Source organism: Meriones unguiculatus, chromosome 1 (assembly GCF_030254825.1).
Source record: "Meriones unguiculatus strain TT.TT164.6M chromosome 1, Bangor_MerUng_6.1, whole genome shotgun sequence".
NCBI classification, from domain to species: Eukaryota; Metazoa; Chordata; class Mammalia; order Rodentia; family Muridae; genus Meriones; species Meriones unguiculatus.
In genome coordinates, this window is record NC_083349.1 from 24,669,762 (window position 1) to 24,789,578 (window position 119,817).

Sequence of the window (119,817 nt, forward strand, 5' to 3'; positions counted from 1 at the left end):
CATGTCCTCTATCTCCACCTTATTTCCTTATTTGTTCCTTTTCCATTTTATTCTTTATCCTCTTTCATTCTTTTCATGTGTATTTGGGTTCGGTGTGTGTGTTTCCGTGTATGTGTGTTTATATGTGCAGACAAATGCTCACGGAGGCCCTAGGCTAATATCCAGAATTTTAATTGCTCTTTCATTTTATTCCTTTTTTCTTAAAAAATTATTTATGTGTGTTTGTTAAAATGTGCTTGTGTATGCCAGTACCCAGGAGGCCAGAAGAAGGCATCAGGGCTCCGGAAGCTGGCCCCACACATGCAATTATGTTTGTGCCTGCCTGATGTAGGTGCTAGGAACAGAGAGCTCTGGTCCTCTGCAAGAGCAGCAAATGTTCTGAACTGATGAGCTGTCAGAAGTTCTGATGAGGCAGAAGTTCTAAAACCAATCCAGGACATGTGACCAGTAGCCAGGTTTCTCCTAGAAGACGCTGTCTCTTCCTTCTGAGGCTGGAATTGCAGGGGACTCACCACACACACCTGAGAGTTTCTGGGTTCTGGAAATCAGCCCTGGTCTTGCTTCTCCACAAACACTTTAACCGAGCCACGTCCCAGCCCCTGTGCCTCACAGGGTCTCTTACCGAGGCACTACTGACTGACTGGGTAAACAGTGACCCTCCTGGGATCTTCCTGTCTTCCTGTCAGTATTGGGGTCATAGGCACAAGCCACTCCGAGATCTCACATGGGTACTGGGGATCTAGCCCATGTCCTCAGCACAGCAAGCCCTTTCCCCACTGGGTTATTTTCCTAGCCCCTATCCCTCAAATTGTTTTTAGATTTATTTATTTCATCACATATATATATATATGTATATATATATATACATACATATATATATAGAGAGAGAGAGAGAGAGCGCTGTTCTCATACAGGACAGTACACCATGTAATAGTGCGTGGTACCTGTGGAGGCCAGAAGAGGGCAGCAGATCCCACAGGACTAGAGTTATAGATGGTTGTAAGCCACCATGTGGGTTCTGGGAACCAAGCCTGGACTCTCTGCAGGAGTAGCCAGCGCTCTTTAATGCTGAACCATTTCCCCAGACATTTTTCCACGAGTAAAACTGCAGCCATTTCATTTAGAAATACACAATCCAACTAAAAGCCCTTCCTAAAACACCAACAAATCACATTCTATCAGTGTGATCAATATTCATGACCAGGTCAGGGCCATCCTGATTAAATGAGGTCGTACAGCTTATGTTATTCTCCACAGCAGCAGACGCGGAAGAAAACCACGTTTTCTCTGGAGATAGCGGGAAGGTGGTTAATAAAATCAATACTCATTACAAACATTCTTCGTAAATCAGACAGGTAATGAAGTTAACCCGAGCATGGGCTTGAGCCCCAAATTTAAACAGTCTCCACAGAAAACTGTTCATCTGGGAGACTGTTGAGGAAGGGCTGTCACCAGGCCCTGAAAACCACACGCTTACCTTTGGAAAATTGTGACATGTACCCGACTCTGTGGTTACAACCCTAGGCCTAATCGTTTCCTTCTCTGTGGCTCCATCCCTGCAACAAGACTCCAGCTCCCTCCAGAGAAGCAGGCTGGGCCAGTGAGCTAGCCCAGCAGGGAAGGGCGCCTGCTGCCAGCGTCCAGCGCCAGCACTCACACGGTACAAGGAGAGAGCCAGCTCTGGAAAGTTGTTCTGTGTCAAGCATTTGACCGCAGGCAGGCAGGCAGACAGACGGACGGACACGCACATGCACACGCACACACACACACACACACACACACACACACACGTGCGCACGCATGAATATTTTAAATGTAATTTTTAAAAAAGAAGCAGAATGAAGGCCATGCAGGTGGCTCAGCAGATAAAAGGCTGAAGACCTCCGTTGGCTCCCAGGGTCCCACAGCGGAAGGGGAGACCAATTCCTAAAGTTGTCCCCTGACAGCCATATACATTATATGGAATATACTTGCCCAGAATAATACACACACATACACACACAATGATAACAAGTCAAGGTTAAAATTAAAAGAAGATGCAGGACCAGGGCTGGGGTTCATTCCCGAGAACCACATAGGCCCATCATGGTTTCATATGCCTCTACTCCCGGTATTCAGGATGTAGAGGCAAGAAGTTGAGAAATGCAAGGTTATCATTGGCTACATAGTTGGTTGGAGACCAGCCTGGGCTATAAGAGGACCCATCTCAAAAATCAATACATCAACAAGTCAGTCAATAAATAGAAATAAATGTAAACATGGCTTAAAAAAAAAAAAAAAAACAAAAAACATGAGCCAATCTCTCCAGCCCCGACCAAGGCAATTCTTATTAAAAAAAAAAATCATTTAAGTGGGTCTTGCTTACGGTTTCAGAGGGTTATAGACAGCGACCATCACCTCAGAGACGACGGCAACTAGCTGGCATCCATGGTGCTGGAGCAGCAGCTAAGAACTTTATGACCTGATCTGCATGGAGCAGTCAGAGAGAGAGAGAGAGAGAGAGAGAGAGAGAGAGCCACTGGGCCTGAGAGGGGCTTTTGAAACCCCGCATGCACCCCTGCTCTCATACCTCCTCCAACAAAGCCACACTTCCTACTGCTTCCTAAACAACACACTGACAGGAAACCAAAAACTCGAATATATGAACCTGTGGGGCCCGTTTTGAGTCTTGAACCACCTCAGGGTCTCACTGTGCAGTGAGGGCTGGCTTGGAATTCTATATGTGAACAGGCTGGCCCCAGACTCACAGAACCCTACCTGCCTCTGCCTCCTAAGTGCAACCACACAACCCACCCACGCCCAGTGTCTGACATTGTTTTGGTAATGGACATGCCGTGCCTGTCACAATGCCTTCTAAATACTTAGGCTTACACCCATAACTGCTGCTGCTCTCGGCTCTGATCAGAAATGATTTCTTTACTGTTGTCAGGTGTGTGTGTGTGTTCTGTAGTGGAGAGAGTAAGTGTGATTTTAACGAATAGCCCTAAATGTGATATCTCTATGCACCTGCAAGCTCGGAAGAGGATGTGGAAGGAGAGCAAGAGCTGGAGGAAGAGTACAGTGGACGCTGTCTTCCTGGAATGACTTGGCCATTGCACCCTAGAGCGCTCAGCAACTCTGATTGCTTGCACAAGATAGGCACCAACTGAGACAGTCAACATTCAGGCACAGAAGAGGGCTCAAGAGGTCCTTCTCTCTCTCTCTCTCTCTCTCTCTCTGGGCACTTACCGCAGGGAATGGCATGACGGAAGTTTTGGTTTCTTTGTATGTTGTGTAAATATGCTTTTGTTTTAATTGCAAGTGTAGGATTTTAGTTGGGCTACAGTTTGTCCACACCTGTTAACTGTCATGTGCAGAGTGTGGCTTTTGCCAACTGGTAACAGCTTCCCTATGCTGCACGGAGAGGGGCGCAGTCTAGGACTCTGAGAGTATAAAATATGAGGCCGAGAAAGAGAAAGTGTGGCGTTTGATGGTGTGTGTCCTGTAGCAGTTTGGAGAGGCGGGAGATGGACAGTGTGGCAGTTTGGAGCAGACAGACAGAGAGAAACACTTTGGGGCGTAGTGGCATGGAGGAGACTGCTGCATCTGAGGCTGATGGAGATTGGTACAGAGCCCTAAAAGAACCCCTTGACCCTAAACAGCCGGGAAAAAAACAAGGGGGCCCTTTCTCCCCATTAACCTTCTCTCTCTCTTACATAGGGTTGGGAGGTTAGAAGGCGGGTTGAGGCCTAAACACCCCAAATCAAGTAGAGTGTTAAAAAAGAGCGCTACAGAATGGACACTGGGAAGAAGAGAGTTTTCTTTCTTTTTATTTTTGTTTTGAGACAGGGTCTCTCTACAGAGCCCTGGCTGCCCTGGAACTTACTACGTGGACCAGGCTGGCCTTGAACTCATAGAGATTTATTTATCTCTGTCTCCGGAGTGCTGGGATTAAAGTTGTGCACCACCATGCCCCACAACACACACACACACACACACACACACACACACACACATATATATATATATATGGCCTTAGTCACGGTGTTTTATAAGAGCGATAGAAAAGTAGCTAGGGCAGAAGTTGGTACCAGGAGCGGGGTATTACTATGACAGGCCTGATTTTGTTGCTTGTTTGTTTGTTTGTTTTGCTTTGAATATGGAAGACTTTGAGACTTTGAACTAGAAAAGTGGTTGAACACTGTCAGTAGAGCTTCATGGGCCATCACTGTAGGAGCTGGAAAGGTAGCAGTGCTGAGAGTTACTCAGACTGTGGAGGCCCTGCTCAAGAGGCTTCAGAGAGGAGCAATGCCAGCAATTGGGAGAAACCATTCTTACAATATTTTGGCAAAGACTGTGGCTGCTTTCTGCTTAAAAATTTACCTGAGGCTAAGTTGAAAACCAACGCATCCTCACAGTGGCTTACAACCACCTGTAGTTCCACGTCCAGAGCTGTCCTCTGGCCTCCTTGGTTACCAGGCATGCACGTGGTGCTTCACATACATACATGCAGGCAAGTACGCTTATGTGTATGTTTGCCTACATGCCTACCTGCATGTGTGTGGACTGCGTGTGTGCCTGATGCCGAGGGAGGAGAGAACTGGAACCGGAGGTACAGAGAGTTGTGCGTCTCCCTGTGGCTGCTGGGAATAGAGCGCAGGTCCTCTGCTCTAAGCCCCTGAGCCATCTCTCAGTTCCTCACCCCTTTTGTTTGATTGTTTCGGTTTTTGTTTTTTCTTTTTCTTTTTTTTTTCTGGAGAAAGGTTCTTGCTGTGTAGCTCAGGATGAACTGGAACTCCTGATCTTCTACCTACAGCTCCTCAGTGCTTGGACTGCAGGCATGCATCACCGCGCTGGGTTCTAGCTTACCGTTTTAAACATTATGTTATTATTTCTATATCATGTATATGTGTGAGGTCCTGAGTGTATTTATGTATACTTTGTGTGTGCAAGTGCCCAAAGAGGCCAGGGGAGGCCATCCAGTCACTTGAAACTGGGATTCAGGCAGTTATGAGCCACCTGGTGTGGATGCTGGGAACCCAGTCCATGTCCTCTGGGAGTTAAGAGCAAGAGCTCTCAACTACTGAGCACAGTATTGAGTACAGTTTTATGTTTTTGCTCAAAACGGGTTTATCAGGCATGACCAGGTATAAATGGAGGAGTGTCTGTTTGTAGACAAACAAGAGGAAGTTTATTTTAGGAATTGGCTTGATTGAAGCAGGGTTCCTTTGTTTGAAGATGACGCTGTTTGTAGCTGGCCCTTGAGCTTCTGGAAACTCTGCTGTCTTTTGCCTCTCATCTCAGTGCTGGATTCACAGGTGTCACCCCTACCACATGAACCCTGGGGATATTTATTTATTTATTTTGGGTTTTTGAGACAGAGTTTCTTTGTGTAGCGGTGGCCATCCTGGACTAGCTTTATAGACTAGGCTAGCCTGGAACTCAAAGTGATCCTGCCTCTGCCTCCCTGAGTGCTGGGACTACAGGTGTGTACCACTGGTTCCTGAGGATTTGGACTCAGGTCTTCACGGTTACATAGTCAAATCCCAAAAGCCAGAGAGCTAAAGCTTCTTCTACTTGTACACCCTGTCTTAAAATACCCCTCAACTCTAAGTCCCTCCTACTCTAATCCCAGCCAGCCGGTATCTTGCTCCACCTCCTGACCCAGGGTTAACTTTATTAACTCTGGTGTACAGAAAGGTCTTAGATTAAAGGTGTGTGATAGAGCTGGCTGAGCCACACCAAACAAGAAACAGGGTTTTACAGTTCACAATTTTGGGATTCACAATGGGATCACTTATCCTGCAAACAAGGCTCCTACTGAGCTCTCAGTGGCTTTTGTCTCCCTGATAGCTAATGGTCTGTGTGTGTGTGTGTGTGTGTGTGTGTGTGTGTGTGTGTTTGTTTTTGTTTTTGTTTTTGAGACAGGGTTTCTCTATGCAACCTTGGCTATCCTGGACTAGCTTTGTAGACCAGGCTGGCCTCAAATTTACTGCCTCCCTGAGTGCTGGGATTAAAGATGTACTCCACCATGCCCTGCTTTATAGCTAATGTTCTTAACCAGTTTCCTACGATCTAGTGGCCATTTCTGTGTTTCCTATGGAGAAATGTCTGTTACATTCTGTGTCCATTTTCAGACTGTTGGAGGTGTTGCGGCTCTCCTTGTCTGAATACTTTCTTAATAGTGGGCTGGAGAGACAGCTCAGTGGTTAGGAGAGAGCACACGCCGCTCTTGCAGAGACCCGGGACTCTGTTCCTAGCACTCACCTCGGGGGACTCACAGTGAATATGAACCCTCATTGGATGTATGGTCTGTACAGTGGGGTGGAATCTCAGAGGACTGCTCATAGCCAAAACAATCTGAAAAGAAAACAGATTTGGAGAAGTGACACTTCCTGATTTCGAAATTTACTACAGAGCTACAAACCAGTGCCGTACACAAAGAAACGCAGATGGGAGGCCGGGGGATGGCTCAGGGTTTAGAGTGCTTGCTCTCTTGCAGAGTACCCAAGTTCAGTTCCAATCACCCACATGGGGTGGCTCGCAACGGCTTGTAACTCCAGCTCCAGAAGTGTGATGCTGCAGGCCTATGAGGTGTGCATACTACCACAAAAACACACGTGCACACACACCTGTAAAAGGAACTTTTATTCTCCTGTCTCAGTTGTCTCAGAGGCTTACTGCCTCCTTCTGCTAACCGAGGCCTAGCCCTGGAAGCCTCTAGCCTCCTTACAGTCTAACCTGGGCCTGGAAGGTTTTCAGCCTCTGAGAGTTACTGCTTAATAAGCTCCCCCTTTCTTGTTCTCACTGAGCTCTGGACTGGCTCAAACTCCTCTATTAAGTCGGACCTTTCTCTCGGGCCCTGAACTGCTCTGTTTGGCCTGAAATTAACTCAAGCAATCTTCTCAAATCTCCTGGCTCCTTCTCATTTTTTCTGGCTCATCCAGTCTTCACCTGAGAGTTCTCTCTCTGCAGCCCCTCTCTCTATTACTACCACAGTTGTGGAGAGCCGTGGGACACAGCTACGGACAAAGCCAGCCTGAGAGATAGTCCCCGATGCTCCAGGTAACCCGGAAGCCTCCAGCACCTGGACTCAAATGGCCTCTTGCTAAAGCAACACACCTGTGGCCAAGCTTGGGGAGCTGAGTTGGATCACCAGGACTCAGGCTGTGGGGTGGAGAGCTGCTTGTTAAGCTGCTTTGATATGTTTTCACCTGGGGAAGTAGTCTTTGAAAAGAAGTTGGGCATCTCCACACCTTTTTCTTTTTGTACTGATGTGACTTGTTTTTGCTTTGCCTATAAATAATGAGCCCTGGAATAAACCCGCTGCTGCTTCAGTTAGACTGGCAGCCCCCTCAAGCCGATCCTGTGTGTGGTGTGATTTGTCCTCACTCCCCACTCAGGTACTGTTCGACTCTGCGGGCGGGCTCCGGCACCCAGTAAAACTGCCTCCTCTTTCCCTCTCATTGTGCTTTAAGTGTCTTCCTTTCCTCTTTCTTCTCCTCAGGGTTGGGCATATCCTAGTCTGTCAGGTCTTTCTCTGATCCGTCACTGTTCCTGCCACTCAATTAGACATCACTTCCAAACACGGGTGCTTTCTTTAAACTAACTTTACCTTCATTGTTTGGGATTAATGGCGTGTACCATCGTGCCTGTACCTACGCTTTTCTTTCCCTGAAATTTGCTCTATACTAGGCTGGCTTTGAACTCAGATCTGCTTGTCTCTGTCTTCTGGACTAAAGGCATGTTTGTATTCCAACCGAATCACACAGACCTAGAAGATATTTGGATGTGATCTCTTGCCAGAGCAACCATGTTCTGAATTAAAATTCCTCTACACACAGTATTTTGTTTTTAAGACAGGCCCCCCCCCCCCCCGTGTAGTCTTGGCTGGTCTGGAACTCAAGATGGGTCTGCTTCTGCCTCCCAAGAACTGTGATTAAAGGTGTGTAGCATTATTTCTGACAATTAAAAAATAAGTAAAGCAGGGTTGGGTATGGTCTCGCATGCCTTTACTCTCAGCACTTGGCAGGCAGACATAGGAAGGACTCTTGAGTCTGAGGCCTGCCTAGCCTACAGACAGTCCAGACCAGCAGGGCTACACAGCTCTGACTGAGTAGCTTTGCGTCACCTGGTACTTACTATGCAGCCGAGACTGGCCTTGAACCTGCATTGAATTGTTTCAGTTTCCCGAGTGCATAAATTATGGGTTTATACCACCATACCTAATTATTTTATGAAATAAAATCTATTCTTTTGCTGACTGCTTTTATGCCATAGCCAAGAAATTATTGCCAAATCTATCTATCTATCCATCCATCTATTGTCTTAGATTTCTATTGCTATAATGAAATACCATGAATAAGCACAGCTCAGGGTAGTAAGGATTTATTTCATCTTGCAGCTTTTTGTCCATCATCCCTAGAAGTCAGGGCAGCAACCTGGGGACAGGAACTGATGCGGAAGCCAAGAAGGAATGCTGCTCGCTGACTTGCTTCTCATGGCTTGATTCAGCCCGCTTTCTTATAGAACCCAGAACCACGAGCCCAGGGGTGGTACCACTCACAATGAACTAGGCCCCTCTCAGTCATTAATCAAGAAAATGCACCACAAGTGCTGCTACAGGCCAATTGCATGGAGGCATTTCATTGAGGTTCCCTATTTTCAGCTATGTATGTAGCTTGTGTCTAGCACAGCTAGGCGCAGTGGCACAAGCTTGTAATCCAGCATTCAGGGAGGCAGAGGCAGAGGCAGGTGGATCTCTGTGAGTTCAAGGCCAGCCTGGTCTACAAAGCAAGTCTAGGACAACCAAGGCTACACAGAGAAACCTTGTCTCAAAAAACAAAAACAAACAAACCTAACCAGCACACACGTGTGTGTGTGTGTGTGTGATCTACATGTGCTGTATTTGTGTTACCATAAGTGGGTCTAAGTGTGTGCAGGTACAGGCGAACTTGAATGCACAGGTATATGGAGACGGACGTGGCATGTTTTCCTTGACCATGCTCTGTACGGCCCCTGCAAGCCTCAGGGATGATTTACAAGAGGTGAAGAAGGAAACCCCAACAGTGCCAAGTTTGTAGACCCTGGTCATAGCCCTCCAGAGACTGACCTTGTGGCTTACTTTTCTTACACACTTAAACAGTAGAACTTGTGACCTGTGACCTCTACAATAATTTTTTTTTTTCGAGACAGGGTTTTGTCGTGTAGCCTTGGCTGTCCTGGACTCACTCTGTAGTCCAGGCTGGCCTCGAACTCATAGCAATCTACCTGCCTCTGCCTCCCAGAGTGCTGGGATTACAGGTGTGTCCAACCATGCTCAACTCATATAAATAAATTTTATTGGCTGATAAACAGAGCTCAGGACTAGCGTAGTGAGAATTTTGGTTTAAAAAAACAACAACAACATAGAAATGTTATGTATGTTTTTGTTTTAATCTCAGGTGTAGGATATGGGGCTGCTTCAGATTGTCCACAGCAGCTGACTATGATTTGCCCCATGCTCTAGTAGGGGCATGGTTTTGCCAGCTGAGGATAGTTTACATTTGGAACTCTGAGGACTCTTTAGAGGGTATCAAGATACCAGAGCCCCAAGAGAGGGGGCCAGCTTTTGTTCCCCCTGCTATTGCTGCTCCTGTTGCTGATTGCTGGTTGCAGTTTGTTGCTATTTGTTGGATTTCTGGTTGGAGGTATCCTGATGTCAAAGATCAAATTTGCCCCAAGGAACTCAACGACCCTAATCGTCAGAAAGTAATCTAATGATATCAATCCCCCATTTCCCTTCTAACCTACTTTCTCTTGTCCCTAGTGTTGAGGGGTTGGAAAGGATAGGGGTGATATAGGGAGGCAGGAAAAAGAACCCAATAAATAGCCAAAAGTCTAGCTACAGGCTAGGGCCTAGAGAAAGACCAGTGATAAGCATAAGGATCTATTAGCGGAGGATACAGAGTACATGGGCCTCTTTGGTAGGGAAGTGTCCTGTTCACTGCAGGATTAGGAGCTAAACAATGCTCAGGATGTGGCAGGAGTTCAGGTGGAGGCTGGCTCCTAATAGAGTCGGCCCATTTGAATACAATCCTGCTTTGTCCAGTCCTTATTTTAAGCTGTGATTTCTACAGTGTTCCCCTTCTCTGTCGAGATACTCTCACCTGACCCAGGTTCACCGTTTAGGAAGTCCAGGCAGCTGGCTCCAGGATTTCTCATCCCTGCCTTCTAAGTGAGGGGAGCCAGAACAGCAGCACATGCCATGTATGTGGCTGCCAGGGCACCACACTCGCGTTCACTAGCATGGGAGGTATTTTACTCAATCAATCTCCCCAGGCCTCAAATCTAACCCTCTTAGTTAGGGTTACCATGGCTTTGACGAAGCACCACAACCAAAGCAACTTGGGAAGGAAAGGGTTTATTTCATCTTATACTTCCTAGTAACAGTCCCATTACCAAGGGAAATCAGGGCAAGAACGCAAACAAGGGGAGGAACCTGGAGGCAGGAGCTGATGCAGAGGCCGTGAGGGTGCTGCTTGCTGGCTGGCTTACAGCCTCGGGTTTAATCCATCGTCAGCACACTGGGAAGCACAGTGGACACAGGCAAACTGCCGGAAAAGGAGCTGTGAGTTCTGCATCCAGTGCACAGGCAGCAGGGGGAGAGATGCTGGGAACAGGCTTGGGCTTTTGAAACCCCAAAGCCCCCTGACAGTGACACACTTCTCCCACAAGGCTGTACCTCCTAATTCCTCTCAAGTACTGTCACTCCTTGAAGACCAAGCATCCAAATACATGATCCTATGGAGGCCATTCTTGCTCCACCACAGTAACTTGAAGCATCTCATACACTTCTGTAATTACATGGTTCCCCGGGTGGTGCCTTAGCACCCGCATCTGGCTCCTCACAGTTGACTGTAACAGCAGCTCTGGGGGATTTCTCTCCTCTTCTGGACTCTACAGGCACCTGAACACCTGTACAGATGTACAAATTCACACAAACACACACAAGGCTCTGTCCCAGAATAACTTCACTGAAATAAAATCGAATAAAATAAAAATGCTCTAACTGTTCACCAGGAAGCTCTATGACTTGATTAAAAAAAAAAAAATAGCTTTTTCTGTTTCCCATAAAAAGTGTCAAGACTCTGAAAAGCTAATTCCAGATCCGGACAGAAATTTTACCAAAAGAGCCTGGGGACATTATTTCATATCAGATAACAAGGAAGCTATCACACACTTCTGGAACAGTGTCAGCAAGGCTAAACGACCCAACCCGAAGAGCTCTCTGCTGGTCAGCAACGAGCAATTTGAACTTTACAACCAAGCGAAGCATCAAATACACTTCAACATGCTCACTCAATAAGATTTCTTATTTCTTTAGAGGCACGGGGAGCATGCATGCTCAGGCACGTGGACATTGGAAGTAGGTTCTCTCCTTCCACCGCAGTATTTCTAGGGTTGAACTTCCAATAACACAGAGGTAGAGGCCGGAGGATCAGAAGCCAAGGTCATGCGCACCATGGCCTTAGTGGTCACTGCTTTGTTTTATCTGTGTGAATGTGTGCTGTCCCTATATCCGGAGTCCACCCCGAAATGACTGCACCCTACATCCCAAGTCCCAGAGTCTGGGCAGCCTTTGAGGGGATACCACGATCTTTGGATGTGTGTTTAGCGCGTGGCATCGACCTTCTCTACTCCTTTGTAAGAGAAAACTACCCAAACAGTTTGTTCCTGTTTATTTTCTATTTCACACTTCTATGCCTCGAGGTTTTTTTCCTCCTCCCTCTCTCAAAATCCATTCTTAAAAAAAAAACAAAAAACCCTAAACCATTTCTTGCTTGTTGGATGGCTCAGCCGGTAAAGTGCACAAACCTAGTGACCTCCCTTCTATCCCCAGAACCCACAGAGATGGAAGAAGGAAACTCACTCCTCAGCGCTCGCCTCCGACCTCCACATCCATGGACGGCACGGGCACACAGTAATGGTAAACTCTAAGTAGAGAACGAGATAATGTGTGCTGTGTATGGAGGTGCACACCTTTCGCCCCAGCACTCAGGAGGCAGATCTCAGCGAGTCTAAGGCCAGCCTGGTCTACAGTGTGAGTCCTACACTGAGAAATCCTGTCTCAAAACAAACAAACAAACAAACAAAAACAAAAAACACCTGTCATCAAGCCTGACAATCTGGGTTTGATCCTAGGGACCCACGTGGTGAAAAGCTGTCCTGACTTCCATGTGACTGCAGCATGCTCCCACAGAGATGCACACAGATGATGTGTGCACGTGACGAGGTTTCTCTTTAAAGTGTAGAAATCTGCGTGGGAGGAGCCTGAACTCAAGGAAAAAAGAATGGCCAGCGAGGAGCACATTTGTGGACATGGGTGAGGTGGGTGTCCTATGCATCCCCTTCATTCTCTTGACTTCTTTTTTTCAAGTATTGGGGATGGAAAGCAGGGTCCCCAACATGCTGGTCAAGTGCTCGGACACTGAGCTGTACTTCTAGCCTCTCCTCTGAGACAGTTTCACTGCACAGCCCTGGTTGACCCAGAACTCTATGTAAACAAAGCTCCGTTTGTTTTTCTCTTTTGAGACAGGGTCTGTGTAATCCTGGCTGGCCAGCACCACTATGAATTTACCACACTGGCCTCAAACTCAGAAATCCTCCTGCCTCTGTCTCCAGAGTGCCGGGATTAAATCTATATTTTTAATTATGTATGCACGTGTGTCTGTGTGGGTCCTTGCACAGGTTGAGTGCCCTTGCCCTCAAGAGTCCAGGACAGTGTGGGGTCTCCTGAGGCTGGGGTTACAGTTGTGAGCTGCTCGGTGAGGGAGTCAGTGGATCTTAACGGGTGGGCTATTTCTCCAGCCTGTAGTCATTCGTTTTCAGAGAGGCTCTCAAGCTATGTAGTGGCAGATGACCTTGAACTTCTGACCCCATGAGTGCTGGGACTGCTAGCCATCATGGGGTCAGGGTCAAACCCAGTTTCCTGCATATTAAGCCAGCCCTCTAATGAGCTGCCATTTCTAGCCCTTTTCGATAAGATCACAGGTTTTCATATTAAACTGTATGTTCGTTTTAAAAAGTGGTTCGTGCAAGGATCAATGACGGCTGTGTGCCCTTAATCAGAGATCATAATTCATTCTGTCGCCTTGAAGCCGCCCCCGCACAGCATTAAACCGCTTTTTCTAATCTTCGCCGAGTGAGAAACTGAAATGAGTGGGAGGGGCGTTAACTATTTTCACTTTTGTCTTCCTGTTTTTTTCCGACCCTGGGAAAGCAAGTCAGAATTTCCAATTTTTTCCAATTCCCACATGATTTCCTAATTTAGAAAATAAGTCTTTCTCCATGTGCTAAAGCCTCCCCTGCCCATAGTGGAGCCTCCTCGTTCCAGTACTGGGAAGACGGCCTGAGGGGGAGAGTCCTCCAGCCCGGGACCCCACATTCAACCAGCACACCTGCCCTTGGCTTAGGCGGCAATTTTCGCACCCTACAAATGCTTTCCATCACTGGAGCCTGGGCTCAAGTGAGGGGCCTTCAGGAGGTGTGCGAGTGGTGTGACCCTGGCTGGTTCCGGAGATCCTTAAGGGTCTGGACCTCAGCAGACAGCACCTATCTGCAGAGTCGAAACCCTGAGTGTCTTCCAGCATTCACTGCCCTCCGCGACTCCTTAAACTCTTGAGAGGCACCGGCGTCCAGCCCTCCGTCTGCCCACACTCCCCTCCACGGCCTCAATCTCGCCTCGGGGAAGCAGGCTCCCGCGCTCGACCGGATCTAGGTTGGGGCGCATACGGCCTGTGAGGTGCCGCGGTCCCCAGAAGGCCCGGCCCGGTTAGGAAACCGCGTGGAATTGAGCCGCCCGCCCGTGCGGGCGCAGCAGGCCTGGGCCTCTCCCCGCGCAGGGCGAGCGGCTCCAGCCTGCCAGCAGCCCTGGCTCGGCTCCAGACCAGGCCAGGGTGACATCACCAAACTCCTGCGCTCGGAGCGGGGCGGGGAACGGGACCCGAAATCCCCTAAAAACAGAGTGAGTAATCGCGGGCCCGCCCTCCAGGCGGGGCCGGGACCCCGAGCGAGCCAGCGGCGCCGCGCAGCCCGGGAGCGGCCTGCAGCCGGGCGGGCCTCGGCACCCACAGCCTCGGCGGCCTCCCGCCGCGCTCCGGCGTCCCGGCTCCCGCGCCCCGCGTGGCCCGCGCACCTGCCCTCGGCCCCCACGCGCGTCGGTGACGACGGCGCAGCGCGCAGGCGCGGCCGGGTTCCGGGCAGTGACGCGACGACGGGAGCGCGCCGCGCATTTCCGCCTCTGGCGAATGGCTTCGCTTTAGCGCGCCGCGGGCTCAGCTGCGACCCCGGCCCCGCCCCCGGGACCCCGGCCATGGACGGTGAGGCGCCCCCCACCCCCCGGCCCCGCGGGACGGCGGCTGGCGAGCCCCGGGCCCCCGCGGTGGAATTCCGCCGCGCCGCCTTCCGCCCCTCTCTGCGCCGCGGGGTGCTGCGCAGGGAGCGGCAGGCCGGATGGTGGCGCGGGGCGGGGCGGGCTGCGAGGGGCTCTGACTCAGTTACCCCTCTCAGCGGAGGGCGCCTTGACTCAGTGTCGTTCCCGGGGTGGGAGTGCGGTTGGATCTTGACTCAGTTTCCTCCGCACCCCCCCCACCCGTGTCGAGATGATTAGTTCTGGCTTCCTTTCCCTCTGAGGGAGAAAGTATTTGCCTCAGTTTACCCTAAAGAGGAGAGGGGATGGTAATCATCTTCAATGCTTCTTATGAATGTAAAACAGGCACTGACTCGGTTTCCCTGGGCTAAGGAATCCTCTCTGCCCCTTTTTTCTACTAGAGAGACGCTACTGCCTTCTTTAGCGTGCTTTCTGGGCAGTTTTCAGGGTCTTACCTCTATCAGGCCTTCCCTGGTCCTCGGGAGTGGGCGGTGAAGTTCACTGACAGTGTGTCTGTGTTTGCCTTTCAGATCTGTTTCCCCTCATCTTCCCCTCAGGTAAGTGGACCATCCTTCCTCAGTGGGAAGGGGCTGCCCCGGAGTAGGGGCCAGCACCTGATGGCTGTGTTACCCACAGAGCCAGCCCAGGCTTCTGGGCCTTATGTGGAGATCATTGAGCAGCCCAAACAGCGGGGCATGCGGTTCCGCTACAAGTGCGAGGGTCGCTCAGCGGGTAGTATTCCTGGCGAGAGAAGCACAGATACCACCAAGACACACCCCACCATCAAGGTAGGCAAGGCCCCCAGGGGTGTGGGCGGGGGCCAGACATGGTGGCGGAAGGCACTGTGGAGCCCCAGCAGACCTGCCTCCCTGCCACCGTGCCCTGTGTCCAGGAGCCAGGTTTGGGATTGCTGGCCTCTAGAGTACTCTGTACTTTGGACAGATCAATGGCTACACTGGACCAGGAACAGTTCGCATCTCCCTGGTCACTAAGGACCCACCTCACCGGCCTCATCCACATGAACTGGTGGGGAAGGACTGCAGGGATGGTTTCTACGAGGCTGAGCTCTGCCCAGACCGCTGCATCCACAGGTGAACCCCTTAAAGCCCGGGCGTGGGCTGAGCGCAGGGGAGGAGCAGGCAGGGTGGCCAGGCACCTGTTACAGTGTTACCCCTTTCTAGACACGGGCAGAGTCCAGTCTTTTCTGTCCCCAGCTCTGCAGACAGACCTCCTTTGTCATAAATTCTCTAATAGATAGGAACTCCATGGGATCAGGATCTCCTATCATCTTGGAGCCACAAACCACCGTGGCTGGACAGGCCAGTCCCTTAGTCTCTTGTGTCAGAAAGATACTCATAATGGACTCTCCAGGAGCTTAAATACTTGTTGGCAAAAACAAGTGATAAGTAATTGTTATAAACAGATAGACAAGATAGACTGCTGGAGAATAATAATTTTCATGATGAAAAGAAAACCCAGTGCTGGGTGCGATGGGAGGCAGAGGCAGGTGGATCTCTGTGAGTTCAAGGCCAGCCTGGTTTACAAAGTGAGTCAAGGACAGCCAGGGCTACACAGAGAAACTCTGTCTTGAAAAACCAAAGGGGGGGGGAGGAGAAAACACAGTAATAAATTAGAGGGAGGATTCTGGTCTCATGACTTTGAGACAAGTGTCTTTTATAGCCCAGGCTGGCCTTGAACTCATTAGGATTCAGTTACCTCTTCAACTCCGAGGATAGCAGGCATGTATCACCATGTCCTGCTACGGGTCTCATGCCATTGTTGGATAGTTTCAGAAGGCCTGTCTGCTGACACTTAAATGGTGAGAAAAAGCAGACAAGTCCAAAAGAACTTTCTGGGCGTTAGAGAGAAGTACGGTGACCTTGAAGAAGAAATAAGTTTAGCTTGCTTAGGAAAAGAGCCCCTGCATCGGAGGGTGGTCGTGACACGGTCTTGGAGCAGGTCCCTCAGAGACTTGCCAATGGAATGGGTCTCATTGAGCACAGTGGGAAGCCTAGGCCTGTGACCTGGGCAGAGGGGCGGAAGGGAGGGGCTCTGCCTGGACACAAAACTGATGTGTGAGGCACCTCAGCTTCCAGAACCTGGGGATCCAGTGTGTGAAGAAGCGAGACCTGGAGCAAGCCATTAGCCAGCGCATCCAGACCAACAATAACCCCTTTCAAGGTAGGAGCAAGGGGCGAAGGCAGAAGCCTTCCTGTGGTGCACACATCTCCCTCATTTTCCCTGGGCCTCCCTCGGCACTCCTCTTTCTCCATGGCCAACCCAACGTAGTAGTGGAATCTTGCTGGCAGTTTGGTACACACTAACATTATACGATTGAGAGGCCTAGAGGGGTCGTGTATTCCAGGTCACAGTAGAATCCTGTCTTCTTCACCTAAGACTTTTGTTTTCCATCTTTCCATCTCAGATAGCCTTCCTTTCCCCTCAGAGCTCCCTGCATCTCCCTGACTCCCCTCACTGTTGTTTGTTTGTTTGTTTTTTAACAGTTCCCATTGAGGAGCAGCGGGGGGACTATGATCTGAACGCAGTCCGCCTCTGCTTCCAGGTGACAGTGCGGGACCCGTCAGGCAGGCCCCTCCGCCTGCCGCCTGTCCTCTCTCATCCTATTTTTGATAACCGTAAGTGGCTAGCGCAGTAAAGGGGAAAGGTGGGTGTGGCCTGTGAGAAGAGTGATGGCTTCCTTTAGTCATCCAGCTGTACTGCAGGGGACAGGCAGAGAATGCCCAGAGCTGCCCTCAGTGTGAAGCTTCCTGGATGCCCAAGAGCCTGATGGGAGGGAAGTCCTGTTTTCCATAGCTTGTGTTCAGATGCTGGTGTGTCAGGAACTGTGCTCATGACTTTAGGAAACAAACTCCCAGGAACCAGATAGTGCCAGACAGTGATAATTCAACAGTAGCAGTTCACAGGAAGCTGTCATATGACCTGGGCTGACATTGATGGATTGCAGCCTTTAACAAGCAGCAGGGTGAATGAGAATAAAAGGGCTTTGGAGTCCCAAGGACCGGAAACCAGTATGAGCTGGGAGTGAGGAGGGAAGGACTCCTTGCCAAGGTAGGGATGAGCCAAAAGCTGACCGCGCGCCTGCCCAGGTGGAGGGAGGCTGGGTGTGGTCAGATTGTTTCCATTGGACTGTAAGGTCTGCGAAGGACAGAGCAGTCCAGCTTTCTGTGCTGCTCTGCCCCTCTTCTGTAGAACCAGGCCGCACACACAGCAGGGAGACAGTTTGAGACTTGGCTGAGGTGAAAAGCAGATAGGAATGGTCTTCGGAAGGGTAGTCAGCAAGCTGGGGGTCCTTGACCCAGAATTGGGCTGGGCACGGCTGTTCCATCTCCTTTGGGGTACCGTGGAGACCTCTAATGTTTCAGGGTTTGCTTCCTGTCCCACCCTCAGGCGCCCCCAACACTGCCGAGCTCAAGATCTGCCGAGTAAACCGGAACTCCGGGAGCTGCCTTGGTGGGGATGAGATCTTCTTGCTGTGTGACAAGGTGCAGAAAGGTACACACTGGCTTCTGGGTACCAAGCGGGGGTTGGGGAGGAGTGAGGCTGAGCAGGGGTGATGTGTCGGCTACCCCGGGGGCGGGGGTGTGTGAAGAGTGATGTCTCAGGGAAAAAGCGTGAGGAGTTGGGGATGGCAGTCTGTTGGGGTCTGTCATACTAACCCATACTGCCTCTGCCACTGTCCCCTGCAGAGGACATTGAGGTGTATTTCACGGGGCCGGGCTGGGAGGCACGAGGCTCCTTTTCTCAAGCTGATGTGCACCGGCAAGTGGCCATTGTGTTCCGGACCCCTCCATACGCCGACCCCAGCCTGCAGGCTCCGGTGCGCGTCTCCATGCAGCTCCGGCGGCCTTCTGATCGGGAGCTTAGTGAGCCCATGGAGTTCCAGTACCTACCAGACACAGGTATGAGGCTGGGGAGGGCAGTACCCAGGCTGCTGTGCCCCTGCGAGGAGAAAGATGAGGGCTGCATGTCTGGGGCCAGCTCTCAGGACCTACACATACTGTAGTTCGTTGCACATAATATTTCTGTCAAAAACATCACATATGTCGTGGTGGTCACCTAAGTCACCTAAGACTACATAGGCATCTTGGTGCAAGCATACTCCAGGTCGTTCATAGAATAAGCTGGCTGTCCCGGCAAGCATGTGTAACCAGAGTGCTGACGGCACGGAAACAGATCTCTGGGGCTAATTCGCCAACCAGCCTTGTTCACACTTGACTCCTAGCTCTTGGGAGGCAAAGACAGGCAAATCTCTGTGAGTTTGAGGCCAGCCAGGGCTACACAGTGAGATCTTGTCTCACGTAAATAAATACATCAGGTGGCTGGAGAGGTGGGTCAGGGGTTAAGAGCGCTTGCTGTTTCATTCCCAGCACCCACAGGGTGGCTCACAACTGTCTCTGAGTCTATTTCCATGGCAGCTAACACTTCTGACGTCGAGGGCACTAGGCGAGGACGTGTTGCGCATGCGTGCAAGCAGGCAAAACAGTGATGCTTCCATAAGCTGGAGGGGGCGCAGGAAGTGTTGGTCGTTGGCATGCTGTGCACACCTGTGCACATGCGTACACTTACACAGACACACACGATACAATAATCACTAGAGGAGTTCATACAATGACAGATTTGCCAAACATATCTCAGAATGCGTCGTCATTGTTAAACATGTAATTACAGTCACAGTCCCTTTCTTCCCTTGTTTAACAGTGACTCCAGTGTATTCGCTCTGTCTACTGTGTCTGCCCTTGCTGTGAGCGTTTCCGTAAGGGCTTGACCGTATTCTCTCATCCCCTTTTGAGGGGAAGGCCTCCCTGAACTCATTAGCAGGGAGAGGCAGGGGTGCATCCGAACCAAGAGCACTTGGCTCTGTGGACTCCCTGCCACCTCGTGTCTCTTGTCACTACCATATGATCCAGCTTCATTTTGCTCAAAGCTTAGTGCGCAGTCAGGGCCTGTGCCATGTGCCCTACATAAAAATGAAGCGAGATGGGAGCTGGAGCGAAGGTCAGTGCCTTAGACACGGCTGCTCTGCCGGTGCTCCTGCATTTAACTTGCAGCACCCACACGGCAGCTCACGGCCATGTGTAACTCCAGGGTCAGGCTTCCCAGGGCACCGGGCATGCATGTGGCGCACAGACATGCCGCCAAGACACCCTGCACATAGATGAAGGTTCTGTTTATCTTGTGTTAATGCGACAGGATTCCCTGCCCCTCACAAGCTGAGTCAGCAGACAGATATGTAAATGCTATAGCGAATGGGCATGTGTTGAGAGGGCTGAGGAAGTGCAGGCGCCGGGAGCTGAAGGTGGAGGAGGTGGCGTTCCCCTGGGAGGAAAACCTGACGTGCGTTCTTCAGGCTAGTGGCCTAGTCCTGGAAGGACGGGGGTGTTGGGGAGCACACAGCCTGGCCAGGGATGTCCATGGTAGGAGCTGTCCTCAGGCAGTGAGCAAGCCCAAAGGACGGCCTTGTTAGACTTAGCCATGTCTGGGCTTTCATTCTGAAAGCAACAGGGAAGCACTTAAGATTTCTAAGCAGAGACGACATGAGCAGGTCTGGAAGCTGAGTTGGTAGAGGGCTCGCCCAGCATGCAGAGGGCCTTCATTCCAACCCCCAGTACACTCAAACCAGCTCCACACTTGTAATCCCAGCACTAGGGCAGTGAAGACAGGAGGATCAGAAGTTCAAGGTCAGCCTTGGCTGCATAGTAAATTTGATGCCAGCTAAGGCTACATGAAATCTTGTCTCAAAAAAGAAAAAGAGTTGGCAAGACTGCTCTGAGTAAAGACATCAGCGACCGAGCCTAGTGACTTCTGTTTGAGCCACACGATAAAAGGAGATAATTGACTCTCACGAGTTGACCTCTGACCTCATGCTGTGACACGTATGCACATGTTTTTGGTTTGGGGGGGTCTTTTTTTTTATTTTTGTTTTTGAGACAGTTTGTCTGTGTAACCAAGGCTAAGACAGCCTTCTAAGACAGAACTTGCCTGTAGACGAGGCTGGTCTTGAACTCAGAGATCCACCGGCCTCTGCCTCCTGAGTGCTGGGATTAAAGGAATGTGCCACCACCACCTGGCAACACACACATAAATGTAATAAATTAGGTGTTTTGGTTTTCCTGGTTTCTGTGTTGGTTGGTTGGTTGGTTGTTTTGTTTTGTTTTGTTTTGGTTTTTGAGACAGGGTTTCTCTGTATAGATCCCTGGCTGTCCTGGAACTCACTCTGTAGACCAGGCTGGCCTCCAATTTATAGAGATTCCCCCTCCCCCCTCCCCCCCCCGCCAGTGCCACCCAGGTGCTGGGATTAAAGGTGTGTGCCACCACCTCCTGGACTGATCTTGGCACTTTTTAAGGTCACCTTTTTGATGATTAAACCTCTTGTGTGCTTACTCATCCCCAGTGGCTGAGAAAAGCCAGCGCATAGTAGCCAACACAAACTTTGGCAAGTTCTGTTGCATTAGTATTGGGAGAGTGAAAGAAAAGATGATGTTCAGGGTAATTCCAGTTTCCAGGACAGTGTGAGACAGAGGAAAAAGAACTGGTTGTTTGGTATGAGGTGATAAAGTTCACTTTGGAGGAATGAAGCTGAGGTGCTTGGAACTAAAGGAACAAGCCCCTAACTGAGCTGAGTCTCTGGCGGCCTCAGCCTCAGTCCACAGTGCTTCCCCCTGAGCCTCAGTGGATGTTTAGGTGAGCCAAACAGGTGAGAGGTGAGCTGTGGGCTCTTGTCCCCCAGAGCACGGCTCTTTTACTTAGCAGGGTCAAACTCAGCCAACAGGCTGGCTGTGGTGGCGCACGCCCTTAATCACAGGGTTTCAGAGGCAGAGGCAGGTGATCTCTGTGTGAGTTTGAAGTCAGCCTGGTCTACATAGTGAGTTTCAGGACAGCAAGGACTATACAGTGAGACTCTGTCTCAAAAAGCCAGAGGGAAAGAAGATTTAACTATCAGACCCTTCTTAGAAAGGCACACATCCCTTCTTAATTGGTTGGGAGGAAAACTAGCGCCCAGCTAGAGAGTAAATCCTACCGTCCATATTGCTTTCCCAGATGACCGCCACCGGATTGAAGAGAAACGCAAAAGGACCTATGAGACCTTCAAGAGCATCATGAAGAAGAGTCCTTTCAATGGTGAGATATGGACAGCCTGAGGGAGAGGAATGGGCAGGTAGGCCAAGCTCTAGAGTCTGAGAAAATCCCTGGGGTCTTAAAGCTGACCTAGCTATTGCCCTGTAGGACCGACTGAACCCCGGCCTCCAACCCGGCGTATTGCCGTGCCTTCCAGAAGCTCTCCTTCTGTCTCCAAGCCAGGTAAGGAAGTCCTTTTGTCCTTTTTGAATGAGGGTCACATTTGTGCAGACTGAACTTAGAGTATCTTTGGAAGGGAACTGAGCAGACCTTGCTTTCACCCGCAGAGTTCTGAAGCCTGCTCTCTGTGGGCCCATACTTCTCAGGGTGAGGCCTGGCGCTCTGCCAGGATTGTCCAGTCCAGGGAGCAGTGCAGGTGTTGATTGTTGGGCTCTGCCACAGCCTGATCAACTCAAGGCTTGGAAGTATGGCACAATAACCAGCAGTTTCTGAGGTGTTAATGTCCACGGAAGTCTGTGGCTATACTCCAGTTAAGCCCTGGGCTAGGTCCAGGCCTTATGCTAACAGCCTATATTCCTGGCTACTGGGGGGAGAGTGGCAGGAGGGTCACAGGTCCAGGGCCATCTTGGACTACAGGGTGAAGTTCAAGGCCAGGCTGAAGAGCCCTGTCTCAAGTTAAAAAGTAAAAGCAGGGTAAGGGTGCAGCTCAGGGTCAGGGTGCTTTCCCGCGTGGATGAGGCTCTCGATGCAATACCCAGTACCAAGGGATTAAACGGTCCCTGAGTTGGATACCTTGAGATACAGACATTGGAAGTGGATAGTCTCTGCTCCCAGCTCATGATGAATTTGGAAAGCAGAAATCACCTCTGAAGTAATAAGTTGTGGGCTGGAGAGATGGCTCAGAGGTTAAGAGCGCTCGCTGCTCTTGCGAAGAGTTCTATTCTCGGCACCCACAGGGTGGCTCACAACTGTCTTCAACTGCAGCTCAAGGGGATACAACGCCCTCTTCCGGTCTCTGTAGTGCACATGCAGAAAAGCAGGCAACACACACACAAATAAAACAACATTTTTTAAAAAGTAATAGATTGTGAGTTCTAGTGTGTGGCTCAAAAAAAGCGACATATCCTCAGTTGGTTTTGCAGCTGTAACACGAGAAGAACTTGGAAAGGTCGGGGTGGGAGCTTTATGACCCCATAGTTGGGGGCCTACAGGCCAGGTCAGATTTTAGTTCATAAAAAGGCACTGGTTCTCTTCAGCTTGGCCCTGGGCTGAGTGATGGCGGCTGGGGTGGGTTGTCTCCTGCCCTGTTCTGACCCTCTGCTCTTTGTCTTTCTCCCGCAGCCCCGCAGCCCTATGCCTTCCCAGCGTCCCTCAGTACCATCAACTTTGATGAGTTTTCCCCCATGGTGTTACCATCTGGGCAGATCTCAAACCAGGCCTTGGCCTTGGCACCATCCTCTGCCCCCATCTTGGCCCAGACCTTGGTCCCCTCCTCAGCCATGGTACCAGCTCTGGCTCAGCCCCCAGCCCCTGTCACAGTTCTCGCCCCAGGTCCTCCCCAAGCCCTGGCCACAGCTGTTCCAAAGACCACCCAGGCGGGGGAGGGCACACTGTCTGAAGCGCTGCTGCAGCTGCAGTTCGATGCTGATGAAGACTTGGGGGCCTTGCTTGGCAGCAGCACAGACCCGGGCGTGTTCACAGACCTGGCATCTGTCGACAACTCAGAGTTTCAGCAGCTCCTGAACCAGGGTGTGTCCATGTCACACCCCGCAGCTGAGCCCATGCTGATGGAGTACCCCGAAGCTATAACTCGCCTGGTGACAGGGTCTCAGAGGCCCCCTGACCCAGCTCCCACAGCCCTGGGGACCACAGGGCTTCCCAATGGCCTAGCTGGGGATGAAGACTTCTCCTCCATTGCGGACATGGACTTCTCAGCTCTTTTGAGTCAGATCAGCTCCTAAGGCGCTGACAATGACCCTGCTCTGAGCAGCAGGTTTCAGGGCACTGAGGCTTTCCCGAAGCACAGGTTCTGGGGCATGTGCTCCAGCTTCCCCAGCTCCCTTGGGTGGCGTCTCCTGGGGCGGCACACTGTATTCTTTACTGGCAGTTTCTCAGTCTCTCCGGAGGTGCTTCAGCAGAGCATTGCCTTCTCTGGGAATGGAGCTGGGAGGACTTGCTCTTCCCTGTGTTCATAATCAGCTCCCTTCTTGGTAGGGACCTCTGGGACTCCTCTTTCAGCTTCCAGCACTCCTAAAGAGGGGCAGCTGGAGCTGTGGCCTTAAGGCCGTAAAGCCTTACTATCAAGTGTCTTCCTCAGCATGGATTCCTGTGCACCTTGATGCAAAGCAATGCTCCTAACAGCGGCCCCTATGTGGTGCTACCTGACACCAGCACCGGAGGAGACGCTGCTCTGTCCTGTGGAGCAGCTGCCTTGCCAGCTCTTTCTGTGCTGAGCTGTGGCTGAGGGAACAGGTGAGACAGTGCTGGCCACCTTCAGGATCCTGGGGGAGTTTGGTCTGAGACATCCCTGTACCCCCTTTTCTCAAGTGCCTTAATAGCAGGGCAATTTGTGTAGAGGCAGAAGGGTGGGCTAAAAGTTAAGCCACAAGACAGTCTTCACCGAGAAAGCTATTGGATTCTTGCTCTTTCTAACTCTGAACTAATAAATGTGTTACCACGCTGGCAAGAGAATCGCCGTTTTTCAGCAAACACTGAGCACACTCTGCTGCTCATTTCAGGTTGGATGATGGTGAAATAATTGAGTGACTTTGTACTCTTGTATGGGGGCCTGGGAGCTGAGGATGCCTCCTGCAACAAATCCTTGGTTCCCATCCTGCAAACTTAACAGCAGCTAGGGCAGGGTTCCCGCTGCCAAGGGCCCAGTAGGGCCCAGTAGCTGTAGGGTGGAGTCCCTTCACGTGATGTAGATCCCCCTTGCTCCAGGAGTTACATCACCAGAGATAGGGAACAGCCCAGGAGGGGAGGTGGCGGTGAGACCATCCTGGGGATGATGAAAACCCTGCACAACAGTCGGGAGGTTCTGGCAGGAGCTCAGGCTGAAACAAGGCAGCCATTTTGTATCCCTGGTGATCAGTTCAAGGTCATCTTGAGAGCTTACTGATTATGAGGCCAGCTTAAATTATGTGCAACACTCAAAACAGCTTGTTCGTCCCTGCCTCTCCATCCCCCACACACAAAAAAGCCAGGTCCTGGTGGTGCATGCCTTTGATCCAGAGGCAAAGGCGGGGAGATACATGAGTTCAAGGCCAGGCCAGTGAGGTCTATGCTGGGAGACCCTGTCTCAAAACAAAACCCATCTGCCGCAGTACTTTTGATACCATGTGCCAGAAGGACACCTAAAACCTTAACCCAAAGCCTCAGCTAAACAACGACCAGGCGTAGGTCAGGTGCTAAAGCTATTTCCCGTTTTGTCTTGCACATGCATAGCGGCTCATCGCACAGGCCAGAGCGCTGGTCTTCTGGGATGTGCATGCCCTCCGAGTGCTCGGCGCGGTGGTGAGGCGGGGTGGTGGGGGGATTCTCTGTGCTGAGAGGCCTGGAGGTGTCTGGTGGGTGAGCTGCAAGGTAAGCCCCTGAGAGCAGGCCCTCGTGCAGAGTGCGGTGGATGGTCCCTGCAGAAGATTCGGATAAGCAGCGAAGGCTGGGGAACTGGACATCTGTGGTCTCCCAACAAACGCTGGGTGCACATATCTAGGGGGTGGGCCTGAAGCAAGGGTGTACACTACCTGAGGACCCGGCTAAACTCAGCCGCAGCTGGAGCGAAGCCCAGTCTGCCCTTGACCTGGTCTTGGAACCAGACCCCTTCGAACTTGCCCAGAGGCAGGACCAGCGTTAGCATCCCCGCTGGGGTGGGGAGGGTGGAGGAGGCTTGAAACCCAAGGGCATCCCGCAGCGATGCTTAGCAGAGGTTCCCAGCCTTAGCTGAGGCAGTGCCTTGCTCCTTCTTGGCTTTACCAGTATCCTGCAATGGCCAGTGACCCCCGGAAACCCTCTTTTAGTCCTTCCCACACTCCCTGAATGACCTCACCACACTAATGGCTCATCTGCCCCAAATCTTTGTCTCTAGCCCACACTTGTCTCCTGGGCGCTAGCCACTGGACAGTTGTACTCTGTCTCTCAGACTCACCCTGTCCCAAGTGACCACAGTCATCACAGGCTGTCCCTCCTACCTGCCGATCACTTCCCACCCACCAGGGGCTCCGGCCGGAAACTTGGCCATCACTGCAGACACTTCTCCCTTATCAGTGTCATCGTCTTCCACAAGGTCCTAGGAAATTACTCTCTCCTCCCCAGTGTGCTCCCTGCAGGGCAGCTTCCTTCCTCACTAGCCTCCCTGCGGCCAAACGCTCTCCCTTTGAACATCAACCACAAGTCAGATCACAGGCCCCTGCACACACATCCCCAGAGCCTGGCCATCCTTTCTCACTGCCCCATGAGGCAGCTCTCTATAGTCCCTGCGATTAGTCTTCCAGTCAACTTGACTGGAGTTCAGATACCTAGAAGACACGCCTGCATGTTTGTGAGGGGAGTCCAAAGAGGCTTAACCCCAATGAGAGATGAGCATCACCATACCATGGAGTCCAGAAGTGATAAAAAGAGATGAACAGCATTGCTGGAAACAATGTATCTGCTCCCACCATCATTAAGGATCCCCTCAAACCCCTCAGAGCCAAAATAAAAGCCCTTTCCTTAGACGGTGTTTGTGGGGGGAAACCAGGAAAGGCTAGGCCTCACGCAGGAAGTGCACCAGATCCCTAGTGCACTTCTCATGGCCTCTCCGGGTTCCTTCGTGCACCCTAATTTCAGCCCAGTGGACCCTCGACTGATCCTACAGGAACACCTCTGACATCTGCCTGCGAACTCATTTGTTTATGTGCATTGGTGTTTGGCTGCATACACCTGTGTAAGGCTGTCAGATCTTGAAGTTACAGAGTTGTGTGCCATGTGGGTGCTGGGAATTGAACCCAGGTCCTCTGGAAGAACACTACAAGCTCTTAGCTGCTAAGCCATCTCTCCAGGCCCAGAACTCAACTTTCAAAACGCAGTTTTCTTATTAACCTCCTCCAAAAAGGCTTCCTTGTGCTCCTGTCCCCCAGTGTTCCCCGCCCTCACTTATCCTATCAGAGTGAGTTAGCCAACTCAGGCCTGGGTTTCCACAGAGGAAGCCCTGGATAGGGGCTGCACCTTGACTGGCCCTGAGCAGAAGCAGAGCGGTAAGACAATGTCCAAGTTTGGACAGATGATGCCACTCGGGAAAGGCCTATCCTCGTGAGGAACAGAGGGAGGCGTGGCCAGTGAGAAAGAAGTAGGTTGAGGGTCACTGTCCTCTGGGATACAGAGAGGAAAACCTGCCACCTCTGGAACTGGGGCCTGCAAGAGGTGATCAGGTGGAATCAATGATGCTCTGACGCTCAGCAACTCAAGACAGGGAGGCCTGTCCAGGCACTCCATGCCACTTCTCAGAATCTATCCCCTCCTGCCCTGCCCTGCTGGCTTTCTCTCTTCCCACTCCTGCTCTAAACAAGACAGGAAGGCATACAGTATGGCCACCTGCTTCCCTAGAGAACCCAGTTAATGAAGATGAGCCAAGGGGTGTCCTATCAGTCCCTACCCTGTGCCTGATGTGAGAACGGCTCTAAGTCATTGTTCCTGGGACCGGTCCCTAGTGCTCCTAAGACTCTGATGTGGCTTTGGGGAGGAGGGGTGCTCCCTCACCCACCCGTGCATCCTGAACAAACAAACACAGGTAGAGCTGGTTTTTGTTTTTGTTCCTGAAACTCTCTGGTGTTTACAGAACACCCCTTTTCTTTACAGAATATTTACAAACAGGGACAGGTTGGGGCACCTGAGCCACCAAATGGGCTGGGAACCGGGGGCAGTGCTAGATGCGCCTCAGCGCGGGAAAGTCCTGAGGAAGGTCACCAGTATGACCCAGGTGCTCTCAAGAGCCAGGCAGTTCCAAGCAGGTCGGCAGTCGGCCTGGAGCATGACAGGCAGGCGAGCCTCAGGCCAGGTCGGGAGTGGGGGAGCCCAGCTGCTTGGAGGCCAGGAGCAGGCGGGTGGCGGCACTCTCAGACTCTGCCAGCAGCCTCTGGTTGTTGTGCCTGAGGCTCCGCACCTCCTCCTCCAGGGCTGCCCGGTCAGCCTTCTCCTGGGGTGAGGGACAGCCGTCAGTACCCTTTCCAGGGGCAGCCCTGTGCTCCCCCGTCCAGGCCCTCTGCTCACCCTCTGCAGGTCCTCCTGGAGCTTCCTGAGCATGGACTCCAGGTGAGAGACCTTTTCTGACAGGTTCCCGGCTTCTGGCCTGAGGACACGGGGTCAGAACTCAGCAGGAGCAGTGCTGGCTCCCAGACACCCCTGATGAGAGCGAACCCAACCCCAACCCTGTCTCCCGAGGCTTAGGTATCTGTGGAAGCAACTCCAATGAGCAGGCAGAGAAGGGGACACATGCACACATGCTCACGCGCGCACACACACACACACACACACACACACACACGCACACGCACACGCTATGTGAGGGCAGAAATCTTACTCAGAATCACACTTTGGAGGTCCCTTGGGGTCTCCACTCTCTGGAATGGGCTGTCCTATGGGAGAGAGACTGTGTGGACAGGTCTGAAGGGGACGAAGCCCATGCTGGCTCTTCTCCCCTGGACCCTCGCTGCCTTACCCTCCCGGGACAGTGACTCCAGGATTATGTTGCAGGTGGAGGCAATCTCTGAGATGGACTGCCACTCATCTTCCAGGGTGTCGCTGCCAGCTTCTGACATAACTGCAAGTTAAAAGAGAGAGGTTTGGGAGGGGACCCTAGATCTGCCCGTCTTCTCCTCCCGCCTAGGCCCACGGCTCCAGACTCACTCTTACTGATGGAGTTCCTCAGAGACAAGGTTCTGGGCAGGATGGAGGCCCTCAGTTCTGGGGCTGAGTCACCAGTGTCCTCACGGCTACTGGGGCTGCCCACCTGGTCCTGGTCCTGGGGGCAGAAGTGAAAGGCAAGTTGGGAACACCCAATTATCATCTCCACAATCAACCTCCAGGGCCTTGTTTCTGCTTACCGGGGAGGGGGGTGTCTCTCTGCCGGTGCTGGGTGCTGCTGGGTTGGCAGTGGTGACAAGGAGGAGGTCCGGCGTGGTGTTGGGCAGGACCGGAGCCTCATCCGACAGGGAGCTAAGGAGGGCAGGGGTGGCTCAGAACTGAGAGCCACTTTCCTAGAGCTGCGGGGTCCTAAAAGGCGGGCCCAGAGGGTGTACCTGCGTGGCGACAGAGAGTTGTGGCTGTGCAGGAACTCTGTTCTCTCCTCGGTCAGATCCCCGGGCCCTGGAGGGCTAGTGCTATCTTTCAGGCAGAAACGCAGCAGCTGCTTCGCGGGGGGTGGCATGACCACTTTCACGGGCTCATCCTGAACCGGCTCTGGGTTCCCACGCCGGCCGGGTTCCTTCAGGGACAGCATGTACAGCTCAGAAAAGCTCCTGGAGGGTAAGGATGGGGGCAGCAGCGTCAGGTAGGGCCTTCCAGCCCCTTCATGTCATCAGCCCTGTCCCAGAGGCTTCCAAAAGGACAAGCGCTCCATGCAACCCCCGTCGATGTCTGCCTGCTCCACACCCCTTTCCAGACCGAGGTTAACATACACACTCGCCGTCAACCTCTGCGCTCAAACCAGAGGAAGGCCTCCTCCTCTGTGCTGCCCCATCTATCCTAGGCAGGCCACTCTATTTCCTTGTCAAATGTGTAACGGCCCTGGGCCCTGACTTTATTGTAGGCTGCAAGAGTTTGAACAATTACGGTATCAGTTGATTAGCATCCACACGGCACGGCCTGGAGCCGAATCCAGTCCATGCTTCTCTTTCTTTTTATTAGCACTGCCAGCTTCTGGAACTCCTAACAGCTAAAGACAGTTTTCAGGTGTCTTAAAATTTGTATTCGTGTGTACGTATGTGGGAAGGAGCCACACGTGGGCAGCTGCCTGTGAAGACGAGAAGAAGGCAGGGAACTCCTGCAGCGGGAGTTAACACACAGGCTGTCACAATCCACCATGTAGGCGCTTGGCATCTGACTGCCGTCCTCTGCGAGAGCAGCAAGTGCTCTTAATGGCTGAGCCACCTCTCTAGCCTTAGTTTTCAGGTGTTTAAATAACTGAAAGACATCAACAGAATATTTTGTGACGTGTAAAAATTACAGTGCGGGCATAACGTGTTTCCACTTGGAAGTCTGACCTTACACTGGGTTTACCAGCGGTCAGCTCTTCACATGATGAAGAGCACCTATACAGAGTCCTGAAATTCCAGTCTCCACGGTTTTGGTGGAAGCTCGGCCACACATCCATTTTCCCACAGAGTCCAGCAACTGTGGCAGAGTGCTCCAAAAGCCTAAAAATATTTACAGCATTTGGGGCTTTAGGGGGAAGGTTTGCCTATACTGGATAGAATAGTAGCGGTCAGTTAGTGTGTGCGGGGGTCGGGGAGCTAGTGTCTTGAAATGATAGAAAGGGCTATCTGACCTTTACAGCAGGGAAGGCCTGATCACCTTCGGTCTAGCTGAGTGACGTAGGGTTCCTGCTGCTGCTAACCCGGGAGGTACAGAACGGGCCGGCAGCCTCCCACCTCCCCTCATCGTCCCGTGCACTGACCTCCGGGGCCGGCCGCTCTCGTCCGGGGGCAGGACCGTGACGCAGACCTTGGGCGCAGAGCGCAGCATCTGGGCAGCAGCTTGTGGACCCAGCTTGGGCAGCGTCTGACCACACACGCGCAGCAGGCGCGCTCCGGGCCGGAGCCCAGTGGTCTCCGCGAAGGTGAAGCGCTCCACGTGCGTGACAAAGCCCTCTGCGTCCACCTCGAAGCCCAGGCGACCTTGGCCATCTCTGGGCAGGGCCAGTTCCCTGGTCTCACAGCCGCGGCTCACCAGCTGTGGGGAAGGGCTGGGTGAGAGAGGTCCTCGGGGTGGTGGCTTCCCAGAGCCAACCAGGGCCTCGCTCTACCTAACACAGCACAAGCGACCCACAGGATGGCTCTGAGGTTAGAAGTCACCCGTGCAAGCCCCGCCCCGCCCACCACTGGCCTAACAGGGTTTCCAAGAGGCTCCGCCCCCGAAGCGCACCGCCCCGGGGGAGGCTCGCGCCCGACTCTGGGTTCTCCGCTCACCTGCAGCCGCGCCACCACTTCGCCCACGGCTTGCCCCGGGGCCCCATCGAGGCGCAGTGTGATCGCCTCCCCGCGCCCGTGGTACAGATCGAGCTGGTGCTCAGAGAAGGTCCAAGCCAGCACGTCGCGACAGGCACAGTTGAAGACCACGCGGCCTTCGCGCGGTGCCACCAGCACCAGCGTCTCTGCCGAGATGCCCAACAAGCAGGGCACCTCGGCGGCGACGCTCTCCGGGCCGCCCGCCTCCGCTCCCGCCGCGACCCGCGCCCCGGGGGCCGCGCGCACGCCCCACATGAGCGCGCCGGCCGCCTGCAGCTCCGCGCCGGGGCCCCGAGGGCTTGCCCGGCGCCTGCCGCCCAGGGAGGGCAGGCCGAAGCGCGAGGCGGAGTCCAGCGACGTAGTGGTCACTTCATTGGTAGCCAGGTCCTGCAGGTACTGCTGGCGCGTGCGGGTAGCCATGGCGTGGAACTGGCGTGCGTGACCAGCCGCTTGCTCACCGTTGAGGGCCTTGGCCAACAGGAAGGCCCGGAAATCGGCGTTGGCCGCGAAGGGGCCTCCGCCTTGCGGCAGCGCCGGCCCGAAGGCAGGAGTGTCCTGGGTGCGGCTCACTGCCACCCTGCGTGGGGGAAGGCTGTAGTTAAGGCGCGAGGGGCGGGAGGGGGCAGAGAATGTGCCCGAGAATTGATGCCCACGGAGACCCGAGACCGCCCTCACACCCACCTGTACGAGGTGTGCGGGGTACAGGGAGCATGCGCGCGCACCACTAAAAACACGTGCTGGAAGTGCGAGCGGATAGTTGAGGGGCAGAAGGGCTTGCTACCCGGCTCCTGGAACACGATGGTCACGATGTCATTGCCGATATGACGCTTCCTCAGGAGCTGGAGGTTAAAGGCAGGGAATGTGAGACGAGCTTTGTGGACCCCCAAATCCCTCTTCATTTGGGCATCACAGAGCCTGGGCCCCAAGGGTTAAGGCCTGAGGAAGGTATATGGGTAGGTGATACCGCCAGAGGGGAGGCTTGGGGTCAGCAGAGCTCACGCCAAGGCTCCGTTTCCAGGAGCACCCTCCCCCCATGTCTTCCCATGGCCTGGCCCAGCCCAACCCTTCTCACACCTGTTGCTGGTTATTAGGCGTGTAAGGCAGCATCGTGGACACGTGAAACATGATCTCATGGTCTTGGTAGGTGGTGTAGAGCGAGTGTGTGCCGGTAGAATCCGCTGTAGCCAGACAATCGGGGGCGCAGAGGACACGGGGAGAGTGGGTGACTGCATTGCCTTGCCTGAGCTTATTTCTCTGTAGGCCCAGCCAGTGGCCGACAACCCTCTCCAGCCACCAGCTAACACCCGGGCCACAAAGTCCAAGAACCCATCCTTGGCGAATACCGTTCCCTCTCCTGTAGGCTACAGCCCCACAGCAGGGTGGAGGGGGACCGGGATGGGGTGCCGAGACAGATCACAGAAATAAGAAGTCTGAGAGGGAAGCAGAGAGCCAGTGCCCCGGGCAGCTCAGCTCCCATTCTCAGCCCCAGCCACCAGCTGTGCCCCTGCCCCCTCCCTGCCCGGGGGCCTCACTTTTGGTATCCAGCTGGGCCCGGTAACTCTCAAAGCCTTTGAGCCGCACCACGTCGCCCAGCAAGGTGAGGAACTGCGTGAAGGCTGCTCCTGCCTCCTGATTGTTGTACATCTCTTCCTCGGAGCCCTGGCCGGCCCGGCAGTACAGGATGCCCACCTTCCGCTGGAAGCTCAGCTGCGGGGTCACGGACAACAGAAAACAGACGCGTCGGTATGCTGCCAGCCCCACCCGCGCCAGGGTGTAAAAGAAGTGGTAAGAACTGGCATTTGGGGCTGGGCTGCCTTGGAAGGGACTCTGTGCCTGCCGTGTGTGTGTGTGTGTGTGTGTGTGTGTGCGCGTGCGTGTGTGTGTGTGTGTGCGTGTGTGTGTGCGTGTGTGTGTGTGTGTGTGCGCGTGCGCGCGTGTATTGACTGGGTTTAGCCTGCCCCTTTCCTTGTGCTCAGGAGGGCAGGGGAGGTCACAGTTAGGGAAGGGATGGAGGAGGATTTACTGACTCTTCCAGGAACAAAAGAGATGACACACAGAAAGGACGCCCTACACCATATCCTGCACATCTGATAACAGGAGCAAACTTACAGTTATAAAGTAGCAAGAAAATAATTTTATGGTTGGGATCACTACAGCATTATAGAAGGTCACAGCATTAGGAAGGTTGAGATCCACTGGTCTGCACAATGCCTTCACTCCCAACAAATGTCCGCATTATTCTCCTCCTCAACTTAGGGCTCCACTGTACCCTTACCTCAGCCCTTTGTGGGTTTTGAGCCATTCCTGTCCCCTTCCTATGCCCAGTTTTTTTCTTTAATATAGTATCATACATAGCCCAGGCTATACTTGAACTTCCCACGTAGCTAAAACTGGCTCTGAACTTCTGAGCCTCCTGCCTGTACCTCCAAAATGCTGGAATTCTAGACATGTGCCTGAATTTTTTTGGTTTTTCTTTTCTTTTTTTTTTTTGAGACAGGGTTTCTCTGTGTAGCCTTGGCTGTCCTGGACTCCCTTTGTAGACCAGGTTGGCCTCAAACTCACAGCGATCTGCCTGCCTCTGCCTCCCTGAGTGCTGGGATTGTAGGCGTATGTCACCATGCATGGCTGTGCCTGAATTTTCTGTTTGTTTGAGGCAGAGTCTTGCTGTATAGCCCAGGCTGGCTTTGAATTCACTGGCATACTTCTGTCTCCACTGCCTAACACGGGGATTACGGGCACACAAACACACCTCTTATTGCACGCTTTCTTCCAGTGTCTTCCAGCTGCTGACAGAAATGTCCTACTGACCCCACTGAAGTAATCTCCGCCTCCCTCCTTCACAGCTAACTGAGGGCTTGCCGAGCATGCCTGGGGTCCTGGCTTCTGTACCCCGGAGAGGGGGGAGGGGAGGTACAGACTACAAACCCCACCAGAACCACGACTCCCCCTACAGACCATACACACAGCCTCACCCTGGCACCCTCTTGGCACTGTTGGCCCTGCTGTTGGTGGATGACAAGAACCTCGTTTTGCTTGAAAGTCTCCACCTATGTCTCCCTCCACATTTTGTTCCTCCCCTCCCACCCCCCACTGCTGCTTCCAGCTCAGACCTTTCCCCAAACTCCAGATCTGGACCACCAGCTGCCAGGTGCCTTCCCAATCTTTTCTGAGGCAGCCTCTCTACCTAGTCCTGGCCCTTCTGAAACTCACTATGCAGACCAGGCTGTCCTGGAACTCAAGGAGATCCTCCTGCCTCTGTCCCCCGAGTGCTAGGCCTAAAGGCCTGTGTGGCACCACACCTGGCCCTGCCAGTATCTTGACCCCTGAACTATGACTCTTCTGCCCACATTCTTTCCCTCTTCCAGGGCCCACGAAACCCACAGCCGTGCAGCTAGGGATCTCAGCCTTGTCCACCTTTCAGTTGGCCACAAAGCACTAGTAACTCCCTTATCACATTTGCCACCACAACCACCATGTCTAATCTGAACAACAGCTGCAGTCTGGGGCCTGTTCTCCCTCCAGCCTGCATCCCATGTTGCAGCCAGAAGGCCACCGTGCCTCTCGGATCTGCTCTGGATCTCTTGGTGGCTCCCAATGTCTTCAAGAAGAAAAAAAAAAGCCCCCTCCCCATTCCAGTTCCAGGCCCTCCACCTGCACGAAGAAACAGGACGCGCATGAAGCCTCTAAACCATCAATCTACATCCTTCTGCTCAGAAAACCTGGTCAGTCCCACCTCACAGAAAGCCTGCGCATGCTGGTCTGAGTGCTTATGTCTTTCAGTGTGAAACTGGCTGCTGTCAGCACCGGGACCTCTCGGGTCCCCCAGGCCCTCCTTTCACTGACCCCTGCTGCTCCTGTATCTCAGCAGGGCCTCTCCTGCACACGCTCAGGATAGCGCCTCATCCCGACCTGTTTGAGCATCTGGTCTCGGGCCTGACCATGAAGGTGTGAGGTGCATCTGTTCAATGAGCATTGAACCAAACAGGAGGCTCCAGGCCAGTGGGCAGCCTTCAGCACGGGGTAGAGGACTTCCAACTAGTGTCCTAACAGGAACAGGAAGCTCCAGGAAGCTTCCATATGGAGAGTGAACCAAGCAGTCACTGGGGGGGGGGGGAGCCGCTAATGATTAGGGACCCGCAGAGCAGCTGGGTCAGTCACGTGGGCCCTTCCAAAACTGTAAAGTGTGTAAGGTCACCTAGGTCTTTTTTTAATGCACAGCCTGAGTAGCTCGGGGCTGCAGCCCCAGCGTCTCCATTCCTAACAAGCGGTGGGTGGCTGCTTTGCAAGGCCTCCTTGGTCAAGCCAGTCTCGGATGACCTCGGACCCTCGGACGTGGACCCTCCTCTCTGAAAATGCTAGAGGTGGTTCGGCTCTCCTGAGGTCAGGTGCCCAAATCAAGTCCGGAAGCTGGGAGCTAGTCGGGCTGAGTTCAGACCCACCTCCCGGGAAGCTGAGCCCTCTTTCCTCCACTCACCACTTGCTCATCTAGAGTAAGCAGCGTGCGGGGCACCTTGGGGGAGGCGGAACCTAGGCGCAGGCACGTTGGGCTCAGCCGTGGAGCCACGTGTTCCAGAAGCTTCTTCGGGGATAGGCCCTTCGGGGGCCCCGGGGGCAGCGCGTCTTCCGAGATGGTGCCGCGGAGGGTCCGGAGCTGAGGATGGGAGGTTGGGCATTCAACTTTCGGTACGGGCCACGGGGGAGGAAACCCACCTCCTGAGCCTGGGACCCCAGCCCACCTGCGTGGTCCGCACGATGACCCGGTAGCTGTGGAGGGTGCCCCCTCCGCTGCCCTCTTTCTCCTCCCGTCGCAGGCTCACCGCCACCGGACCCAGCGCCTCATCCAGCCCAAAGAAGTTCTGGTGTTCTGGGGTAGGGGGTTGGGCGGCGGTGGACCCGTCAAACCCACAGACAGCCCTGTCCCTTCTCGACCACGCCCACCGCGAGGTCCCGCCCTAGGCTCCGCCTCACCGAGCGCTGAGCGTGGGAGAGGCTGACTCCCACCCACATCACACCTTGTCCCAGCCCCTGGAAACCAATGCTTAAGCGGTCCTAGGTTAAAGGCCGCCCTGGTTCCACCAATGCTCATGTCCTCCCTTTCAAGACCACGAAGCTGCTGCTTCCGATGATGATGATGGTGAGAGAAAAGGGTTTTGTTACACGGGCATGGAAAGAGGCAATCGCTCACTGGCCTGGAGGGTTGTGGCGATGGACAGAAGGAAGCGGGACTCCCTGACTAGAGTGTGATGCCCTAACGAGGTGGTTAAAGTGGAGCCGACGGAGCCCAATTCAGCTCCTGCTCCTTTTTACAGGGAAAGGATAGCCCATAGGCCTCCTACTGTATACACTGTAGACCACAGACCTCTGCCCTAGACCCTCTCTCCTGTCTCTCCCAGGCTCGCCCGCCCCTTACCTTTGCCATAGAAGTACTTGCGGTAGTAGCCTGCACCCAGATCTGCGTGCTCCAGGCTGTAAGCTGTGGTTCGGGTCTGTGGCTCCTCCAGGACCGACACAGCCGCATTAGGTAGTGCGGGGGGCACTGGTGGGGACACTGGTCCACCCAGCCCTAGCTCGCCCTCACCACCAAGCTCGCTCACAAAGCCGGGTGCCCCAAGCAGTAGATCTGAGGTGGTGGTCTGGTCCTCGGGTGAGGCCAGGGTTGCAGAGCTGGCCTCTGTGTGGCTCCCGGTCCCCCGAGGTCGCGGAGCCCAGTCAAAGAGCAGACTCTGCACATCATAGTGAGCAAACCACCTGGGCTCCAGCACCGGCGGGAAGGTCGGCTCTGGCTCCTCAGCTGGCAACCCCAGAAGTGCCAGTGGGTCCGTGAAGAGCCGAGTAGGGGTTGCAGCAGGGCGGCTGGCATCCTCGTGGCTGTGGGCGCGGGCACGGGGACTGGCTGGTGTAGAGGGTCTGACTTCGCCAGCATCGCTGCCACTGCGCAGAAGCGGGCCCCGGGCTGGCCTTGGCTCAAAGGTATGTGGAGTCAGTGGGGGACGAGCAGGTTGACGCAGCTTACGGGCAAAGAGGTCATCGGTAGGTGCAGGGGCCATGCCCCGCCGAGGGCTCCCCACACCGCCGGCCCACATGGGCGTGCTCTGTGGGCCTGACTCTCTGGGGGCCGGGCAGCATTGGTGGACACAGGTCCCTGGTGCCCAGCCAGAAGGCTGAGGTTTCAGTGGTTCCTGCCCTGAAGGAGGAGGGGGCTGCTCAGATGGGCCTGGAGAGAAAACAGGAACTCAGGCCCCCAGCCCACTCGGCTTCCGGTCCCTTCCGGGACCATCAAAGCTGCTTCCGCTTTCCTGGCCACTTCCTTGTCTGCCTTGGGCTGAGGTTTGCAGCCCACTTTCAGGCTTAACTGGACAAGGCTCGGGGCTGAGCTGCAATGTTTTGCTTCTAGGGTCCTGGTGCCTGGACAACAGGGGGCCACCAGGGCCTCTCGGTTCCTGCACTGGCTGTGGAACTAGGCCCACAGTGAGGGTTGCCACTAAATTCTGGAGAGTTTCCACTGGGACGGAAATCAATGCAGCCACCGGTGTCTGGGTCTTGCCCACTTGACAAAGGGAGGACGTCCTGTCCCCAGAGACCTTCCTCCCTGGTACCTCCCACTTCCTCCAGGGTCCCCCAAGGAGCTGAGCACCCAAGGCCTACTCTCAATGCCCTGGTTCCCAAAGTCTCAGTACCTCAAGGACACAGGGGTTCCTGGGGCAGCTGCCGTAGGACAGAAACAGTGGCGAGAGGACTTCCTGCAACACAGGAAGTGGCCCCAACTCAGCCCAGCCCCCTGCTTGGCCCCTGTATCCTGAGGAAGGTGCTGGGGTCACAATAGCTCAGTCATGGGACCCAAGACACCCAGGTCTGAAGGATTAATGCTAACCTCTTACAGGTTACCCTGCCCGCTCCCGGGGGGGGGGGGAGGGAGAATAAGCCTGACAGGATCACTGTGGACATGTCTACCTGACCTTACTTGGATAGGGAGGTCAGAACCCATTGGGACAAGAGGTCAAAATGAGACCCAGTCAAGGAGATGAGCTTGCCTGAATTAGTTCCATGCTCAAAACTAGAATCTGAATCTGGTCTGTGACTCTCTAAGGCAGTGGTTCTCAGCCTTCCTAATGCCGTGACCCTTTAATACAGCTCCTCATGTTGCGGTGACCCCAACCATAAAGTTACTCTCATTGCTACTTCATAACTGTCATGCTGAGACTATCAGGAACTGTGATGTCAATTACCTGATAGGCAACCCCTGGGAAAGGGTCATTCGACCTGGGCACACAGGTTCAGAGCCACTGCTCTAGGGCTTGGCAGGGCCTACTGCACCTGCCTACTCTGTCCCTGTCTGCGTAGGAGGAAGGCAAGTTTGCGAGAGGAGGTGACATCTCAGGATCAAGGTCTCACAGGATGTAAGGCTGAGACACCCAAGGCCCCAGGGACCTAGTGAGTACGGAAATGTGGTGAGGCTAGACTAGGCAGGTGCCAAAGGTGTGAGAACGCAGAGGCCGGCCTCCGGGTGAACTACGGATGAAGGCAACAGCTAGGGCAGGGGCGTGGGAGCCCTCACTGCAGGTGCAGGCCCCTGTCGTACGTTTTTATGCACCATCCAGTCACACCAGGTGGGGCTAGGCCAGAAAGGGACAGGGAGCAGCTCCAAGGTCTGCCTCAGCTGAGTCTCCAGAACCAAACAAGAGCAGGCCTCCTCCAGGTCTTCCTGACTTGGTTTCTCCTAGGACAAGCTCTGAAGCTGAACTTCTTGTTTTCTTTGAAGATTTAGGAAACTGAAAGGGTGATGCCAGCTATGTCTGTGTGTGAACTATGCAGGCCCCAGTTCCATGGACCAAGCTGTGCACACATGCAGGCTTGGACTTGGGCCACACTGTAGGGAGTAGAGTGAGAGGAACTTGAGGGAGGGGTCTGGGAGGGCCCCTCTCCATGAGCTGAGCTCTGTGAATGTGTGCAGCCTAGCCCAGGAGCTGCCTCTTGTTCTGGCCCTGCCTTAAGGGGTGTACTTGGGCTCTGCCCCCCATTCGACATCTTTACACAGGGTCCATTGAGGCCAGGACATTCCTCGCAGCCTGTGTCACTAGGGGGGGAGAGGGGGAGTGCCCCGCCCCCACAGATCCGGAAGGCCTGGCTGCCCCAGGAGGAGTCGCTGGATGCTTCCCAGCACATCTGGAGGTCATGACCCTATTTCTGTTGCCAGGGAGTGCTACAGATGTTTCCTCCCAGGCCAGACCCAAGATTGCAAAGGCTGGGAAAGAGGTCATACTGGGGGAAGGGGAGCCCCAGAATGAGGGGAGCCCCCTCACACTTGGCAGCAGGAGCAGTTGCCAGCACTGCTGTGAGCAGTCAAGAGCCAACGGATACACTCAGTGGCTTATGCAGGGGCGGGAGTGGGAGCTGCCAGCAGGAGTCAGAACCCTGGACGTGCTGACTCGTGGCTGGACTAGAGCAGGAGGTTGGGTGTTGGGGGGATGCGGGCAGTGAAAGCAGCGAACAGTCCCGTTCCTCCCCACACTACACCGAATCCACGTCCAGTCCAGGCCGGGTCCAATCCAGGCCACTCTGTTGGGTATCCGGCCCGAACCTGGTACCTCCCGTTCCCTGATGCCCCCAGTACCTCTCGGGCTCTCGCGGGCCACCGCTGCCTTCCGCACCAAGGTCCCGTTGCCTCTCTCTCACCGCTCCCGGCGCCTCCGCTCCGCCTGGGGGCGGGGCCAGGATGGAGGCGGCGCATGGCGGAGGGGCGGGACTACCCGGGAGCTGTCTAAGGCGGGAAGCCCTGCGGGTGGGGACCTCCGGCGGGGCCTTAGGCAGCCCTGGACAGCCTGAAACCTGCGGTCCCTGCCTCCGGCCGCCCATCTAACTTCCCGGCCCTAGCCCAGTCACTGGTGACTTCACTGAGAAATGGGAACAAGTGCACCTGCCTTCCAGACCATTTAATGCTAGAGGAGGCCACCTAGCGTCCTGCTGTGGCCCGGCAGACAGCAGGTGTTCGGGGCCTGCAATTACTTCACTCTTTAAGGGCCGGGCCTAGTTAACTCTTCTACACGGGCTGTCTTTCGTTCTGAAAACTTCTCCTCGTTGTTGGTGTAGTGGGGGTACCATTAATCCCAGCACTCTGGAGGTAGAGCGGGTGGATCTGAGGCCAGCCTGGTCTACACAGGGGTGCACAGTGAGACCCTGTGTCAAATACAAAAGAACCCTTTCTTATGCAGGTGTAATCTTTATGCTTGGAATGAATGAGTAAGGCTTTGGTCAAGATCAGGGCTCACGAGCCACTAGGGCTGGGAGCCTTTCCACATCCAGGACGGCCTGAAAAGCACATAGGCTGATGAGGAAGGTAAGCATTCCATCTGATCCCAACTTTGGAGACCCAGCAGGGTCTAACCCCATATCCACCCTCTTCCGTGTTCATTCTCCCTACCTTAGCCACCTCTACCAACCTCGCCTAGTCCCACATAAAAGAAACTGCCAACCAAAATCAAAAATAGTGTTATTAATTTGGTGTCTCTGAAGCACAGAAAAAAAAAGGAAAGGAAAATGACAAAAGAACGAATGAAACCACCCTTGCCACATGCCCGGTCCCAGGTCCAAGCTAAGGAGACCAGCCTTGTAGGCAGTGTGGGCCCAGGGGCAAAGTCAGTCCTGGCCATGGGCTCAAAGAGGGACCAGCCCATGCGTTTGGCTCTCAGGGCCTGTCTAGGAGGATGCTGCCTCAAACTCGGGCACCCGGGCCATGGGTCAGGGAGAGGAGCCTGGCTCACTCAGTCCTGACACTCTGTCTGAAGTAGCCAGAGTTCAGGGTGCGGACGCCAGAGCCAGCCAGTCCTGTGATCCAGCAGTCTCAGTTACTGAGTCCTGGGATGAGGTCCAGCAGAGGCCAGGCTGTTCAGTACTGATGCTCCAGTAAGGGCTGGGCAGCCGGGCTCTCCCGTTCCTCAACAGGGACAGGCCAGTCACCTGGGGCGCCGGAAGGTGTGCCACTCTCAGGGGCACTGCTGTCCAAGCAAGGAATGTCCTGGGTTGTTCTGGCAGGTGAGGCCTCAGAGCTGACATCAGGACTGAGGCTGAGGTCTAGAGGGGCCTGTGGAAGGAAAGACAGATGAGCTGACAAGCACACCGGAAATCTCCTGGGATCTCATCCTCCCACAGGCCCCTTACCTGAGATTTGGGGGTACCTCCTTTGGGGCTCCCTGAGGCTGGCTCCCCATCAGGTCCTCCTAGTCCCTTCCGACCCCCCAGACTCCACTTCCCACTGGGCCCCTCAGAACTGAGAAGACCAGGGCCAGGAGGTCTAGATGGCCGGGGACCCTCAGTGGGCGCAGGTGAAGCAGGAGGTGGTCCAGGGAGCCGAGGGGGAGGCCACTGCAGCAGAGGAGGGGGCCGTCCATCTCCAGAGCCACTGAGGGAAGGCCGTGGCCCCCAGCTAGGACCTGGTGGGAGGGGCTGCTCACTGCCGCCTGTAGGAAACAGATAAGAGCAAAGACCTCAGCTGGGCAACAGTCTCACCCACAGGTTCAGCCCAGCTTTGTCTACTCACCTGCTGTGTTTTCAGGCGTGGGGTGTGCCAAGGGGGGATTATTGCTGAGGGAGGTCAGGCCACCACCCCCACCACAGTCTGAGTCATCCACATTTCCACCACTATTGCAGCCAGCGCCACAGCCCTTATGAAGTCTGATGGAGAAATAGCAGAACTGGAAGTGGGCCCAGGGCCACAGGCCTTCTAAGCCCTAAGATAGGTCATGTAATGTCTAAACCCCAGGATTCTCATCTCTTAATCTGCTGTCTAGTTTACAAAACCTTTCTTTAATTTTTTATTTTTCAAGATGGGGTTTCTCTGTGCACCCTTGGCTGTCCTGGACTCCCTTTGCAGACCAGGCTGGCCTCGAACTCAGAGGTCCACCTGCCTCTGCCTCCTTGAGTCCTGGATTACAGGCATACACTGCCACACCTGGCTTATTTATAGTCTTTTAAACACTAAAGTCAGCTCTAGGGGAAAGGGGGCCTCTCTAGGTAGAGGGTCACCTCTCAAAGTCCGAGCTCACTGACTCCAGTATTTCATTTCTGGGACCTTGGAGCGGGCTGCTTCATCCCTGTGCCCCGACACCTCTGGAATCCCAGAGCATCAGGCCCTCATGAAGCATCCCAGGCTGGGTGGCAGCCAAGGCTCACCTCTCCCAGCTGCGCAGGAGCCATCGAGCAATGGCACCTAGGCTGACAGGGCCACCCCACAGCGCCCGCAGCTGGGGGTGGCTGCCAGCCAGAGATGTGGTGAGAGGTGACACGTAGATGGGGTAGCCCAGAGGCTGGTCGCAGGAGGAGTTGATCATGTTGCGGAGGGCCTGCTTGGCGTTCTGGATGCTGCCGCGCTCAGGGTTGCGGTTCCGCAGGAACACCAGCTCCTGCTGCTGCCCGGCCCACAGCCCACGCACACACTCTCGGTTTACCTGGGGGGGGCCACACCAAAGGTCAGGCGGTGACCCCGAGGAGGGTCCTGGGCTTCAGGCTGGGGTAAGACCATCTGCCCCACCTTGATGACCCGGAAGCTGAGGTGGCGCCGGTTGAGCATGATGATCTTGTACTCATCGGAAGCATCGTCCATGACGTGGCGCAGTGCCAGCAGGGAGGGAGTGTTGCTAAGGATGGCACTGCGCCAGGCAGGGTCGCCCTCATGGGAGATGACTAGCCGCTCCTCATTGGCCGCAATGGCATCATACAGGGTTGCTGGCTCCTCATACTCATCAGGAGATGTGAAATGGTCCTGGTTGGGAGGAGAGGTCGGAAGTCAGGAGACGCTGGCCTAGGGAAAGGCTTCGTCTTCCTTCTGCCTCTCACTCTGCCTGGGCACACCCCTCCTACCTGGTGGAGCTTGAGGGCCATGCGAACCCCAGGTGCCACCACTCGGTGAAGCAGGTCCATGTCAGCAAAGACCCACTCATCACGAGGGGAGGTGATTCGAAAGTCACCCTTGAACAGGGCATGCAGGCCATAGAGGAAGGGCTCCAGGCTGGGTGGGGAGAAGATATCAGCAACAGGGAGAGAGCCAGAAGGGGCTGTTCCCCATCTTGCCAAGGAAGCCAGTCTCTCCTCAGAGAGCCATGAAGAGCAGGCAAAGCTGGGAGTGCTGAGAGTCTTGTCTATGTGAGAGGGACTCAGCAACAGAAGTGTGGAGCTCTTCAGGGAAGGGCAGAAGGGAAAGCAGCAGGCCAGCTGGCTGTGAGCACTCACCTGGCAGACATGCTGTGTGAGGCTGTTCCCAGGGCCCTGCGACCCAGCACACACAGGCCAAAGCATAGTGTGACCAACGGTGAGTTCCAATCCTGGTCCACGGGCTACGGCACAAAGACCCCAGTCAGCACAGCTCAGTGTGGGCCTGGGGTCCAGACTGTGAGGGTCAGCAAGTGTGAAGGGAGTGACCAGGAAGTCCCTAGAGTCTGGGGTGGGGCGGATCTAAAGGAAGGGTAGCCTGACCTGGCTGCGCCGAGAGGCACAGTACTGGATCCACTCAAGGTGAACAGCACAGAAGGATGGCAGCGAGAGGCCAGACAGGCGAAGGTCATAGTCTTCATCAACACTCAGTGAGAAGGTAGGGTCTGAGTCAGCATAACCAAGGGCTCGCACAGGCCGTAGGGCAGCCGTGATGCCCTCGTGGCTCAGCCAGGTCTCGAGCTTTGGAGAGCGGCTCACATAGTAGATGATGCTCTGGGAGAGGAGGAGCAGCAGTCAGGGGTGCCGCTCTACCCCAAACCCCAGCACTGGGGAGAAAGCACTCCAGCCCAAGTGAAATGCTTCCTGCAATGCTTCCCGCAATGCAGCTTCTGCACTCCAGCACAGCTAAGCAGGCGACTGATTGGTCTCCTGGACAAAGTGTGAGAACCAGCAGGAAGCATGCCACCTAGAGCAGTCCTGCCCACGGCAGCAGGATCTGCCTGCTGTCCTCTTCTTGCCAACCCAAGAACCCAGCCCATCTGTAAGGGGAACAGAGGATCAGACAGGTAACAGGGAGAACTGGGCTGGAATGTGAAGACAGTGTGCAATATCTACATATCAGGGCCAGAAAGGTCAGGCTGAGATACTGTGTTGCCTACAGCCCAGGGAGCCGACGTGACCTGGGCCACAGGTCCCTTCAGGCAAATTACTGACAGACATAAGAGCTTCTCTGAAAAAACCCAGAGGCACACACTTTGTATCAGTGTGTTTGGCTAGTGTTTTTCTTCTCCTTTTTTTTTTTTTTTTTTGGTTTTTTGAGACAGGGTTTCTCAATGTGGCCTTGGGGCTCACCTTGAACTCAGAGATCCACCTGCCCCTGCCTCCCAAGTGCTGGGATTAGTGTCTGGCTGTTCTTAATGGGACCTTGTTGATGTTTAAAAGGGGCTGAGCACGTGGAGGGCAGCTTTGGGGAGGGAGGTAGCCAAGACAGCTGGAACAGCAGCTGGCAGACAGCAAGGTAATATCCTTGTAATATCCATATACTATCCTGAGCTGAAGCTGACAGGCCTGGTTAAGTGGTGGGGAAGCCCAGGCTGAGGAGGGTGGGACAGAGTGCCCAAGCAATAGGGAATGCGGCAGGGTGACCATGGTGGGACACCGGGAAGCTAAGAGCCTGGACAAAATGGCCAGGGTACAAGCTAGGAAGAGCTAAAGCTCAAACAGCTGCCCAGGAGGAGCACACGGAGTCAATGACTACACGGCAGCACGTGAGGGAGGAGGGTCCACCAGTTCCCTACACTGAGGTGGCCTTGGCAGAAGTTGGTGAGAAAGAATTATGGCAAGGGCTGGCTGCTGACTTGTCTTACTAACAGAATAAAACAGAGATGAATGAATGAGCTATGGTTTTCAGATGGACTTCCTGCCTAGAGAGCATCTCTAAAGTCCAGGTACCACCATAGCCTTTAAGAAAACCCAAAAAGCATTGTTTTTGGATCAGGCGGATCTCTGTGAGTTTGAGGCCAGCCTGGTCTACAGAGCAAATCCAGGACAGCCAAGGCAACACAGAGAAACCCTATCTTGGAAAAAATAAAATAAAAAAATAAAAATAAAAATAAAGGTTAAAAAAAAATCTAAAAAAAAAAAAAGAGTGTCCTTGTTGGAGGTGTGTCACTGGGGTAGACTCTGATTTCAGAACTCTGGTCATGTGGGTAAGACCTAAGCTCTCAGCTACTGCATGCCTGCCTTTAACATGCTCCCTGCATTGGCACTCTGAAACTGTAAGCAAGGCCCCAAACTAAATGCTTTCTTTTATAAGCTGCTTGGTCATGGTGCCTCTTCCCAGCAACACAACAGTAACGACAACGCTCACTCAGTGCCCCTCTTCTCAGTGTCACAGAACCTTATTGTTCCTTCTAGCCCACCAGCCTGCAAGCCTGTGTTTCTCAAGGGGTAAACTGAGCGAGGACAAGGGAGGCAACATTCTAGGTCGCCTGGAAACCGTGAACTTTCCTGCCCAGAGCTTCTACACCTCACTGTGTCTCACCACTCTCAACAAGTCTCAAGACCCTCTGGCCTGACTTGGAGTCCCCGACGACAAGGCAGAAAATCTAGTGTTTGAGGCCAGGCCTGAGCCTAGAGCCTGGCTCTGCCACATTCTAATGCCAAACCCAACCAATCATTTTACCTCTGCAAACCGTTTGTGTCTGTGTGTGCATGTAGAGACCAGAAATTGACATCAGGTGTCTTCCTCACTCGTTCTCCACCGTATTTGTGAGTTGGGTCTCTCACTAAACCTGGAGCTCACAAATTTGGCTAAACTAAGTGGCAGCCAGCCCCAGAGATCCTCCCCTCAGCTCTGGGGTTAGAGGTCATGCTAGTACATCCAGCTTTCACAGGATCTAAGCTCAGGTCCTATTGTTCGTTTGTATGGCAAGCGTACAAACAACTACCACCCCCGCCTCCACCCCGTTTTCCTGAGTCCTTCACATGGTCCAGGCTGCCTTTGAATTCCTAACCTCTTGCCTCCACCTACCAATTGCCTGGATTACAGCAGAAGCCAGCTGCCGTGCAGAGTGTGCGGCAGTCTGTGCAGCTTAGGCAAGTGCCCAGCAGCGCCCACCACCCTCAGTCTGCAGCACTGCCTGGCTCCTGTGCTTCCCCACAGAGCCACAGTCAGCAAGTACCACCACTGTGAAGGTGGGCAAGGCTGGTGGGTTTTGTTTTGGTACTGTGAGTTGAATCTAGAATCTCAGGCATAGTAGGCATGCATTCTACCACACTCCTGGCCATGGGCTGGTGGTCCTGAAGACATACCTCAGCCAACTGCACTTGCTGGTGGACCCAGCAGCCTGGGAGGGGATCCATGATTGCGCTGCCCACCCACACGCCACACTCAGGGCCTGAGACACTCTTGCCTGGAATGGCAAGAGGGAGCACCTACTCCAGGCACCTGGGCACCAAGGCCTCTATGGCCTACTGTCCGATGTAGCACTGTGAGGAACTTAAACTGAGTCCTGTTTCCCTTGACCAAACAGCCTCCCAACATTCCAAACAACAGGCAGTACCAGCACCCCAGCACCCTTCCCCCATACCTTGACATAGTAAGTGATGAGGATCTTGCGGAGGTCAAACACCTGCAGCATGGAGGCAGCGTTGTTGTCACTAATGCTGTAGCCTTCCAGCACATACTTGCTGGCTGTTACCTCCCAGGCCAGCCAGCGCTGCCCAAAGGCAGCATTGAAGGACAGGACCCGGGGAAGGTGGCCAGGCTCACAGCAGCAGCATCCCTCATCTTCCTCCACACCTTCAGTGATGGCCTCCACCTCACGCTGCTGGCAGTATGTGCCTGTGGGACATGGTTGCCCAGTCAGAGCCACTAGGATAATCCCTACTTGCCTCAGCAAGTACCCAAAACGGCACTAGGCCCACTGCCACTCAGCTTCTACCCTAAGACACTGAGTAAAGGCTACTGAATGGATTGACATGAGACCCTTTCTCCTCATCATTCCCATTGCCAGAGGGTGTCAGAGAGAAACGGGTCCAGTTCCCCATTTATTGAGGCAAAGACTGAAACTTGTAAAGAAGTGACTTTCTCAAGGTCGTGGTGCTCATGCGCTTGGAGCCTCCCTCGTTGCCCCTAAGGGACTTGTCTCAAACTAGCACCAAACAAGGAGCCAGCTACCCACAGTGCTAGCAGGGTGCTTGTCAGTGGCCCAGTTAAGACCCAGAGCAGGCTGGAAGCTGGCATCAGGGCCTCAGTTTTCAGCAGTGATCCTTGGACTCCCTATGAGGTCAAAGGTGGTGTGTGCATGTGTGAATGTCACTGGAGACAGAGTGGCCAGGCTAGGAAACTCAGGCTTAGGGAGGGAGAACCTAACCTTGCCTGCAATCAGCAAGCAGTCAGAGCTGAACTAGAATCCAGTCTCAGCACAATACTAAATGCTGTATCCCAACCTAGGCCCTGCCCACTCTGGCCTCTACTACCCGCCCCAGCTTGGTCCTGTGGCTCACCCCGGAACTCAAGGCCACGCAGCTGGAAGGTGATGAGGCCATTGCCAACCTCAATGAGGTGCACCAGCGCGTTGAGGTAGTCAGAGGCCAGGACAAAGCAGTCACCAGGGCCATAGTTGCCCCAGCGGCCCAGCACCAGGTCCCCACACAGGGTGTGCTGCAGCGAGCGTGTCAAGTGCTCATAGAAGATGGAGTTGAGGTTGTTGTCATCAGCGCCTGGGACCCAAAACATAAACGGGCAAGGTGTCAAGTAAAGAGGGCACACTCCGGTGGACACCCTGCCTGTAAGCTCCTGGACAAGCAGCTACCCACCTGGGTTCCGGTCCAGCTGTGTCACTAGGCGGGTGTTGGAATGATCCACACGTTTAGTGCTGTTCAGAGAGAGCATCAACGTTTCAGCCAGGGCCAGGCAGCCCGTCAGCACATCCTCTGCCCAGGCTCCACCCTGGTGGTCTCTGAACCCACATCCCTGAGCTGTGAGACTTGAGAGGCCCACAGCAGCTGACAGATAAGGAAGCTAAATCTCATGGACATGAAGAGACTCACTTAGGAGGGAGAAACCTGGAGAGTGCGTTCTCACAGAGGCCAGACTGCCTCCATGAGGCCTCCGCCTGCTGCGCGTTCGGCCTTTACCAGACTCACTACCTCAAGTGTCCCCACCAAAGCCAAGCACTCACACCCTTGATGTCTGGCCAGGACTCCAAGGCCTCACTTCCCTGCTGGTCACCAGCTCCAATCTCTCATGAGACTTACTTGTAGTCCCTCTCCCAGAACTTGAGGGGCCTCGCATAGGACATGATGAAGACAGCACTGCCCAGCAGAGGGTTGAGTGGTGTGGAGAAGAGCCCTGAGAGCAGGGCCTGGAGGAACAGCATGGCTGAGTCTGGGCACAAGTCAAGGAGGTGACGGACACATGGGACCTTCTGCCCCCCTCTCCCCCTCTGCAACCCAAAGCTGCTGCTCTCCACCACATCCCACCCACAGAGAGATAGCTAGAAGCTGGATACGTGGTACAGCGAAGGGCTGGGCAAAGGCATGGAAGGCTGAGCCCCAGGTGATCTGCCAGGGTGCGATGTAGGTCAGCACAAAACGCAGCTTGTACAGCAGGTCCCATAGCTGCAGGGGTCATCAGGGTGGAGGTGATAAAACACACACACGGTCACACACGGTACTAAGATCTGACAAGCTCCAGACACAGACACCAGCCCCACGCGGTCAACTGCAAGGCCACTCCCATCCCTTTCTTTCTAGACCAGGCTTGCAACACCTAAAGCCACGTGGGGTGGTTTGAAAAGGTGTGGTCCCCATAGACTCATGTGTTTGAATGCTTGGCCCATATTAGGAGGTGTGGCCTTGTTGGAGGAAGTATCTCACTGGAGGCGGGCTTTGAGGTCATATATGTTCAAGCTATGTTCAAGCTAAGCTATGTGACATACAGTCTCCTGCTGCTGCCTGTGGATCAAGATGTAGAACTCTTGGCTCCTCCAGCACCATGTCTGCCTGCATGGTGCCATGCTTCCTGCCATGATGATAATGGACTAAACCTCTTAAAACTGTAAGCCAGGCCCAATTAAATGTTGGCCTTTATAAGAGTTGCCTTCATCATGGTGTCTCTTCACAGCAATGGAAACCCTAAGACATCATGGGAACTTCTAACTGTTGTTAGCTAGTTAATCCCCATGATGACAGTGGGAGCTTCCTACTGCTCTCCCCAGTTCACAGATGGGAAAGGTCCAGTTCACATAAAGGGAGAGAAGGTAAGTGACTTTCTCAGGTCATGTTGCCCAATCATTACTGAGAATTTCAAGAGATGACCCCAGGCCTTGCCCTCAGAAGGCCTAAGGCAAGCCTGGAGGGCCAGGTGTCTAATAATTCCAGCCATTGAAGAGGATCACAAGTTTCAAGGCAGCCTGGGCTGTAGAGTAAGTTCAGGTGAGCCTACATAACTTAGTAAGACTGTCTCAAAATAGGAAGTCACAAGAGGGCTGATGAACCAGCTAATGGTGAAATGCTTGCCCAGTACAACCAAGGCTCTGGACTCAAATTCTAGTAAATAAATAAATAAGTAAATAAATAAAGCAGAAAGGTACCTAGTATGAAAACTTGCCAGCAAACAAGTCAAATATGAAAAAAGCCCTTTAGAGGCCAATGTGGGTCCCAGTGCCACGGTAGGTGGTAGGCCTTCAGGTCGATGAGGGGACCCCACAGCCTAAGAGAAGCTAGCCAGCTAGCAGCTAGCCACCCAGACTCCAGGGTACACACTCTTGGCTCTGAACCTGGCCCCAGCACACTGGCTGGTAGAGGGCTGGAACTAAGGGGCTTTATAGCATCCGAGGGACAAAGTCAGGCCTTGATATGGCTGATCCTGAGAAAAGTGGTTGTAAGATAAGACTGGACACCAGTTCCCAGGAGGGCCTGACATAAGCTCCCCCAAAAAGCTGCAAACCCATTCTCTGCAGGGAGAAGTGGAGGAATCTCTTCCCCAGGCCACTGCAAAGGCCCATAGTTAAATCCATACAGGATAGAAGGTAACAGGGCTGCAGGGCTGTTCTTTCCTGCTCTGACAGAACAGGTCTGTTTGGTCTGTTGGTCAGCCTGGGGTCTGAGTCAAAGCCACCAGCTCACCTTGCTGCAGAGCAGGGACATAAGGAAGTAGTCGAGCAGAAAGCCCTGCGAGAGCCTCGGGTAGTCAAAGTGGAAGAGCAGGACGGTGAAGGCCAAGGTCAGGTACTGCTGGGGTGGGCAACAGAAGGCTGAGCGTAGCAGCTTCAGCCCCGCCACAGTCATCAGCAATGCCCGGCAGCTGTGGGTGGGGCAGGCATTCAGACATGGCGGCCTCAGGGAGGAGCGGGCACAGACACACACCTCTCACCAACGGGTCTGAATGCAACCCTAACTACCTGCTGTTTAATACAACAGCCCTTGTGTGGGGGCCAGTGACGCTTAGGTTCAGAACCTCTGAAGGAGGCGAACAGGGACACATCTGCTTCAACCGATAGCTCGTTAAGAGCTGGGATCCTACTTTGGCTTGCTGCCAGTCTTGGGCACTACCCCTTCCTCAGTGGGAATCAAATGAGGATGTAGGAGAATGGCGGAGAGGGGAGTGAGCGGTCCTCACTAGAGGCAGAATTTGTCTGGGTGGCTGACGACTGTGTGGGCGTCCACAGTGAGAGCGTTGAGAACCACAGCAGGGTAGATGAGGTACTTCTCAACACACTGCAGGCCAGCATAGAGCTTCTCAAACCACATCACCTGGGCAGCGCCTGCAATGGGAAGGCAGGGTTGTCAGCTCATACCTGACCCTCCATATGGCATCTCTCTGGAGCCCAGAGGACTAGGCACCACAGGGCCAGGAAGCACCCAGGAAGGTAGGCCAGCCTGCTGTACTGTCCTGGGTTCCTGGAGACTCAGGCTAGGGAGGAAGAAATACTGCTGGCAGGCCAAATGAGAATGAAGAGCCCAGCAGGGCAGGGGCTCCACAGGCACTCAGCAAGTCACAGGCTTGGGGTCGGGGATGGGGGCCAGGAGGTTACTGTTTTGGCTGTCTGTGGAAACAAAGCTGGAAAAAAACCTCTTAACACACCCACCAGAGTTAGGCAAAGGTCACGCAGAATAGGCTGAGGGGGTCAGGATGACCCTAAGCCGCAGGCCCTTCTGAGGAGCAAGCTCTCAAGTTAAGCTAATGAGAGGAAGACAGACAGGGATCCTGGCCCAGGGAGTAAAAGTTCCCTTTGTTTGAGGAAAATAAGGGCTACATACAAGCAACATTACAAGGAATGAGCAGGCTATATGTGTAACAATTAAAGAAAAAGGGGCTATGAATTTGAGAGAGACGGGCAAGAGGATGGGCACGGGAGGAGCTGGAAGGAGGCAGGGGAAAAGGGAAAAATGATATAATCTCAAAAATAAAAAATCACTTTTAAAAGTTGTTTAAAAAGGAACACAAGGGGTGGCAAAATAGCTCAGCCAGCAGCCTGGGAGTGCGGCTCCCAGGAGCACGTGGTGGGAAGAGACGGCTCCCGGAGGTCCTCCTGACTCCACGTGTGTGCAGTCTGTTCACAGAACAAGCGGTACGCAATGAGATCTCTCCGTCACCAATCAGGAGTCCTAGAAACTTATGTGTATGGGGATTTTGCCTGCTTGAATGTCTGTGCACCATGTGTGCGCAGTGCCTGTGGAGGGCAGAAGAGGCCATCAGAGCTCCTGAAACTGGAATTACAGCAGACTGTGAGACAACACCTGGGTTTGCGAATTGAACCCAGGTCCTCCGAAAGAGCAGCCAGTGCTCTAACTGCTGAGCCATCTCTCTAACCCCACCAACCAACACGTTTAAATAGAGGCTGGAGGGCCGGATGAGGTGGCACATGTCTTTAATCCCAGCACTCAGGGAGGCAGAGGCAGACAGAGCTCTTCGAGTTTGAGGCCAGCCTGGTCTACAAACAAACAAAAAAGAGGCTAGAAGAACTTTTCGTTTGTTCTGAGATGGGATCTCACAATGTAACTCTGAAAGGCCTGGAACTCACTCTGTAGACCAGGCTGGTCTTAAACTCAGAGATCCACTTGCCTTTGCCTCCCGAGTGCTGGAATTAAAGGTGTCTACAGGAGAATATTTTTAAATATTGCCTGAAAGATTTTTTTATTTTTATTATTATTATTTTTTTAATATTGCTAGCAACAAGCACTAGCTGGCTCTCACCCACTGGTGGCAATTCAGGTCATAAAAACCTTTTTAAACATGTTGGATTCCTCTTCCATTAGAGACAGCAGGTCAGACAAGGGCAGTGCACAGGGTATGAATACAGCAGAGACTGCCAGGGCAGTAAACGGAGGAGGCACCATGAGGGCAGGGGGCAGGACGGGCAGCGTGCTCTCTGCTGACACCCTTATCCATGACAGCACACCACTCATTAGGATGTGCTCCACCCTGAATCTGCCGCTGCAGGCAGCGGGGAAGCCATGAGCAGGTGCTACTCACCTCGCACTTCATACTGGCTGTATTCCAGTGGCTTCAGCACAGGCTGGGAGAGGCAGAACCAGGGCAGCTGTTTGCGGAGCTGCGGCAGCAAGTAGTGTGTGAAGAAGCCCACAGCTCCCGCCACTGCATACAACACGAAGCCCAGCACAGACTGCAGAAGGGACAGGCCAGAGGCTCAGTTCAGCCTGGGGCTCAGCCCAGCAGGCTAGGTGCAGGCTACAGAGGGTCCTCCGGCCCAGTGGGTGCGGAGGGATGAACTACACCTCACAAACCTTCAGGGCAATGAAGACGGTGCTGGCGCTGATGGCAAAGGTGAGCACTGCAATCACCACACACATCACCAGGTCGGAGTGCAGGACTTCACGCTGCAGGGCCAGGAGAAACAGCTTGGCTGCCTGCTGCGTGGTCACGTGGCCTTCCCAGGCTTGGACCCACCAGAATCCGGTGCTCCCCCACCCTCATCAGTTCCCGCTCCTTACCACTGACTGACGCATCTTCTCTGGCAGTGGGTCTGGGGGCTCTGCACGGGCTGTCTCTAGGCTCCGCTCCTCCAGCTCAGGGAAAAGCTTACTCCGCACTAGAGACCTGGTGGGAAGAAGAGTTCAGGGGCCAAGGCCAGCACTAAAGCCCCCTTCCCCACACAGATGGTCCCAGAAACATGCACTGACTGCCCAAGTTCCAGGCACACACATTCTCAGAGAGCACACGTGTGTGCATACAGACAGGCACACCACCCACCAGAGCACAGTGGGGTCACTGCTCTGCCGGCTCAGATGGTAGGACAGGGCCACCAGGAGGCCACAGAAGACTGAGAAGAGGACAGGGACGTGCTGCTCCGGCCAAGGTGTCTACAACAAAGAACTCACGCTGGTCAGGGGTGGTGAGGAGAAATGCTGGAGAAACAAGGGGTGTCCCATGTGAAAGCCACTGCTGAACCCAATTCACAGCCCTGTTCCAACAACCCCATGGGGCTCAGCATGCCTAGTTCCTGTAGGCACCCCTACCTTGATGGCCCCAAGGCAGAAGCCATAAAGCAGGGCAGCAGCCAGCAGGCTTCGGGTGAGGCTGAAGACCGCCGTGAGCGGGCTGGTGGCAGCTGTGAGCAGGAAAAAGTAGGTAAAGCCCAGCTCTGACCTACGGGTGTCACCATCTCAACTTGTCCCACTGCTCCTCAGTCCCCACAAGAACACCTCCCAGGACACCACCCTCCTCCACACGGCCTTCCGGGCATTGAGTGTTCTGGGATGAAACCACTGGCCTGGGGAAGGGAGAGGAAAGAGAAGGACAGGCAGGACAGGGCCCTTGAAGCCAGACTACAGATACAGGAAAGGCTCTCTAAGAAGCAGCGCTGTAGACGCAACCTGTGGGTGGGCCTACCTGGCCCCCACTGTCCCCTGCCACCATACCTGTGAGCACCGTACCTGTGCCCCCAAAGCCGTGCATATCTATCTGCTCCAGGAGGTACATGAGGCAGGTGTTGACCTGGGGCAGGAGGCCCAGCAGGAAGACGAATGGGAAGCACAAGGTGAACACTGCCCGGGAGGGGAGGGAAGGACCATTAGCCTGCCAGCCTCCCCTGGGCTCACCCTCCACACTCACTCCCTTGGGTTAATACTACCCTGCCTCACCAGTGGCCACGTCTCGGGCGCAGAAGAAGAAAGAAGCAGAGAAGAGCGTGAGGCCGTAGAGAGAGACAGGTGGGAAGGGCTGAGCAGTACCCAGGGCGTCCAACATCCAGATGAGTAGACAGCAGATGCAGAAGTAGACGGGCCGGCTGTATGCAATCACCCAGTTGTGGCCCTAGGGAATGGGCCAGTGAGGAACGGGGCCTTCCCCATGGACCACCCTGCTGGCATGTGCACACATTCGACATGCTCCAGGCTTGGCCACATCCAAGCTGGAAAACTGGGGAACGTGGGAGCAAAGCGGGTGGTGAGGGAACTCTGGCCCTCGCCCACCATGGCCTCACATTTGGTCTTAGACCCTCCCAGGGCCTTCCGGCCGGAACACCGCCCCACGGTACTCACATGCATGGGAGATGCTGCATCAGGCTGCACGCTCTGGAAGAGATGGAGATATGTTGGCAACAAGAACTGGTGCCCACAGAGGAGCGAGAGCACCGAGACCCGCCCAGCTCCAGCACTGGGCAGCAGCAAGTGACCAAGGCAGGACCCTGTACTGTCCTGAGCCTCAGTGTCTATACTTATCACATGGGTAGCTGGCTACAGAGGACTTTAATCCGATTATCTATACTTCCCCTCACACCTGGAACAAGGAAAATTGGATTGCCCAGGAAAGTTGTGGATTTGGGGAGCCAGGCCTGACCTTGAGCAAGGAGTACTGACAGGAGGCGATGACCAGGCAGAACTGGAAGACCCAGATGTCAGTGAAGAAGCCCTTGAGCAGCAACAGGTATCCCAGGAAGGCAACCAGGCTGCTCAATCCAACGCCGAAAATGTTCTCCATTATCCCCCGCGTCCTACAAAGCCACGTGAGTCAGGGCTCGGCTTCCCACTGTTTCTAAGGAGAGTTGGGGAACAGGACTCTGCCCTAAAGACCCACCTCTGGGCCTCTGAAAAGCTGAACCGGACCTCTGACCTCACAGGGAAGAGAGCAGGCTGCATTTGCTCTGAAAGACCATCTTGTTGCTGCCCTGAGCCCCAATCTTTGGCCATCAAGACACCAAGAGTTCAAGGCACTGTGAGTCCTGGCATTTCCTGCCCATGCTGACATGAGTTACAATGTGCACACTGAGGGGTGCCATCCTGTGGACATGGGCAGTTCCCGACCAGCCCCCAGTCAGAGGAGGGAACCAGCACGCGGGATGTAGGCCCAAGCCCTTGATGGTAAACAAAAGTCATTTGGCTTCTTTAAATCTGACTCTCTGGCCTCTGTATCCTCTCTGGAAAATGGGAAAGGATTTGAGACGACCAAGTTTATGGGTGTATTTAGGTTACAGCAAATGGAATGGAAGGAAAGAAAACTGTGATTCTGGAATGGGAGAGCAGTAAGGAATCGCTCGTTTCAAGAAAGACTTGGAGAGGAGGGTAACACTCCAGCCCACCCCTCTGTACCCCACTGCAGCCTAAAGAAACCCATTGCAGCAAGGAGTTGGTTCACACTTCTAGATCTAGAACTTTCAAAGTTGAGGCAGGAGGATTACTGGAAATCTAGACCACCCCGAATTACAGAGTGAATTTCAGGCCAGTCTAGGATACAAATGAGACTTTGTCTCAAAAACAACAAACAGAAACCTGTGCACACCTGTGCACACCTGTAACCTCAGCACCTGAGAGGTGGAAACCAGATGACCAGGAGTCAAGGCTAGCCTCAGCTACACAGCAAATCTTAACCCAGCCTGGTCTATGATACCCTTTTTCAAAAGGCACTCAGGATCTCCAAGGGCATGACCTCAGTCTAGATGTCCACAAGTCTGGACGACCAGAGTGCCAGCAATTTCTGGGGATTGGGAAGCAATAATTGTAGGTGCTCACCGGTCCAACAGGGCCAACAGGGCCAGCCGCTCATAGCGCACAGAGGTCCAACGGCCGGGAAGAAACCAGTACTTGTAGCTGTGCTGAGCCCGGGGTGGTGCTTCCTCCATCAAGGTCTGCTCCTGGGATTCGTGCAGGGAGTCCTGGTCCAGCAGGTCAAACTGCAGTCCCCACAGCCGCGGCCATCAGCCCCGCCACCCCCATGACCTAACATCACCCCTCTCCCAACACACTAATCTGACAATGGAGCATGTGCTACAATCCACCAAGGCCCCGTCTAGTGGCCCTATGGCCCGCCCTGACTCCCCAAGGGCTTGCTCCAAGCTCTAGGTTCCTAGGACACAGGTGGATTATTGCTACAGGCCGCCAGTGCCAGAGTCCCCAGATCTTACATCCACCTTCCCCACCCAGGCAGAATCGTCAGCGACATCTACTTTGCCCCTCAGGACCTGCTACAAATGGTATCTCCTCCATGATGGAGCCACCCCTGTGACAACACTGAGGAGCACAGAACAGCTGGCTGTGAGGGCAGACTAGGCCTGCGTGTCCCTGAGAAAATGAGAAAAGTCCTTTGCTTCTTTAGACTGGGTGCACCCTCATTCAACAAGCATGGTTGTAGAGATGGCTCAGAGGGTAAAAGCACCTGTCACACAGCCTGACAGCCTGAGTTCAGTATCTGGACTGCACAATGGAAAAAGAGAAACGCCTCCTCCACAAGCATACTGTGACATGCCTGTATGTACACACAGGCATATACATACATGCACACACGGACACGCACACACATGTGCACACATACATGTTTACATACAACACCTGCAAGGTACAATGAAGAGCCCAAAGATACACAACTCTGCCCTGTAAATCACTGTTAGATGGGCAGCAATACTGTCAATCCCTCATAACGGTTACAGAAAGCAAATGAGTCAGGAAAGGGTGGCCAGGCCTGGCAGCATGTTCTTAGGAGTTTGGGACAGGAGGATCCCAAATTCAAGGCAGACAGAGTGAGGTTAGTGCCTGCCTAAGAAAACTTAGTTTGTCTCATGATAAGGTGCATTCTGGTGACAGAGTGCACCTGCCTAGCGTTCAATCCCTATTTTCTCACACATAAACACATACATACAAACTAGCCCATGGTGGATTCTATAAGTGTTCGAGGTCCATCTGTGATCTAAAGTGTTAGTTATTTTGGGTTAGACCTATTTCAGGGCCATCCTCTGGACTCTGAGCGTTTGGGGTGGTGGTTTTGTTTTGAGGTCTGGGTATGTGTACAGTATTTTAGTAGAGGCCAGATCCCACTATGTTGCCAGGGCTGGCCTTCAGCTCCTGCCTCATGTAGTATCCCAATCTTAGCTCCGGGAGAGCTGGGATAAGAGCTGGGGCCATGTTTTGCATACTGGAATGATTGCAGAAGTGATAATCTATTCGGAGTAAAGAAGGCCACCATCAATAACCATGTTCGACAAGCTGTGTTAACAGATAATGCCTCGGGCAATCACACCCGTAAACGGCCAGCCACAGGACAAACCGAACTGCCACTTCTGCAGGTACCGCTGTGAAACACCCATTATCTTGCTAGCTGCTGCCGCTCTGGGATCAGAGAGGTGCACACCAGACACATTTACAGAGTAAATATATGACCTCAGAAGCATTCAGCTCCAAGTCTGTGCAACCTCCACCAAGCCATTAAAGACAGAGACAGTGGCATCCCCAAGCTCCTCCTCAGGGTCATCTATCCCTCCTGTGGTAGCCAGGCAGGCCAGCCTTAGCCATCTGCTTACGTGCACCTTGTCCCCTTCCCTCCGCACAACCCTTTCAAAGCTGCTCCTCACCTCTGGGATTTCCAGGGGCACCCTGCGCACCTGCATGCCCTGAAGAACCACTGGCCTCGGCTGCAGCAGGTTCAGGCCTCCTGTGGCTTCGGGCACATCAGCTGAGTGGAAGCTGGAGGAATGCGAGTGACGGTCCCTGTGGGGACAGCAGCAATGAGGGGGAAGGCCAAGCACAAACCCTGGATCTTGGTGAGACGGGAGTGGGAGCTAAGGCCCGACAGGTAGGGCTACCTGCTCCATGGCTGGGATGCCCAAGGGTCAGGAGCAGAGGAGTCAAGAGCAGGCAGACAGCAGAACTGTCTGTTTTGCAGGCCCTGGACTCCGCTCAGAGGCTGCGCTTCCCTGCCCTCCTCCTCAGGAAGCCAGTACTATGCTTCCTAAAAGCCTAGCATGACGGAATATCCCCGTCTCCTTTCGGTCTTCCCCTCCCAGCCCTGTGCTGCCCCACCACAGCAGAGGGCACTACGTTCAGGCAGTGCAGCCCGGCAGGCCCACAGGAAGCCCAGCCTGGAGACTCACCAGGCTCCATTGGCTGCCTGCTCCCCTGGCTGCCCCACAGGGTTCTCGTAGCCGCCTCCAGCTAGGCCAAAGGTATATGACCGCCGCACACCTGGGACAGAGGTACAGCAGCACTGTCAAAGACCGGTCTCCCTGGGCAGCAGGGCCAACAAACAAGAAGGAGCCCTGCAGTATGTCCCCCGCCACGACAGCCCAGCCCCTAGGGACCAAGAATCAGATGGGAAGGGGCCTAACAATCAGAAGCCTGGGCCCAATGGCCAGCCTGCCTGGGGCACGGCTCTGCTCTACCTCAGCCTGTGGCTTGAGGTGTGCCTTGGTTTCCTCACTAGCAGGGCAGGGATGATGACACCCACACCTTAGAGACACTGCAAGGATGACATCAGGCAGCGCGGGTAAAGCACTTGCCACACAGCCAACAGAGCAATCATCCACCAACAGTGCCGCTGGCTGGATAGGTAGCCACAGACGCCTGTGGGAAGTATGGAGGGGGTGCCAGGCTGCCTGGGAAGGGCTCACCGCTCTCATCGTAGAAATAGTGCACAGCGCCCTCAGAGGTGTCGTCGAAGTTGCTGGCTTCATGCACGTTGGGGCCAGCTCGGGTAAGCAGCAGAGAAGAGGCAAAGTGCAGAGCGGAGGGCAGAGTGAGTGCCCGGGAGTGGGAAGCAGCCCGGCCCCGCTGAGTCTCCTGCAGGCTGCTGGACAGGGCAAGCCTACGTTAGCACCGGGAAGAGCTAGCTGGCCCTCTGCCCTGCAGCCAGAGGGGATGCTCACCTAGGTGGTGAGCCCATGACGGAGGCTGGAGGGGTAGGGTTGCTGCCTGCATTGTGTCGTCTCCGGATGGCTTGAGCTCGCCTCACATTGCTTGTGCATTCCCGCTGACCTGTTTCCTCAGGAGCTGTCCGGAAAGAAGCCGAAGGCGTAAGTGACCAGGCTGGAAGGGAAGGCACTGGGACAGGAACTCCAGAGCGGAAGGAAAGGTTAGACTTAATACAGCCATCTTGGTCCTCGGAGCCCTGCCAGGGGATCTATACCACTTGTGCCTCAGGTTCCTCATCTGGAAAGAAGTATGACAATAATCTGCCCTACCCCACTGGTGGGCAGACGATGTCCTTGCGGAACAGAAGCTCAGGTGCTGGGCCTGCCGACCCAGAGGTAAGGCCCACAGTTTTTAACCACTGAGTGCATGTCCATCTGCCTTCGCAGACGGAGGCTAAACTGCCGCTGACTACGTCTCCTGCAGCCTGCCCTTTACCCAAACCTCCCAGGCCCCCTCCCCCAGCCTCATCCCTGGGGCCGACACTCACCTCCCCCCACAGCACCTTCCTCCTGCAGCTCCCCCCGCCAGCCAGGCTGGTTGGCAGCAGGTCCCCTATGGGCTTCGGCAGGCAGCACAACAGGCTCACCAGCAGCCAGCTCCACCCCTGGCTGGGCCTCCAGCTCGGCCTTGGAGCCAGCCAGGGGAGCCCGCAAGACATCACCCCCTGCCCCGTCCATGCTCAGCACACGTGCGTGAGTTTTGGCACTGGCAGTACTGGGTGTCCGCTGAGTCCCATAGGGCCGCTTAGGGGGCACAGCAGTTCCTTCTTCAGCCCCATGAGGGGCCCGCCGCTTCCGAGGACCCCCTGCTGCTCCCTGGGAGCTCTCAGGGGAGTAGCAAGAAGTGCACGAGGAGCTGTCGGTACTATAACGGCGCTGAGACCGGAGGCTGGACGCTGGACTCAGCTCACTACCTTCGCTGCTGTCTTCATCTTCAAAAAAGCCAGAACCCTCTAGCAAGGGCCGTCTTGGGGCACGACCAGGTGGGGAGTTTCCGCGCAAGGGGGGCCGCCGTTTGTTAGGCCGAAGCAGGGCCAAGTCCTTGGGCCGCACAACCAGGAGCGGCTCAGCTTGGCCGGGTGGCGTCCCTGCTCCAATGACTGTGTCAAAGGAACGAAGTGTATCATCCGAGGGAACCCCAGCATCTGGGGAGGCAGGCAGCTCAGCCTCCGATGGAGGGTCTGTGTCGCTGCCCTCAGGGGCATGTCCACCAGGGGGGCTATCCAGGTGCGTAGAGTTGGTCTTCTCACTCTTGAAGCTGCTCAGGGTCTCCCTGTCAGTGCCACTGAAGCAAGAATCTGAAGAGCCAGCTTTCTGGGGTGTGGGGTCACCTGAGCCCCTCCGGTCCAGGGGCTGGTAGCCTCCAGTTCCCCGACACTGTTCCCGTCGACTACTGGTCCTCACTAGGGCCCGGTCAGGCCGGGTCAGGGTCAGGAAGCTCTTGCTTAGCTCCTGGCTGAGGCTCCCTTTCAGTAAGGGGCTCATGGGAGTATCAGCCACACTGCTCCCACCCCAGGGCACACCATCTCCAGCCAGGGGAGAACGCTCGGAAGAATCCGTACTGGGGAGAGAGGGGTCTGGGACAACCCCTGGGGGTGTCTGGGGAAGGTCTCCAACTGTTAGAAGAAAGGAAGATGAGATGAGAGAAGGGGATCTCAAGATATCTATTCCCCACCCCCAACCCCAGGGTATGGCCAGGAGAGGAACACCAAGGCGATCCCATCCAGGAGTACAACAACGTGACCAGACTTGGGGGATGTTATCACAAGCCATCTGGTCTTCCTGCCGGAACCCTGCGACTCACTCAGTTTCTCCTGAGAGCTGAGCTTCAGCATCTCTCGGTCGGCAGAGGTCACAATCACATTGTTGCTGCCCTGCTCCCGTACCAGCTCCTTGATGTCTGCAACCACAGCACCAGAGCTGTCACAAGAACCCTGGGGTCCTCTTCCAGCATCCTCTTACACCACACTACTACCTCCTAGCCCAGAACAGCAGCAACCTACCTCTGAGGGGCCCAGAATCCTCCATCCGGGGCAGCAATTCCTGGCAAAGCAGAGGAGAGAACACAACTAAACAGAGCGAGAGGCAGGTCTGGAACAGGTCTGGAACAGGTCCACGACACGGCCCTTCCCAGGACAGCAGTGAGAAGCCCAAGGCTGGGCATACTCACCGAAACCTGGTTGAAGCCAAACACAGAATGCTGGGAACTGCAGCGTACAGGGGGTGTGGAGCTGACTTTCCGGAACACTGTCATCTCCACGCCTGGGTCCCTGAAACAGAAACAACAGTTCAGCAGAAGCTCTCGGCTAATCTCCTTCCTATCTTTACTGTTTCTCACCATCCCTGTGGATCCTTCCCTTTTTTACAGCTCTAAGACTGACTTCAGGAAGTGCTTGGGGCCGAGGTTCCCTCAGCCTTCTCTATCTTCCAGGGCACAGGCATAAGCACAGAGAAACAACAACAAACAACAACCAGTGCCCTACTCACCTGGGGAGGCTGCTGTCCCCCTGGCCAGCCTCCTCTTCCTGCTCCCCCAGGGTGGAGTTGCGCTTCTCCACGATCTCGCCTTGGTCGAACATGGCGTGCAGGCGATAGTTCACAGTCTTGATGGTGGCGAAGATGACAGCTACTACCAGGCAGTACACTCCAGCCACCATCAAGCTGGGGGGCAGGACCTGGAGATGACAGTTAAGTTGGGTCCTTTCTCACAAAAGCCTTGCTCCCCTGAGGGTGTCCCCGCTACCACTGTCATGACTAGGAGTCATCAGCTCACAAAACTTTGTGCAGTGGTACAAAGACCCCCATTAGGAGCAGTCCCCTATTTAACCGAAGAAACAAACCAAACGGGTACTCAAGGTCACCCCGTGTAGAAAAGGCTTGGTCTTCCCTCTACACGCATCCAAACTCTACAATGCTCAGCCCTGCCTGGCTGCCCTCCCTCTCCCAGTGGTCCCAGGCGGTGGCAGCTTCTCACCATGTACAGCAAGAAGGGAAAGACGAGCAAGAAGATCCAGACATAGAGGTGGAAGCAGTTGGAGAAGGTGCTCTGGTGCGGATCGAAGAACCAACCGCCAGTGAGCGAGGCCCACACCCCCTGGCGCAGGATCTGCAACACCTGAGACCCCATGGCCCAGCCGCTGCTGCGCACGCCCTCCTCCCGGGACCCTCATGGGGGCGGCCCCCGGCCCATGCCCCGCTTGGCGCCCGAGGGTCCCGGGGTCCGACTTCGATCTCACGCCATGGCCTCCCCCAGCGGGGGAGGGGATTGGTGGGGCGAGGGCACGGGCAGGGGGCGGGGCCGGCCCAGGCAGGCAGCCGGATCAGGCCGGGACACAAGGATGGGACTGCATCAGAGGCCGGGCCTGGGACCCCTCCGGAGGCCCGGAACAGTTCTAAGGGGCCGAGCCTGAAGGCAGGCGCAGGGCACGGGCTGGGCACCCGTCGGCGGCATCCAGAGGTGGGCGTGGAATGGGTGCTCTCCGAGTGCCGGTGATAGGTCCCTTGGCTCCGGACCGGGAAAGCCTTGGGACCCTGAGGTCCACTTCCGGGGTCGCAGGTCACTCGCTTGGGGGTCGGCGTTCGCCCCGCTTCTACCGGTGCCGGCGCAAAGGGGAGGCCGGAAGAAGGAGCCGCGAGCTGCCAGCCTGCACTGGCGCATGCGCCCGTTAGAACCTATTGGGACCCGGAAAAGGAAAAACCTGGTGGCAAAAGTGCGCAAGCGCAGAGCAGTAGCGAAGGGACGGGATCCAGAGGTGTCTTAGGCGTGCGCGCAGTCAAATGCTACAGAGTCCAAAAAAAAAAAAAAAAGGAAGCGATTAGGGCGCATGCGCACGCCCGGACGCGTCGTTATCGGGCAGCGGCTTAATGATTGGCGCAAAGCTTTTCTAACGCGTTGCAGGAGGCGGGGGAGGGGCCGGAGCCCCCTCACGGCTACTTCCAGTTTGCGGTACCGGGTCACACCCCCAGCTCGGGCCGCTTCTCAGGGCTCGCCCGTAAGTCATGGCGGTCGCTGGGGTTGGGCCTCCTCTGCTTCCGGGTCAGGGCGCAGGCGGCGCCGAGAAGGACGCTGATCAGGCCTGAGTAGTCGAACAGGATGGCCTCGTCGTTCTTAAAGTGACAGACGCAAGGCAAGGGGACCCAACCAAGGAAGAGGTTGTGGAAGGCTCTTCTCTTCTGAATCCAGTCCTGGGGCTGAGTTCTGGACACCAGTTTCAGGTTTCTGCCTCTCGGGGAAAGGACACGAAAAGGTGGGCCGTCTCTCAGATGAGAGGAAGAGGACTGTGAATGGTTCCAAGAGCCTGAGATGTAAGCCAGTTCTGAAGTTCCAATCTTCCCTATCCCCCCCGCCCCTAAAAGTAGAGTATCTTGTTAATTTAATAGATGAAAAAGAATGAAGCTTAAAGAATTTCGCAACTTCGTAGACAAGGCTTGGATTTGGGGCCAATCCCAAGGGCGACTTTGCCGATGATCATTCAGACACAAGGATTCTGTCTCTCTTTGCAGAGACCCACCTCGACCCTGAGCAGTGGAGCACCTAACTTAAAGGCTTTTCTTCTGAGAGCTGTGATGGGGGTGGGGGAGGGCGCTTGGGACTACCTTGCCCGCCTTCTACCTCTCTTGGCCAACCTCCCCGGGAACTCCCGGGCCCAGCCGCCGGGAGCCTCCGGGAGGGGAGCGGTGCAACCCGCCCGCGTCATCTGATGCTGTTTCCTGCAGGAGGGAGAAGAGCGGAAAAAAGTGAAACTCCACCCTCCACCTCTGCCTCCCGCCCCCGGGGCCAAAGTACAAAGGGAGGAGGAAGAAGGGAACGGGTCGGAGCTGTCGGGGCCAAAGGCACTACCCCGATGAAAGCTTCGTCTCAACCGAGGACCTTCTCTTCACTTCTTGTGCCTGAAGACGCACCCGGAGTCCTGGCGCTGACCCTGGCAAGCCCCACCTTACGGTAGGCGGGCGCTGGAACCAGGTTCCCAGGACTACTTAGGGACCGAGGGACTCTGCCGCTCCACTTCAGCCATGGTGAGGCGCCGGAGGCCAGGGGGCCCCACCCCTCCAGCCTGACCACACTGCCCTCGGTGCCCTCCTCCAGAAGCCGGAGATGCGGGGGGCCGGGAGGCGACACTCCTGGCTCCCCAGAGAGGCGTGGGTCTGGGGCTGACGGCCAAGGCCCGGATGCCCAGGTTCCGGCGCTAGGGCCTCAGAAGCCGGCGGGGGTGGAGACCACGGGCACCCGAAGAAGGTCCCCCACACATTCCAACGCTGGCCCACAGCCATGGAGCCCTTGAAGAACCTCTTCCTCAAGAGCCCGCTGGGGTCATGGAACGGCAGTGGCGGTGGGGGCGGTGGGGGTAGTGGTGGAGTCCGGCCGGAGGGGTCCCCGAAGGCAGCAGCAGCTTATGCCAATCCTGTTTGGACAGCCCTGTTCGACTATGAGCCCAATGGGCAGGACGAGCTGGCCCTGAGGAAGGGCGACCGAGTGGAAGTGCTGTCCCGGGATGCAGCCATCTCAGGAGATGAGGGCTGGTGGGCGGGCCAGGTGGGTGGCCAGGTGGGCATCTTTCCATCCAACTATGTATCTCGGGGCGGAGGCCCACCGCCCTGTGAGGTGGCCAGCTTCCAGGAGCTGCGACTGGAGGAGGTGATTGGCATCGGCGGCTTCGGCAAGGTCTACCGTGGCAGCTGGCGAGGGGAGCTGGTGGCCGTGAAGGCAGCTCGCCAGGACCCCGATGAAGACATCAGCGTAACAGCTGAGAGTGTTCGGCAGGAGGCCCGCCTTTTTGCCATGCTGGCACATCCCAACATCATTGCCCTCAAAGCCGTGTGCCTGGAGGAGCCAAACCTGTGCCTGGTGATGGAGTACGCAGCCGGCGGGCCTCTCAGCCGGGCCCTGGCTGGCCGTCGGGTGCCTCCCCACGTGCTGGTCAACTGGGCTGTGCAGATTGCCCGCGGGATGCACTACCTGCACTGTGAGGCCCTGGTGCCTGTGATCCACCGAGACCTCAAGTCCAACAACAGTGAGTTTCCAGGGGTCTGCGCGGGGAGGCGGGGTGGTCAGAGGCCTTGCTCGGCCAAGGCCCGGGTGCACACATCCAACTCAGCTGCCTCACTGCGGAGAAGCAGAGTCATGAGCTCCTTCCTGAGAGGAGTGTTAACTATCCAGGGGATACCCGTGGCCTCTCGGTGACCCCAAAACAGGAACCCCAGAACCCTGTCCTAGAAGCCCTTGCTCCCAGCCCGCAAACTTGTCCACAGTTTGGACAAGTTTAAAACGAAAACAAAAACAACTAGGTTCTCTCAGGTCGACCATCAGCATCCTAACCATGGTCACCCCGGGAGGTCGCTGCTGCCAGCCTGCCCCTTCCCTGAAATTCATAAACATGGTGTCGCTGCTCTCCCCTCCCTTCGGCAGCTCCTTCAGGACAGATCTCGGAAGGGAAGGCCCTCCTCCCTGCTTGAGATCCAGGCTGGTTCAGCCTACTCTTCCCTCACTACACGATCACCAGCTTATTACACTTCAGCACAGGACCTCAATTTCAGCCTCCCTACAACTGGAGTGAGGAGGAGGCCAAGGCAGCAGAAGGACCTTCAAAAGTCCTGACCCAGGATACCCAGCAGGCCGTGGATCCTCAGCCAGTGATGTTTTCTGGCAGGATGGCCAAGAGGGTATCAGGCGGTAGGGCTGACAGTGCCTAGCGAAGAGAGATTCCATCTCTGTCTCAGACTCCCATCCACTGCCTATCATAGGCCAAAGACAAGTTAGTGACAGGTTCAGACGGCTTCCTTAAGTGGGCAGGTTTCAAGCCAGTCCAAAACAGCCAGCATTTAGTGAGGTACTTGGTTGGGTGTCTGGGCAGGGCCTGACCACAGTGCAGGCTCAGAGGCAGAATCCAGCAATGTGGGGGCACCAGGACCTGGGTCTGCTGGAGCAGGGGCCACAGGCAGAGGACAGTAGGAAACAGTGGGAGCTCTGCTTGGTGGGATGACTGGAGAAGGACAGCATGGAGAGTCCTAGAGGGGATCAGTACAGACATTTGGAGCCTCTTGGCCTTGGCTTACTGTAAAGCAGGGGCTGGAGACAAACAGCAGCAGAAACAGTGAGATCCAGTTTCTTGCCAGAGTTGAGCGCCTCCCATCATCCATAGAGATGAGTGGGCCCTAGCCCTCTAGGGACCCCCCTCACTCCCTGCACTAGCTTGAGGGGGATTCCCCGAAGGCTCAGGGGGTGGGAGCCCCTGTCTTCTGTTTTTCCTCCGTTCTCTTTCCAGAAAAAAATGGAACAATAGTCCAGGCCCCTGCTCCCCACCCTCCACACCGCTTCCTGTGTTTCCTGCTGCCCCTGGGCTGGCTTCCTGCCCCAGCTCCAGCCCCTGTTCCCTCCCTAGCCCAGCTGCCTGCAGGGAAGGAAAGAGCTGGGGGTGGAGGGGTTTGGGGAGAGGAAGGAGCCAGGGATTGCCCCCCACCCCCACCCTCGCCCTAGTTTCCCTGCTTTCCTCTCAGAGTCTGGGTGGTAATGAAGGGCAAGCAAGGTGCGCTCAGCCTCTGAGCCTGGCATCCAACTTCACAGACCCGCTCCTAGGCCCAAGTTGCTGTCTGTGGGATTGGGGTGGGGGGAGTCCCTGGGCTTGGGGGGGGGCTCAGGCAGGAAACAATGGCATGATTTTCCTGGACAATGGGGGCCTTGTGAGGAAGCCTGGCTGGGAGAGAAGGGGGAATTCTCCAGGCCCACGAGTCACAGGACTGACCAGCCAGCCGGCCTGGACCTGACCTCCCCCAATTCGCCCCCAAAGAACCCCCCCCCCCGAGTTGGCCCAGGCCTCCTAGAAAGGAGAAGTAGGGACCGTGAGAGGGAAGCGGAAGACGTGTGAGCTGGCCAGGCTACTCCCTAGCCTGACAAAGGCGGGGGGGGGGGGTGGTAAGGAGGTGACCATGAGGGGCTTGCCCCAAGGCTTGGGCTTTCTAGCCTCCTGGGGTGGCCCCTGATCTCCTACGCCCAAGGTTCCCACCAAGCATCCTAACTCAGGTTGTGAGGAATTCAAGGCCTGAGAAAATGGTGCAGAGTGCATCATCCGTCTGTGGGCACCCACACAGGCGGCTAGAGACCAGGTCAGAGGCAGGAGGAGGTCTTCAGTGGAGGGGTCCTGGCTCCAGAGCGAGCCTGTGCCATCTCTCCATCCTACCCCAGCCTGTTGCGGTTCCTCCTGAGATGAGCTTGCACAGGCATAACACTGGGTCCCCACTACCTTCAGCAGCCTGACCTGGGGCTGGAGGACAGAAGGAGTGAGGGTGGAGAGGAACAGTGGGCTGTGACAGCCGTGGCACAGGATCTCTAAGCAGTGACACCCTCAGCAGTTCTGCCACAGTCGGGCCCCAGGTTAAAGGCTTTTTAACGTCTGAACTGACCTAAGACTCCTTGACAACCCCGTAAGGTGCATCCATGATCTTCCTCGGCTTCATTGGTGCCAGACTCGATCCTGGTCCAGAAGAGAGGAGCAGGTAGACTTCAGGACTGTTCTGTGAACTAGGAGAAACTGAAAGTCTGCCGGGCATGGGGGCATAAAAGCCATGCAGGGCATATGGATACTAAGTAGAGCATCTTGCTGCTGGCCTGCCTAGGGTTCTGAGTTTAAAAGGTGCCATCTGGAAGGGGGGCTGGTACCTGGAAGAGATGGAGGCAGCCTAGGGGTGATTGAGAGAGTCTGAGCTCTGAAGAGTGCCAGAATCGAAGCAGCTGAGAGTGGGAGGGGACCTCAAGGAAACAGTCAAGCAGAAGGGGCCCTGGGAATGGACAATATGGGGAGGGGTTGGGCAGTTATGTCAAATCACCATGAAACTTCAGGGCTTTGCCTGCAACAGAAACAGGAATTCTGATTAAAGGCCTTCAAAGATGAAAATCTGGTCTGACACCTCCAAGAACAGCCGCCCCCGCCCCCCCCCCCCCCCGTCTCAGTCCCTATCCTGCCTCCCCCCCAGTCTCAGTCCCTATCCTGCCCCATTACAGCCCTGACTGCCATCCTGTGCAGGAGGGCTGGAGGCTGTGCCTGCCACGTGTTCAAAACCCAGCTCCCTTTGCAGACATCTTCTGGAGTCTTCTGCTGTGGCAAGCTGTGATAGTCAGTGCTGTAGAGGCCTTCAATGCTTCAATGTTCCCATGCCCCAGCCTAAGTTCTGATTCACAGTACTGCCTCAGCAAGGTGGCAAGACACAGCTTTCAATATCTCTGTGTCTCTGTCTCTGTTTCTCTCACGTGCTGTTTTTCAAGACAGGGTTTTTCTGGGTAGCCTTGGCTGTCCTGGAACTTAATGTGTAGACCAGGATGGTCTCAAACTCAGACCCACCTGCCTCCCTGAGTATTGGGATTAAAGGCATGTGCCACCATGCAGGGCTCAGATTGCTCTTGAAAGCAGAGCCATCAACGCTGAGAACCTACTACACTGAAGTTTTATTTCATTCAGTGTTAGCAGGAAGCTGGAGCATTGGTCTAAGAGCCATAGGCTGAACGGGATATCTACTTGGTCATTTCCCTGTTTTCTCATCTGTACAATGACAGTAATTCTTGGTTTTGTTTGTGTCATTTGATTTAGTTTGGTTTGTTTGTTTTAGTTAGAAGGAAGTGTAACAGTTTGGCTTCCAGTACTCAGAGGAGGAGAGGTAGCAACTTTGAAATCTTCTTGCCAGTAAGTTTGTCCCACAGTTGTTGAGTTAGGCCTCACCCCAGTTGTGAATTTTCAAGGCAAGATCCTCACCAGCCACCTCTGCATACTCAGCACCTGGCCAGGATGTCTGTCAGCTGCGTCTGCTCCGTGCTCTTCCTCTAGCCCCATTCTCCACACCCACAATCCTGCTTCATTTCTTCCCCAGTTCTGCTGCTGCAGCCCATTGAGGGTGATGACATGGAGCATAAGACCCTAAAGATTACTGACTTCGGCCTCGCTCGCGAGTGGCACAAAACCACACAAATGAGTGCTGCAGGGACCTATGCTTGGATGGCCCCTGAGGTTATCAAGGCCTCCACCTTCTCAAAGGGCAGTGACGTCTGGAGGTACAACCTGGGTTGGGACTGGACCGCCTGGGGCTGCAGAGGGTGAGAACGGGTGCTTAAGGCCAGGGGCGGCCAGGCCAGCTGAAGCCGGGACCCCAAACCATACCATTAATTGCTCCTAGCTTTGGAGTGAAGAAAACACAAATCCCATCTCCCCCACAGCTTCGGGGTGCTGCTGTGGGAGCTGCTGACCGGGGAGGTGCCCTACCGCGGTATCGACTGTCTCGCCGTAGCCTACGGTGTGGCTGTCAACAAGCTAACACTGCCCATCCCATCCACCTGCCCTGAGCCCTTCGCACAACTCATGGCCGGTAAGAGGACAGGCTGAGCAGGTGGGGGCAGAACTCCCTGACCCCAGACACATACCCACACTCTTCTTATCCTGCCCCGCTAGACTGCTGGGCACAGGACCCCCACCGCAGGCCCGACTTCGCCTCCATCCTGCAGCAGTTGGAAGCGCTGGAGGCGCAGGTCCTGCGGGAGATGCCGCGGGACTCCTTCCATTCCATGCAGGAGGGCTGGAAACGCGAGATTCAGGGCCTCTTTGACGAACTGAGGGCTAAGGAAAAGGTGGGAAGAATGGAGGGGAGGGGCGCAAGATGGGGCGGAGAACCGAGGCGGAGGGGAGGGGCCGCCAGTGCCTGGCTGACTCGACCTCCTTCCACGTCCCGAGCGTAGGAACTACTGAGCCGCGAGGAGGAGCTGACGCGCGCGGCCCGCGAGCAGCGGTCCCAGGCAGAGCAGCTGCGAAGGCGCGAGCACCTGCTGGCGCAGTGGGAGCTGGAGGTGTTCGAGCGCGAGCTGACGCTGCTGCTGCAGCAGGTGGACCGAGAGCGGCCGCACGTGCGGCGCCGCCGCGGCACCTTCAAGCGGAGCAAGCTCAGGGCCCGCGACGGCGGAGAGCGCATCAGCATGCCCCTGGGTAAGGGGCGGGGCTCCGAGGCGCCGCTCTGCTATTGGCTGTGGGCGCCGGGGGGTGTGGCCAGGCGGGTCTGACGGCTGTTTGGGGCTTCGGCGCCTTGACCCGCTGGACTAGGGAGGGGTTTACTTGGGGGTTTTTCTGTTCTTTTTGTTTTTTTTTTCTGTCTGTGGGCGGATCCTGACGGGAATATTTGCATGTCCAGCTAAGCTCCTGAAAGTTCCGAGGACTAGAGGGTGGGGCCGGCACGGTAAACATTTCTCTACCAGCTTGTCCTGGTGATGGGGCCCAAACCGCTGGGCGCTCTTCACTTCCTAGCATTCCTCAAGGTTGGAATGCAGTGAAGCATATCCAAGCACGTAGCCATTGTTGCCACTGCTGGAGAGGCCTGGGCGCCTCCCAGGAGCCCTGCGGTTTTGAGTGCTTGAGTGCTTCCTCTTCACCTGCGCTTTCCCTTCCAAACCCCAGATTTTAAACACCGCATCACCGTGCAGGCCTCTCCTGGCCTCGACCGGAGGAGAAACGTCTTCGAGGTTGGGGCTGGGGACTCGCCCACCTTCCCTCGCTTCCGAGCCATCCAGTGTGAGAACCTTGGTCTGCCCTACCTTCCCCACAGTTCCTAAAACTTTCTCTGATGTCTGGAAGTGTATCTGCCTCCCCTCGCTGTACCCTGTTCCTCTGACCCCAGGCTTCCCTTCTCTTCATCTAGACTTTTACCTTTAAGTTCCCTCCAAAAACACTTTCCTTTTTTACCCAATCGAGTCATTATATAATGTCATGGTTTGGGTTTTTTGTTTTGTTTTGTTTTTGAGACAGGGTCTCAGCTTTGTAGCCTTGGCTAGCTTCAGTTGAAACTCAGAGATCCACCTGAGTGCCAGGAGTAAAGGCCTGTGCCACCACACGTGGTTCATATAGTCCTTATTTTCCTGAGTGCTTTGCAAGTATTAACTCACTGGAGAGTGGACTACTAAGTGTAGGTGAGAACAGTGAAAGGGTGATTTGCCACACAGCTAATCAGTGGTAGAGCAGATGTTCAAACTCAGCCTCACGCTGGCTCAGGATCTAGTCCCACCCAGCCCACCAGCGCCCACCCCACACCACCCATCCTGGCTGGTGTGGCACAGCAGGACAGCGGTGGACTCAGACCCACGGTGTTCCCTTACAGTGGAACCTACCGAATCAGGACAGACTTGGGGGCGCCAGTCACCCAGACGTCTGGAAGAGTCAAGCAATGGAGAGAGGCGTGCCTGCTGGGCCTGGGGTCCCAGTTCCCCCAAACCTGGGGAGGCCCAGAACGGGAGGTAAGTGGCCCAGTGTCCCCCAAGCCTAGTGTTTACTCTTCCTTAGAGCCCTAAGGCTCACAGAGTGCCTTCCCCGCCCCTCCCTCTCCAGGAGAAGGTCCCGCATGGATGAAGCCACGTGGTACCTGGATTCAGATGACTCGTCCCCGTTAGGATCTCCTTCTACTCCCCCAACACTCAACGGTCAGTAATTGTCTCCCCTCTGACCTTGCTGAATTCTTCCTGTGGGCATTAGGGTAGACTTTGAGAAGCCAGCGGGCAGAGATGGATTCCTGCCTTGAGATCTCAAGACTTGGAAGCTAAAGCTGGGGCAGCACAGAAGCAGGCCTAGAGCCTAGGTCACCAGGTCTGGCCTGGAAGGGACAAGCAGGGAGTGCTTTCTTCCATTTGGTGCCCAGAAGAAGAGGTGGAGCCTTCCACTGCCCAGACTCTGCAGAGCCAGGAAAGTTGTGATTGGTCCATGGGACCTTATGCCAACCTCAGGGGTCCCAGCCCTACCTGCTGCATACTGCAGAACTTAGACCCTGAACCAGCAGTTCTTAGCCTGTGGGTCACAACCCCTTTGGGAATGAACAACCTTTCTCAGGGGTTGCCTTAGACCGTCCAAAAACAGGTATTTACATTGTGATTCATGACAGTAGCAAAGTGACAGTTATGGAGTAGCAATGAAAATAATTCCATGGTTGGGGACACCACAACGCGAGGAATTGTATTAAGAGTGTCAGCATTAGGAAGGTTGAGGACCACTGCCCTAGACCCTACTTTAATGACTTTCAGGCCAGAGCCCCGTTCACCGAACTGCTTAGCTGTGTCCACTCAGCACCCACACACGTAGCCATCACCTCCATCTACCTGTTTCTGTAATAAGAACAGCAATATTCGTTGTCTTCTACCTGCCGGGTAGATAACGTCATTGGCTTTCTTTTACAGAGGAGAAAACGGGTACAGAGGAGTTGTGGTTTACTATAGGGCACCGGCAGAATGGGGGTGTAGTCCATTGATCTGACTCCAGAGGCAGCCCCTTGAGCTTCCCTCTGCTAAGAATTTTTTTTTAATTACCATTTTATTATTTTATATGAATGTATGTTTTGCCTGAATGTGTGTTTAAACAGTGTGCATGTATTGTCTGTGATACCTGAAGAGGGCATCAGATACCCTGCAACTAAAGGTATAGATGCCTGAGAGCCACCATGCCAGTGCTGGGAACTGAACTCAGGTCCTCTGGAAGAGCAGCCAGTGTTCTTAACCACTGAGCCATCTTTCCAGCCCCCATGCCTTTTGCTCCACCAGTTGCAGTTGGCTGTTGTATGAGGGTCGAGCTGAACACTGGAAGACCATGGGTATTGCATTTGTTTGTTCTAGAATGGACCAGGCCAGAAGGACCAAAGGAGAATTCGCTGGCCTGTGAACCAGGTGTAGATCAGATCAGTCCTTTGGCCGTGTCCTGCCAGGCCCTGGCCAGGCCTTCCCTGATGTCTCAGAAGAAGGTACACGAGACTTAGATCCCACGCCTCTGCAGCTGCTCCGTCTGCTTGAGGCGCCACAGCCCAGTCTAGTTGTTGACCAAGCATGGGATTCCTTAGCCCAAGCGTGTTCGCTTGCTGCCGGCCAGGCCTTCGTGCACTGTAGATGACCTCGACCTTCTAGGTACCTACAGGCAGGAAGCTGGCCGAGGATCAAGAACTCACACGCAGAGCATCTCATGCTTAGGCACTAGGCATCACTCACTCCATCCCTAGACAGAGGCTCTGGCCCCGGGGAACCTGGCCACGGTGAGTTGTTCTTTGGCAGCCTACAGTCAGCTGCACTGACAGAAAACTGCCTAAAGGGTATTGCCAGGAGCCTCTCACCAACCCAAAGCCTCGTGGAAGCAAGTTCACCTTCATCCCTAGGTCAGACCTATCCTGCTGAGTTCTAAGTAGCATGGTTGCTAACTCTGACATTCAAGGAGCTTAGCGGGAACTTAAATTCTAGGCGTTACCTTGGATAAGTCACTTAACTTCAGGGACCTCAGACCTGACTTGAGGAGCTTCCACTCTCTGTCCTGGGCTGCAGTCTCCGCTCTTACTTCCTTCTGAATATTTTTACATTTTTATTAATTTGTTCTAGGAGATCCATTGCCCTCTTCTGGCCTCTGCAAGTACCAAGCATGCAGGCAAAAAATATTCATACACATAAATTACTAAAAAAACAAACCTCCAGGACCAACAGAGTTCGGAGCTAAGTCCTGAAGCTCACCTCAGCCTTGTCTTTCTCCAGCCAACCTAGGTCTCCCGGCAAGTCAGCTAGGTGGCCAGCACAAGGCAGGAAAGGCAGAAGGGGTTAGACCAGAAAGGGGCTTGATAATGCAGAGTGAAGGAATGTCAAGACTGACGGCTGGAAGGTACAGGAGAAACACCTAAGACTGTCAGGTGAAGTCCCGGCGACCCTCCCAGACCCCTCCTGTGGTCCTGAGGACCACAAGCCTGATTGGGGAAGGGGGTCTCTTGCAAGAAGCTACAGCTGCTCTGATGAAGTGGGCTGTTCCGCTTGGAGAAGCTTTCCACAACGCCTGCTGCCAGGCTTTGCTCCTGTAGTTGTCCCCAGACCCCTTCCCTTTGGCGGAATGTGTATGACCCGGAAGAGCTGCACTGCAGAGAGAGCTGAGAGGACGGCCGTGGGGAGTAGCGCTCCGTTCTTGTTCCAGGGCCGCCCAGGGTGCTCACCTGGCAGGCATCCTAGCTCCAGTCTAACCTGTGCCTCCGCTGCCCACAGGTAACCCTCCGCGGCCTAGCCCTGAGCCAGAGGAGCCACGGCGGTCTGGGCCCACAGAGCGGGGCAGCAGCTCCGGGACGCCCAAACTGATCCAGCGCGCACTGCTGCGGGGCACTGCGCTGCTGGCTTCCCTAGGCCTCGGCCGTGACCTGCAGCCTCCAGGAGGCCTGAGCCGCGAGCGCGGGGAGCCCCCGCCAGCACCACCCCCTGCACAGATGTCCGCACCCTGCCCGGCTGAGCTGCCCTCCACCCCTCTCATCCGCCTCTCACCCACGTCGGATGCCCGCGGCCCACACACCCCTGCGCCCTTATTGCTGGACCTAGGTGTTCCATCTGGCCAGCCCTCAGCCAAGAGCCCTCGTCGGGAAGAGACACGTGGTGAGTGACCCTAAGACTGATGAGGAGGTAGAGAAGGGAGGAATGGGTAGGAACTCAGAGGACAACAGACAGCTGCTGGGTACCCAGACTTGGGGGCCACTGCTAGAGCCCGAGGTTCTGAGAAAGTAGTAGAAATTGCCTAATGGTGACAGACTCCTACTGATCAATTGGGCCAAGTACTATAGCCATTCTGTAGAGAGGCTATTGCATAGAATTACAATCTGTGTATGAAGCATTCTTAAGCCCAGTTTTTATTTTGTTTTGTTTTATTTTTGAGACAGGGTTTTCCTGTGTAGCCTTGGCTGTCCTGAACTTGCCTTGTTGACCAGGCTGGCCTCAAACTCACAGTGATCCACCTACCTCTGTCTCCTAAATTCTGGGATTACCACCACCAAGCTAATGCCCCATTTTTAGATGAAGTATTTTTGTTTGATTGTTTGAAGCAGGGTCTCCCTATGTAGCCCAGGCTGGCCTCAACTCCTGGTCTGCCTCCCAAGTTCTGAGATGCCAGGCATGTTCCACCATGCCAGGCTAGACGAGGAAGTTAGTTTATTTTTATATTTATTTACTTATTGGGGAGGCACGCATGCCACAGTCCAAATATGGACAGCTTTCAGGGGTCACCTCCCTCCTTCTACCACCAGGGCCCCAGGGTGTAAACCAAGGTTAGTCTTGGCAGCAAGCACCCTTAACTGCTAGGCCGTCTCGCCAGCTTAGATGAGGAAATGTAAGGAATAGAGATGCACAGGTTCAGGGTTCCCACAGCCAGTAAGTCGCCAAGCCCAGATGGATCTAGGACAGCTAAAATAGACACGTGATGGAGCATAAAGAACCTCAGAACCAAGCTGGGCATGGTGGCGCACACCTGTGATCCCAGCACTCAGGGAGGCAGAGGCAGGCAGATCTCTGTGAGTTTGAGGCCAGCCTGGTCTACAAAGTGAGTCCAAGACAGCTGACTACACAGGGAAACCCTGTCTCAAAAAAAACAAAATAACAATAAAAAGAAAGAGGAGAAAGAAAAAGAAAGAAAGAAAGAAAGAAAGAAAGAAAGAAAGAAAGAAAGAAAGAAAGAAAGAGAAAGAAAGAGGCCTTAGATTAGAACCCAGGAGTTACTCACTCACATAGCTGACTGTTGCTAGGGGCTTAGGCCGGAGCAGGGCAGGTCCTCCAGGGGACACCTGGGAATCAGCAGCGGCCTAACCATGTACCCCTTTTATGCCCACCAGGAAGAACTGTTTCGCCCCCACCAGGAATATCACGCTCTGCTCCTGGCACCCCTGGAACCCCTCGCTCACCCCCCTTGGGCCTCATCAGCAGACCTCGGCCCTCACCACTCCGTAGCCGTATTGACCCATGGAGCTTCGTGTCAGCTGGGCCACGGCCTTCACCCCTGCCCTCTCCACAGCCTGTGCCCCGACGGGCACCTTGGACCTTGTTCCCAGACTCAGATCCCTTCTGGGACTCCCCGCCTGCCAACCCCTTCCGGGGAGGCTCCCAGGACTGCAGGACGCAGACCAAAGACATGGGTGCTCAGGCCCCATGGGCACCAGAAGCAGGGCCCTGAGCGGGCCCGGCCACACCCCCACGCTCCAGCTGCCTTAGAGAAGGCATAGCATACACTGGAAGAGGAGCCAGGCAGGCCTCCGGGGCGGCCTTGGTTCCCCCAGGGAACCCACGCCCTTGGGGGCCAGGAACACTACACTGCACAGGAAGCCTTCACACTGGATGGGGGCCACACCCCACACGCCTACAACCCGTAGGTGCCCTGACTTAACCTGCCCCGCTGGGGCCCGACACTGTACCTAACTGGTTAGGAGGACCAGAGCCTGTCTCAGGGAATTGCCCCCAGGAGCGGTGCAGGGAGGGGGGGAGGTCCAGGGGCGAGGGGCCGACCTCAGGCGTCACCAGCACTTTTGACCACGTCTTGTTACTGTGGCCTCTGTCTCCGAGGCCTAGTTCCTGGACCCCCTACCCTGGAGGTTATTGGAGCTGGGGCTCTCTGGGTGCCTTTCTACTGCCCCGGCCAAGGTTGGGCCTTGGCCTGGGGAGCCAATGAAGCCAAATAAACTCGTAAGCTGTCTCCCACATGGAGTCTGTCGCCTTCCTTGGAGGTAATCTAGCACCCTTGTCCCTGTGCCCCTAAAACAATGGCAGGTGACTAGCCTGAGACAGGCGCTAGAACGCCTTGTACCACACCGCTAGGACGAGCCCGCCGTCCCGGTGGCCATTAAGGGCCCGTCTCAGCCTCGCCAGCACTACGTGCAAATACTGAGCTCAGCCACCTTCTCACCATTGCCAGGCTTTGTCCACACCATATTTTAAAAAAAGATTGATTTATTTTACATATGAGCACTCTATCTGCCTCTAGAGCCTGCATGCCAGAAGAGAGCATCGAATTTTATTATAGATGGTTGTGAGCCACCATGTAGCTGCTGGGAATTGAACTCGGCCTACTGGAAGAGTGGCTAGAGCTCTTAAGCGCTGATCTCTTAGTCCCCCGCTCCACATTTTCACTTGAACCAACCATTTCTACCATTTGAGAGATGGCTTGCCCTGAGGCCCCCTGATGCTGGGTGTCCCTGCCCTCTGCTGGGCCCAGCTGCAAGGTCATCGGTAGGGATCCCTTCCAGTCCTTGCTGTCCCCACCACAGGTGGGATCTCACGCCCACAGCCCTCTGGGAAACATCTGGAGAAACCCTGCCTGGAAAAAAAAACAAAGACCAATGCCTTAGACCAACATCCTTCTGTGGTTTATGAGTGACCTCCTATTTACACAAGGCAGCCATTCCGGGGCAAGAGCAGCAGGTCCTCGGCAAGAGCTGGGGCAGGAAGCCTGACCATCACCTGTCCATAGTGCTCTTACCTCGTTCTCTCCCCAACTACTCCCCTCTGAATCCCACAGTCCCTCTCCCGCCCAGAATGCCACAGAATCCTCTAGATGGTCCTTTGGCCCACTTGACCTCAAAGGCCTGTGTCCTCAACCCCTTCTTCATGGTTAGTCTCTCTCCCTTGGTTTTTCAAGGGAGAGACTTGTGTAGCCTTGGCTGTGCTGGGCTTTGTAGACTGGCCGGGCCTTGAGCTCACAGAGATCCACCTGCCTCTGCCTCATGGCCCAGGGATTAAAGGAGCGCCACCAGCGCCTGACTAAGTTTATTTGGTTTGAGACAGTTTTACCCTGCTGCTCTGACTGGGACCTCACTATGCAGACTCAACAGAAATCCGCCCTCTGCCTCTGCAGGGATTGAGAGCATAAACCACCACACTTGGCCCTATAGTTTCCTTTTTATACAGATGATTGTTTGGCCTTCACCACAAGTGAGCCTGGTACTAGAAGAACCAAAGGAAGGTGTCAGATCTCCTGGGTGGAGTTATAGGCAGCTGTGAGCCGCCATGTAGGTGCCAGGATTCAAACCCAGGTCCTCTGGAAGAGCAGCAAGTGCTCTTTACAGCGGAACCTTGTTTCCAGAGCCGTAACGAGGATCTTGTTCTCTGGCTGAAACATTACTTCCTTCAGAGTTTTCCTGGGATGCTTGTCCTCCGATTGGCTGTGTGAGCACCAGGAAGGGAGAAACCTTTGTCTGCGTCTTCCCTGGTGTCTGAATGAGTAGAATGGGGTATATACGTGACTGAGGAAACACGCCACCGCGTAAGCATGAGGTCCTCTCCAGGCCTGGGGTTTCCTGCCGAGGCTTCTCGCCACCCACCCCCAGAGCCCCAGCTGCCATGTCTCGCCCCAGACAGTGGGAGTGCTCCAGCTCCCCTCCCTCCATTCACACTCACCCCGGCCTCTCAGCCACCTACCCACGCAGCACCTCCTCCCAGCCACGCCCTTCGGGGCCCCTCCCTGGTGTCTTAGTGGCTTAGCCTGCTCTTACCGGCCCCACACGCGGTGCCATGCTGGGTCTGAAGCCCTGGGCCCGATACCCGCTCCTGGTTGTGGCCCACCTGCTGGCCATGGGCCTTGGGGCAGTGGTGCTTCAAGCCCTGGAGGGCCCTCCGGCACACCAGCTCCAGGCCCAACTCCGGGCTGAGCTGGCTACCTTCCAGGCCGAGCACAGGGCCTGCTTGGCACCTGAGGCACTGGAGGAGCTGCTAGGTGCCGTCCTGAGAGCGCAGGCCCACGGAGTCTCCAGCCTGGGCAACGGCTCAGAGGCAAGCAACTGGGATCTGCCCTCAGCTCTGCTGTTCACTGCCAGCATGCTCACCACCACGGGTAGGCCGCCACCACCATCAGGCCATCCAGGAGGAGGACCCCAGAGCTCCAGAGGACAGCCCTTCCCCCACCCCAAAGCTCCAGGCCAAGCCAAGGCCTGAAGTCACAGCTAGGGCTCCCCACGCGACACACCCCAACTGGTGCCTCCACTTAAGCTGCCAGGAGAGGCGTGGTCTCCCCAGGCCCCGCCCTCGGAATCCAGAAGAGAAGCCCAGATCAACACGTAGGTGTGAAGCCAGGCAGAGAACCCAACAGGGCCTGGAGAGACACTCCGGGATGAGATGCTGAGATGCTCTAGGGAGCACAGCTCAGAGCCTCCCTCTGAGGGGCGGGGGCGGAAGGGAGGAAGTAAGTAGTGATGTGCTAGAGTCTGGCCAACAGGGAGCAGAAATGGGTAGGGTTAACTGACGTTCACGACTAGGAGACCAGATGTGCTCAGGCACAGAGAAACAAAGTCCCGGGGGCTTTTGCGTTGTTGTCCCGCACGTAGCCTAGATACTTTTTGAAGCGAAATGCGTACTTCTAACTTCTTTTCAATCGCCTGGGGCAGAATGGGGCCTGCCTGGAGCACGCATGCCTGCCAGCACACACGGTCCTCACATCTGACTCCTGGGAGCTTTGGAGTTTGCAACCTGTGGACCCCGCTGGTCCTGTTCTCCCAGCACGCCCCACTCTTCCTCCTCTCCCTTGCTTGCTCCTGATCCTCCAGCTCTAAACACCATCTCTCTCGCTTGCTGCCTCTCTCCAGAACGCCTTGTTTTCTCGCCTGCCTCCCTCACTGTCAACCAGGGCCTAAATCTACATCTACATCTAAATCTGGGCCTAAATCTAAAACTGGGCAGATTTGGATTCAGTCCAGCGCAAGATCCGGCGCACAGAAAGACAGGATGAACGTTTGGGGAAAGAAAGCCTATGGCACAGTACTGCCCGTGGATTTGGAAATATGGGTTAAGAAAAGAGCTAATAAACCCCAGGACGCCGGTGTCAGGCCAGGGGCGCTTTAGCTGTAGAGCACTTGGCTAGACTGCAGGAGGCTCCCTAGATTCCATCTGAAGTCCAGGAAAAGGGGGGGGGGACTTGGAAAGACAGACTGTAAGCTCTGGGAAGGCCTAGGGGAATGTCTTCAGGATGAATTAGCCAGAAAACTCAACAGTAACCGGGTGAGGTTAAGGGACCAGTCCACCACGCAGTGGAAGACGATCCCAGCCTGAAGCGTTCGTGTGGGAAGCCTTCTGTGGGAGGTGATGGAGAGAAGGTGACCCCCCCAGGGCTTCCCACTCCAGGGCAGCAGGTTACGGCCATATGGCCCCACTATCCGCCGGCGGCAAGGCCTTCTGCCTTCTGCGTGGTCTACTCGGCCCTCGGGCTGCCTGCCTCTCTAGCTCTTGTGGCTGTCCTGCGAGGGCGCCTGCTGCCTGTGTTTAGTAGCCCAGGTGCCTGGGTGGCCATGCGCTGGCGGATGGCACCAGCCCAGGCTGCTCTGCTCCAGGTAGCAGGACTGGGCCTCCTGGTGGCCTGCGTCTTCGTGTTGCTGCCAGCGCTGGTGCTGTGGGCTGCACAGGGCAACTGCGGCCTGCTAGAAGCCATCTACTTCTGCTTCAGCTCACTCAGCACTATCGGCCTAGGGGACTTGCTGCCTGGCCAGGGACGTGGCCTGCACCCAGCCATTTACCGCCTTGGGCAGTTTGCCCTTCTTGGTGAGTCCAGAAAAGTGAAGGGTACAGGGGCCTGGACTTCGACCCCCATAGACCACGGGGAGACTACAACTCACAGAGAGATCCTACCCTAAGGCACAAAATGGGTGCTTAGTCCGAAGGACAGTGGGGGCCATGTTGAGAGTTGCAAGTAGCGCCAGGGTGGGTGAGCAGACGGGGAAGTGGGTAGGGAGCAGCATGAGCACTAACTGCCTCTTCCCCCAGGTTACTTGTTCCTGGGCCTCCTGGCCATGCTGTTAGCAGTGGAGACCTTCTCAGAGCTGCCACAGGTCTGTGCCATGGTGAAATTCTTTGGGCCCAGTGGCTCCAGAACCGATGAAGACCAAGATGGCATCCTAGGCCAAGATGAGCTGGCTCTGAGCGTCGTGCCGTCCGACAGCCCAGCCTTGGAACAGACCAGCCCAGCTCCAGCATCAGAGCAGGCTCCAACTTGCTGACTCGAGTCAGATGACAGGACCTCAGCTCGGGCACGTAGGAGGACCTCCCGCCAACGGGAGCCCCCAAGGAGGGCTCGGGGAGCTCAGCAGGAAGGGATCGTGGGAACGAGGATGTGAGGGATAATGTTAATTTTTACAATTAAATAGGCTGCTTAGCATGTGCCACGAGGTTCTGGGTTAATCTTCCAACACCAGAGAAAACTAATTCAATTGTGTGAGTATATGTACATCAACGCAAAAAAAAAAAAAGAAAAAAAAAATTAGTGGGCGGTGATGCACTCATTCATGTCGAGGTGGGAAAGCACGCGCCTCATTTACTAAGGCGTACGGGCCCTGCAGAAGCCTTCGTTGAATTCTTAGAGAGATTGGGTTCAGCTGTAAATAGAGCCACCCAGACCCTGCGACCAGACAAGTGATAGTACCACTCCTGGCATATGAGAATGCAAATACTGAAAAGAAGAGAGCACTTAGACCACTGAAAGCACGAGCAGCCCCGATGGATGAGTGGAAAAGAAAAACAACCGATATTGGCTCTCAGGAGCATCATGCCAATATCCTAGGACAAGCCGTAGCTAGAAGTTTCAGAAATCAAAACGCCCGGTGCTTTCCTTGAGGTGAATTTGGCCATTTGCAAGAAAAACCTGTAAGGTTAAATGCTTTAGAGTTCAAAAGAGGAGGTGAGTTAACTCTGAGGAATACGGTACACTTACTCGTCAAAGAGGAGCCAGTGGATTCTGGCTGCCACGGAGCACAAGGGCTCCCAGCATTTTGTTGCGGCTGTGGCAAGGGTAGGCGTTGGTCTGGGGATTGCCGTCACAAGAGGGTCCTGCAAGGTAACCTCATGCCGTCGGAAAACGGATGGGGGGCCTGTCGGCTGGAGGCTCCACAGCAAACGATGCGAGCTGTGTAATGGACGTCTTGGTTTCTTTGTAAGCTCAGCTCTGTTACGTAAATATGTTTCTGTGTTGATCCCAAGTGTGGCATTTTATACTATAGTTGGGCTATAGTTTGTCCACGCCTGTTAATTGTCACGTGCAGGGCGTGATCTTTACCAGCTGGTAACGGCTTCCACATGCGGCGAGAGAGGGCCGTGGTTTGGGATTCCGAGAGTATGGATGTGAGAGCCGAGAGAGAGAGGAGGTGTGTGTGGCATGTAGCATTTTGGAGAGACCAAAGACGCTGTGGCGGTTTGGAGCAGATGGAGAGAAACGCTTTGGGGCGCAGTGGCGTGGAGGAGACTGCTGGCTGAGTCTGCTGATGGCGATTGGTCTAGAGCCCGAAAAGAACCCCTTGACCCTAACTAGAGGGAGGAGTAAAGAGGTCTGGCCCCCTCTCCCCACTAACCTTTTCTCTGTCTTCCATAAGGTGTGTGTTGGGGGGGTTGGTAGAAAGGACGTAGAGGCCTAAACACCCCAAATAAAACAGTTTTTCTAAAGAACACTGCAGCTAACAGGCAGGCAGGAAAACCAGAACTAAGAATCTTGGCTTTGATACATGCTACTGAAGGTATCACCGCTTTGGATTTGGCACCAGGTAAACCTCTTACCCTACCCGCAAGAAGAGGAGCCAGTAGATTCTGGCTGCCACGGAGCACAGGCCCACAGCTAGTCTGCTAGCTGAGACTTGAATGTCTCCACATAGTAAATGAATCTTGTTGACTACCTGGTTCTCATGATGCAAAAAAAAATACCTTTAAAAGTTTTTGTTTTTTCAGAGCAAAAGACCAGATAACAGTGAAGAAGTAGCCCAGGTGATTCAGCCTCACAAACTGCCTCAGTTACTGTTTCCTCAATTTGTAACTTCCAACTCTGCAAGAGTTGGAAGTTACAAATTGACATCCATGTTTGTGGTCCTTTGCCTTCAGGGACAGTAGGGCTGAGCTTGGGAAGAAGAGGATTGGCTTCTCAGGCTTTAGTGTGCATTCAGGTACTGTAGATGGGGATCGCGAGGAAGAAATTGAAATCACGGCATATGTTTAAAAAGGAGACGCAAATGAGCGCAGGGGGTAGAATTGCTCAGCTGTCCCTCTTTCCCTACCTCAAAGGTAAAGCCGCTCCAGTAGAAAGGGGCACTTGGGAGTACTGGAAAACAATGCGTTCCGGCAAACGATGGTTTACAATCAGACCCCAATTGATAGTACGGATGAATGGTGTTGAAATGCAAGGTTTGCAACCCAAAATGGCAACTTCGGAAGGTTTATACACAGTTTATAGGGACTGGCAAATTATCTCAAGTAACGCAAGTGTGTGGTGGAATAAATGTGAGGAACCAGAAGGGCGAACAGAAAAGTTGAGGTCCCCCTGTAGCTGACATACCCATGTGTTTATGGGGCAGGGATCTTCTACAACAACGGGGTACTCACCATTTCTGCAATCCCAGAGGCAGCGAACAATGAAATTAGGGGTGAAATGGTAGGGTGCTCTTGGGGAAGGTATTGATATGTGTGATCAAGAACAATCCCAAGCTGTGCCCACTGCCCCAGCACGGGACATCACAGGATTGAGTTTCCAAGTGTATAAGAGGGGCTGCTGCTGAAACAGCCTTGTCCCTAATGGACATCAAATAGACCCGTGTGGCAAGAACAATGGCCATAACAGAAGAAGAATTGCAGGCGCTTGAACAACCGGTATAAGAGCAGCTGGAAGCTCAACATATAGCAGAGTGTCCCAGCCCATTGAATTCCCCTGTGTTTGTTGTAAAAAAGAAATCAGGCAAAAAGGAGGATAACAGATTTAATGGCAAAGAATAGAGTAATTCTATCAATTCCTTTACAATCTGGTCCTTTACAATCTGAAATTCCTTTACCTTCTTTGTTACCTAGAGCTTGGCCTGTAATAATAATTGATTTAGGGGGCTGGAGAGATGGCTCAGCTCTTCCAAAGGTCCTGAGCAACGCCCAGCAACCACATGGTGGCTCACAACCATCTATAGTGAGATCTGGTGCCCTCTTCTGGCGTTCAGGTGCACATGCAGGCAAAACACTGTGTAAATAATAAATAAATAAATAAATATTTTTTTAAAAAAATAATTGATTTAAAGGACTGCTTTTTCACAATACCGTTGCGTGAGCAGGATAGGGAAAAGTTTGCTTTTTCAGTACCTACTCTGAACAATAGTGATCCAATAAAGAGATACCTGGAGGCCACAGGGAATGTTAAATAGTCCAACTTCATGTCAGTTTTTTGAGCGACATCCAGCAGAAATAATTCGTAAGCAATTCCCTCAGTCTATCATTTATCATTACATGGATGCTACTTCGTTTGCTGATTCTGACGCAGATACTTTAGGAAAAAAAAAATGTTTAAGGAAACAAAGAATTCTGCCAAGGTGGGGGGTTAGAGATTGCTCCAGAAAAAAAAAATACAAAGGGGTGATTCACTTAGCTATTTGGGTTATAAAATAAGTCAACAAATATTTGACCACAAAAGTTCAGATTCGTAGGGACCAGTTGCAAACAATTTTCAAAAAGTAATGGGAGATATTAACTGGTTGAGGCCTACAGTTCGATTAAATGCATATGAGTCAAGTAATTTGTTTCAAACATTACAAGGAGATTCAGGTTTAAACAGCCCAAGATGTCTAACAGCTGAAGCAGAGAAGACATTAGCTCTGGTAGAACAAAGACTGCAAGACGCGTGTGTGGATCAAATTGATCCTAAACTGGATTGTATTTTGGTCATTTTGCCTTCAAACTCGTTCTCCTACTGGGCTCATTATGCAAAGGGAAGACAGTACTATGGAATGGATTTTCTTAGCACATAAACAAAATAAAAATTAAAGACATACATTAAAAAATTCGGAATTAATTATAAAAGGTAGAATAAGACTAAGTCAATTGTCAGAAAGAGATCCGACTGAAATTGTAGAGCCTCTTACTAATGCTGAGATTATGTCATGATGGGTAATCAGTGAAGATTGGCAAAGAGCATGCAGAAACTATTTGGGAGAAATTAATAACAAATATCCTAAAAACAAAAAAGAGCTAATTGGATTCTCATAAAAAAGAGCTAACTGGATTCGTCCATGTATTGTAAAGGAAACAGCAGTCCCAGAGGCACCAACATTCTATACTGATGCAAACAAGATGGGAATGGCAGGTTATAAATCAGCCAAGATAAGCAGGGTGATCAAAGCCCATATACCTCAGTTCAAAAATCAGAATTATACGCTATTCTTAGAGCGTTATTAGATTTTCCTGACTCTCTTAACATAATTACTGACTCTCAAGATGCAGAAAGGGTTGTTTTGCATATAGAAAATAAAAACTGTTGAATTTATTCCTGATAATTCAGAATCGACTTTGTAATTTATGCAGTTGCAACAGGCCATCAGAAGCAGAAACTATCCATTATATATTACTCATATTCAGTCTCATACAGGTTTGCCAGGTCCATTGGCACAAGGAAATGAGGAAATGGATCAATTAGTAATAGGAATTGTGACAGAGGCCTCGAAATGTCATGAAAAGCACCATGTTAACAGTAAAGGAAAATTTCTCTATCGCTTAGCAACAAGCCGAAGAAATAATTTTTAAAACGTCCTACTTGTTCTCTGTATAACCAAACTCCATTACCTGCTGGAAGTAACCCTAGGGGTACCAAAAGAAATGAAATCAGGCAGATGGACGTGTTTTGTCTTGCAGAATTTGGAAAACAAAGGTGTGCACACCATACCATAGATATATATTCAGGGTTTCAGTGGGCAGCTGCTTTGTGTTCTGAAAAGGCTGATTGTGTAATTAGACATTTGTCAGAAATAATGGCCATTATGGGGATACCTGCACAAGTCAAGACTGATAATACCCCAGCATATGCGTCCAGTACGCTGAAGCAGTTCTTTGCATGTTATACTGTAAAGCACATCGGGGCATACTGCACAATCCTAGAGAACGGGCAGCTGGAGAAAGAGCTAATTGTACTTTAAAAGAGACACTTATTGGGGGTGGAGAGATGGCTCAGAGGTTAAGAGGACTGCTTGCTCGTCCAAAGGTCCTGAGTTCAATTCCCAGCAACCACATGGTGACTCACAACCATCTATAATGAGATCTGGTGCCCTCTTCTGGCGTGCAGGTATACATGCAGACAGAACATTGTATAAATAATAATAATAATAATAATAATGACGTTTATTAAACAAAAAGGGAGAGTAATGACCCCCAGGGACAGGCTAAATAATGCTTTGTTAACTCTAAATTTTCTTATTGTTGGTGAAAAAGGGACAGCAGCAGCTGAGAGACACTGGGCAACCAATTTACTGTAAGGACGTGTTTACAGAAAAATGGAAACCTGCAATAGTTTGAGATGGGGACGTGTTTATGCCTATATATCTACAGGAAATGAAAAAATATGGTTACCAATGAAACTTGTAAAGATTAGATTTAACCAGGAAAGACCTTCTGCTAGCTGAGACTTGAATATCTTCACATAGTAAATGAATCTTGTTGGCTACCTGGTCCTCATGATGCAAAAAAAAAAAAAAAAAAGTACCTTTAAAAGTTTTTTTTTTTTTTTTTTCGAGCAAAAGACCAGATAACAATGAAGATAAAGAAGTAGCCCAGGAGATTTCAGCCTCACAAACTGCCTCAGTTACTGTTTCCTCAAGAATCTACACCCAGGTCAACCTCAAAAGGGCTAGCCCAAATGATCAACACCACAGAGAGTGGACAGAAGACACACAAACTACTCAGAAAACTCAGAGACTGGACAAAAACAGAGACTGGACAGGAAAAGATACCACTAGTTTTTCCAGCCATTAGCCAATATCCTAATTTTTAAGGGTACCCAAAAAGATGTTTTCCCCCAGAAAACAAAAATTAATTTTAAGAACATGACGCTTCCATTCCCAAGAGGTGGGGTGGGTGTTGTTGGTCATTTGATGGGTTATGGATTGGACATGGTAAGGAAGAAAACAAAGTAAAGGTTACAATCAGGGATCTCTCCCCCCCTTCTTTTTCTCTCTCTCTCTTTTAAGTTTTATTTATTTATTATGTGTACAATATCTGCATGTGTGCCTTCATACCAGAAGAGGGCGCCATATCTCACTATAGATGGTTGTGAGCCACCATGTGGTTGCTGGGAATTGAACTCAGGACCTCTGGAAAAACAGACAGTGCTCTTTACCTCTGAGCCATCTCTCTAGCTCCCTTTCTTTTTCTCTTTCTCTCTTAGTATTAGGGGAAAGGAGGAAAATAGGGTGGGGAGATATAGGATTATAGAATAAAAGGTAGATTATCAAATATACTTGTGTCACATATGTATTGGTATAAATTATTGCGTATTAATAGCAATTTAAGATTGTTTTGTTCAAGTATTGTATAAATGCAACTCATTTATTGCATATTGGTAGAATTTTTTTTTTTTACTTTCATTGGTGTCTTGCTTGCATGTGTGTCTGTGAATGTGCCAGATCCCCTGGAATTGGAACTACAGACAGTTGTGAGCAGCCATGTGGTTGCTGGGAACTGAACCCAGCACCTCTGGGAGAGCAGCCAGTGCTCTTAACCACTGAGCCATCTCTCCAGTCCATATGGACAGAAATTTAAGGCTAGTTTGATCAACTTTTGCTTAACGTATCGTACATATGCAACTCATTTGAAAATGTGGGGCAAAATTCTAATCCTATGAAAGCTAACTATTCTAAATTGTTTACGGTGATTGGAGATGCAAGTTAGTAGTTAGCCACCTATACTTGTAGTCTTGTTAGATACTAGTTTAGTTAATTACAGAAATAAGCTTTATTTAGTCTCTTGTATATGTTTTCTCTTGTATATGTTTGTATGTGTATCTGCTCTACAGATAGATAGCCTTCAAACACTTCAAAGATCTACAGAATATGGCATTTAAAGACATTTTAATAATAAAAGGCTTTTCTGACAGAGAAACACATCTGCTCCTGGCAGCACCTCCAATCTAAGATGATGGGCATCAAAGAAAAAATGTGGCAAGATAGCCGGAGGGGTGGGGGTGGGGGCTGCCCTTCAACTGTTGATAGCAGGCTGTCTGAGCAAACTGAACAAGCAGGACACTGGAAAAATGACTGTCTAACATTGGAGAGACCAAGTGGTCCGTCCTTCAATTTCTGCGTCACAAGAAAGCCTGTCAGATATTCTGGGCAGTAGGCTGAAGAGAGGCTGCACCAACGACACAGAGAAACCTCTGGTGACTGTCCAGGCGGTCAACTGTCTCTGTCATTTCTACAGTTCAGGAAGCTGTCTGCTCTATGCCTCCTATATACTAGGTAGTATTATTTCCTTCCAAGTTCTCTGATGGGGTTGAGGACTAGATAGTCATAGTTTTGCTACAATTAAGCTTAGGACAATGGCTTATGTCTAAAAAAGATGTTTTACGGTATCTACGGTACATAGATGTTTTTAGGTTACAAAATATATGTGGTTTAGGACTCACCAGAATAGAATAGAAAGTGGAATACTTTTTCCAAGACTGCCAAATACAAATGGACTGGACACTGTAATTCTTACCTGATAATTCTCATAATTCTTATTGTATATAGTTTATTAATGTTAGAGAAAAAGCCAATTTTTTTTTAAACAGAAAGGGGGAAATGTGGATGTTTTGGTTTATGGTATGTAAACATGCTTTTGTTATAATCCCAAGTGTGTGGGGGGGGGTTAGTTTGTCGGTAGCTGTTAATTGTCGCCTGTGGACTGTGGCCTTTGCCAGCTGGACTTAGTTGATGTCTGAGGACTTTGAGAGGCGTAAATATGACAGTCCAGAGGAAGAAGGCCTGGCAGCTGGGAGGAGAACTGCTTGCTGCTGGTTCTCTGGACTTCTGGAGTTTGGGACGACAGACATTGGAATTGCCCCCAAAAGAATCCCAGGACTGTGCCCAGCGGGAAGAACTAAGAGGGACGTGTCCGCTTTCCCTTACAACCTTCTTTTCCCCTACCCTACCTGGGGCTGGAAGGGAGGCATAAGCTTTAAGGAACCCCCAAACAAACTTGGTGAAAACTTAGTGCTTCCAGGATCACTCCTTTCACCTTTAGGTGGTTCCAGGGATTGAACGCGAATCCTCAAGCTTTCCCAACAAATGCTTTTAGCTGCTGAGCTATCCTAATGAGGCATTTCAATAGAACAATGTCGCTGAGTTCGAGGCCAGCCTGGTTTACAGAGTGAGTTCCAGAACAGCCAAGGCTACACGGAGAAAACCTGTCTCAAAAAAAAGGTTACAATGTAAGCCAGGCTGGCCTTGAACTCACAGAGGTCTGCCTCCCCAGTGCTAGATTTAAAAATATGTGCCACCACCACCATAGTTGAGGCTGGCCTTGAACTCCTGGTCTTTCTACCTCCACCATCACCCCAAATACTGGATTTATAGGAGTATACCACCATGCCTGTGTTTTAGGCTTTTCCCTCTGGCCCTCATCCTTGGAAGGCCGAGTCTGTGGACACACACACACACACACACACACACACACACACACACACACACACACACACGCGCGCTGTTAGCCTAAGCCCCACCCTCTTCCTTCCGTTGAAGCCTGAGAAAGAAAGGGCAGGCGCTGGTTTGTCCTCGTCCAACTTTATTGCTGGTTTGTCCTCGTCCAACTTTATTGCTCCAGACACAGAGGGGAAGGAGGCCGTGGGCGGCAGTCCCTGCCCCATCCCTTTGTAGACAGAGGGGAAGAGGCCCGCGCAGGCCGCCTGGGATCCTGGCCACGGCCAAAACATTCACACACACTCAGCAAAATAAATACTGTCTGGCAGGCTCCGCTGCTCCAGTCCGCAGGCCTGGGTCGGCCCGGCTTCCCCGAAGAAGTCGGGGCCCGTCCTCTGCTGTGCAGGCCGGGGGAGTGGCGAGGAGGGTCCGTGACCAGAGAAAGGGCGAACCGGGCGGGAGGAGGAGGCTCAGCTCAGCGTGCAGCGCTCCCGCCTGCTCAGCTGCCGGCTCAACTTGCGCCGCCGCTGCTCCAGGCCGCGTTCCAGGCGCTCATCTTCCTCCAGAGCGCTGGGGACCGGCGGGGTGGGGGGCAGGGGGAGGCAAGTCAGTCTCAAAGTCCGCCCTGTCTGCAAGCCCTGGGACTCCGGGCTTGGCACTCCAGGAGCGCGCCCCGGGGCCTCTCCAATCTCCAGAACCACCCAGGTCCCCACTCACATGCGTTCCTTCTGGTCTAGGTCTCGGACCAATTCATCCCTCTGGTTCACCAGGGACACCAGCTCCTCCAGCAGGAGCTGCTCCCGGTGCTTCTGGGGGACGGTTTTCTGCCACTCTAAGAGCAGAAGCCTGAGTCAGGAGGATGCCTAGCCGGCCCCATCCTACCTCCATCCTCTGCTGTGCCGTTTCCCACCTTCAATGGCCAGCATGGCGCGCAGCTCCCGGCTCAGCAGCTCGAACCTCCGCTCCAGGTCCTGCTCCTCGATGCTGACGGGAGGGGGGCCAAGTTAGACAAAGGGGGACGCGAGTGTGCGGGGCTGTGACCGCTGCACCTCCGTCGGGCTCCACGGAGGGGAGGACCTCAGGGTTCCGGGGTTCCCTGACGTTCCGTTACAGTCCGGACGTGTAGGTGGCTCCCTCCCCACAACCTCTCTTTTACACACAAACACCCGAGGAGGATTATTCGAATAAAAAAAAAAAGTAAGCTAACATTCTTCTGAAATGTAAGCTAACTGGAAAAACGATTCAAAATGCAAAGCTGCCTCTGGCGCGCGGGGAGGGGGGGAGCAGGGGGCAAAGGCAATGATGGGGAGAGCGGCCTGCCACCTCCCCACCCCCCCACCCCCGCTTCTGATCCTGCTCAAATTCCTCTCGGCCCCTTTTCCTCACTGTAAAGCCGGAGGCAAACTGTTTTCTCACTAAAGAGTACCAAGTTAGGAGGCGAACGCTAATTCAGATAAGACAAAGCATTAATGAGACGGTTGGGCAGAAGCTTCCCCAGATCTCTGCAGAGAGAAGTGACTTGCTAGCTGTAACCATAAGTATGAACTAGGCTCAGTTCTAAGCAGGCCTGAGCCAGCTGGGGGGGGTGGGCCGGCGGGGGCGGCAGCGGGGGGCTTAAAGGCCCAGACTCACAGCAGCTGCAGCTGGTCCTGCCTCCGGATGAGCGCGTTCTTCTTGTTGACCAGAGTGAACCACTCCTGGATCAGCACCTCCTCCTGCAGCCTGTTGGCACCTGAATTAGGCCAGGACAGTCACCACAGCTGCCTCCTGTCAGGGCGGAGCAGCTGAGGATGGGGAAGGGGGGCTTGTTTCCCCGTGGCTTCTCAAAGGTCCTAGCTGCGCGCCTCCGCCAAGCTTCTAGGGAGGCTGCTGAGGAGCGGGCCCCGAATGACAGTCCCACCTGACTCCATGAGGCTCCTCAGCTGCTTCTCCACCTCGGCGGCTCTCCCATCTATCTGTCTCTGCTCCTGTTCCAAGGCCTGCAGCTCCGCGCACACGTACTGACTTGTGTCCTGGAACCGTTGCTGGGAGAAGGGGAAAGGCAGGTTGGCTCAGCTCAGGACCCGCTCAGAAAGTACGACAGCCCCGCCCACCAGCCTCCTTACCGCGGCAGCCCCGCCCACCCAGCCTCCTTACCGCGGCAGCCCCGCCCACCGGCCCTCCTTACCGCGGCAGCCCCGCCCACCCGGCCCTCCTCACCAGTCCAGTCTCTTCGGCTGGAGCAGGGGTCGGCTCCTCTGAAGGAGGGTTCCCACCTGCAGATAGAAATGAGGCTCGCTCCCTCCAGCAGGCAGAAGGCCCCGGGAAGTTCCCAGGATTCACGAACATCGTGAGCTGAGCCGAGTCACCACCCCCACCACTCACCGGGAGGCTGCTGTGGGGCCGTGGCCGTGAGTGGGCCAGAGTCAAGGCTGGAGTCAGGGTGGGGGCCTTCCTGTGGAGACAGTCTGATGAGAGCTGGCTCCCAACGGTCACCGCCGGTCACCACAGCCGCGCACCCACACAGCGGAGGAGGGATCTTAGTCCGCCTCTCCAGCCCTACAAGCTCCTCAGGGAAAGCCATGCCTTCGCCTCCCATCCCCGAGCCTGGGCCCACACACTTCCCTGCCTCCAGATTCTCCTTTGGGGGCGTTGGGTCGATAGTTGTTTCAGGGTGAGTCGGTGGCAAAAGGTTGGGAAAGACGGCAGGGACTCTTTCTTCCCTTCTTTCCCATTCCTTCAAGGAGCCCCTCGGGTCACCTGGATCTTGTCATTTAGTGCTGGCACTTGCATCACTAACCGTGCCCCTGAAGGGACAGAGCCTAATCCGGATCTAGGCTATCCTGGATCAGCTTCTACCCTCTGGCCAGAAGGGGGCACCCTCCGACCTGATAGGATCCCATACCTAGAGTCCGCAAGGCTCTTCGTAGAGACTGCCCTGGTCCTAATCCTAAATTGTACCCCATTCCCTGTTTCTAGAGCCCAATTGTTAAAATATATATATATTCATTCTATGGTATAAGTGTTTTTGCAGCACATTGGGGCCCAGAGGGGGTGTCAGAAGGCCTGAAGATCCCTCATGTGGTTGCTGGGAATTGAACTCAGGACCTCTGGAAGGGCAGTCAGTACTCTTAACCACTGAGCCATGTCTCCAGGCCTGGGGAACCTAACTTCTCACTCACCTACCAGTAGGCTCCTTGGACAATACTGTCAGCCACGCAGGGAGGTCAGAGGTATGGCGCCTAAAGGAGTGGCTTCGTGCTCACCCCAGTGTGTACCCTCAGACAAGCCTTCCTAGCTCAGACGCTACCCTGTCCGGATCGCGTTAGCAGTGCTGTCGCCGGCTACTACCATGCCACCTCTGTGCCCTGCCATTAACGTCACTCTCAAGCTGAGAGGCCTCCGGCACATTCAGTCATGGTGGGCCCACAGCCCCCAGTCTCACTGACCAGGGCCTCAGTTCCCTTACCCCTGGGAGTCTCCCCAGGTCAACACCCTCCGCTCACAGCCGTGGACTTTCAGTTCCCTGAAAAGCTTCCAGGGTCTGAAATCCACCCTCCAGGTTGGGTTGTTCCTGGCCCAGCTTGGACCCCTCCCACAAGGGGCCAATTAAGGCTTCCCTCTACACCCTCTACCTCCCCTCCTGGCCTTCTGGTGTCTGCTCCCCAACTGAGGCAGAAGTCACCGAAAGGCTTACTCGTGGTGGCTCTGACCCCGCACCCTCCTCATGCTGGTGGCTACTGCGGCTGCAGCTCTTCAAACTCACGAGAGGTGGCCCATTTATTTGGGACAGGGTCTCACTGTGTAGACCAGACTGGCCTCAGACAGAGATCGCCTGCATCTGCCTCCCAAGTGCTGGGATTAAAGATGTGTGCTGTGTGTGTGTGCCACTACCACCTGGAACACTGAAAGTATTTATTTTTAAGTGTGTGTGTGTGTGTGTGTCTGTGCCATGTGTGTGGGCACCCTCAGAGACCAGAGGCCTTGGATAACCTGGAACTAGAGTGACTGGCTGTTGTGAAGTGCCTGTCTTATGTGCTTGGAACCGAACTTGGGTCCTCTGGAGACCAGTACTCACGCTTAACCACTGAGCCATCCCTCAGGCCCTGGTTTATTTTTAAAATCACACGTATGTGGAAATGTGCATAGGAGTGCAGGTGTCCTTGGAAGCCAGAAGGGGCTGTCAGACTCTCTGGAACTGGAGCCACTGGACATGGGTGCTGGGAGGCAAACTCAGTCCTTTGTAAGAGCAGTTTGAGCTTTTAGGCCCTAAGCTGACTCTCTGAGACGCTGACCCTTTAGATAGGCCCAGGTCCAGCGCACGAGGTACACGGAGTAAAGGCAAGAACTCCTGAGCCCCGATGTCTCCCCAGGACCACACGAGGCCTGGGTTATTCACATTCCACAGACAAGGAAACGGGAAGCCAGAAAATGATGCTTGCCGCCGAGCTTGACCTATGGCCCAGGGTGGTCGAACTCAAAACTTGTTCCCAGCTGGATGGCGGTAGCCCATGCCTTTAGTCCTAGCATTCATTCCAAAGACAGAGGCAGGAGGATCTCTGTGAGTTTGAAGCCAGCCTGGTCTACAGAATGAGTTCCAGGACAGCCTGGGCTACACACAAAGAAATCCTCTCAGGGCTGGAGAGATGGCTCGGTGGTTAAGAGCACTGGCTGCTCTTCCAGAGAACCAGGGTTCAATTCCCAGCACCCACATGGCAGCTCACAACTGTCTGCAACTCCTGTTCTAGGGGATCTGACTCCCTCACTTACATAGGCAAAACATCAATACACATTAGAAAGAAGTTAGAAGAAGAAGGAAGAAGAAAAAGGAAGAAAGGAGAAAAAGGAAGAGGAGAAGGAGAAGAAATCTTGTCTCAGGGGAAAAAGACCAAAACAAAAACCAGCCAACCAACCAAAGAAACAAAAAAACAACAACTTGCTCCCACGCCCGGGCGCCCTGCCCCCACTGAGCCTGACTGTCTCTGTGTGTAAAATGGGGACAGATCCCGGCCCTGATGCAACACTCCAGACAGGCATCTAGGGAAACATTTAAGCTCCCATTTTTGACCTCATGCAGTGGTAGCCACGCCGCTTTGCAAAGGGTTTTCACGATTTTGGGCCTTTTCCTGGGGTGGAGGGTTGAGGGGTGGAGCAATGAGGGGGTGGGCTTCCTCGGGGAGGGGGAGGGGGTGCAGCCTGTCAACCGCGTGGGCCCAGCAGGGGGCGCCTGTCAATACCGCAGGCTCAGAACCCAGGTTCAGGACAGCAGCGGCAGTAACTGCCCGTTAACTCTTTCTTCCTGTCTCTCGACTTCACTATTCCCACCTTCACAGGCGTGAATCATGGCTCCCTGTAAGGGGCACTGTGGGGAGCCGAGGGATAACGGAGCTGGCCCACCAGGCGGAGTAGGCGGTTGAGGACGCAAACAGCAGCAGCTTTTGTGCTTACACCAGCCCTGGTGGGAATTCCAAAGCTTCTTCCTCATGTCTGACCCAAATTTCCTCTTTCTATACTTTCTTGCCGGGCTGCCCTAGAAGCGCCCATGCCTCCCAAGCAGCTGCTGCGTCTGCCCTACCTCAGCTTCAAGGTGCCTGACCTCCTCTTACTGCAGACCTTGGGCAGCTCCCAAGGGTGGAGTGAAGCTGAACAACCTCCCCCAAAACAGTAGGAGCTAAGTCAGCCAATGAGAGAGCCTCCTCATCCCATGGTTCAAATATCTCTAGTTTGGCCAAGGCAGGAGGGCCGGGTTTGGAAAGATCAGAGGCGGGACTCTGCCCCTGAACGGTGGATGTCGGCCTCCCCTTTGTGATTTAAAGAGCCACTGACCTACATTAGCCATCTGGGCTGGAAGTCACACCTCCATCTCCTCCTGCAGGAAATGCCTTTCTACTCCTTATTCCTAGGTTCCCTCGTGTCTGGACCTTCCCTCGGGCCTCCTAGCCTCAGGCTGGCCTCACTGTCACCTGGCGTCTTCATGGAGATGACCGTCAGGTCCCTCAATGAGACCTGAGCTCCTTGATGCCACCTTTTTTGGTTGTGTAAGACTCATTTGAGAACCACGCCTTCCCATTTTCTTCCCCCCTCCCTTGTTATTTTGTTTGTTAGTTATGTGTGTGTGTACAGCATATGTGTGTTACATGCTTGTGTGCTGTATGTTTGTGAGCATGTGTTGGGGGACAGGTTATGTACTGAAACATAAGTGTGGCAGTCGGGGGCAGCCTGTGAGTTGGTTCTTTCCTTCCACGTGAATACCCTGAGCCTGGGGCTGACTAATTAGTTGACGAGGGAACCCCGTCTCCTCCTCCCAGAGCTGAGATTGCAGGCCCATGCTGTCACACCTGCACTGGTGCAGGCTTTTTTCACGGTGAGGTCCTCCTGCCTGTGCTGAAACACTTCACCCACTAGCCCCCCCCCCCAGCCCCGGCATGTTTGCTTTGTTTTGGAATGGCTTGAACTCCTGATCTTTCTGCTTCTGCCCCCCAAGTGCTGGGATCTGCAGGCATCAGTCTCCACATCCAGCATTTCACTGTTATGGTAACACTGAAATTTGAAACCGGGACCTTTTAGGCAAACCTCTACCCCTGAGCTATATTCCCTTAGTCCTCTGTTTTTAAATCTTTATCTATCTATCTATCTATCTCTCCATCTATCGATCTATCTATTTTTGAGACAAGGTTTCTCCTTATAGCCTTGGCTATCCTGGACTCACTTTGTAGACCAGGCTGGCCCCGAACTCACAGATATCCGCCTGCCTCTGCCTTCCTGAGTGCTGGGATTACAGGCGTGTTCCACGGCACCCAGCAGTCCTCTATTTTTCACCAGGGAAGATTGTCCATCTTGTCAGCCTTTCTCAGCTGATCCCCTCCAGACACTGGGACCAGAGCTGGGCAGCTGCAGGCCTGCAGTACCCCTTTCTGCTGTCACCCTCAGACTGAAAGTCTCCAGCCAGTGTGTGTGTGGGGGGGTCCTGAGACCTGAGGAAACAGGGGTGGAGCCATTCTTCCAGGCAAGAAATCCCACCTCCTAACTCGAGTTAAGCCTCAGGGGTTAAATATTCAAGCGGAGAATCTGGAGGCTGGGAGGAGCTGCAGGGCCACTAGAGGACAGTATCCTGCCCCTCACTCTGGGGCAACTGTTGTTGCTAGGTGACACCCAAGGCCACACACACAGAGAGAAAGAAAAGGCCCAAAGCCAGTGCAAGTTGGAGCCTTCTGGGAATTTTGCAGTACAGCCCATGTTTCTATAAACTGGGTACCAAATGTTAAAAACTGCTCACCTATACAAAACCGGCATCACCGGCTAGGTGTTGGCTTTGACTCCTGAGAAGGGATCCTCCCACGGCCTCAGGGTCCATCTGATCTAAGGGCATCCCAGCATCCAGCTGAGCCGCTTCTCTCCTGCACTAGCCTTGACCCTGGGGCCACTGAGGCCTCTTCTCTGAGCGCTCCCCACAATCCTACCCTGCAGCGGGGGTACTCACCACAGCCCCAGGTCCTGCAGGCCCTGTTCCGACGGCGGCTCCCGCGTCCGGCTCATCCACAGAGAAGGAGTTGCTGTTCCGCATCCTGGATCGCCTCTTCTTTAGCAGATCAGCGTCACGCACGTGGGAGAAAGAGCCATGTGCTCGTGGTGGAGGGACCGGCCCAGCCTCTCCACTGACAGAGGACCGCCTCAGCCTCACGCCACCCACGCCACCTGGCGCCCCCACTCCGTTCACCAGCCCCTCTGTGGGGGCAACGGGGGACGTGGACGACCGGGCTCTGGGGCCTTCCGAGGGCGCTTCCGGGGGGGTTGCTTCCTGGGCAACCTTGGCCTCTCCATCCTTAGGGACACCGCCCAGGTCCGAGTCCTTGGAGTCCGCCTTGGGTACCGCCCCGGCCCCACGGTTCACGGCCTCCTTGGGCTCTGTGGGCGCTTCAGCCCCGTGCTCGCGAAGCCGCTGCGCCAGGTCGCCCGCGTCCAGGCCGTCGGGCATGCTCGGCTGGGCGTTGCCCACGCGGTAAGTGCCAGAGCCACCGCCGCCCTCCAGCTGCACCAGCTGCAGCTCCTGGCCAGTACAGAAGGCGCGGATCTGGCACAGGTACGTCATGACGATGAGCTTGTCAGGTACGGACAGGAGCACCATGTCCGCCGGCTCCAGTAGTCGAGACACACCCAGGGCAGCGAAGCCATCAAAAGCCTGGAAACGGGGCACTCTGGTCAGGCTCGGCAGGATCCCCGCGACACTCCAGACCCCAAGCCCGCCCAGCCGGGTCCCTGACTCTTGAGCCAGGATTTGCTTAGTACCGCCTTCACCCTTCCCCAGAAGGCTGGCATCAAGGCCCGCCCTCACTGTTACCTAGCAACCGTACATCGCCCACCCAGTTATCAAAAGATGATTTGGGCCAGAGAGAGAGAGAGAGAGAGAGAGAGAGAGAGAGAGAGAGAGAGAGAGAGAGAGAGAGAGAATTAAAGATCTAGGGGAAACATGCTTTTAAAATTAAAAACACCAATACAAAACTAAAGCAAACAAACAATTTAATAACCAAAGAGATTTTAAAGTTTCTAAAAGCCAGGCCAGCGGCTTGAATCTCTCCTTAGACCCTCTCTCCAGGCATGGCTCCCTCCTCAACTCACCTGCTTGTTGTTCTGTTTGATGTTGAGCGGGTCAAGGGAGAAATAGTCGCTGCAAAGAGAGAGAGGGTGCTGGTCAGAAATGGATGGCACCCACGTCCCCATCCATCCCAAGTCCCTGGCAGCTCACATCTTGTCTGGGTAGAATCGATGTAAAATAGCACAGAAGGCCAGGCCGTTGCGCCAGGATGTGGTGAAATTGGTGACACACACACCACGGTAGCCACGTGTGACCTCTTGGCACCACTCCAACAGGGTCTGGCTGGACCTGACCAGGGCAGGTGGCGCCTGGGGAGACAAGGGGGGGGGTTAGAGGATGTACCCTAATGATTTGTGTCCTCTGCCCTTTGGGGTAAGCGCAGGCCTGCCATAAAACCACCCCAGGTCTTAGAGGTCACCAGAGACCACTGGCCAGAGCATTACCGCCAGGCAGGGCAGGGGAGTTGCAGGGGAGTTATCTGCCAAGGTCACCTAAAAGGTCAGTGGCACCTAGGCAAGGTCAGAGGTCACCAGCAGCCACACCTCAGAGTCAGCTCAGAAATCAGCTTAGGGGTGTACAGCTCCATGCAGCCTAGCAGGGTGGGAGGGCCAGGGCATTCTGGGAGAGGAGGGATGAGGGACCTTCTTGAAGCTGAATCCAGTCCCCTCTTCCCCCCAAATAAACCACATCTTGGTCCACCAGGTGGGTCCATGCAGAGCTACTGTTCAATCAGCCCCAGGTTAGTGGAAGAAGCAGACTGGTCCTCAGTGGCCTACCTGGCTGCCCGGCAGCCTCCTGTCCTCTTCAGACTCCTCTGGGGAAGAGGCCCCCGAGGGCCTGGGCACCCCAGCCCCTGCCCCACTGGCCACCTGTGCCTTACTCAGGCTGGCCTCTTCAAGGCTTTCCTCAGCTTCTTTTCCCTTCATGGTTCCCAAGACCCCAGATTCTGCTTCCTGGGCCTCAAAAATATTAGATTTATTCTCTGGAGACTCAAACCCCTTAAACCTCTCTGCTTCCTTGGGCCCCAAAGTCCAAGATTTTGCCTCTACTATCCCCAAAACTTCAGCTTCTGACTCTTGTACTCTGGGTACCACTGGCCCTGCTTCCTCAGCCTCAGAAACTCTTTGCTTAGTCTCTGGGATGCTTGAGACCTCACATTTAAGAGCTTCCCAAACTCCAGATTCCTGGACCCCCAAAATGTCAGTCTTTGCCTCCTCAGACTCCAAAATCATAGTTTCTGTCCACTCAGCCCTCGGTACCTCGGCTTCTGGGCTGGAGGCCGCAGAATCCTCTGGTTCTATTTCTTGGGTCCTGGCTATCTCAGCTTCTGCTTTCTCTGTCTCTACTCCCAGAAATGCTGACTCCCTTACTTCTGTCTCCTGGGCCTCCAGAATCTCAGATTTTACTGTCTCAGCTTCTAACTCTGGAATCTTTGAACCCCCTATTTCTGACTTCTGGATCCCAAATAATTCAGCATCTACTGCTTCTGTCTCTACCTCTAGGATGTCCCACATCTCCTTTTCTGTCTCCTGGGCCCCCACTATCTCAGACTCTTCCATCTTATCTTCCATCCCTGGAACTCCTGAATCCTCAGATGCTATTTCCTGGGTCACCAGCAGCTCAGCCTCTGCCCCTCCATCATCTGTCTGTGATAGTCCAGCACCTCCCCCCTCTGTCTTCAGGGCCCCTGATGTTTTAGATTCTGTTATCTCAGCCACAGAACCCCCACATAGCTCCTTGGCCTCCAATAGCTCAGCCTCTCCAGCATATGTCTCTGAGACTTCTGAAGAGGCAGCCTCTGCTTCCATTGTTCCAATGCCCAGCACCTCCCAAACCCCAGATGTTCTCCCTGGAGTCCTGAAGATCTTGGCTTCTGCTGTCCCGGTGTCTACCTCCAGAACACCTAAGTCTCCTTCCTCTCTCTCAGGGGATCCGTCAGTCTTGGATTCTGGTGTCTCAGCTTCTACCAAAGTTACTCCATGACCTGCTGATGTCTCCTGGGTCCCCAGTATACCAACTTCTGCTGTCTCTACCACTGAAACATCTGTTTCCTGGGCCCCTTCTATTCTAGATTGCATCTGTGGGGGCCCTGAACCCTCAAATGCTTTTTTATGGGTCCCCAATATCTCACTTACTGCTGTTTCAGTCTCTATTCCTGGAGTCCTCCAAGTCCCCACCTCTGTCTCCTGCATTTCTGATACATCACATCCTGCCATTTCTGCCTCCAAACCTTCAGCTGCTACCTGCTGGGTCTCCAGTATTCTAGCTTCTACCTCTCCAGCCTCTATCTTCTGGGTTCCCAGTATCTCAGCCTCCATCTTCAGGTCACCATCACCCCCATCTGCTATCTCCTGGGCTTCCCATGTCTTAGTTTCTGCTGTCACTGTCTTGGTACCTGGAACTATAGCACCCCAAACCTCTGTTTTCTGGATACCAAATTCCCTATACTCCCTTATCTCAGCCCCTGTCCCCAGCATCCCCAGAACCCCAATCTCTTTATCCTGGGTCCTCAATACCTCAGACACTGCTGGTTCAGTAGCCTCTGACTCCAGGACCTCTGATCTTGCTGCTTCTGACTCCAATATTTCAGATTCTGCTGTTCCAGTCTCTGCATCTGGACACTCTGTTCTCCCAACATCTGTCTTTGGTGTCCCTATAGCTTCCTGAGGCACACACTCAGCCTCTGTTTCCAGAACCCTCAGCTCCCCAATTTCTGCCTCCTGGGCCCTCAGATCTCTGGATATTGCCCCGGGGCCAACTGATGGGACTCCCCGGAAGCAGCTCACCTGGGGCCCAGCACTTGCTGCTCCCACAGCAGAGCCCTTCTCCAGGCCCATCCTCCCAATTGCAGGGGCTCCACTCCTAACCTCTGTGCTTTCTCTCTCCTGGCCTGCAGGCCTGGCACCCCTGAGGTGCCCTAAAGGCACTTCAGGCTCAGCTGGAGATGGGGTCAGGTCACTGGCAGCCTCTTCCTGGGTCCCTGACCCCATCCTCCTCTGAGCACCCCTAGGAGGAGCCTCAGGAGTTTCCCCAAGTCCTGCCTTAGGCCTCAGGCCTGCAGCTTCTGTTCCCTCCGTGGCCATATGCTGTACCTTTGACTTCTGCTCAGCAGCTACTTGGTGAGGTTTTGAGCTCTCTTCAGCCTCTTCAGCTGTGGTACATGGCTTCCTAGTGTTCTTCTCTCTGTTTCCTGCCCCACTAGCCCCTGGCCTGTCCCCAGTGTCCCCCTCTTCAGCTTTGGATCTTTCTCCTCGCAAAGCATCTTTGGAGCCTCTGACCTCAATGTCTGGTTCTGGCCTGGCTCCAAGGGCCTCTGTCCCTTCCTGAGAGCTTATCTGGGTCTGGGTCTCCCCAGAAGAACCGACTCCTGTTGGAGGATCCTTTGAGGTATTGGAGACCTCATCCCCCCTATAGGGCAGTGGGGACTGGGGTACATCAGAGCCTTTCCGGAGCCGAGGGGCTGGGGTGGGGACCATGTCTGGGCCTGGCTGCCTGGTGGACCTGAGGAAAGAGCAGAAACAAGTGTTGTCTCCTTTTGGGAGCTACTTCAGCTGTGCAGCATCTTTAAATGTTATAGCACGTGAGAGGAGGGTGGAGACTGGGGGCAGGGCAGCTGCTTCTAACAGCAATGGAGCCGGTTCCTTACCTTGTCTCTGGTGGGGATTGTGGGGGCCTTGGGGTTTCAGGCCCCACCTGGCCCCCGGCTGAAGCAGCTGGTTCTGACCCCTGGCCCCGGGAGGCCCTGGCCGGGGGCTCAGGGGCACTCACAGGGGCAGGGCCGGTATCTTCAGCACTAGAGGGTTCGGCAGCTAGGGGTAAAGGGAGTGGACGCTGAGGACTGCATTGTGACATAGGTCCAGTCCCCAGCCCCAGGCCCGGACCAAGTCTCACCTGCCTGCTGGGGCCGTAGGCGGCCTTCATCGTCTTCTTCACAGAGTGTCTTCAGCCCTCGAGAGAGATCTAATAGGGGACCCATTGGAGGGGGATGGTCAGGCCAAGGCAGGACTCTACAGCTTGGGCCCCAACCTGACCCCAGCCAGAGTTCAGGGCCTACCTGGGAGACGCCCCAATCTCAGGGCACAGCCCCGGCCTTGGAGAAGAGGCAGGCCCACAGATGCAGAAAGAGAAGAGTGAGAAAGAACCACGAAAATGAAGGACAAAAGGCTTTAAGAAGGAGAGGGGAGAGAGACCAGAAGGGAGGAAGGCAGATTGGGTGGGGTTGCGGGGGAGTAGCCCACGCTTCCTGTGACCCAGCTTCTCAGGCCTAGTAGGACTAAATGAGCATCCATCCAACTAGAGATGAAATGGCCAGGAACATGGGGAGATACTGGGGACCCATTCTACAGGACTCTGCTCAAGACTAGTACACCCACAGGACCAGGAGCAAGCTGGGGCAATCAGAGCCGCTGGGCAGTGCTGAAGCACCTGTCGCTGGGCATGCACAAGCCAGCGCTGCCCCAGAGCAGCCGGTACTTGGGACACAGGAATGCTACATCCATCTTAGGTCCTGGCAGTCTCAACCCACAGATGACTGTGAGCCCACCTGACTGGGGCCCTCGAGGAGCGCCATGGCCATTAGCTTCATCCTCATCACTCTCAGCAAAGTCGTCCAGGTTCCCCACGTCGCTGGGCTTCACACTCATGAGGCTGGCCAGACTCTGCATGTCATCATCCCTGTGGGGTTGCGAACGGGAGTGAGGGCTGGGGTCAGAGGTCACGGGCCAGGGCCAAGGAGACAGTTCCTGACCCGAGGGACAGGCGAGAGCTTACGTGGCCCGGCCTTCACGCAGCAGCACCCCGGAGAGGGTGAGGCTCAGCTCCGCCTGCACCACCTTCACAGACTTGGGCTTCAGCCGCAGTCGAAGTGGAACCTGAGCAGGCACGGGCCCTGCGTGGCGGGCCAGGTCCACATCAACTGTGGCCAGTACCTTCCGCTGTCCCTTGGACTCCTGTGGGTGGGAGAAGTGGGGAAACAGAAGCATCAGTTGCTGGCCTGAGGACCCTGAGATCACAGGCCCAATGTGCCCAGACACTCACGTTTTCAATAATAAACGTCCATTCTTTGGCTTCATACTGGTCCACGTGAGGGTCCTGGAGGGGGGCGCACCGGTGAGCACGGGGTTTCGAGGAGGACAGAAAAACAGTCTGTACTGCTGTGGGTGGGGTGGGGGTCATCATACCTGCTGTTCCTCCTGGAATGCACTTTGGCTTCTCTGAGTGTGTATATGTGGTACTAGATTGAAGCCAAAGCCTCACAACTGCTCTACCACTGAGCTCAGGTGCAGCCAGCCATGTACTCTGGTTTCTTTTTAAGATATGTATTTGTTTTTATTTTATGCGAATGGATGTTTTTGCCTGCACGCATGTCTCTGCACCACATTTGTGCATCGCCCGCCCCTATAGGACAGGAGAGGATGCTGGGACCCCCAGAGCTGGAGTTACGGAGGGTTGTTAGCCGCCATGTGCAGGCTGGGAATGGAACGCGGGTTCCAGGGAGGAGCAGCCAGTGCCCTTAACTGCTGAGCCGTCTCTCCAGTTCTTGTACCCTGGCTTCTGATCCCGAGTAACTTTCTCACTACAGGTTGGGTGAATGCTGCCCCCTCCAAAAAGACCTCTTCACAGCCACTGGCAATAAACCCACAACATTTTTGGTCCCACCACTTGGTCCTTGCTTATGGGTGGACAAGAATGCCCCGTGGCTCTCGGCATCACTAGTCTCTGCCTACGCCTGAGCTCTAGATACTTACCCTGTACAAGGTCACAGAAATGTCCACGTTCTCAGGGACCATCCACACCACGGTGCCACGGTATGGGTTCTGGATGCCAGGCTGCCAGCTGTGGGCCTGCGAGGGAAAGCAGGGGTCCTCCCTGAGACTGAACTCTCCCCTTCTCACCACCCACCCTTCTCTTCTCCCCTCCATCTTCTTTCTCTCTAGAGACACCACTATGACTTGAACCTGACTGCACTCCCCCGTCAATTCCCGTCTACCTTTGCCTGGGCCCTACCCCCCACTGCATCCAAACCTGGACCCCAACTGCCAAGCTTCCTCACCTTGGAGCAGATCCGCCGGTTCCGCCGGGTCCATACCACCACCAGCTTGTCAGGCTGCCTGGAAGAAAGGGAAGAGCTGCTTAGCCAGGCCAACCCGCTTCCCCATCTTCTCTCCTCCTCTCCCTTGCTCCTCCGGGGTCTCCCTGGCTCACTTCCCAAGGAGAGGACACGGGTAGCTTCTTATCTGGGGCCACAGGGTGTAGGTGGGGCAGGGCAGGGACTGAAGGGCAAAGGCCTGGACAGTGAAGATTGGAACAGGGACAGCCAGGGAGAGCCAGATGCACACATGTGTGCACACACAGAAACACAGGAGACAAAGTCTCAGTGGTAAAGAAGTCTATTTGTTCAGAAATACTTGTGTGCCTCTGGAAGCTAAGTCCTGTTCTGAGGGCAAAGCAAAGGAGAAGGTCTAGGGAGCTGAGGCAAGACCCTTGAGGGCAAGGAAGGTAGAGGAAAAGTATAGCCAAGAAGGAAAATAAGCCTGGCTGGACGGCGCAGATCTTTAATGCCAGCACCTGGGAGGCAGATGGAGGCAGGTCTATGAGTTCAAGGGCATCCTGGTCTATATAGCAAGTTCTAGGCCAGCCAGGGCTATATGGTGAGACCCTGTCTCAAAAGCAAACAAGTGTGGTGGTGGTGGTGGTGGTGGTGGTGGTGGTGTGTGGCATGTGCAAAAGAAAATAAATCATTAAGTGACTTTTAGGGGGCTATGGAAGAGCCTGCCTGGAGTATCTTTGAGACTGAGGATCTGAGCAGAGGCAGGAGTGGAGGAGGTAGCTTTATGTGCAGATCTTCAGAGAGGGCTCCAGGTGGAGGGACTGGCCAAGGATCGGAGGCCAGGAGAGAGTGGCAGAGGCAGAGTGAGGGTAAACGGGAGGAGTGAGGCCCCAGAAGCTCAGGGTTGGCTTGCCACTCCCCACCCCACCCCCACCTCCATGCCTTACACAGATGTCTGCTGCCTTCAGCGGCCCTGAGCAGAGCCAGGCAGAACTCCTACTTCCTCAAACCCAGGCACACTGACCACTGCTCCACAGGGGTGATAGCAATGGAGCCAGGCAAAGTTTGAGGAGACTCCCAGGCAGCGACAGCTATGCTGAACAGCAAGCATGTGTTGCACAGACTCCGGAGAGGCAGAGACAAGCAAAGAGAGAGCTGGGCTGGGCTGGGCTGGTCCCTGACAAGGGGCTGGCACGTGGCTGGGCCCTGAGGACAGGGCCTCTTTAGGCTAGTGTCTAACCTCTGCCCGGGAGGGTGGGGTTGGTCAGGGAAAGGATCAGGTGAAGCATGAGGGCCTTCCCTGTCTATTTCCAGCCCCACGCCTGGATACTCAGGTCCCACAACTCACAGCCTCTCAGGAGGCTGAGGCAGGACAAGAGGGTTGCCGTTAACCCTTGAGGTTTCTGAGACACAAAGAAATAGGCCAGATAAGGTCACACAGCTGAGTCGAGAGTCCTCTGACCCAGAAGTAAGCAACCATTCCCAGCCCCAAACCACAGGCAATGGCCCAGCAAAGCCTTCCCAGAAAAGGGAAACAGCAGGGGTGCCCAGGAGGGTGTGGCCTGGTTGGGCAGCCTGACTCAGGCAGGCACGCCTTTCTGGGACCTAGGCTGGGGCAGCTTCCTGTCCTGGGCTCCTGACTAAGAAGCCCAGCGGGCCTTATCCATGCTGCTTGTGACTCAGCCCACTGACCCTGTCTGTCCCCTCTGTCTGCTCATCAGGACCGTACCCAGCGTCCCTTTGGCCTCACCCAGAATGCCGGGGCAGGAGCCAGAGGCCAGAGTTCAAGTGCCAGCTCTTCTGTGCTACTCCAGCTAGCTCCCCTTCAACCCCAGCCTTTACTGCAGAAAGGGCCTCCCAAGAGGCCCAGCATGTTCAAGGGCAGAGATTAATGGTGACTGCTTCAGAGACCCCGGCCTCTGCTCATTCCTCTCCCTTTAGACCCCATGGTTCCGGCCTACCCCAGCTCTTCCCCCTTGGGAGTCTATATTTAGCCCCGCCTGGCCTGTGAGGGCCCCTACAGCTGTGCCCTAATCCAGCCAAGGGAAGCTGACACCAGTGAGCACATATATTTAGGGTGTGACGCAGGGGCCCGGGCAGCTGCCCAGTGGGGGCCTGTAAGCCAGACGCCCCCGGGGGCCCTTGGACAGTCCAAGGCCTGTTCCTCTCCAGCGTGGTGTCCTCTCATCCTGCTATCTTTCCCTCCACAGACCCTCACCTCCTGGACCCACCACCTCCAAAGACCTCGGGGCCCTTTAAGTCTCTCCCCGCCTCCCTCTCCATCCCTCCAAGCTCAGTTTCCCCTTTTAAGGACATTGTGGAGACATCTCCAGCCTCTGGGGCCCACTCCGGCTGAAGGGGGAAGGAAGGGCAGGAAAGGAGAAGGCCACATCTTCACTGCGAACTGGACCAAGACCCGGTTAGCCTTCCCCAACCTCGGCCACCTGGAAGACCTCTAAACTTGTTCGTTTTCCACTGCCACCCTGAGCGAAGCCTCCTCCTTCCCTCAGGCCTGACCCCAGCTGATTTAAATGTAGGTGTAGACGGACTCTCCACCTGCCTGTGAGCCCTGCCCTTTTCCCCCGCCCCCAACCCTGTCCACACATCACAACTCCTGGGGTCCCCCAAGCTACAAGGCACTTCAGTGCCTGGAACACCTAAGACAGGAACCCCCTTAGCCATCAGACTTGAGGGGATTTTTCTCAGGCTCCAACCGGGCAGGCTAAACGGAGTCCCACGCAAGTCTGGGGTACCCCCTCGGGCCTCGCTTCTACTCACCATTTCTTGCTACACTCCAGCACCAGCTCATGGTAACAGGCCACAAACTGGAACTTGGCGGCCCGCTTGCCCACTCGCTGCAGGCGCTTCCACACCGAAGTCATGGCCCTAGCGGCTCCCGCTTCAGGCTCTCCTCAGGCTCGGGGCTCGCGCTTGGCCGCCACTGCTAGCCCAGCCGGGGTCTCCATGGTCTCTGGGGCCCCTTTCCGCGTTGCCCGTCCGGTCCGCCCCGTCCGCGTGGATGCGTCTGAGGTTTGGACCTCGGGAGATGCTTGCTAGGCTGGCCGCCGGGGTCCGCCGGGTGGACTGGCTGAGCCCGCGGGGCGGTCGGAGCTCCGAGCGGCGAGCGCACCGTTTCCTGGAGCCGCACCCCCGTCCGAAGGTGGGCGGGGCCGCGGCGTGGGGCGGGGCGACCCCGCTTCCGGGACCCGGCGTGGCGGCCCGGACTCCCGGGTCCCCGGCTTGGGGATGGAGGGGTCCCCACCGCAAAGCCGCCTCGGTGGGCGCCCGCGGGCCGGATGGGGTTGGAGGGGCGTGTGAGCTCCAGGCGACCACAGCCCTCAGCCGGGTGCCGCCCTCCGAAGAGCTGCCCAGCGCCTCCCTTTCTGCGCGCAGCCTTTTGTGGTACTGGCTGGTCCCCCACTTCCCAAGTCTGGAAGGCAGAGACCTGGAGGGGCCTCAGCTCTGGGTGGGTGGGAGAGCCTTGTGAACACTCGCTCAGAGCCCGACTGCTCAGCTGCCACGGGAAAACCATCCTCACTTGGCACAGGCGGTGAAGGGTTCGAATACTGGGTTCCACTCGAGAGTGCCGCCTCGGCCAAAGTGCTAACATCCCGAGCCTCAGCTTTGAAGCCTGTTAAATGGGGCCAATTGTGGTTCCGTCTTTTCTGGTCCTCGAAGGTTGAAACCGGGGCCAGCAGTTAGGTTAGGGCCGGGCTGGTTTTGCCGTGTCTCGGTAAATGCGCTCCGTTATCGGAACTCGAGAAAAGGTGTGTGTTTGTCCTCCTCCCCTGGGAAGTCCCGGGGGCGTTTGCCGTGGTGTTGACGCCTAGATTAGACTCCTTATCACTCACCCGGCCGACGCGGATGGTAATGAGCCTCTGCGAGGTGCTTTATCCCCAGTTAGAGAGGTGCGCTGGGGCGTCAGTGCACTGTCTCCCGGCCCAGACAGGACGTCCGGGCTTCCAGGAGCGCCAGCCGTCTCCAGCGGGCAAGTGATGGCGGGGGTGGGGTGGGGTGGGGCACGGTGGGGGGCAACTTTGAGAATTCCTGTGGGCTGGACACCCGGTTTGGTCTCTATCCTATCGGTGTGGTCCTGGGCTTCCTGTTAGGAAGCCCCGTATGTCCAATACCACCGTCCTCCGTGCTGAGGTCCAGGGGCGGCTGCGCGGTCTGAGAGCGCCACGGAGGTGCCCAGGGCCCTGAATCTCCAGGAACGATGCTCTGAGCCCTGCGGCCATTTCCCTTCCAGGGTTTGTTCCCTCCCTGCGGCGTCCGCACCTCTCTCTCCCTCCCACGGGCCCTACAACCCCGGGGCACACGGAGCTTTCCCCACACAAGCCGACGGGCCCCTGGGTCAGCCAGCTCCGGCCCACCCATTTCCTGCGCCACAACTCCGCCCAGCACTGGAGGTGGAAAGTTTCTCTCCTCAAGATGGGCGGCTCCTTCCTTCCTGGAAGGCTCAAAGCCAGGAGGAAGGGCAAAGCTGGGCTCTAAAACTTAGATCGTAAAGAGAAGGTTCTTCATCGCCGTCACTCTGCTGCAGGGCCAGGCTCCAGCAGCCTGGAACACTTCCATCCTCGGCCCCCAACGCCCCGGGAAGATTCGCATCCCGCGCCCGCTAAGCCTTTCACGAGGGACTTGGGCGCCACCTGCCGGCGGAACGCAACCACACTTGCCAGAAAACACCATCCAACCCAGTAACAATGAACCACACGTTCCGAATACAATGTTGAAAGTATTTATTTATTTTCCCATCCAGGAACTGGCCTCTAAACTTAAATATCCAGCATAGAGACCTCAGCCTCTCTGGCCCTGAAAGGCTGCAGAGATGGGTCCTGGAGCCCTTGTCCCAGGTAGTGAAACCCTGGGGCCGCAGGTAGGGACGCCCCTGAGCCAGCAGCTGCAAGTAGCAGCAAAAGACGTAAAAAGAGATGGAAGCTAAGCACTCATCCCGGTCCCAGAGATGCCAGCGGGAGTGCAAGATACTTTGAGCTCCACGGTCAGACTAAGGGCTGGCCAAGCTAGGGTGCACACATGTTGGAGAGGTGGAAGCCCAGGGCACCCGGCCGAGGCTGCGACTCGGCCGCTTTGCCTGATGGGTAGATGCCTTGCCCTCCTGGAGTGAGGTGAGATGGTCCGGTAAGGAGCAGGCACTAAGGACTTGCGGAGGGGCAAGTTTTGAGCCTTTTGTGCGGGCGCATTCCTAGCCACCTCGGCTTCTCAGAGGCTGATTTGGAAGGCGTCCTGCAGCCACTGGTCACGGGCGTTGTGGGTCTGGGGCACGGTGAGCGGCGGAGGGTCTGGGGGAAGGCTGGCGTCGGGAGGCTCGTCGTCGTCGGACAGGCCAGCGTCGGGTGGGTAGGAGCTGTCCGAGTGCAGGGAGGACGACAGGTCCTGGCATAAGCTCAGGTCTTGGCACAGATGCTTGTAGTCCTGGATCGACTCATACAGGCCCCACAGCTGGCACAGCAGGGACATGTCCAGCTGTCGCAGCCCCACCTGCAGACAACTGACAGTGGGCTGGAGTTGGGGGTCCAGGCCGCCCCCCGGGCCCCAAATCCCCCACCGCGGTCAACAACCCCGTCCGATCCTCCTGCACCTTCCTGAGGGAAAGTTCTGAGAACAGATGGCACTTGTCAACTGTGAAGCCTTTAAGCCAGTCCTTTGCCCTTATTTATACAATGGAATAACATTGTCCCGCAAAATCGGGCAAGTTTGTTTTTTTTTAATGTTACACATTGTTACTATTATAGCTGTCCTAGAGCCCCGTGACAAGACGCCTCCCGCTGGACCTGCGATGGGGACACTGGTCCCAGATGTCTCTGCCCTCTCCTCGGAACCCCTGGCAGGGCGCCCACCCACTCACCATCTCCTTGCGCAGAGCGGCTAGCGCGGAGTCCAGGTTGACCGGGCGGCGGGGGCCAGCTGCAGGGCCCGAGCTGCTGCCCCCCACGGCTTGGCGGGGGCCGTCCGGGGCGCGGGCGGCACGGCTCAGCTCGTCGTGGATGCGGCTCCGCTGACTGTAGACGCGCTCCAGCTCCCTCCACGAGCCCCCGCTGGCGTTGAGGAGGCCGCTGAGGCCGCGCGGCAGCGGCGGGAGGCCGGCTAGAGCACAACCCGCGCCGCCCGGCGCCTCGGCTGAGGGGAGCCCGTTCATACCCGGGTCCGAGCGGCCCGCGATGCCACCCGAAGCCCTCCAATGCTTCGCTCGGGCCGCAGCCCACAGGCCCCGCTCCCGGTGGCCCAGCCTCCGGAGGGAGCCAGCCGCCGCCCGCAGGCCGCGCTTTGTTCCTTCCTAGGCTCCTCCGACTCCGCCTATGCTCCACCCCGCTGCATTAGGCGGGGCTTCCCTTAAGGGGGCGACGACTGTGGGCCCCAGCAACCCACCAAAGCACTGGGAGGGAGAGGCGAGGCACAAAGGGTCAGGAGGGATTCTTGGGCAGCTTTTTAATGCCTCATTCCCACACCATAGGCTCTACATGATTCCTCTCCCAAGGGAAGGATGCTAAAAGCCTGGGATGTGGGTGCTGGAGTCTGGGGTAAGACTGTGCCCTGCTCTTAATGGGCATCGCTGGGACCCCACACGTGTAGACACCCCAGGGGGTATAAGATGGAATGACAGAACCAAGATGCTCAAAGGAGGAAAGGGAAGCCACCAAGGGGACTGGAACTTTGGTGGCACTCAAGTCCTGGAGGTGTGTGTAGGGGGGAGTTTGGGTCACAAATGCTGGTGGACCAGTCTTCCAGGAGGCTGACGCCACTCCTGGGAATAAGGTGTTGCTGACCGAGCCCTCTACTGTTCACCCTTGTCCCGAATGCAAAACCTCAGGTAGGAAAGACCACGGAGGGGTGAGATGTCAGGGACTTGCATGCATGCTCAGAACCAAGAAAGGAACAAACCACACAGAGATCGGCTGTTTTTCTAGAGGGTTCTTCTCGGGGGAAGGGGGTGGGGGGAGGGGGGATAGGTCTCAGTGCTCCAGCTGCTTCAGGCTGCCCAGCGCATCCGCACAAGCCCGGATGAGCCCACACAGCTGGATACTAGTCTCCAAGGAGCTGCTAGCGCCCAGCTCAACGGAAGCCCAGGTTAGCTTCTGCAGGAGGGCTGACTGTGTGGACGCCACCACATCTGCATTCGGAGCTGCAGCAGGAAGGGGAGGCCCCTGGGATGCCTTGAGGCCCGCTGCAGCCCCCTCACAGTGCTCTGGGCGGGGGACTGGGGGCTGGGATGTGGGCCGAGAGGCCGTGGCAGCCTCTGCAGCCGTGGCCAGCTGGTGTTCCCGAGCTTGAGAGAGGGCCGCCTGTGCGTTCAGGGCTAAAATAAGAGAAGAGGTGGGGCGGTCAGGGTGCCACGTCCACCTCTGGTCCGCGCCCGTCCTGCGCTCCTGGTGCTTTCTGGGTAAGGCACACCATCATCGAGGCCCTACTATCTCTCTCCTTACACATGCTGGGCAGGCGCTGTACCGCCGAGTTTACGCTTGAGTACCAAGTGGCCTGACGGTTGCCCCGGCCTCACTCAGCCATCAAGCCTGCGCCTGGAGGCTGGGCTGTGTACCTCGGTGGTTAGGCGCTTGCCCGGCATGCTCCAGGCCCAGCGTCGCACTTATACTCTACACGTGGGGATGGCTAAGTTGGCTCGGATTCTTCCCACAGGGTCGGGAGCAAAGGTTTAGTGCTTCCCTGCAATAAATCTCCTCCTCCCTGGGGCTGAAAGGAGAAGACGCCGTAATCCCGCCGCGCGAGCGAGCGCACCAACTTCGGCCGTCACCTTTCGGGCTTACTGTTCCCGTCCACCAGCCCCACCGCGCCCACTCATCCCCTCACCCGGGTTGTCTTTATCCACGTCTGAGTCGAGCTCCTGACAAGCCACGCAGTAGATTTTCCGCTGTTTATCCTGGAGGAGGATCGTCTGGGGACCAGAAAGTACACGGACACGGGTGAGCCTGAGCGACAGGACCCACGGAAGCCAGAGCTGAGGAAAGGGCGTCCGGCCGGGTCCGAGGCCTCACCCCGCAGTCCGCGCACGTGTCGCCCAGCATGCGGTAACCACGGAGCAGGTAGTCGCCCATGAGCCGGGAGATGCGATCCTGCCGCTCCCGTCGCGCCTGCAGCACCTTCGTCTCAGCTTCGGTCGGAGGCTCCCAGGCGAAATCCTCGGCCTCTGGGGGGGGAAGCGGCACGAGGAGATGGAGTCAGGGCCGAGAGCACTCCCTCCCGCACCCAACGGCCACAGCCCGGGCCACCCAAGTCCTCACCCGCGCCGTTCAAGGCCATGTTGCCGTGGTCGCCGCTGGGCTCACAGGAAGTGACGCAAATAAGGCGCGCCCCCCTCCCCGCGGCTTTGCGGCTCCCGTGTGCTAGGCCGAGGGCGGAAGTGACGCGCCCGTGGAGTGCCTGGGGCGCGTCTCTGCCCACCGAGGGGCGCGTTGCTGCTTGTCGGAGCCTGACTTGGAGGCTCGGCTCTCAGCCGGAGCTGTCGCTAGGTCTCGCCGTCTCCCCGGGAACGCTTTAGGACTCGGATGTGGCTTTTCTCTTGCCGCCGCGGACAGAGTGGCCCTTTGGCCTGAGAAGATCCGATTCCCTCGGAGTTGTCTTTCCACACAGCTGGAGCAGGAGGCAGGCGGGACCTTGGCTCAACCAATCGCCGCAATAAAAGGTCCTCTGCGACGGCGCAGAGCCCCCTTAGGACTCTTGGAATAGGCTGGCTACCCGGGAGACTGGCTATCCGTTTTCGGCCTGTTTCTGTCCTTTGTCAGCCCACCTACCAATGCCTAGAACTGATGTCTTAGTTAGGGCTGCTATTGCTGGGATTAAGCACCGTGACCAGAAACAACTTGGGAAGGAAAGTGTTTATTTCACTTACAGTTCCGCATAACAGGTCATCAGCAAAAGCAGTGAGGGCAGGAACTCAAGCTGGGCAGGAACCTGCAGGCAGGAGCTGTTGCAGAGGCCATGGAGGGGTGCTGCTTACTGGCTTGCTCATGGCTTTCCCAGCCTGTTTGTTTGTTTGTTTGTTTGTTTACAGAACCCAAGACCACCAGCCCAAGGATGACCCCATCCAAAGTAGACTGGGCTGTCTCCCATGAACCACTGATTAAGAAATTGCTTCACAGACCGATCCACCGAATCTTACAGAGGCATTTTCTCCAAGTTTCTTCCCCTCAGATGACTAGTTTGTGTCAAGTTGTTGCCAATCTAGTCAACACGCTTGGCCTCCATGGAGTATTTCGTCATAGTGAAAAGTGCCACACACTTTGTAATGATCATAATGAGAAAAATGTAGATTTTTTTTTCTGGAATAATTTAGAAAATTGCAGATTTCACATTCACCATTCCTGGACATGACAGTTCTTTCACCTCACAGTGGCCCCTGGTCAGTCCGGTTTTGCGTGCATGAGTGCCCATGCAGGCCAGAAGAGGGTATCAGATCCCCTGGCACAAAGAGCCATCATGTGGGTGCTGGAAACAGAACAAAGGTCCTCTGGCAAAACAGCACAAGCTCTTAACTGATGAGCCATCTCTTCAGCTCCTTATTTATTGTCAGGGATTTACTACATAACTCTGGCTGGTCTAGAGCTTGATATGTAGACCAGGCTGGCCTCAAACTCAGAGATCCCCTGCCTCTACCTCCCGAGTGCTTGGATTAAAGACGTGTACCACCACACTGGCCCTACTTCTTCCTGTTCCCTGCAACATGAATTCTCCTGACAATTGTGCCAAACAGGACAGGACTGGATGAGACTGAAATAAAAAGAATCATCAGCTCTTGGAGTATGTGTGTGTGTTGAAGTACTTTGGCTGGAACCCAAAACCTGGAATGTGCAAAGTATTCTACCACTAAGCTACATCACAGCCAGTTTTTTGTTTTGTTCTGTTTAGTGCAGTCACTGAGCTAACAGCGTCTCAGGAAAGTATCTCAGTTAATTTAAGACTTACTTATTTGGGGCTGGAAAGATGGCTCACAACCATCTAAGATGAGATCTGGTGCCCTCTTCTGGTGATCAGGTGTACATGCAGGCAGAACACTGTATACATCATAAATCTTTATGTCTATGAGTGCTCTATCTGCATATGTGCCTGCATGCCAGAAGTGGGCATCAGATGGTTGCAAGCCACCATGTGGTTGCTGGGAATTGAACTCAGGACCTCTGGAAAAGAAACCAGTGTTCCTAACTGCCAAGCCATCTCTCCAGCCCAGTTAAATTTTTTTTTTTTAATCTTGGGCTGGAGAGATGGCTTAGCAGTTAAGAGCACTGTCTGCTTTTCCTAAAGGACCTGGGTTCAATTCCCAGCACCCACATGGCACCACAACTGTCTATAACTCCTGTTCCAGGAGATCCGACCCCCTCACACATGCAGACAAAACACCAATGTACATAAAATAAAAATATTAAAAAAATAGAGTCTTGTATTTCCCAGGCTCAGCTGGAACTCACTGTGGCATGAAGGATGACTTTAAACTCAGGGCTTTCCTGCCTCCACCTCTCAAGTGCTGAGATTACAGGTGTGCTCCACCACACCTGGTTTATCTTGGTTAATTCACACTAAGGTCATATCATTCCAACATTTTTAAAGATTTATTTATTTATTTTTATTTTGTGTGTACTGGTGTTTGACAGCATGTATGTCTGTGTGAGGGTGTCCGATCCTCTGGGACAGGAGTTACAGACAGTTGTGAGCTACTACACGGGTGCTGGGAATTGAACCTGGGTCCACTGGAAGAGCAGTCAGTGCTCTTAACCTCTGAGCCATCCCTCCAGCCCATCATTCCAATTTTTAAATAAGGAAAGCAGAGGCTTGGGACAGGGAAGAGATGTTTTCAGGGTCATCCAGCTGGGGTGGTCACTCCATCCCGGTAATGGATGCTCTTCTGGGCCTGAGTCCTCAGCAACAGACTTTCCTGTATGTGAAGAGTGGGAGGAGCTTCGCAGCTCTGACAGGTGAAACAGCCTGACTCAGGTCACCAGTTGGTTAGCTGCAGCGACTAAAAAGAAGCTGGCCTGATTTTAAGGCTACCCGTGCTCCTAGGATGAGGAAGGAGGTTGGAAACCCCACAAACATTCTGAAGATAGGTCAACAGGACAGGAATGAACAACAGGATCCGGGTTCAGAGAACTTCCTGAGGCCCAGAGAAGGCCAGGGTCTTGGCTAAGGTCGCACAGCCCACCAATGGTAGAGACTGAGTAGTGATTGAAACCCTTGGTGTGTAAGCTCCTGATAAGAAACTGGCTGGAGAGGGGTGATGGCAGGTAAGTGAAGGGGAAAGCAACGCACAGAAGTTGCCGCATTCCTGGCTGCACCGTGGTCCAGGTATGTAAATCAGAGAAAACCTTCAGCTTCTGTATGCCTCTGCTTCCTCAGTTTTTTAACATTTTTATTATGTATACAATGTTCTGTTTTGTATGTACATCTGAGGGCACCAGATCTCATAGATGGTTGTGAGCCACCATGTGGTTGCTGGGGATTGAACTCAGGACCTTTGGAAGAGCAGTCAGTGCTCTTAACCTCTGAGCCATCTCTCCAGCCCCTCAGTTTTGTTTTTTTTGTTTTTTGTTTTTTGTTTTTTTTTGACAAGGTTTCTCTGAGTAGCCCTGGATGTCCTGGAACTCACTCTGTAGACCAGGCTGGCCTTGAACTCAAAGATCTGCCTGTTTCTGCCTCCTGAGTGGTGGGACTAAAGGCCTGAGCCACCAGGACTTGGCATTTCCTCTGTTTTCAACTGGGATCAAAGAGTGAACATTTGCAAAGTCCTCTGTTAATATTTATGTTGGCTAGAGCTAGGCGTGTGTTAACTCTTTGCATTTTTATCTGAGTCTAGGAGCTACAGTGAGCTGGGTGCTACATGGACCCTTCATTCAATAGGACTGACTTATGCCTGTCTCTGGAAAGCTTCTAGACTCTGAGGAAAGACATGGTTCTTGAGATGGTATGGGGGTGACAGAAAAGGGGACTGCTCACTGGGTCAAAAAAAATTTGAGACAAGATTTCACTGTATAGCCCTAGCTGTCCCGGAACTCACTGTGTGGACCAGGCTGATCTCTCTACCTCTGACTTCCAAGTGCTGGGATTAAGGGCATGTGACTTCGCTCCTGTCTGCTTATCAAGTATAAAGAGAAGGGATAGCATTACGAGGCCCGTGGGGAGAAAACTATATCCTGAGTTCTTCTCTCAAAAGACACTGCACTGAAGGTGCCTGCCACTCTGTTGATGATGAGTTTTGGTAGTACTAGGGGTCTAACCCAGGACCTTGAACATACTTGTCAAACAAGCTACCACTGAGCCATATTCTCAGCCAATTTTTATATTCTGAGCTAGAGTTTCACAATGTATCCAACCTGCTTTGAACTCAAAGCAATCCTCCTGCCTTAGTGTTCTGAATGCTGTGGTTACATGTGCATGCTACCAGGGTCAGCTCAGATGTATCACTTACTCCTAAGATGATGAGAGCAGCTGGAGAGATGGCTCAGAGGGTAAGAGCACTGCCTGCTCTTCCAAATGTCCTGGGTGCAATTCCCGGCAACCACATGGCGGCTCACAACCATCTATAATGTGATTTGGTGCCCTCTTCTGGCATGTGGGGACACGTGCGGGCAGAACACTGTATAAATAATAAATAAATATCTTCTTTAAAAGATGATGAGAAAAAAATAGAAAGAAAAAAGAAACACAAACAAACAAACAAACATCAATAACAGAAACCACCCTGGCTTCTGTTGCAGAGGACCCAGGTTCGATTTCCAGCACCCATGTAGCAACCCACAGCCATCTGTAATAGTAGGGGTTCAGGAGATCCAATGCCTTTTTTTGGCCTCTGAAAGTACCAGGTATGGAGTTAAAGTTAAAGACAGTACACAAAAATACAGACACACACAACATGAACACACATAAAATTAAAATAAGCAAATATAGCAAAGCATGGTGGTACATGCCTTTAACTCCAGCACTTGGGAGGCAGAAGCAGGTGGATCTCTCTGAGTTCAAGACCAGCCAGGACTACGTAAGGACATCTGTCTCAAAAACAACAAAACAAAACAAAACACTTTTTTTTGTTTTTTTTTTTTGTTTGTTTGTTTTTGTTTTTTGTTTTTTTCAAGCGCCCAGCTCATAAATATATTTTTGTTCGTTTATTTCAAGACAGGGTTCCTGGTGTAAGTGCCTTGGCAGTGCTGGAACTCTCTCTGTAGACCAGGCTGTCCTCCCCTGCCTCTGCCTCTTGAGTGCTGGCATTAAAAGCATGCACCATCATATCCAGCTCTCGAAAAATCTTTTATAAATTATTTAATTAAAAAATATTTTAGCAGAGCAGTAGTGGCGCACGCCTTTAGTCCCAGCACTCAGGAGGCAGAGTCAGGCTGATCTCTGCAAGTTCGAGGCCAGCCTGGTCTACAGAGTGAGTTCCAGGACAGCCAAAGCCACACACTGAGAAACAACAACAACAAAAATTACATGTGTTTTTTCAAGTCTCTCTGTGCACCACATGCATGCAGTTCCCACAGAGGCCAAAAGAGGGTATCATTCCCTGGGATTAAAGTTAAAGACAGTCGTGTGCTGCAGAGTGGGTGCTGGGAATTGAACTTGAGTTCTCTGGAAAAGCAGCCATTGATCTTAGCTGCTGAACGGAATCTCTCCAGCTGTTTTAAAATTTTTAATGTTTGTTTTACTTGATGCGTATGAGTGTTTTACTTCCGCATATATGTGCACACCGTATTTGTGCCCGATGCCTGAAAAGGTCAAAAGAGGGCATCGATTCCCTGGAACTGGAGTTACTGATGGTTGTGAGCTGCCATGTGGGTTCTGAGAATCGAAGCCAAGTCCTCAAAAGTGTAACAAATGCTCTTAACTTCTGAGCCATGCCCCCAGCCCCTGAAGCATTTCTTAAAAACAAAAAAAAACAAAACAAAACAAAAAAAAACAAAACAAAACAAAAAAAAAACAAACCGAAAAAACAACCCAAGTGGACAGCCATCCTGAGGAATGACAGCCGAAGCTGACCTCTGGTCTCCACTGGCGAACACACATGTAACCACCACCCCCATAATCCCCCTCCCATATGCAGGGGTACACAGACATAATAAATAAAACATGGCTCTGATGCCACTGGGGGGGAAAAACAGGCAAGGCGTAGCAGCTTTGGGAAGACGTGCTAGCAGCCTTAACGGTCTGGAATGGCCATTCTCTCCTTTGGCTGATAGGAGACTGTGTTTGTTTGTTTGGTTAGTTGGTTGGTTTGGTTTTTTTCTGAGACAGGGTTTCTCTGTGGCCTTGGCTGCCCTGGACTCACTCTGCAGACCAGGCTGGCCTCGAACTCACAGAGACTCCCCTGCCTCTGCTTCCCTGAGTGTGGGGATCACAGGTGTGCACCACCACCACAGCCACATGCCTCCCTGCTAACAGGAGAATTTGCATTCCAGGAGGATGGGGGCAGGGCACTGATGGTGAGGAGGCTAGAAAAGGCGGTAGAGTAAGGATGCCACATGTGTCGAACTGCCTCAGTTTACCTTACAGATCCACTCACTCCACGTCCCTGCAGCACGTCAGCTGGTCACACTATCGCAAGAGAAGGAGCCTGGAGACGGCATCCATTTCTTGGTCTCCTCTATGGCAAACCGCAGGGACCTGAGGTAGGTGTCTGTTGAGGACCCACAGTTGTCTGAGGGTTGCCTGCCACACAGCTTCAGCTCCAGGATTCTCCTCAGGTAGCCTGGGGTTGTCAGACTTCTCGTGGCATCCTCAGTGCCCGGGAAGTCTCCCTCTGTTGTCAGCCTGCAGGGAAACATTATACACTCCTTCTAGAACATTCCTTTTGGCGTTTCCACACCAAACTCCTTTTATGTCCTTCTGCTGCCCCTTCTGGGTCTTCTGATGACCCTCCCTGTCCTCCCTGGTGGACACATAGGAATGGTGACTTGCCTATTTCTCTCTGGGCTCTTCTCCCCACCCCCCACCCCCCAGCACTGAGTCACCTTTTCCCACACTGTGACTGTTCCCTGTGTGCTGAGAACTGAGCCCATGTCCCCAGACTGTCCTGAGCCCTGGTGGCTCTGCTTGGGAGACTTGAAGTGAGCCTCCCCAGCGACTCCCTTTTCTCCCACCCAGCCAGAGGATGAGGCCAAACCTGGAGACCCATTTTTATCACCTGCCTCTCCAGCTTCGTCCACTTCACAATGTTGCTACATTACACAGCCCGAATCCAAGCAGCCACATCCCTCTCAGAGGTGAAGGGGGCAGCTCCTCATATGCCCATACACAGTGCCCCATGATCCCAGCTTTCCCACTGTGACCCGGACTCCCAGCTGCGTTGCCTTCTCCCCCTCCCACCCTGTTGTTCCCCTGACCTTTCTGGGAAGGATAAAGAAGACTTTTTCCCCACTCTTCCCTCTGCATGACTCTTTGCAGTCTCCTTTTCACCCTCCTCAGCTTCCCAGCAGCTCCCCAAGGCTGCCCTCAGTGCCATCCTTCAGTGTCTGGTGGAAAAACCCTGGGCCCCCTCGCCCATCACCGCTTTTTGCTCCGTTTCTCAGTTGGGTGACTAAGTCTCATTTCGTGGGCTAGAAATCCTAGGCTTGGAGAGATCAAGATTCCAAGCCTGAACTGTTTGACTGCGCTGTGTTCCAAGGTGAGTCTCCGCCTGCTCTGGGCAGGGGAGGGCCAGGCTTACATGAGTGTGAAGGAAAAAATGAATGTAAAATGCTCAGCCCCACTCCTTCCAGGTGGGGGGTATTCAGCATTCCTGCTGCCAAAGACTTTGGAGCAGGACAGAGGGGGTTCCCCTCCCAAGTCCTCCTGGAGTCCAGCGGCAAGGAACCCTCCTGGGGACAGGGAGGCCACCCCCTCCCAGCCTTGCAGCAGTAGGCTGTACTGAACAGGGCCTGAGCTACTGAGTGATTCAAGCAGAGCTCATCAAATGGCCTTCCTGGGCCCCTCTGAATCTACCCAAATAAACGCAGCCTTAAAGTGAAAACCGTTAGCTCTTTGCAGAGGTGTGCCTAAAGCTAAACCCAAGTCCCTCTTCCCATCAGGTTACCATCCCATGGTCTCCCCAGGAGAGGGTTACAGCATGAACCCGACATGGCATGGTCCTGACCCTGGTCACCCCTAGACCAAAGTTCTTTGAGTCAGACCCTGGATCTTGAGGCCTCCTGGCATGCCCTCACCCCTCCAGTCCAGATCCAGGACACCACAGCCTCCCTTTCAGACCCAGTGAGGAAGCCTAGCCCCTCTCCAGACTTGAGCAAATCTGAGACCCTTCCCCAGCCCCTGCCAACCCCTGCCCCGGGGCCCTGCTGTGC

The 119,817-nt window shown here is 54.3% G+C and overlaps 8 protein-coding genes and 1 long non-coding RNA gene across 28 annotated transcripts; 3 read left to right on the top strand and 6 right to left on the bottom strand.

The window, feature by feature from the left end:
• Window positions 1–10,373: 10,373 nt before the first annotated feature.
• On the bottom strand, window positions 10,374–15,026 carry LOC132654565 (uncharacterized). 2 transcript variants are annotated; one of them, XR_009592193.1, is made up of 4 exons: window positions 14,845–15,026; window positions 11,891–11,954; window positions 10,703–10,935; window positions 10,374–10,571 (listed from the first exon to the last, which is right to left on the bottom strand). It is a non-coding gene; the product is annotated as an uncharacterized LOC132654565 (long non-coding RNA). The 2 variants fall into 2 exon arrangements; XR_009592190.1 differs by lacking the exon at window positions 14,845–15,026 and having other exon boundaries at window positions 11,891–13,947.
• Rela (RELA proto-oncogene, NF-kB subunit) lies at window positions 14,067–24,178 on the top strand. Of its 2 annotated transcripts, XM_021638451.2 has the most exons (11): window positions 14,067–14,339; window positions 14,920–14,946; window positions 15,026–15,177; window positions 15,332–15,480; window positions 16,479–16,570; window positions 16,894–17,025; window positions 17,798–17,902; window positions 18,097–18,309; window positions 21,449–21,529; window positions 21,635–21,709; window positions 22,829–24,178. In XM_021638451.2, exons 1-11 carry the CDS (start codon window positions 14,333–14,335, stop codon window positions 23,446–23,448), a joined length of 1,653 nt encoding a protein of 550 aa, XP_021494126.1. In that variant the 5' UTR covers window positions 14,067–14,332; the 3' UTR covers window positions 23,449–24,178. The 2 variants fall into 2 exon arrangements, with proteins under 2 accessions (XP_021494126.1, XP_060240596.1); XM_060384613.1 differs by lacking the exons at window positions 14,067–14,339; window positions 14,920–14,946; window positions 16,479–16,570 and having other exon boundaries at window positions 15,050–15,177.
• A 3,077-nt stretch (window positions 24,179–27,255) lies between these two features.
• Sipa1 (signal-induced proliferation-associated 1) lies at window positions 27,256–39,418 on the bottom strand. 3 transcript variants are annotated; one of them, XM_060384677.1, is made up of 17 exons: window positions 39,299–39,387; window positions 37,365–37,427; window positions 36,098–36,871; window positions 35,424–35,551; window positions 35,162–35,338; window positions 32,220–32,394; window positions 31,762–31,865; window positions 31,369–31,526; window positions 30,649–31,264; window positions 30,138–30,412; window positions 28,762–28,980; window positions 28,567–28,678; window positions 28,370–28,484; window positions 28,182–28,283; window positions 28,044–28,098; window positions 27,734–27,812; window positions 27,256–27,659 (listed from the first exon to the last, which is right to left on the bottom strand). In XM_060384677.1, the coding sequence occupies exons 3-17, from the start codon at window positions 36,768–36,770 to the stop codon at window positions 27,513–27,515; spliced, it is 3,135 nt and encodes a 1,044-aa protein (XP_060240660.1). In that variant the 5' UTR covers window positions 36,771–36,871; window positions 37,365–37,427; window positions 39,299–39,387; the 3' UTR covers window positions 27,256–27,512. The 3 variants fall into 3 exon arrangements, with proteins under 3 accessions (XP_060240660.1, XP_021494102.1, XP_021494101.1); XM_021638427.2 differs by having other exon boundaries at window positions 36,098–36,901; XM_021638426.2 differs by lacking the exon at window positions 37,365–37,427 and having other exon boundaries at window positions 39,299–39,418.
• A 739-nt stretch (window positions 39,419–40,157) lies between these two features.
• Pcnx3 (pecanex 3) lies at window positions 40,158–62,448 on the bottom strand. 8 transcript variants are annotated; one of them, XM_021638358.2, is made up of 35 exons: window positions 61,732–62,448; window positions 61,245–61,432; window positions 60,928–61,027; window positions 60,761–60,800; window positions 60,562–60,657; window positions 59,246–60,373; window positions 58,713–58,836; window positions 58,458–58,636; window positions 57,942–58,032; window positions 57,423–57,558; window positions 55,591–55,712; window positions 54,422–54,575; window positions 54,124–54,156; window positions 53,725–53,896; window positions 53,518–53,628; window positions 53,101–53,192; window positions 52,835–52,944; window positions 52,576–52,681; window positions 52,369–52,461; window positions 52,097–52,247; window positions 50,240–50,384; window positions 49,747–49,924; window positions 48,129–48,237; window positions 47,875–48,004; window positions 47,434–47,492; window positions 47,122–47,337; window positions 46,203–46,456; window positions 43,153–43,383; window positions 42,910–43,013; window positions 42,541–42,688; window positions 42,212–42,442; window positions 41,854–42,128; window positions 41,222–41,355; window positions 40,843–41,141; window positions 40,158–40,765 (listed from the first exon to the last, which is right to left on the bottom strand). In XM_021638358.2, the coding sequence occupies exons 1-35, from the start codon at window positions 61,882–61,884 to the stop codon at window positions 40,571–40,573; spliced, it is 6,087 nt and encodes a 2,028-aa protein (XP_021494033.1). In that variant the 5' UTR covers window positions 61,885–62,448; the 3' UTR covers window positions 40,158–40,570. The 8 variants fall into 8 exon arrangements, with proteins under 8 accessions (XP_021494033.1, XP_021494029.1, XP_060240604.1 ...); XM_021638354.2 differs by having other exon boundaries at window positions 55,591–55,751; XM_060384621.1 differs by having other exon boundaries at window positions 55,591–55,751; window positions 58,458–58,633; window positions 60,562–60,677.
• A 446-nt stretch (window positions 62,449–62,894) lies between these two features.
• Map3k11 (mitogen-activated protein kinase kinase kinase 11) lies at window positions 62,895–76,230 on the top strand. 2 transcript variants are annotated; one of them, XM_021638360.2, is made up of 11 exons: window positions 62,895–63,062; window positions 63,474–64,768; window positions 68,613–68,793; window positions 68,956–69,104; window positions 69,188–69,363; window positions 69,472–69,715; window positions 70,181–70,294; window positions 70,878–71,013; window positions 71,105–71,196; window positions 73,768–74,145; window positions 75,372–76,230. In XM_021638360.2, exons 2-11 carry the CDS (start codon window positions 64,027–64,029, stop codon window positions 75,707–75,709), a joined length of 2,550 nt encoding a protein of 849 aa, XP_021494035.1. In that variant the 5' UTR covers window positions 62,895–63,062; window positions 63,474–64,026; the 3' UTR covers window positions 75,710–76,230. The 2 variants fall into 2 exon arrangements, with proteins under 2 accessions (XP_021494035.1, XP_021494037.1); XM_021638362.2 differs by lacking the exons at window positions 62,895–63,062; window positions 75,372–76,230 and adding an exon at window positions 72,376–72,500 and having other exon boundaries at window positions 63,531–64,768; window positions 73,768–73,936.
• Window positions 76,231–78,014: 1,784 nt separating this feature from the next.
• Kcnk7 (potassium two pore domain channel subfamily K member 7) lies at window positions 78,015–80,670 on the top strand. The gene is given in 5 exon segments (XM_021638484.2): window positions 78,015–78,358; window positions 79,650–79,687; window positions 79,689–80,055; window positions 80,278–80,479; window positions 80,481–80,670. Coding segments are annotated over 5 exon segments (1,080 nt in total). The 5' UTR covers window positions 78,015–78,039; the 3' UTR covers window positions 80,635–80,670.
• An 8,365-nt stretch (window positions 80,671–89,035) lies between these two features.
• Window positions 89,036–106,622, bottom strand: Ehbp1l1 (EH domain binding protein 1 like 1). 8 transcript variants are annotated; one of them, XM_021638386.2, is made up of 20 exons: window positions 106,307–106,612; window positions 103,532–103,589; window positions 103,227–103,322; window positions 102,517–102,570; window positions 102,250–102,428; window positions 102,023–102,153; window positions 101,371–101,439; window positions 101,126–101,288; window positions 99,996–100,980; window positions 98,256–98,438; window positions 97,630–97,787; window positions 97,503–97,551; window positions 96,367–97,065; window positions 91,272–91,341; window positions 91,107–91,162; window positions 90,808–90,931; window positions 90,540–90,639; window positions 89,818–89,891; window positions 89,625–89,739; window positions 89,036–89,477 (listed from the first exon to the last, which is right to left on the bottom strand). In XM_021638386.2, exons 1-20 carry the CDS (start codon window positions 106,408–106,410, stop codon window positions 89,378–89,380), a joined length of 3,567 nt encoding a protein of 1,188 aa, XP_021494061.1. In that variant the 5' UTR covers window positions 106,411–106,612; the 3' UTR covers window positions 89,036–89,377. The 8 variants fall into 8 exon arrangements, with proteins under 8 accessions (XP_021494061.1, XP_021494064.1, XP_021494060.1 ...); XM_021638389.2 differs by having other exon boundaries at window positions 100,572–100,980; window positions 106,307–106,611; XM_021638385.2 differs by having other exon boundaries at window positions 98,256–100,980; window positions 106,307–106,622.
• Window positions 106,623–108,250: 1,628 nt separating this feature from the next.
• Window positions 108,251–110,285, bottom strand: Fam89b (family with sequence similarity 89 member B). The gene is made up of 2 exons (XM_021638512.2): window positions 109,395–110,285; window positions 108,251–109,027 (listed from the first exon to the last, which is right to left on the bottom strand). Exons 1-2 carry the CDS (start codon window positions 109,683–109,685, stop codon window positions 108,749–108,751), a joined length of 570 nt encoding a protein of 189 aa, XP_021494187.1. The 5' UTR covers window positions 109,686–110,285; the 3' UTR covers window positions 108,251–108,748.
• Window positions 110,286–110,438: 153 nt separating this feature from the next.
• Window positions 110,439–112,142, bottom strand: Znrd2 (zinc ribbon domain containing 2). The gene is made up of 4 exons (XM_021638511.2): window positions 111,784–112,142; window positions 111,538–111,689; window positions 111,353–111,437; window positions 110,439–110,843 (listed from the first exon to the last, which is right to left on the bottom strand). Exons 1-4 carry the CDS (start codon window positions 111,800–111,802, stop codon window positions 110,500–110,502), a joined length of 600 nt encoding a protein of 199 aa, XP_021494186.1. The 5' UTR covers window positions 111,803–112,142; the 3' UTR covers window positions 110,439–110,499.
• Between the last annotated feature and the right edge of the window lie 7,675 nt (window positions 112,143–119,817).

Coding starts and splice junctions, on each gene's coding strand:
- Rela (XM_021638451.2), top strand. Junction 15,481..16,478: donor CCAGACCGCTGCATCCACAG/GTGAACCCCTTA, acceptor GAGGCACCTCAG/CTTCCAGAACCTGGGGATCC. Junction 17,026..17,797: donor TCATCCTATTTTTGATAACC/GTAAGTGGCTAG, acceptor TCCCACCCTCAG/GCGCCCCCAACACTGCCGAG.
- Sipa1 (XM_021638426.2), bottom strand. CDS start 36,770: ATGTGGGCCGGCGGTGTGGGGAGCCCTCGGCGGGGCATGGCCCCTGCA. Junction 35,552..36,097: donor CAAGTACTTCTATGGCAAAG/GTAAGGGGCGGG, acceptor CCCCTACCCCAG/AACACCAGAACTTCTTTGGG. Junction 32,395..35,161: donor TTACTCTAGATGAGCAAGTG/GTGAGTGGAGGA, acceptor GTGACCCCGCAG/CTGAGCTTCCAGCGGAAGGT.
- Pcnx3 (XM_060384619.1), bottom strand. CDS start 61,927: ATGAGGGTCCCGGGAGGAGGGCGTGCGCAGCAGCGGCTGGGCCATGGG. Junction 43,014..43,152: donor GTGCCTCTCGGCGCAGCCAG/GTCAGGCTACCC, acceptor TTTGTGCCGTAG/CCCGTGGACCAGGATTGGAA. Junction 41,356..41,853: donor CTCCTGCGCAGCTGGGAGAG/GTGAGCCTTGGC, acceptor TTTCTCCATCAG/ACTTCATAAGGGCTGTGGCG.
- Map3k11 (XM_021638360.2), top strand. CDS start 64,027: ATGGAGCCCTTGAAGAACCTCTTCCTCAAGAGCCCGCTGGGGTCATGG. Junction 69,105..69,187: donor CTTCGCACAACTCATGGCCG/GTAAGAGGACAG, acceptor CTGCCCCGCTAG/ACTGCTGGGCACAGGACCCC. Junction 70,295..70,877: donor TCGCTTCCGAGCCATCCAGT/GTGAGAACCTTG, acceptor GTTCCCTTACAG/TGGAACCTACCGAATCAGGA.
- Ehbp1l1 (XM_021638385.2), bottom strand. CDS start 106,410: ATGACTTCGGTGTGGAAGCGCCTGCAGCGAGTGGGCAAGCGGGCCGCC. Junction 102,154..102,249: donor CTGCGTGAAGGCCGGGCCAC/GTAAGCTCTCGC, acceptor GCAACCCCACAG/GGATGATGACATGCAGAGTC. Junction 91,163..91,271: donor GGCCCCACAGCAGCCTCCCG/GTGAGTGGTGGG, acceptor TTCTATCTGCAG/GTGGGAACCCTCCTTCAGAG.
- Fam89b (XM_021638512.2), bottom strand. CDS start 109,685: ATGAACGGGCTCCCCTCAGCCGAGGCGCCGGGCGGCGCGGGTTGTGCT. Junction 109,028..109,394: donor CCGCTCTGCGCAAGGAGATG/GTGAGTGGGTGG, acceptor AGTTGTCTGCAG/GTGGGGCTGCGACAGCTGGA.
- Znrd2 (XM_021638511.2), bottom strand. Junction 111,438..111,537: donor ACACGTGCGCGGACTGCGGG/GTGAGGCCTCGG, acceptor TCTGGTCCCCAG/ACGATCCTCCTCCAGGATAA. Junction 110,844..111,352: donor CGTGGATAAAGACAACCCGG/GTGAGGGGATGA, acceptor CTCTTATTTTAG/CCCTGAACGCACAGGCGGCC.